Here is a 118,740-nt window from a genome sequence, read left to right on the forward strand (position 1 = left end):
AAACCAGCAAACCATGAGGCACAAATCACAGGATCACAGGGAAAACACGAGGACCGGGGAACAGGCACAGGAGCACAGGCGACGTGTGGACATAAACGGAACAACAACAGGACTGATGAGAACAGACAGACCAACAAAGAGCGAGGGAACAACACATGCTTAAATACAAACTAAACTAACGAGGGTGCAGGGGGAGAGACTCTGGGAACAGGGCAGTGCTAACGAGGCTGATGTGAGACAGGTTAGGGGGGAAATCAGGCTGCGGAGGAGGGAAACAACACTGGGAACACAGGTGAGCAGGGAATAAAAGTGACAAGACCTCAAAACAAAACAGGAAATAACCGACCAAAAACCAAAACCATGACACTGCTTTACTTGCTTCACTAGTAACGGATTGATTAACTGATAAACCGGCGTTTCAGTGACCTCTGATTGAAAGGTTTGATTTTGTTGCACCTCTGAAGGAGATGAAGGAAATACCAGTCTTTAGTTTCCGTTGACTTTTTGATTAGAGAGATAAAAGATTCATAAAAAGCCGCCATCATGTTACCGCCTGCCGAATGAAAAAGTGTAGAAAAGGAGGGTTTTAGCACATGTACAATGCATGCCTCGCAGTAAATGCTTATAAGCTATCTAAGTCTGTGAATGTTGAAGGAGGCTTTGTTTTCAGTCTGGTCTGTGTAGTATCGTAGTATGGGCAGTGAAAGAACCAATGAAATGCTGGAGTGGATCCCAATCATCGCTAATTATTTCTTCAGTTTCATTAACACATTGCAAGATAGGGCATTTGGCCATGGTGGAATAAATACCATGAATAGTATAGTGACAAAACATATCAGTTATAGAAAAACAATGGTTTCTAGCTGCTTTGTATTTTGATTTGACAATAAAAAAAAAGATTAGATTCATACATGATTACAGTCATAATGCAACATACATGGTAGTTTTGTGTTTACTAGCACAGTGTGTGGATCTTTTTTCCCTCTTTATCATTTATTAGAATAACTAGACAACACTCAGATTTGAAGAGACACTCAACGAGCACTCAGAGGTAACAGGAATGTCAGTCCACTTAAAGAGTTTATTGCACACAATCACAGTTCAAGAAAACACTGAGTCAGTCCGTCCAGTAAGTTGCGATGTCGCCAGTCCCAGTGAATTCTGCACTTTTAGTCCAAACACCGCATCATTACGATGACTGGTCAAAGTTCCAGGAAAAGTTGGAGTGATTGGATGGAAAAAATAATCGCCATCGTGCAGGATTTACAGGAACTGGTGTTTGAAATATCGCAATTTCCTGGAGAGACTGTTGATTTAGTTTGACAAGCAACATCCTGTTTACAGTCTTAGATATGGCCTCAAAATGTCCCAGGTGCATCGCTGAATCTCCTTTCTGTTTCCCTATTATTTAGTGCATCAGATCTTATCCAATCAGGAGTGTCTTCAGACATTCAGTCACATCACATGTTCACTTCCAGGAGTCAAAGACACCCCTCTAATCAGTTATCGTTACTGATATCACTGATGGGTGTTTTTTTGTCACACACTCTTGTTACAGGAGTTTCCTGTTTTTTCCAACTCTCTTACACAATCGTGTCCCCACATATTTTTTTTCTCCTCAGTCAGTTGTCTCAGCAAAATTAACCATGCGCTATTGTTAACTGCTTTGAGAGTAAATTCATCCCGGAGCACATCTTTCCTTTGTGGTTCGACATCTGCTTTATCAGCTCGTACAGCTTTTAACCAAAATTAGTGGTGCCAGTTCAAAATATGCTGTTGGGCACAAGTTAAATGGAGATGTGATGCGTTTACAGATTCAGTCATAAGCCGATTTGAAATCGGGACGATTACATCTGCACTTTCTGCGTAGGAACCACAACAGCCAATAAAAGAGGCATCCTGGAGCAGCTGACCGTGCCGCCAATCAACGGTAAATGTTCTCGCCCTTGAGGCTAACGTTAACTGGCATACTACTGTTGAGAGAAACTTAAAATCTCAGCTCCAGTTGACCGCGTCTCTGCACTCATCCAGACTCATTTATCCTGTTTTTCTCTCACTGCAAGGCGTCATGACAGAACGTTGATTCACCACTAATCTCCAGTTTGTTTACATCTACTTCCCCATGAGATCGTGTGAGAGGGATCATATGTGAGCCCAGCTTCAGTCTGCAGAGCCATGAAGCCAGAGCGCTGAAGCCCGAACTCAGCTGCTGTACAGAGTGGTGTTCGCTATTTATTCAATATTTATTGATATTGCATGTGTCCAAATTGTGCCAAAGTCGACACTGAACTTTCTTGGGTCCTCAGCAACAAACCTGCCAAGTGTGAAATGGATCAAAAGGACGGTTCCAGATGGACCTCCATCGTTGGGCCTACACAACCTGTTGCTACTCCAGTATTATGCTAACACCTGAAGCCACAGGGGCTATCAGACTGTCACCTCTTCCCAGTGTAAAGTGATATAACGAGACAGGACGGCCCGGGGCTAGCTGGTTAGCATGCTCACTGTGCCGGAGTCGATATCTCTGCAACACAATACATAGATGTCTCTAACGTCAACGCTGTTGTTTCTTCACTTCTTTTGATGATGTTTGTTCATTTATTTGAACGTCTTAAACTAAAATACCAGCCACATCTTACAAATTGCTCCTTTATAAAAAATAGCCTATAAATCTTGCTAAATGTCTCCTGGCTTCAGCCCTTTTCCCCTGAATGCAGACCTGAGATTGTTATCGCTTTCTCATTTCAATCTGTAAAGAATAAAAAATAAAAATATTGAAGAACTTTATGACTTTAACGACCGTCTGCTGTATCTCACTCTTCTGCTCGTAAACCTTTCGACCCAGTGCCTCTCGCTACATGTGCTAGCGCCTCTGTGATTTTCTGCGTCGTTTCTGTGCCAGCTTTCTGTCTGTTGTGCGTGCTATTGTTTTTCTGAGGACAAAAAAAAAAGAAGAGAAAAAAGAAGTGAAGTGAGAGAAATAAGTGCGCCATCAGGAGGGGTCGTGTAATGTAACAGCTGCTGCTGATGGACTCTGAGATTCACCTCATTTTCCATTTGTCTCCAGTCTATTCAGCCCCTTTATCTCCGCTGCACTTGTGCTTGTTTTTCGAGTGTTTCACTTGATAACAGCTTTCAAATGGGATGTCAGCACGTTTAGAGAGAAAAAGCAGCGGGAGCATAAAAGATAGTAGCGAAGATGGTTTTTAGGATCAAGTCTAGACATCTGTTCTTACCAGAATCCTCCTATCTCCCTCTGTTTGTCTTTCCCTCTTTATCTCCTTCTCTGTTGTTTTTCACTCCCTCCTCCTCCTCCTCCTCCTGTTTCTCCTCTTCTCCAGCCGGCACCGTCTCTTCCACTCTCTCCCCCCTCCTCTCCCATCTCCCCATGTGCCCCAACAAGTGTCTTATATTTCCAATGATGATGTAGCTCATAAATCTTGATAAAGCCACTGGCTGTTCCGTTTCGGTGGAACAGGAAACTCTTGCAGGAGAAGGGAGAGACATAAGATGAGGAATGGCTCTCGTTCATAAGGTTGTCCTGTTTTTCCTGTGTTTTCCGTTTTGATGGCGTCCTCCGGGACGGAGCGTTCTCGTGTATTTAGAGCGCCGTTTTTCGTTGGAAATCACTCGAGGGAGCTGCGGAGGTGTTGATTTTAATCGTCGCTGTGTTTGTTCAGCCGTCCAAATATTTGCATCTGTATCTAATCCTTTTTGTTTGTGCGCCATTTACGGCGAGTCGTTTTCCAGCCACCTCATGCGTTCACCTCAAGTAATTAAACAATCCAACAGAAAACCTGTGAAAAGGAAAATCTCCTCATTATGACCCCAGCAGACTGGCAGGAGAACAGAAAATTAAAGCTGTCGCCTCAAAATTACATTCACATACTACACATTTGTTGAGTGGGAAATGTGGATTTTGCCAGGATTATGTTCAGTGGCAGCAACTTCAGCTTTATGGGTTTGTAACAGAATCAAGTCGCTGGGAGCGGGTCCAAGTGGAGGATGGCCGTACGCTGTCACCAGAGAGCCGGGTTTACATCTGGAGCTCGTGGTTCGATTCATGCAAGAAATAAAAGCACTTTTGCCACAGTTACATACTTGAGAGTTGCGATCATTTTCATCCGAACGTAGCGCACATTTTAACTGAATTTTTAAAAATATCTGCAGAAGGAAATAGGAATTAATCATTTCCATCCACTGCTTTTCTTGCCAAGACCCGTCCTACTCTGCCTCTGGTTGGTCGCCTCCATTGGTTTGGTCGGTCTGGTTCACAGCAGTCAGACTGGTTTCATTCAGGGTAAGAATATATAATAGGGTGAAGGCAGCGAGTACTACTCAACAAAGTGCCAAATTCGTCATATACTCATCTACTCACTGGAGACTCAACTCTTCTAACTCCACGTTTACAACTCATTAATTAATCAGTGAGTGTTTATAGTGAGTTGTAGTAGGAAGCTTAGTGGTGGAGACGTTGAAATCCTGCAACCACGATGTTAGCTCAACATTAGCTTTCTGCTTTTGGTGATTTTCATTTTACGCTTCAGAATTATAAAGTGATGTTCATCTGTGAGGATTATCTTTCTTAACAAAATTTAAGTATCATTAACTTTGTCGAGGGAACCAGGACGATACTGAGTTCTGATACATCATCCCTGCAGCGCTCTATATGATGCTATATATCAGGAGCTGGTTCATTAATAAACGGTTGGTGGCTCTAATTTTCCCACTGGGTGCCGTTAAACCAGTGCAGAAGAGGTGGATACAAGATGATAAAAAGAGCAGCAGTCGAGCCTCAGCTGTATGAAAACGGGATGGAGGTATGGCATTTACTTTTGGTTCATGTATTGATTTGAGGGGTTGTTACAATTTTCTACCTGCGTCAAGATTTATCTGTTTTAAAGGCTCTTTGTTGCCAAAAGTAATGAACTTTATTTGCAACATGTCAGCAACATCGTTGGTGTAACGTGGTATCTGTGTTTCGTCAGCGATCAACAGTCTTGGTAGCTGCCAGTTCATGGAAAAAAACAACAACGCGAAAATGGCTTAGTTAACGGTTGATGAACAAACGCTCAGCGACAGAGGACGGAGCATGAACATTGGCTCAACTTTTGTGCGTTGGAGTCGACCAATGGAGCCTCGAGGGCTGAGCGTTACGCCGATGAGGCCACTTTCCTTCTTGATTGGTGAGCTAAAGTTTAGATTTGGTGGCTAGCGTAACGCCAGCTAGCTAATGTTAGGTTGACCTTCAGCGATAACCAAAAGGAAAAAAGTTGAGTTTCCTTCGCCTCGTCTTCGTGTGAGGAGACAAGTGAAGACAGTCAAGTTATTTTCAGTTGAACACTGTCCAAACAAAATAATATTTTACAGAATATAAAAATCATTGTGCTTTACAGTATGTTGCCGTTTGCAGCAGGGAACAATAATCATTATCGTATTGTACTCATCCACCTCCCCACGTCTCCCTGTGGTGCCGATGATGTCATCACACAGGTGCAGCAGCGAGGGGATTAACCACTAATGATCGCCTGTCGTTCTTTAAAACATCTCTAATCGGTCCACGTCATTACGAGGCAGCCCGAGCATCGTCTCGTCTTTGTCTCCACTGGAACAATGTTGTGTGTTTTCTCTTCCGAGCCTGTGTTTCTGTAATAATGACACATTTCCTCTGAGCAACAGTTGTTCTCTCTGCTGCTTTCAGATCTTCTGCGGATGAGGCTACTGCTAATAGTATAGTATTAAGGCAGAGGCAGGCTATAGTTAGTAACGGCATTACTGAGGCTTTGATGTGCAGCATGCTTGATAAAGACACTAAGCCCCTTTCTCGGGCGGCCATTATTCTCTTTGCTGAGAGGAGCTGAGATATTGTCTTTGGAGGGTTTCAGTCCAGTCAGATGCTTTCAGGTAGTGGGAGCTTTCTCTGCTGTACATTCAAACAGCCATTACATCATTTCCACATTATTTGTGGTCAACGTAATGCTTATTATTTTCCCCTTCAGGGTTTTCTTCAGCTGTATCATGATGCCAGAGATCGGGCAGCGTCAGGATCTTCTGTGGTCTTTGACTTTTCCTCCCTCTTGGTCATAAATGTCTCGGCGCTGGCTGCTGTTCCTGTCATGACCTTGTTGTTCGATAGTGACGATGTTGACGTTGTTGACACATTGTTATTGTGTTTATCCTTTCAATTTTGTTTATGTTCCATTTCCTTATCGATGTTTACTCTTCGTTTTTGCTGCCTGACCACCCTGAAGATGGGATCCCCGTCAGCGAAGCCCTTCACAAGGTCTCTCTCTTTTCTATAATGAGTACATCAGCTTCTCTCACAAGCCGAGGTTGTCACTTACGCTCGTAAATTACATGTTGCAGCCTTTTGACACTTTAAATATGAAGTGCTTTAAATTTTTACTTGACTTCCAAATAGATGCAATTATGAAAATGGCAGGGAGGCAAAGGAGGGAACGGGGCAATAATAAACCTTTATTGACAGAAAATAAAGAAAAAAAAACAGCTTAGCCTTCAAAAAATGTGATGTGTGTTTCAGGAGACTGACGTAAATGTCATGCATCACACACAGGCGGAAATACTCGGGACATTACACAAATATGCAAACGACCACGCCCGACCCTCTTATGCAATGGTCCAGGTCATGAATGTAGACCAAAATATAGACGTCAACAGAGCGTTTCCATTCCTGCGGCAACGGGGCTAAAGTTTGCACTTGTGTCTCCAACACACAACATTTGACAAGGTAGACAAAATCGATTGTGCAGCTCAAAGCGTCCTTTCACGGACCTTGTCTAGGGCCTGAAAACTGTGATTTAATGTGATGTGTGAGCTTCACTGTGAAGAATAATGTTTGTGCAGTGTTTGACGTATGAAAGCTGCTTTCACATTCTGCTCAAAGAGTCTCTGTGCTGACCTCAAATCTGAGTTTATATATGAGTGATATTGGGGATCTCTGGGGAGGCCTTGGGTTTTATGCCACCCAAACGTTAAAGACAGGGTGCCGTTGCTCCCGCCATCACATCGCAGTATAATAGCTTGGCTACTGAACGGCTCTGTATTGTGTTCGCTACCACAGAGGAGGAATAAAAAGTCCCTTTTTCATGCAACATTACTTTGGCGGTCCAGTCTCTGAACAGCTATTACCAGGTACAAGACACGCTGAAGTGATGATAGCCTTTAGCCAGAAGTCTCCCAATTATGGTTTGGAGCAGCGAATCTAGAAATGTAATCTAACCATGAAGTGGCCGCTTCAAAATCACAAAATCACTTCAAAATGCACTTGTGGAGCTGGGCTGCATGCGCAACCAGGCAATCACATGTAACTAATGAAAAAAGTGAAGTCTGTACTCTGTGCTGAAAATCTGAGGATATTCTAACTTCTTAAAACTGCTGGAAAAACACGGAGCTGCTGCAGCAGAGGAGTGCTCGCCAGGAGCGCTGTGCCATCAGGAAACAATGGGTTTGCTGGCAACAACAACTGCGTATGTGTTTGATGAAGTGGAGGAGATGATTGATCGCTTTATTTTCTATGGTGATTTTATATTTCTTTGTCCCTTCTGTGAGCCTGCCAGGAAGGTGTGATGTGGACATTTGAAAGCTTTGATGCACATTACAATGACCATAGAGTTTCATAACGATATTATCCCTATAACTATTGTGACGGTCCCAGGCCTTAGGTCAGTATCTGTTGTCCCTTTCCTGCCTGTGCTCCTCCTCAGGGTCTCCCTGGTATGGCCCCACCCACCTCGTTGAGGGATTGGTGTCACCTGAGCCTTTATAAGCCAGGTGATTCCAAGATGGCTCCCTCTCTCTCCCACCTGGAAGGCTGGTGCCTGCGTGGTCAATCCATTTTGGTATTGTTTAGGTTGTGATTATGTGAAGTTAGCCTTTAGTTTGCTTCTGTTGAGTTATCTTTAATAAATGATTTGATTTACTTAAGCGATTACTGTGTGGACCGCCTTTGAAAAAAGAAAATGCTCATGTAAACTGTGTGTTTTGTCTCGTTTTTGGCAAATTTGCACTCAAAATACAAGTGTAGGGAGGCGGAGAGAGAGTCTCATGCAATAGTTCCCCATGTAGCATTAACACAATATCAATATTACATTTTCATGCATCTGAAAACATTTCTTCAACGATCCGAGGGTTGAGCCGTATTTACGCTGAAGCTCAGGCCGCCTGAATCCCAAACTTCAGCCTTCACAAGCCGCCAAAAACCTAATTAGTATTGCTTAAAACTTAGTTAAAGCAAATCAGTTTTAATTAATTAAATTTACTAAAGGAAATTACTTATATGCTCTTGAGTGCTTTGGTCTCGCCTACAGTTCCTTTTTTTCCCCCAAGATGAACAGTTTTAGATCTCAATTATTGAGGTTAAGCGTGTATTAATTGAGATCAAGTGTGTAGTAATGCTGTCCTGAGGGAGAACGAAGGGGGAGGGCGCGGTGACAAAGATGTTTAGCCGGATTTAAAACTCAGGAAATCTTGTTTGCATGTCCTTCAGTCTTAGAGAAAGTGTCAGCAGTTCTTCCTTGTTTGTCTTCCCAGGACGTACGACTCGTACATCCTCCCTGATCCGTACGAGCGGCGTGAGTGAGTGTGCGTGTCCGTTGATTAAGAGTGTTATTTATGAGGTTGAAGTGCTGAGTGCAGGAGTTCTCCTCTGTGCAGCGAGGAGAGCACCACTACCGCCACTCATACAACAGACGCACACACTGTACGCCGAGTCTTTTCCCTTTTCTCCCGCTGCAAACGCGCACTCTCACAACAAGGTGAATTTTGTGCCGCCTCGTGCATTTCTCATTTCCTTTTCCCAGTGACGTTTTTATTAAAGGATAAATTGTGGACAGTGCTCTCTGTGAAGAGAACATATTAATTCAGCTGTTGCTTAATTGCATCAGGGATTTAGACGCACTCTCCTGTCCAATTTGCTTGTGCGATTCGCTGCAAAAAGCCCCTCAGCTCGCTCCTAATCTGCAAACCAAGCAAGTGTTTTTCTTTCTTTTTCTTGAGCACACTGGATTTATATTGGGATTAATAGAAGGGGAGAGATGTAGCAACACTCCGGCTCTATCAATGAATTCAATTTAGCGTATTTTTTGTTGCTCTCACTCCACCCCGAGCATGCCTGAGTACTTCTTTTCTTTCTTACAAAACCCCTAGCTTAATTTCCCCCCTGGTTACAAACACACACTCACTCACACACACACACGTAACTTTTCAGTAAATTCACTTGCAGGAGCGTTGATGTGACATAACACTTTTTATTAATTACATTGTATCACGACAGACTGGTCCACGTTCAGAGAGAAATCACATCATCATCTTGCCATCATGACTCACTGTATGACTGTACAAGTTCCCCTCGGGTGTGTGTTTCTGTGTGTGTGTGTGTGTGTGTCGACAAACCCCAAATTGCAAAGACAGACAGTTAGCTGCATCGATCAGAGCATTTCCAAGCTTTTAATTTAACCTTGTGTGCTTTGCAATACAGATGTTTTCTTACATTTGTAGGCATAGAAACAGTGTCATACAGAAACCGCACAGCGTTTTTATCCCCCTGTCCTACTTTTAAACCTTTTACAATCCACAAAACATCCAAAATCCTTTTTTGTTTCTGTCTACCACGGCGGCAGCAGCGAAAACCCTCGAAAACACAGAGACAAACAGCACAAAACCCAAAAATACTGTTACTGAAAATACTGCATATAGCAAATCACAGTTTCATCTTTTCCTCGTCTTTTTTTTTTTGTTTGTTTTGTTTTTTAACGGTTTTTTGCAGAGAAGCAGTTTTCGTGGTGTCACATTCTTCAGGGCGTTGGGGCTCCAGAAGCATCCGAGCACAAAGGTAATCCTAAAGAGATGACCTTTGTGATATTTCAGCTCTATTAGCTTAGACTTGTGATGTGAGGGGGGTTGTGAGAGAGAGAGCGAGGTGGGGGGATTAAATGCGATATGGATCATAACGCGCTCAAAGTCGCGGTGTGTTATCTGTGTGTGGAATATGCTTCGGGTAGCAGAGTCACGTGGTTTAGCCCCAAACTCAGCCCAGTATTTTTGTGTTGTGGTGAGGCGATAGGTAAAAAGAAAAAAATATCCATTAATATTGCTGATATACTTCTGCAGGCTTTAGTAGGTTATGTCGCGCAGAAGGCTGATTTCGGAGACAGTAATAAAGCAATCGAGTGATCCCATAAATCTTAGCTGCCATAGTCCGACGTGACCGGGTAAAGTCATTTATCATGAATTGGTGAACAGCGACAACAGATCAATTCCTGATTCCTCCTCGTTGAGTCTCAGTGCATCTGAACTAAGATTTGGCTACAGTCTGAATCCCTCCTGACGCCCAATCAGCCTTCTCCACACACACACACACACACACCGCCGGGAGGATGAGTAAACGCCGCTCTAGCATCCCCGGTGGGCAGCTGCATGTCATTTTGTGTATCTGTGAGTATCCCGCGTAGCCACGGCATTTCCCTGCCCTCCACTTCTAAGTCTAAAAGAAGAAAATAGTACAATCTAGATACCGACACAGTCTCGGACACAGCAGTTTTGTGACGCTTATCTCTCTCAGCAGCTTATTCACATTTTGTACATTTGTATTTTTGTTCATTCCTCTCGCTGTTATTTCATTTTTACAAAAAAAAGGAGAAAAAAAGGAAAAAAGTAGCACTTTTTAGAGACCAAAGTTTAAGACTATCACGTACAGTATAGGCAGCATAGAAGAGGAAAGTTGGTTGAATAGTCTATTTTACAGTAGGTCACTTGAAGAAGAGAGAGAAAGAGAGAAGTCTGTGATTGTCAGTCCCTCCTGTTTCCGAGGTGTCCATTCATACAGCAGTTGTTGTTGTTCCTCCTTCCTTTTTGTCTTTGTCTGACCGATACGTTTGATCCGAGGCGTCGATGCGAAGACAGCCGAAGTTTCGCAGAGTGCTCCTGCGTTTTTTTTACTGACAAGTCTTCATCAAAACAAACACCCCTTCTCACAGCTTCCTCCTCCGTCAAAACATCACCGCCGTCCAGCTCGACACATTTTCGTTATTATTTTTTGTTTGTTTTTTTTTCTAAAAAAAAAAAAGAGAAGAAAACACAGCAGGTACGTACGCACACAGTGCAGCCAGCTGGGATGTCACTTCGACCTGCTCTCGCTCCTTTTGACATCGGAGGCGTTTTTTCGAAATGCGCTGCTGCTCGCACACAGGCCCTCACACACGCCCTGCCCTCTGTTATTGCACAGAGTAATTGTGTGGCTCACAAAGTTTTGAGTGTGCTCACTCAGTGCAAACTCTACTCGACTTCACAGCAGGGATGGATTTTCGAGGACCTTGTTAGCCTGCCTTGTCAACGCGGCAGCCATTAACCCCCTCGCGTTCATACCCCTGACAGGTGACGATAATTTAACAACATGTCAAACTGAATCTACAAATGTGGCGGACGGCGGCGATACATCCATCCCTGCTGCAGAGCGCATGAGCACGGGCTAGGTAGCTGTTAAGAGGGAGCCTGACATAAAAATACATAAACACTCAAGGTTATTATCATAACATAATCAATTAAACCAGTGATCAATATCAGTCAGTTTGTCGTTGCAAAAGGCAACTTTAGATATAGAAAGAAATGTACAAAATGCTTCGTAATTTATAAATAATAAAATCAATAAAATCAACATTTTTTTTTCAAGTTCACAAACATCAATACCATCAAGTGCTGTTGTCAATAAACAAATAAGACTTATATTTCCAGATTGATGTTTTACATCGAATTAAAATGGCTGTCAGTGAAACCGCAGTGATCATGACCGTCTGTAGAGAGTAAAATATGCTCCAGTTAAATGCCAAAAACAAACATTGAATGTGTTTTCCTCGCATGCATGTGAGCTGTTGTGTGTATATATACAGAGCGTCCGTGAGACTTCTGACCAGAGATGTGAGCTGTCCTGTAAGTGAGTGAAGTGGTTCTCAATAATGGCGACGTGTGGTACATTATTGAGTTTATCTTCAGTGTAAGCTGTTGGTGGACTGCCAGTAAAAGTGAGTGTGTGTGTGCGTTCGTGTGTGCGTGCGGTTGAGGCCAGCTGTAGGAATGTGACGGGAGCGTGAAGTTGTGGAGAACATTTGCAGGCCGCGCTAATGATGGATGCTCACTTTCACCCTCTCCCTGAGGACATTCACACCTCCTCTCCTCGCTCCGCTATCTTCCTCCTTCATCTCTCCCTCCATGACCCGTCCGTACCTTCTCGTTCTCCTTTCTACCCCATTGCTCCCGTTCTGAACTCTCTCCCTTCCTCCCCATTTCTTCCGAATGCGCGTTATTACCTCTCCTCTCCACTGCTCCCCCATTTCCAGTCTCCCCTCTCTCTACGTTTTTCTTCTCCTTCACCTCTCCTCTCCATCCCTCCATCCCTCCTTCCTTCTCAGCCATAAAACAATAAGTCTTGAATGTCTGTGAGGAGACTGTGCTAATGGAGCCCATTAGGCTGTAATGAAATATACATTACACCATTACAGTGGACGGGGCCTGGCTAAAGCACTGCACCGCTCAAATAATAAAACATGCACAATTCAATTTCCTTCTCGGCTCGTTTTGAGTGTCTTTCAGTGTGTGTGTGCGTGTGGAGATGGTGGGATGACGGGATAAGGTATACAGCGTGTGTGTGTTGTGTGCGTCCCCTCTAGCGCAGATGTGGTTTTCAAGGATGTCTGAGTGCTGAGAGCCTTGATGATTTAATATGGGGTTGACCAAATGAACCACACCTTCCACAGCGCCACCGCCCACACTCCTGATCTGACCACTCGAAAAAACCCCAGCCTCCCTCCTCAGCAGCCTCTACACCCTCCCCTTCCTCAGCCTTCGCGATCGTCGCACAGCTGCGGACAAGTGAATCAATTGACCTCCGACACGAGTGCTTTGACATCACGAGTGAAGCATCTGTCACTTTCTGAGGGGGGGGGAAAGTAGTCATCATGTTACCGTGTGTGTGTAGGACAGAGCGGTCCAGGCCTGAGATAAGTAAATACGGAGCAGGAAAGCAGTGGTGAATTGCAGATATGAGTGCATATATCCCTTATAATCATGTCTGTTGCATGAGGAGATAGCATAGATCGCTGCCAGATGGATCAAACTTTTTTTTTTTTTTTTTACATGTCTAGTATTTGGCATTCACGATTTACAGTGTAGTTGAATACCTCAGCCGTCCTCCTGGAGTATTTGTTCACCTCAGCGGTCCAGTTCATCTCGAGCAGGCACTGAATTGTTAGTGATTTTTTAAATTTTTTTTAATTAGCCAACCACCTGACAGGCAGGAAACCAGATTGCGTTTACTTTTCCCATCGTCGTTAGTCTGTTACAGTCAAATGCACCGTTTTGTGTGTTAATCATCACCTGTGTAGGTTATTTCCCACAGGCCATGTTGGATGAATGCTGACATTAATACTCATGTTACAGTTTCGGAGAGACGGACAAGCAAGACAGACAGACGGACGGACAGACAGACAGGGCGAGAGAGGGGGGAAACACAGTGTCTTCACGGCTCCGCGGAGCCATTTCCTCTGAAACGTCTCACCGTCGTACAGTCTCATATTTACAGGCAAAAAGGGTCGAAGCTTCTGGTGATCCTCCCCCTCCGGATGTTGAAACGAGTCCTGTTGTCCGACAGGCAGCGAGGGATGAGTCTCTAAATTTAAAGTCCTGTTAATCAGGTTTCATCAATTTAGCCCCAGTCACTTTTTAAAGCATTGGAAAAGAAGTGAGAAGCTTTTTTTTCTTCCCTTCCCCCCCCCTCTCTCCAAAGTTAAATCACTCTCAGTAAACGTCTCTTCGGGAAGGAGGAAGGAGGGAAGGAGTAGAGATGCACAAAGGAGAGGAAATTGGCAGGAAGGAAGGAACGAGGCGATTGGGGATGGGTCGAGGAATTTTTTGATTGCCTTTAAGAGTTTGATAATAGCTTCACATCCTGTACAGCGGCACCTTGCACGCACGCACTTTTGCACGAGCTTCGCACACGTCATTCGCAGGTGTCACCGTGTCCACCCTAACACACACACACAAACACACACACATGCAAGCGACCTCAGACACACTTGGATACAGCAACACACGCATCCAAAACTCTCCTCCGTCCTCCTCCTGCTTTCAGCCCAGTATATCCAGGTATACAGGCGAGGCCTTGGCCAGGTTGAGGAGCAGGCCGTGGATTTCTTTGATGTTGAGTCTCATGTGCGGCTCTCTCTGCCAGCAGCCCAGCATCAGATCGTACACTTCTTTAGGGCAGGTCCTCGGGCGCTGCAGCACCCTGCCCTGGGTTATACACTCTATCACCTGCAGAGGAAGAAAGACAGACATCAGGTTTGATGTCAGCGGTTAGTCTTGGACCCCCTGTTACACAACAGAGAAAAAACAGCAGGGATTCAAGCTGAAATGTTCAAAACTGGAGTGAAGCTCCTGTGTGATGAAGTTTTCAAACTCGTTCTCACTCCCAGCTCGTCAAATTCAGCAGCTTGGTCAGCTTCAAACTATGATGCTCTTCCCACTCCTCTTGCTAACTCCTCATGTGAAAGGAAATAATACAGTTAGACTTTCAAAATAAAGCATGCTGCCACAATGTTTGCATTGTATGACGTATATCATGACTTTTGGAACATTTTTATGGTTTTTTCGAAAAAATTCTACTTGGTTAGTGTCTTGCAAAAAACAAGCTTGGTTTGGGTTAGCCGACCAGGCTGCTGTATTTGAAGCCCTGGTAGTGAGAATGGGCTGAGTTTTCTCACCTCACTGCAGAGGCATACAGTGAAAATGTCATGGTAAATAAAATGATTAATTGAAGTGGTGACAGTGGAGTAGACAAATCCAAATTTTTCAGTAGCAGCGTCAGAGGAAGTGTACTGTTTTGGCACACTCCCGAGATTTAAATATTAATATTGGGATATTTTGTGGACAAATGGGAGGAGAAAGATACACCGATACAGGAAAGAGCTCTCTTCAGTTTTTAGTATGAGTAATATATTATTCTCTGGCAGCAGTTTGGAAAACATCTACATCCTTAATAGCTTGTGATATAATTAAGCATTTGATAATTTCTTCAACCATTAAATTCACCCTGTTGTGTGTGTGTGTGTGTGTGTGTGTGTGTGTGTGTGATGAATACCAGTTAATGGCTTCTGTTAAACTCCAAAACGCTGTTGTGTGTTTTCCAAAACTGCCACGAATCCAATTCAAAAGATTAACTGAAGATTATCGTTCAGTATCTCTAAATGATTCCTGTTAAGAGTGTCAACATCCTGCTAATAAAGCGGCTACCTGTTTGCTGTTATCAGTGTGTGAGAGCAGATAAATAATGGATATCTCAAGACTCCATATCCTGTGTAAAAGATACGTGGGCTTCAGATTTGGGTCAGAAGGTGAGCGAACTGTGAACCAGCAGAGATTTTAAAAGATGTAAACGGGAAGAGAAGACCGTGGAGGAGGGCTAAAGGTTAATTTTGGATGTAACCAGAGTGAGTCAGGAGAACAGTGGGCTGCTGCCACGGTTAGAAAGCTGTAACCAGAGTTGAGTTCATCACGCGGTTGTCGAGGGTGAAGGTGAAGGTGAAGGGTTGAAGGGCTGCGAGACGGGTTTTCTGCTCCGGAAACTGGGTCAAGACCCGGAGAGAGGAGTAAAGGGAAGGTTTGTAAGATTTATGAATTATTAATAAATTTACTCAGTTGTTATTTTTTTTGTTTGTTTCTGGCTGATACAGAACGGCTCCTCTTTATCTACACTGAAACGCTCTGAGGACATGTTTGACTGGCTGTGTATGATTATGAGGGATTTGGTATCCTGGTATTTCAGTAAGTGTATGTAATAATAATTCAAATATTTCGACATAACCCCTTAATATTTTGTGCTTTTTGTTGCTTTGAAAAGTAAAAATCATCTCGTTAAATATTCTCTCCCTGCTTGCTCCAGCTTTTATTTGCAGCTTTATGATTTGTGTTTAAAAACCAAGAACCCATGTGACCCAATGACCCGCTCAATAAAAAATATAGTATACTGTGAATCATTTTGACAGGTTTCCTCCAGGGTTCAGCCTGATATGTATGGAAACTTCCCTGTGATAATTGTTTAAGCTAAATATTCTCCAGTGACAATTTTCTGCTTCTATTTGCTTCATTCCCATCTTGATTGAATATCTTTCATTTTCATCGCCGTTTGTTGGGGAAACAAGCGATCTGGAGACGTCACCTTGAGCTTTTAGAGAATGCTATTTCTAATTATGTGACAAAACAAACAAACAAAAGAACCTGAAGAGTATTTCTTAATAAACTGAGTGTTTATTGTTAGAAATAAAATAGAACTTCATTCCAAGAGAAACTGTTGTGCAGCTGCGGCAGTATGACGAGTGCAAATATAAAAATCTCTACATAATAGGGTTTAAATCCAGACCTCAAAAAACCCTACAAAACTCTTTGAGACCCGGGACAAAGAACGTGGAACATTTTTGAGCCATTCTTTGAAAAATAAATCAAAACTAGAGCGGCACTCAGTAGAGCGCATACCTCCAACAATGCCCAACAGTCCTCTTTTGTACCAAAGTTTTTTTTCATCCAGATTCATTTATTTATTGGATTTACAAAAATGTTGAAAAATGCCGTGTCTCACAACGTTAAAGACAGTGAATTAAAAAAAATTTCCTGGATCCGCACAAAGTTAGCGGGGTCTATTCTGAGCTGAGGCTCACACTCCATTTACGTTTCATGGAAATCAGTTCAGTAGTTTACAAGTGTACAAACCAACAAACCAACAAATGGACTCAGGTGAAAACATAACGACCTCAACGGGAGTAAAAAAAACAAACTAAAACACAAAAATATGAGTCATTTTTCAGCCCGTTTGAAAAAAGAAAAGTGAAAAACACACCCCTGCTCCGTGTCGTGCCTCAGGATTAATCCAAGATACAATGAAATGATAAACAAGTGAGTTTCTAAATGATTTGCCTTGACTTCATATGATGAGATAACTCAGGCCAAAGCATTCACACCATGTTTACTGTACCTGTGAGAAACGTGCACGGCAAACGGATCAAATATTCAGTTTTATTTCTCACTGAGGGGCTGTTCGCTCATATCTCGGGGCTGCAACATCTTGTTTGCCATCACTTATTAAGCTGACGGTGCTTCAGTGGCACCATTTACATAATCAAGATGTGTTGTTTTATACTTTTGACTTCGATTCTTGTGAAGATTTTACATTGTGTTGAATCAATTACCTCCACTAGTTGGATGCCTGTTCAAAGCATCTTTGATTTTATGTCTGCCGGCGCGTTCAGAATAAAAACAGTGACATTTTAGAATAAGTGATTTATTCTGTACCTCATTGTTGGAGAGCTGGTACCAAGGCTGCTTTCCATAGGTGAAGATCTCCCAGAGAACGACCCCTAGACTCCACACATCGCTCTCTGTGGTGAACTTTCTGTACATGATGCTTTCAGGGGGCATCCAACGGATTGGCAGCATGGTGTGACCTCCGACCTGTGAGCACAGCAGAAAGAGAGAGAGAGTAAAAAGTCAGTAGAGTGCACAGCAGACAGAAGAAATAAAGTTGCAGGGAGTTGTTAAGTATCTTCAGTTGCATCAAATCTCCTGACGGACATCTTTTTGCTCAGCTCCTTTTCTCTTAAATTTCTATTCTGCAACATCATGCATTTAAAATGCACGGTCACGCAGCTTCTTAAACTCCTCACAAGGCTTCACTCACTCAATTTCAATACATTATAAAGTAGCGCTGCAAATATATCACTCCTCAAAACTGCTGCCTGAGGCGTTTAAGTGACTGAGGTTTGGCACAGTAGATTGCAACATCTGTAGCGCACCTCACTCCCGATCGTTGTATAATTTGGTTTAAGTGTATGAATTCCTTTATATTCCCTCAAAGACAGAGGGTTTTATTCATATATGCCATTGAGCTAACAAGGAAAGTGATAATTAATTGTTTGCTGATCACAATTACAGTATAAATGTGATGACACAACTGATCCCAAAGCAAAGTAAAAGTTGCAGGATCAGGTAAACAGTCAAACGTTTGCTTTAAAAATGTATGAGCCAGTTTGTGTGCGTCAGCAAAAAGTTAGCAGTCGTGAATTATACATAAATATCTGATAGAGTGTAAAGTATTGCAGTATGGAGTATGCGTAATGCTCCTGTCCCACGTGACTGAAATTCAATTAATTACAATACAATTTAATTAAACTTAAATCGCAGTAAGCAGAAATCAGACAGCTAACCTCACAGCTACTCTGAGAGACATTTGGTCATTTCATTAGCTCTAATCTGAACCGAGCCTTCAGGGCCCGTTTGATTGTTGCATTCATGTGCTTGTTTCTGCCGTTCACAAACACTGATGGTTCATGTCTCTCCCGCTGCCAAAAATCTTTCATCAAAGTGACAAAAGGTGAGTGAGCCCCTGAGTCATCAAGCACACACCTGGGTCAAACCTGGGTTCTATATTTACATGTTTTGTCGTGTAAATGATTTATGCCCGCCTGAAGTTTTGGTATCGGTCCAGTAGATCGAATCAGCTGGCAGCCACGACACTGTTTCAACGACCGCGATGTGGCTGCGACAAAGTTACATCCGTTAAAAGTGCTTGTTTTTGCCACTGGAAGGCCGAGTTGTTATTCTCAGTGTCTGACAAAGACAGAGACCTTTTTGTTAAATGATAAGATCCTCTTTGTAACCAGAAGTACAAGTCTCGCTCAAGGAGAAGTACTGCTCTCCAATCTCATAGGAGGAGTTTAGAGTTTACTTAGAGGAGCCGCCAGGAAGAATTTATTTCCAAAGTCGTGGGTGAATATTTAGCTGATTTTGACAATCTAGATGTGGCAACAACTGTGTCAACTCACCTTGCGAGATTTCAGAACGAGGCTTGTCCTTGAACAACACTTGTGTTTTTATCATTGTTTAACAAAAAGGTCCCCGAGGAGTCGTTTCCATAATTTTGTCAGACTCTCTGAACAACAACTTCAGCCTGTCAGTAGCAAAAACAAGCACTTTTAACGGACGTAACTTTGTGGACGGTCGTAGTTGATCAAAAGATTACGTCGCAGTCGTGTCATGGCTGCCAGCTGAGGTGATCCACTGGACTTAAATACTGAAATTCCCCTTGAAGCTAAACATATTACAGCAGATATGCCGGTGCTTGACTTTTTAACCTGCTCAGAGTGAAAGTGAATGAAGCCTAACAGTGTGTACTGACGGTGCCTCCCCTCTCCCCCTTCCCTCCTCCTCCTCCGAGCATGAATCTAGCGACCGATCTGCGCTCCATTGCTCCACACAGATAGCACAATCCATTTTCTGAGGTTTATGCCTGTTATTAATGGCTTGGTACCCACACTTGGTCTGTTTCTTTGTTAGTCAGTGGGTTATTTAATGGAGTAATAAAATGTACACGGCCACATAGATAGCCATCAGGTTCACTGGTACGCCTGGGGAAACATATCCGCCTCCATCTCTGCAGCTCTAACTCTTCATAACCAGGCGCTCGCTTTTCTCCCTGTGGTACTTTGTCTCGCTGCTGCTTTGTCTGTTTGTTATTTGCATTTCTCTCTCTGTCAAATTCAAATATGCTCTCCTGGCAGGACCATAATGGAGTGCAGTATTACCATAACAGTGTGGCACACAGGTTACAATGTAAGAGTGGGAAAAAGACAACAAATGGTTTGTACGCATTACATTATACACACGACACAACGCTATTTGTACAGCAGCATGCAGCTTTTCTTTATGTGTTGACATCAGAATTATGATGCTTTGTTAAAATTGCAATTGCAGTAACAGTTAGCGTCAGTCAAAACACATTCTGTGTCTGAGATCCCAGCTTCTCTACTCCCTCTTCGCTCCATAGTTTGCTTCATTGTGTTGAGGAGTCGCTGTGGTTCACTTCACCTAGCTGGAATGTTAAGTGGTGAACGAGTTGCACCACATATTATCCCGCTACAATACTGAAAAGCTGTCTCTAAATTAACTGACAAAGCTAACGTCGGCTGAGCTCGCTTATGGTATTTAGACGAAGAGTGAAAACAGGTACGGACACACAAAATGCAGCAAAGCAAAAGCAAAGCGTACCATGAATTAGCTAAGATTGTTATTCCAACAACATCACACAAAATGAAGCAATCACATCAGTAAAGTTTGCTCTATCAGGTGTCCACTTACTGCTTGCTCTGAAACGCATGTATCTCCAGTTGTAGAAACAAATAATAGCTACATTATTAAAGGATTAACTTATTTAATCTAATATATATGTATTGCTGTGGAAGTTATGTTACAGCTTATGTTGCTACAACAACTTCCTGTTTATTTCAGTTAAATGTGAATTTTCAACAAGCTTTGTTTCGCTACAGTTTTGGTTGTTATTGCATATGCACACTTTATAACTCCTCTTCACTTGTCCTGTGCCCAGAGCTCCCCAGTTTTTTCCCAGCTAAAGCCTGAAACATGTCATCTGGCGGCTGTAGGATCATATAACATAATATAAACCGCGATTCTGTTCATTGTCTGGTTTATTTTAGTGTAATATGATATTGTTACGGTTATTGATATGGTGTAAAGCGCTTTGAGCAGTCAGTAGACTGGAAAAGCACTATAGCAAGTCCATTTGACATCCATTTACCATTCATCACCAGTCGCCTTACTGTTTCCTGTCTCAAAACGGACTCCTGGCCAAAACCAAGCAATGCCCAACTGTGTTTATCGGCCCAGTGCGGCGCAGTGCATTCTGGATGTTGTAGGTTTTCAGACAGTTTTCCCTTTTGCTCGTTTGAGCAAAAGGGAATACCACATCCGTTTCCCCCTGTTTTCTTTGGTTATGTAACACCAGTTTAAAAAAACATGCGTCTGTAGCAGAGACAGTCCCATTTTATGCAAGAGCCATCCTTCCAGCGGTCCCCGATGGTCTAAAATATTAATATCGGGCCCTTCAACTGCTGGGAGACATTTTTTCTAATGTTTGTTAACTGCCTGTGTGAGTGCTGTGCCTTCAGAGAGAGACGAGAAGAGGAGGGCAGTCTTTTCAAAAAGACTCTAACAAGCCCGAATTGAAAAAGAAAACAAATGAAGAAGCAGGAAGGGAAAATCTCAGATTAAATCGTCTTGTCGTCAGGCAGGAGTATCAAATATAAAGAAAGTCACGTTTACAGTAGAAGACCAAACATTTTCAGAGACTCTCAGTGAAGTGGAGACGACGCATCTCTCTCTGTCATCGGCTCTTTCTCTGTTTTCTCTTTGCTGTCAGCGGCTTTGTCGTCGGTCTTTGTCTCCTTTGCTGTTCCCTTCTCTCTCTCTCTCTCTCTCTGCTCAGTCTGTCTCACTCGTTCTCACCTTCCCTCACCGCCTGTCTGTCTCCCTCCCTCCCTCCCTCCCTGTCTTATAAATATGCATCATTTCAACTCGACCACTGCCTGAGTGTTCCAGGAAAGCCTTAAAAAAAAAAGAGAAAAAAAAGAGGCAAAATAAAGCAGAAGAGGGCTGTGGGATCTCTGTAGTGACCTCCTGGAGGCTGCGGTCTCCATGGCAGCTGCACCGGTTGAAAAAGAAAGCATTATGGGAGTGTGGGAGGGACTTATGTGACTAACTCCGCCCACTCTTTGTTACACAGGAACCCTACCTTAATTGCCCTCGGTGTTGCTATGGAAACAGAAACTCTTTCCAAGAATGCCAGTGTCTATCTGTGTGTCTATCGTGTGTGTGTGTGTGTGTGTGTGTGTGTGTGTGTGTGTGTGTGTGTGTGTGTGTGTGTGTGTGTGTGTGTTGGTTTAATTTTTTTTCCCTGGAGCTCGTTCTCCTGATGGGCTCAGACAGAGTAAAATGGTTGACATATTGGTTTTTAACACAACATGCTGTTGTTTATTTTAGCGACGCCGCCACGAGTGTCAAATTAAAGTCCCGGTTTTAGGACACACATTTTGGGTTGTATGTTTCCTGACCTTGGACGTTGAACGGCTGCCTCCATCTTGTTGTGAAGAGGATGGACTGATGGAAATAGGTCCTGGACTCTGTCATCGTGTCCCTGACAATGTCTTGTAGTTTATATTTTTACACTAATGCTAAATAAAAATAAACTCCTCGATCCCCATATGCTCAGGGAGGAAGCCATAGAGGTGCCGTGGAGCATTTCCCCTTTTAAGAGGGAAACATAAGCAGGGATGGAGGAGCAGTGGTTGCACCACACCAAGCTACATATTTCAAATACCGATGTAAAGATTGTCCAATTATGTGTCTGAAGGCCAAAGCACTCAGAAGGAGTCTACTATTGTCAATGAATGCCTACAGTACAACCTACAGTACGTTGGGCAATCAAAACCAGAGCCTCATGCAGCTACACAACTCCTTCGACCTTGCTGCTGTTTAAAAGTATCGCGCACAACCATTTGTGAATACTGTGCTGACTAATCTACTGATCTTAACCTGCAACCAATGGTGGAAATTAAGGTCAGAGTTGTGATTAAAAGTCTGGGTGGGCGCCAGAAGATCTATTGATTTCAAATCGGGCCGCGGCGTTCTTAAATCTGGGAATGATATGGATCCCACCACTTTCCTTGCTAAGACCTGTTTCTCCTCTGCCCCTGTTGGTTGCCTTTCAAATCAAATCAAATCAAATTTTATTTGTATAGCCCAAATTCACAAATCACAGTTTGCCTCAGAGGGCTTTACAATCTGTACAGAGACGACACCCTCTGTCTTTCGACCCTCGATTTGTTGGATCAGTTAGGTTTGGGCATGAGGTAGTTGACTGGTTAGGGTTAGGGTAAGAATATTAGAGTTAGTAAATCCAGTAAATCCTTCAAAGACGATCTTTATGCATAATGAGGGCAGAAGAATGAGGATGTGTCTTCTGACAGCTATATTTCACATGTGAATCTAACAAAATAAGGATGAATTTTTGTGCTTTATTTGGTTTGCTTGCTTGTTTTCTGTCTACTTTAATATAGTTTCATATGTATGGTATGGGTTTATGTGTGTTTTCATGTAATTTTAGTCTGTGGTTTTGGTTTGGCAGTGATATAATACAATGAATAATAATAATACTAGAAAAGATAAAATAAGATTATGCAGAAGGTGATAAAAAATGTTATGGAAATCACTTAAATTTTCTTTTGACGATTTCTGTTTCCCTTTTTTTCGCACAGAGAAATGATTCTCCACATTTGAATATGTGTTGTCAGTATTTGTCTTTCAGTCTCTGTGTTGATGTGTGTCTCGTCACACAGACAGCAGTGTTTTGTCCGTCCACATGCACACACACTCTCCCCTTCACAGATAATCGCTCCATTCTGGCCTCTCCAGGTGCTCCATTAAGATGCTGTTTGTCTGTGTTGGCCAGGAACCTAGAGATGGGTTGTAAAAAAAAAAAAAAAAAAACACCAGCCAAATTACTCTGCAGAGATTGTTTAGCTGTGCTTTGCTGCCGGTGTTTTTCTTCGGTCTGTGTGTCAGCAGCGCAGAACAGTCGACCTCAAAACCCGAGCAGACATTTAATTCTTCCTCATCCCACACATTTGGGCATGAAATCAGTTTAGGGAGAAAACGTGCTCTGTGTGTGTGTGCGCGTATTCACTCTCCTCAGCTGCAGGTGAAGTCCAGCCACACACACACACACACACACACACACACACTAACACACAGCATGTAAAAGGCTCAAGGTTTGAATCGAGGCATCCTGTCAGCTTCATTGTGTAACAGTGGATCCAATGACGTCACCACAGCCTCTTCAGTCCTACGCCTCTGTTTCCACACACACACACACACACACACAAGCAGTGGGGGAGCTCTGATTCCTCTATGACTCATCTTTGCTCCTGTCTGACGCAAGAGCATGACTGGGTCCCTACACCAACCACACACACACACACACACACACCTCTCAGGCTCTCCTGGATGCTAAAACATTGCCGGATCACTGTGTTTTACCTCCCACCATACTGTATCGTCTCTGTCCTTTTCTGTCACTCATCGCTGTGTCTCTGTCTCCGTCCCTGATATCCTCATCGCGTTCGTCTAAAGCTGCAGTTTGTGTTTGTTATTGTCTTTCCTCTACACTGTACAGCCTCGTCTGCAGACCTCTCCTCGCCTACCTCAGCATGTGTACATCCCTTTATTGCTCCATTACTGCTTTTTCTCCTTTTTGTATATTTATTTGTGTCTTGTTTTTCACCCTCCCCTGGCCTCCCACCCTTTTCTCCCTCCATCTCTCTATTTACCAGCTCTTTCTCTCCTTTCATCTCCCTGCCTCCGTCTCCCACACTTCCATCTCCTCTCCTTCCCCCCCCCTCTCTCTTCCTCTCGCACCGCCTCAGCATACTAAACACAAGTTCTCTGATTACTTTTCTTCCTGAGAAACGTTGGATACAACTCCGAGGCTCGTCGCCGCTGCTGCCTTCGCCCGTTGCCATGACTACAGCCTCGGCGCTTAGCTTTATTGAGGAGGGGTGAAAGGAAGGAGGTGGAGGAGGAGGAGGAGGAGGGTGGGGGAGAGGTTGCTGTGTGTCGTCACCCAGATAGTACAAAGGAGAGCCACAGAGGAGAGACCTTAATCTTTTCAACATCTTTAATTTGATGCCATACCAAACTAGTTATTCCAAATTTAATCTCTACGGTGTTCAGAGAAAGACCGATGAAAAGTCAATTTTCCGTGCGCTTGGAATACAGATTGATTGCGGCGTTGTGGATCTTGTTTTACCTTTTTAACATTGTGGCTGAGCTCTGGGGTCATGAAAGGTTTTCTACGTGCGGGGAGACTGAGACTGATCGTTAATATCTTTCTTAAAGTGGCACACCAAGTCTATTAAGCTACTGAATATTTTCAAAATATACCTGTAATTGCACAATTTTTTTTGGTTTTTCATCAACAACAGCTGCGTTTACATGGACCCTATCACCAATTATCATAATAAACGCCCAATCAGAATGAAAATGCCTCATGTAAACATCTCAGTCGGACGAGACTGATCCGATCCGGCCTGATCTGAATTAATTTTCAATCAGATCAAGACAAGTGGTGTAAATCTTTGATTATCCGATCAATAGGAAAATATCAACCGTTGTTCCTGGAGGCACAAAAGCATGGTGGGAGCAAAACAAACCTGGTCTGTGGCTGATGCAACTTATTCGTCGGAGGTCTTAAAGGAGTTAAAGGTTGTTGAACACCTCAGTGGCTCAAAACAACAAGTTGTTTAAACAACTGTTTGAAAAGATGAATGAAGCAGGAATCCATCAAACCATTGACCAAATCAAGAACCGCTGGAGAAGTTAAGCTAACCTACTAACATTTCAGGGCTCAGAATGGCAAAAATGGTTCTGACCCAGACAGACTTATGGATGATCTAATGGGAGAGCGACGACTGGCGTATATGACTCGCTACAGTCTGGATGTTGGGTTTGAGGATTAATCGTCTAAGGCTCCTGGTCTTACTCAAGAGGACAGCCGCATAACTTGTAAATTCAATCTTGACAGCTAACGCTAATGTCGCAACATTGGCAAAGCAAAAAAATTATCTTTGATGACTTTACATACAAAATAAAAGCATCAGTCAATGCTATTACTGAGGTATACATCAATCCAACGGCTTATAGATCATTGATATCTCTCTGGATGTTATTGTTAAGATTTTGTCCAAAAAATCTGCTACTCCTTCCTTCTTTACCTCTTCCTCCCTCCCCTGAGTTCTCTGTCACTGTCACTCTCGTCACAGTGGACGTGAGAGAGGGCAGGAAAACACGGACAGTCACTATCAATCAATCAGCGTGATTTATTAGATTTCGGCCTTTTGGAAAGGTGACAGATTGTTGTATGGAGTGAATAAAACCACACAGCCTCTGCTGCCTCTTGTACCCCTGAGTCGTCTCGACAATCATAGCAGAGCTGCTAAATGTCTCTGCAAAACACAACGTACACAATGCGAACCCACATCTTTCTTTAATTAATTCATCTCCCTTTGCTTTTTCCAGAGTACCTGTACTTTCTGCAGTCTCGATAAATCGGTGGCGCTCACTTTCTACTTCCTGCTCTCCTGTTCTGTTTCCCTCCTGTGTTCCTGCTCCTCACCTGTCTCACATCAGCCTCGTTAGCACTGACCTGTTCCCAGCGTCTCTCCACCTGCACGTCATCACCTCGTTAGTTTAGTTTGTATTTAAGCCTATTTTAAGCCGTCTATTTTCGTCTTTGCGTCAGTCCCGTGTCCCCTGTGCCTGTTCCCCAGTCCTCGTGTGTTCCCTGTGTTCCTGATTTGTTCCCCGTGGTTTTCTGGTTTGCCATCAGTTTTTGTGTTACTTTTGTATTTTCCTTTACCTGCTTTTTGTTGCCAGTTTTTTTGTTGCTTGCCATTTTATTCTTCACACTTTTGGATTTTTGGACTTCAGCTCATTAAAGTCTATCTTTTGTTTTCAGCCTCTGTGTGTCTTGCATTTGGCTCGTTTTGTGTAAATTGTGACACAATCTGATTAAAGCTAGTCTTAAAATATATACAGTACATTATGTTTGAAAACCTTGAATGTCAATAGCCCTGTCTTCCAAAGATCTTTATAAATTATCAATATGACTTCTTCTGGTAAGTTTCTGATACGATTCTTTCAATTTTAATAAGTCGTTTTTCGGAGGTTGTCGTGCAGCTACGTGGTTATCTCTGGTTTACAGCTGAATCCTACATTTTAAAATGAACTCCTGCTGAAGAAAGGAAGAGTGAGCAAATTACAAAGTCTTAACAACAGCTGGTGTGTATTGGACCTCAGTGGCTGAAAATACTGCTATTATTATCTTAACGAACAGCCCTCATTTTACACACAGCATATGACCCGACCAGGCATGCTACTTATCATCCCTCCCCTTCAGGCCATGTAATTATATACGTATCACACTACACTTTTATTTCCCTACACTCAGTTTAGTTGACCTACCACAGCAAGCGTCTGACTGTAACTCTGCCGGAGTCCGTCAGTCATGCCCATGCAGGGGAACAGCAGAGAGGGACCCATGCAGCAGGGAGGAGGGAGGCTAAAAGAAGGGCCAGAAAAGATATCGACACATACACCTACCCTGTAGTAGTCAGTGCTGTAGACGTCTCTGGACATGCCAAAGTCTCCGATCTTTACCAGCAGGTTCTCACCCACCAGGCAGTTCCTGTTGGACAGAACACACTAAGTAAACCTCTACCATATACGGTTTGTTATTAATACCTGACGAGCTGGCCATTATGATGGGACTGTATATGTTTACATTTGTCAAGTGTAGTATAACCTCATACTGAAATCTCAAGGACGACAAAGTGTTTCTATTTTATTACATTCAAAAGCTTTTCAAAGAAGTGTCTTTTCACTTCTATATTCCAGGAAATGTACAAGGGTTTGAATAAATGTTCCCGTACACGACGAGCTCATCAAGGCCATACAAATAAACACAGAGTGTAGTATTAAGGGACAAACCTGGTGGCCAGGTCGCGGTGCACAAAGTGCTGTGATGCCAGGTAGACCATGCCAGATGCTATCTGCTGGGCGATGTGCAGCATCTGAGACTGGGTCAGCTCCACAGGTCTGGTGGTCTGGCCCTCTGCCATCAGAACTGCATCTGGACCGTGAGCCCTGTGAGGGAACAGGTGTGCCTGGTTATTGTTTGTTGGAGACGTGTGTTATTTCTTGTGCAGTGATGCCGTGTATCAAATCCTTTAAGAGGGAGCATTTAGAGGATTTAGCCTGATTCTTATGGAGGAAACTCCGACTGTACAATCCGATTTGTCAATTGATTCCAACTTCTTCAACACAAGCTGCCATTTTGATGAGATTTTGATGCAACAAATATTATATCCATGCCTGAGGAACTTGTTGAGGTCTCCGTGTTTCATGTACTCAAACACCATGATGAGAGGGTCGCTCTCCACGCAGACTCCGTAGAAAGTCACTATGTGTTCATGTTGAAGGTTGGTCAGCAGCTCGGCCTCGCGGTGGAAATCCTTCCTGGCATTTTCACTGGCCTCTTTCAGTGTCTGCACAAACACACACACACACACACACACAGAAGTGACATTTTAATAAACTGACAAATGAAAAACTCACACATTATGCCACGTACACTATTGCCAATTAGTCATTTTCACAGTGCACCCAGTCTGCTCCAATTCATTTGGCTGATGTCCACTGGAAAAAAAAAATTTGCAAGTGTCTTGCCTTGTAAAAGTGAGTTACAGCGACTCGATACACACACAGTGTGAAATTACTGGCACCGGGCAGTGACTGATACAATGGCAGTGGAGGAAAAAAATGGAGACATTTTATATTAATGTAAACCATTACACTGTTTACATTCATTATGTTGCCCCTGATTCCTTTTGAAACTAATCTTTGTCTCCTTTCCATGAATCAGGATATGTGTCATGGAGGTTGTGTAACACAAGCATCTGTGACAGCGATGGAAAAGTGTGTGTGTGTGTGTGTGTGTGTGTGTGTGTGTGTGTGTGTGTGTGAGTGAAAGAGAGAGAGAGAGAGAGAGAGAGAGAGAGAGATGCAGGAAATGAAAGTGATACAGGGTTTCTATTCATTGCACGTCAAACGAAGAAACATATAGAAAATTCCTCTTGTCCTCCATGAATAATTGATCGTCTTCCTACAGTATATGACATAGATATACATTCGGTTTCCTTCGTGTGTGTGTGTGTGTGTGTGTGTGTGTGTTTGTCTGTCTGTGTACTAACAGATAGAAGCTCTGATTACAAATATAGGTTTAAAGGACGAGGAGAAGTCGCAAAGAAAGCTCAGGAAGAAGGAAACGACCCGCGACCTTTCAGCAAGAACGCTGAGATACCAGAAAATGAGACAAACTGTAACTCCACCCATCTACAGTCAACCAATCATGCATCATAAAACAAAGGCTCGGTTCATGAACATAACAGGCTGCAATGTGATACTACATGATGATTATATGGTGGATTATTACAGTATGGATGCTGTATGTTTGAAATGTGATATCAGAAATGTGCGGGAAATCTGGGTTGACCTTCCTCTGATGGGTTCTCACATGCTGAGCTTCATGTCTTTGTGAGACATTTTCAGTTTCCATTAGTGTGGCGACATTAGTTGTTTGGGTTGTTCAAAAGTAAGAGAAGCCCCCTGCTCCAGAGGATGTTCGTAATAATGATGATAAAAACATAAAGGGTTAAGAAATGAATGGATTTGTAAAAGGCCAATCAGCTTACCAACCTGCGCAATTCATCAAACGACCACTGTAACAAATCCTCATCACAGTGCTGAGAAAACCATAATAATGTTGAATTCAGGGAAGTTAAGAGAGCAGAGACTTCCCCGTGAGCCAGAAACATCAATGTATGACGCTCTGAGTCTCAATGCTGCATTAAATCCCAGGCTGAAAGCCATAATATTGCTCTGTTAGTCATCTCGTCTGCGCACACATTCAGGTCCCAGGACAAATAACAAGCAATCAACAACCTCCAGCTCGGAAATGTAGTGACTCACGTTTTCACGTGTGAAATAAATGTTATGGAAAGAGCTATGTGTTCGTGATTGATGGCATGCAGAAGTGTATTGTAAGCGTGTGTGTATAGGCCCATGTTTATTTCTCTGTGTGTCTGCGAGTGTTAAAGTGAGCCTGTGATTGATGGCACCGCAGTGGATATAGTTATATACAGTAACGGTGTACAAAACCTGTATTAGTATAATGGCTGACTGGCTGATTGATATTCAACTCTAACACCGAGACCATTAAGCTCTATTAGTGAGCGTAGGTTGTGCTGTACATGTTTCTGTAATGTAGGACGCATGACAGAGTGCAACATAATTACATATGAGGAACAATAATGGGAAGGGCATGGTGTTAGGAAAAATACACCTTACAATACTATTGTACGTACTTCATGTAGTATATTAATGATGGTAGAGAAGCAGAATGATGAATGAAGAACATGAAAGTCAAACATGTCCCTCTATGTTTTTTCTTTCATTGTTTTCTTTCTGCGTTGTTGTGTGTTTGTCTTGTGTGTTGCAATAAAGCCAATAAATATATGCTTAAAAAAGAAGAAGATGCAAATCAGTCTGCAGAAAGATTCCATATTTAAAATGTCAGCATCAGTTTTATAAAACTGGTAATATACCATGGCATTTCAGTTTCCCGTCTACAATAATATGGCATTTATATTACTTAATTACACAAGTCTGTCAGAATGTAAAGGGTTAACACAACCAAATCACAGTTTTTGATTTTAGACAATACAAAACAATTTTACAAATTTTACCAATGTATAGGTCGTCGTATCGCATCGCATCGCATCGTAATCTGCAACCAGAGCACTACTATCTGGAGGTGCTGTCATGACTCATTTCTGTCCAAATCTGTCTCGGAGATTTCTGCTTCCATCCCCATTACAATGCTGACGGACATTTTGTTTGTGGTGCTCCCAGCATCTTAAGAGAATGTGATTAAAAACTAGAATGGCTCTCAGTAGAGTGCACAACTCCGCCAAGGCCCAACAGTCCAACTTTAATTAAATAATGTCAATCTAATAGCAAATAAAACATTTAAATCTGCTAGATCCAGATTTTCTTTTTTTTTTTTTCTTGGATCAACATCAAATTGATTCATTCAACATCACTGATTGTTGCACCTGATTGTTTTCATCAAGATCCACAGATCATTCTCTGGGAAATGAATGAAAATGTCGAAAGTGAGAAAAAGTTCCTGGATCTGTTCCTTTACCTGGATCAGCACCGAAAGTTAATGGGGTCTAGTCTGTGCCAAGATCCATCCTCCATCCAAGTTTCGTGGAAATCCGCTGTGAAGTTTTTTTTGTAATTCCGCTGACAAACCAACAAACCAACAAACCAACGAACCAACAAATGAACATGGGCGAAAACATAACCTCCTTGGCAGAGGTGAAAAAAAAATCAACTGCATCATTTCCTTCCAGAAACTGTTATTTTGGATCATCCTCATTGTGAAGTGAAATTTCCAAAAAAGAAGACAATGTCATCGTTTCTTTGAAAAACCTGTTTACCACCAGCATTTCACTTTGTTGATGGAGCAACAAGGCGGAGAAAAACGACAACCGGAGAGAAACAGTGAGTCACGCCGGTTGACGAAAAGACAAGAAGAGCAGGAAGAGCGCACTATAAGCAGGTGGTGCATTAGCTAATTGAAGAAAAAATCTGATGAATAGAGAGCGTGAAATCAATGAACTGACTCCAATGATTAAATGTTTCATCAAGTGTACATTAAGTCTATGTGCAACCACACCTGTGACGGTTCGAGAAGTACAATTCATTCGCAGCCTAAGTTGAGCGCAGATTATATAATGTTTTACTAGATTTGACATGCAGTCGGCAACGCGCAGCATCTTGTTCTACAACCAACACCTCAGCTTCCTGGGATTTTCAGGTGCATATTTCTACAAAGTGCTAAGTCTGAGCTGAAGCTAAGCTGGCAGGGAACATCAGCGGCCAAGCAGGCGGTTTACAGCTAAGCTCGAAAGGAAACAGGCGGTGGAGGAAGAGAAACGAAGGCAGAGGAAAGATGATGGCTGCAGAGGAGAGAGAAAAAGTACTGCAGGTGAAAGTTAGAGGTGAGGCGTGGAAGAGAGAGGAAATGAAGCAGGATGGGAGGAGAGGGGGGTCTCTCACAGGTCATGTATTGTTAATGAGAAGCTCTTCACCAATCAGATCCTGTTTCACCGCAGACCGGGAGGGAAGGCATCCTTGATGGAGAGATGGATGGACGGATAGATGTGATGGGAGGAAACCGTTCAATCTGACCCCGGAAGTCGGCGGTTTGAGTGTAATTACACCTTCAAGAGAAACTCTTGAAAGCGGCGACTTTCTAACAATAGCAGAGGAAATGGAGGCGAGGAGATGTCTAAATACAGACGCCATGTGAAGGATTTCATTTCAAAATGCCACGTATCCATTTCTGCAACATAGGATTATTGGCTGTCAACTGTTTAGTGTTTCACATGTAGCTCATGTATCGGCTCTCATTGCAAAGTTTAGTAGAGAAAGCAATAACTTCTCCTTCAGTAACGACATTAGGGCTTTATTTTGATGCCATCAATCAATCTGTAGGAGGAGGGATTCTTAAAATAGCTCATTTTGAAACCAGGTTCCTCATGAATTGAAATGGTTTCTTTGTGATGCAGCTGGATGGTATTTTTTACTGTCTGTCTGTTTCTCTACATCTGGTCTTTGATATATGAGAACTAGGAAAAATAAAGTTTCTGTTTTGTTGAAATAAGGAATTGGCACAGAAAGCAGTTTTTTCTTAGATAACCACAGTCTGTAATCTTTTATTTTAAGGGCAATAGAACTAATAAAACAAAACAGGAAGTCTGGAACTCTGTAGGAAAAAAGTACGAGATATTTAGAAAACTTCTTAAGAAGTCTTTTTAAATAACTTTCCAATAATGTCCCATGAAATATGCACGATAACAAAATCCTTTCTCTGCTTTTCAAATGTATTTCTCGGGATGTTTCAGTAAAAAAGGCACAAAAAAAAAAAGTAAAATATAAGACCATTCAGCCCTCACATTACCTTGACAGCCACCAGTATCTTCTCCTGGTCAGGGGAGAGGTTGTAACACTCGGCAAGGAAGACTTTTCCGAAGGCTCCCTCTCCCAGCTCTCTCTTCAGCACAATGTTGTGTCTCTTAATGTGCTGGACGACTGGTGAATAGAAGAAAAACAGAGAAGAGGAGGAGAAATCCACTTTAATCATGTTCATTTAGGTTAAAAAAACACTACAGTATGAATGTATTAGTTCACATGAAGTGACAGAAACAAGATGCCTGATGTTTTGACATCATGTCAAATAAACTAAATTAATCAGCAGTCAGTTCAATTCATGTGTGGTTTACTTGCCGTTCTGCTGTCTGTGTGATTTAACCAAAATTAAATAGTTATTTTGGAGATCGATCTTCTTTTTGAATATAAAAACATAGCTGCAGGGTGTGCGAACTCTATCGAGGAATTATGTTTTCTGAAGTGTGAACGATTAGATTTTGTAATTTCCGTACTGTTTTGTTAAAGTACAGTTCTTTTCCTGGGTGCATATTTTCTCCTCTTTATCTCCCAAGTAAATTGGCAGAGGATGAATCATTACAGGAGTCAATAGTGTATGTTTGAGTACATTCTGTTGCATAAATATGTTATGTTATCATTCTTATGAATGCTACAGTAAATAGGCAAATGCTCTGTTTTGTCATACTAAATTGATTCAGTTTTTACTGTCGTGTAAATCTCTCCCTGCCTTCTGCTCAGCCACAGTTAGATCAGAGTCGGCAAACCTGCTTCCTGTTGCTAAGTAACTTGTGACTCCATGCCAGCTGATTTTGAGAAAAATCTGGCATCTCACCATGGCGATGAGACAAGGTTTTATCCTACAGAGTGATTAACAGCATGGTGCCCTTACTATAACCTAGCAAAGCTCCGTCTTTGTGACTGCAGGCCATATGTGCAACTGTCTGCATGCAAGGAAACATGAATTATCCTATAATACATGCACATGGGTACTTATTGAACACACACACACACACACACACACACACAAAAGAGAGAGAGAGAGAGAGAGAGAGAGAGGGGACACCAAGAGCTGAGATTTATCTGTGATGTGATTAAGAGGCGCATTTGAAGAAAAGCTGTCCACTCAGAATATCACATTAAAGCCCAGCAAGACTCTCAGAAGCTGCATCGATCTACAGTAAGCTGCTGAGGTCCTCCATAACCCAATACTGTACAGACTGAGAGAGAGAGAGAGAGAGAGAGAGAGAGAGAGAGAGAGAGAAAGCTGCTGGTCTGCATCAGATATTCAAAAGCATCTAATTCTCAGTGGTAGATTGTGCTGGAGGAGAACATACCCACAATGCAATATGTGTGTGTGTGTGTGTTTGTGTGTGTATATCTGCATGTGTGAGGAGCCATCACATTTGAAGTGATATTATAGGAAAAGACCTTAAAAGTAATTTTCTATTGTATTTTTATTATTTAAAAATGACCAGAAACAGAGGTCCCCTCTTGGTTAGTGTAGCTATATAGTCCACTGTTAGTTATATATACGTGTATGTGTGTGCAAACTGAGCAGAGGGCTTTCGCAGTGACACACATCAGGCAAGGACATTTGCACATGCCCGCCTCAGCCTCTGGGTGGGGTGGCAAGGTACCACGACACATATACTATGAGAAACTGAGACACTCCCGTATGACTTGTATCACTCTATGAAACTGGGAGATTAATGGGAGGAATTACAATCAGGAGCACAGCGGGAGAAGGAGTTAAAAATAACGAGACTCCCACGAAAATCAGGAGTGTTGGCAGGTATGTGGTGATAGTTGCAGGTTTCTATTCCTATTTGTGACTGTGTTACAGCTGAAAAAAAAGAGTACCTTCTTCGTAAACATATTTAAATCAGCTAGACATCGTACTCACTCACAGATACCAGCCACCCTGTTTTTATTTTATCAAGATCCATGCTACAGTAAATGTCATAAAAACACAATGTTAAACAAAAATGGACCCAACTGCAAACATAAACTGTTTGGCGGAGGTTTTAAAGTTTAAAGAAGACAGGGTTGAATATCAGTGTTGCTCAAAGTGTTTGTATGTATTGTCTGCTCCTCATGACATGATTGTCTTCAGTTCAAACGCAGCAGCAGCAGGTCACAGATCTCAGTGCACCCACGACTCCCCGTGCAGCAGCAGCACAACACAATAAACCCACATCCCCGCAAGACAACTACCCACTGTTTCCTTCTGTGGTTGCAATAAGCATAAAAACGCCTGACACAACTTGTCCTTAATTAGCACCCTTGAAAATAGCAAATAAATTGCAGACCAATCCATCTCCCTTTTACTTTTATCTTAAGATGTGGTGTTATCTCACCGCCTTTCCTGCTGTTTCTTTTTAATGTGTCTTTATTGTTGGATTTATGATGTGTCACTGCAACTAATTTTGCACTCGTATACTTATTTTCTATAATTGCTGTGCATAGCAACCAAGAAACTTAAGAAATTAAGTTATGTTATTTTTTATGGCCTCATACCACTCACGAATTCTGCTCTCCAGCTGCCTTTTCCAGTTTTACATCACTTCTTCCACCCTTCTTTCATTATTAAACTGTATCTGTATGTGCAGTGCTGCACATCAGCCCTTTTCTCCTCAATAAGTATCCTTAATTAAGATCTACAGAAATATTATTCCCCATTTACCAAACTTTGCGCTCATATTCTCTGATGTTTTTCTTAATTAGTGCCCGTTTTCCATGCTTATCGTATTCGCTCATTTTCGCTCATTTAGCATCGCTCCATCCAGTCTCATTATCTTACTCTCACTTTCCTTATTTAGCATCTCTCTGTTCCATCATTTATTCCTCCCTGTTGCCATCCCCCTCAGCTGCTAAACCTATCACTTTTTAATCAACATCCCCTAAACATTAACATCGCGGCACATGTTCTTTCCCATTCTGCTGCTCCGTCACTCTTTCTCCATCACTTGTTTATGACAGTGCTGACAACATTTACATCGAGAGGAATAACGTGTCCCATCAACCACCTCCTCTCCTATCTTCTTCCATCTGTCCTTTCCCTCCATCATCCAGTTTCTCCACGTTCTCCCTATAGAGCCACCTCTCAAATGCACGGATCTCCTTAATCAGCATCTTATAAACAACCAAAGAAATTAATGTCTCGGGACATAATTATTCCCTGTTTGCCATCTGCCTCGTCTTCCATTCCTCCTTCTCTCATCTGCCCAGAATCTTTCCATGACCCTGGACGCTGACATAAAACAGCTTGAACAGCTTGGAAATCGTGCGTTTGGTAGTTTGAACCACACAATGTGATAGGTCAAAGTCACACTTGTGTTTGACAGATGCTTTGAAAACATTTACTCCTTCAAAATTCCTCATTTAATTAATGTCATGACTCTAATTTTGCCATTTCTATTCCACTACATCTCCTTCTAGTCAGCTACCGACAATATGCCTTCCTATCAGGAGGTGTAGCTAATTGTGACCTAAATTTTCATAAGCTTAGTGTGTATGGGTGTGTGTGTGTGTGTGTGTGTGTGTGCCTGTGTAAATGGATGTTTTCAAATACTCTACACACGTGTTGACTTGTGAATAACATTTTCCAGAACAATGTTAATCCTCATTCCCTAGATACAATGAAATACAAACCCCAGAAGATCTGCTGGGATGGAAAAATAGAGAGATACTCTACAACGAGCCAGGAGAAAGGTGTAACATAACAAAGATGAAGGAAGAAAACTATTTCCTTCAGTTCAGGGCTGCAGCTACTACTGTGAACACTGAGGTCAGGCTCACTGGCTGTATTTTTCTCTGAGGGTTTGAATACATTTTTAAAAGCAGAATGGTTTGACATTTCACAATGAAAAACTTACTTATGCTTGATATTTTATAGGCTTAAGTCCACTATTTTGAGACACGGTATGTTTAAATCTGGCTCCTGTAAGGAATAGTTTGACATTTTGGAAAATATTAGCATTCACTTCAATGCTACTTCCAGACTGATATCACTCCCATGTCTCTATGCTAAATATGTAGCTGTATGTGGAACCAGCAGCCAGTTAGCTTAGCTTAGCACAGAGACTGGAGACGGAGGAAACAGCTAGCCTCCCGCTAGTTACTGTATCAGGGTTATTGCACCTGGCTAAGAAATACTCCGACATATTAAACCAGAACATACAGTTTTAAATGTTGGTTGTAGTAATAGGTTTTAGCTACCATACCTTGTTCTACAGATTGTTTGGACAGAGTCAGGCAAGCCATTTCCTCTTGTTTCCAGACTTTATGCTAAGCTAACTGGTACATGCATGGTCAGTACATGTGAATGGTCGATTGATAATGCCGTGTTGATGATCTCTGGTGCTAAAACGCTTGTGAAGAGGGAGATTGTTTTTTGTTTTACAACAATTTTAAAATGATGCATATTATCATGGACGTAGCCTAAGCTAACTGATTTCTTGTTGGAAATAAAATGTAAGCTTTTACTTTATAAGTCAGAAAATATCATATTTCCTGAGAAATTTTCCAGAAAGAACTCTGATCATAAGTGTTGGGAATCTGCCACTTCAAGGACACATTTTGATGTCGAACTAAATGTTCTATTTGTAAGTTTGGAATAAGACTCAAAAGTTAATTTTCTTACAAATAGGACCTTAAAAAAATCCCTACAGATAGCTAATCAGATCTAACTTCAGTTCATAAAAAGTTGATGATATTCAGATCCATTTTCCTCAAAGGAACCTTTTCATTCAAATAAAACTTGAGCACCTAATTCAATAAATAAACCATTCATTTCCAAGTAGTATTATTGTTGGCGCCGCTGTTGCAAAGACAGCAGCATTTTCCTCAGAGTGGCAATTACCAAAAACACCAGACAAAACGAGTTAATTCATTCATTTGGTCTATAATGGATACGTGAAAGCAGACAGAAGTGGTGCCAGGCTGCCAGCCTGGCTGGATCAGCAGTGATGCCATGCCCAGTAGCAGGCAAAATAGCATAATTAAAGCAAGGTTTTACAGGAACTAATCAAAATGCCAATAGTGTACTGTAGTCATTACATTGTGCCATCAACATTTACCTCATGATACGTAAAAGCAAAAAGACCTTGTCTGTAGGCAGTTTAAAATATTAATTACAGACTTTTTTTGGTTTCCGGATGGGTTTGTTGATGGCAACTAGATTGATGACCTCAGTATTTCTGAAATCCTCATTACAGCCCTGCTTCAGTTGCTTGACATGCATGCTAACAGCCCGTGTCATACTGTGTCTACTAATGATTGATTAGGGAACTGTAAACACAATAATTACCAACTGAGCAGGTCCAGGGTTGGTTTACTGTAACTCTTTAATAGACCATGTGACGCACTTTCCAACAACTATAACTCCTCTGATGTTATTATTGTTAATGAGGTGTCACTTCAGAGGTACGCTGCACAACTGAAGCTTTGCAACACAGCTAACAGTTCCCGTTTTTGCACACACACAGGTCAATTATCTCTGCAGAGTAATTGCTGCCAGGAAGAGGGCTATGCCATCTTCTAGGCAGAAACGTGTGCCCGCCACTGATGTCGATATTACAGGCCACAAGCTGGTTAAGACCGCTGTTTAAAAAGAGTTCAGTTCTTGGCATGCAAACCTAGAGCCACTTTGCCAAACAGTCTCCATCAAAGGCTATTGTACGAGTCTGAAAAGGCCGCGTGCCAAATAATCGGTCAGATACTTTCAGAATTTATGCTGCCTGTCTGTGAGTCAAAGAGGCACACCGGGTAATAGCTGTAATGGCTGTAATATATTAAAAACACACACGCAGGCATATACACATGCACAGCAGAACGTTATTGACTTTTTAATCGATCCTCAGAGCTTTCATTCTTGTCTTTAGGCTGTAAATCCCAGTCTATCTTTTTGTTATATCGCTGGACTGAAGAGGTCAAGCCCTAATCCGCCGTCATTTTATATCCTCAACCTTGCAATCGGAAAGAGCCTGATGGTGCATGCACACACACACACACACACACACACACACACACACACACACACACACACACACATGCAGTTCCATAATTTATTGCGACCCAAGGCCAAAGCCTGGAGAAGCTTTTATTACTTGCCAATAATCATAATGCCATGTTGATGGACCAGGTCAATAACCTTGCATGCTCCCTGTCTGTCTATTTGACTGTTGCTCTCTCTCTCCACCTGCTCCTGTTATCCTAATGTACCGCTTCTATTTTTGTTTGTCTCTTTCTCCTCTCCACTTTCTTTGACCAGTTTGCCCTTCTGTCTTTTTGCTTTCTTGAATTTTTACTGCTTATTTTTATTTTTTTATTTTTTTAAACTGATGCTGGTCAACCTCAGAGAAAAATACTGCTACCTGTAGTGACTCGCAGACGCTTGTATGTGCTGCTACCTTTGACTCTGGTGATGTATATTTATGATTCACACACAAGAGACATGCAAGTCTCAGAAATTATGAATGGACTTATGCTGGAACAAACACATTATCACTCCCGATACGTAAAGGTATCGATAATGCATAATATGCAACGCCGGGTAAGACTTTCAAAATAAAGGCTTGTGGTCAACCAGTTCACATTTTATGACATATTCTGACTTATGGACTGTTATCAACATTGTGAAACAGTTATGGTTTGGTTAGGTTAAGGCTCCCAAACGACTTTGTTAGGTTTGGGTGCAAACACTACTTGGTTGGATTTAGACACCAAAACTACTTGGTTAGGTTGAGAGATAAAAACTATGTGATAAGGGTAAGGCTTAAAAACTACTTGGTTAGGTTTAGGCACCAAAACTCCTTAGTTAGAGCTGGGAACAGATACTACTCGGTTAGGTTGAGGCAGAAACAATACTTGGTTACGGTTAGGCTCAAAAACAACTTGTTTACGTTTAGGTAAAGTTTTTGGGTTAGTACTCAATTATACTTTGATCTAAAATAACTACATTCAGTCTCTTAACTTGTAACTTAAGTCATATGATGTACAAGACATAAGTAACACCGTTTGGATATGTTAACTTACTAACAGTACATTAATTAAAAACAAATCCCTCTTGACTCTTGGTTACAAACTCTAACTCTGGCTTGCCGAGGGAATGTCCTGTGAATGATTCATCCCAACCACCTCCCTTGCTCTTTATACTACTGCACTGGAGCAGCGCTCCAAGAAGTGTTGCTGGGTACCTATGGCGTCCAACTTATAAGCGTATGCCCACCGACTAGGCTGCTGTATTTGATGTGTTGGCAGTGAGATCAGTCTGGCTGGGACTTACACTCTTACACATAGAAAATGGCCTTTCACTTCCTATTTCTCCAATAAGCTGAAATGACAGCTTATTCTCAGCAGCTCCAAGGTCATTGCCATGACAGCAGGAAGGAGGCTGCTGTAGCGTGTCACACAAGTACAGTTCACTCGAATACTTTAAAATGTAGCTCATAATAGATTGATCTGCATTTTAAGGAGAGTAAATTTGGGTACACATTAAAGATTTGTACTCACATGTGTCCGTTTTCAGGAGGCTGTTTGTGCTCCTGAAGTACTGAGGGTTTTCTATCACAGGGATCTTGGTCATGCCGATGATCACCGCATCGGGGCCCATTTCTGAGGAGGAAGGGGTGTTGCTACCGTTGGAGACGTGGTGGAGAGGAGAGGCCGAGTCATCATCGTTGCTGATCACCGAAGATGGTCCTGAGAGAGCAAAGAGAGAGGGACAGTTAGATTTATCTTATCTTTATCATGACTGTTAAGGTCTTTCATGTGGGTTGGGAAAACATGTCAGCACACCTGGCCATGTTAACTGTATAAGGACCCAAGTGGTTGATTAGAGTTGTTAATATGTTTTACACTTGAATACACTCCTCATTCTCGAAGCTTTCAGTGACTTGCGAAATTGAAACGACATTACAAAGACCAAAGTACTTGTCGGAGTCCCGATCCTTTCTGGTGTCAGAAATGGAACGGAAACTGACAATTTGAAGCCCAATATATTTATATATATATTCTTATCATATATACAAATAAGTGCAACAACATGAAAACATGAATGACCAGGATGAAGAAAAGATAATCTAAAAATTGTTCGCTATTATCCACATCTGATCAGTTATTGCATCTAAGCCGTAAGCATTTTCGCTCTCAGACAGGGTCAAAGAAAATACACCAAACAAACTGCTTTTTTCAAGACAGCAACCTGCAGGGCTAAAAAAAATGAAGCCAACTTGGAGGTGCCAAAAACAGCAGACCACTTGAGGCTTGCTCCAAAAGCAACTAAATCCCCATAAAACCTCATATTAAGGACAACTTTATAGCAAAGATAAACATGTTTACACTCTACAAAAACATAGTTTTGGTCTGATTCATTTCTCAGTTAATGATAACTGCAGGTGTGTGTGTGTGTGTGTGTGTAGATAGATAGATAGATAGTTACTCTTCATGATAAAATAGTTGTAAACTCCTTCCTTGTGAAAATAAAAACCACAGTTCAGTGCTTACTTTGCTCATAAGTCCTCAAGATAATGGATGTGTTACTTTAACTGGACTCTCTCGCTCATTTTTCATGTCTCACCTGTGTGACACATGCCCTCCCTTGCATTTTTTCATGGAGAGCTGCTCTCAGTCCAAACACCCACTTACTGTATTTCAGATGCTTATCACGCAAACAGAGCACTCTAGTGTCTGGGCCAAAGCATGATGATCTACTGTGACACTGACACGAGACAGTACTGTAGGACTGACCTGCCACACCCTCACTACCCCTCCTCAAAACTGAGGTAGACTCTTGTGCCTGTGCTCAGTAGGTGTGATGTGCAACAGCTCTGTAGGAAGTCAGAAGAGGACTGACAATAGCATCTGTCTAAGTTAGAGTATTGTTTGTAGGATATGTGAATGAAGAGCATGTAGGCAACAGCTTCCACAGTGTTTACATGGGTCATTGTGTTCAGATGAGAACAAATTTGCAAATTTCCGCGTGTGGAAAATGAGCCCGTTAGAGCCCCATTAGAGGGGAAAGCCTGTAGCACTAGGTGCTTTGTCAACTGTGGTTGTTTTCATGTTTGACTGCTGGGTTATTTTTTAGGTCAGGCTATGCAGCATTTCATGATGAAGTCAAGGAAAGAGAGAGATGAAAGTGTATTTCTACAAAGCTGGAGGGTAACTAAGGGAATTAATGTATGCCTTCAAAAAGACAAATGCCAGTAATCTAGGAACCTGCTGGAGTAAAAGCCAAGAAGTTGGAAATCTAGATTCACGGCTCTCAGTTGTTGTAGCGCTATTATCTGGTGGAAAAATCTCCGGAGAATACGCTTTTCTATATCAAGACTGAGTTCTGTCACTAACTCTGCGTATTAGGATTCATGCTTCACACACCAGACCTTCCTGAAGTGCAGTAACATCATGGAGCAAACAGAAGAGAGGTGGGATGGCATGAGTCAGACACCGAGCCCAACCCATTTATAGAAAAATGGCTTGTTTTGGCAACAGAACGGAGGTGTTATTAGTTTCTAATTAGGACAGCGAAAACCGTCCGTGAAGCCGATTCCGATGTTCACAAGTTTGTTAGGTACGGCACACCTTCATGACACTGCTGCTAATTGTCTGTGTCTTTAGGTTGAGTGCCAAAGCAAACAATATCAGCTTTTCTCTCACACAGACTGTATCGCTAAATAGCAGCTACGTCTGCAAGTGCATACAGGCACACATCCACGCTCCATCTCTCACATATAGACAAACGCGCATGTATAAAACTGTGTGGGTCTTAACATCACTGGGTGTAATATTCTCAAACTTAAAGAATAGGTTCACTTTTTATGTATGCACATTCGTAGGTATGTCTTAAACGATACCCACATGCCCATTTGTGAGCATTAGTGGTCACTGTGGTTGTTTCTCCTTTTGTAATTGGCCATTTTACTACAATTCAAGTGATGGAGAACAAATCCACAGTCCTCATTCTGTTCAAATATACATCATAAAGTTGTAAAGTATCCCACTGTCTGTGGAACAACAATAGTCAAGTTACTGATTTGATTTGTCTAATAGCCCCTTATTGGCTCCAGGCAAGAGCATGTTTTTGCTTCAACACCGGCGTGGGCACTTTAAGTGGGAGACCTCGCTCTGGAAATTTTGAGCATCAAACACTTCATTTCCTGCATTCTGGTGATGTTTTATGCAATACCTTTTCTGCATTCATTTATGGTGGGATTGTCTTTATTTATCGAAGGGAAAACAGAAAATTCAGGTGCCAGGTGACAATTTAAAATACTATAAAAAAGTTCACCCGGCTGAGCAGCTACAGTGAAGATTTAGGCTTCAAGAAAGATGTAAATAAAGTATTTTCAAATCAATTTGTGATCTTGTCCTTCCAGAGACTTGTGCTTCAAAAGAGCCTTATGGAGCCAGTGTTGCTTTTTCAAGTGTAGCACATGATTGCTCCATAACCTGAACTCCATGTTTATTATTGTATTCATGATGACAAAGCTCCTCTGACATCTAAAAAGTAGTTATCTTAACCCAAACCATGATCATTCCCTAAACCTAACCAAGTCTTTTTTTGTGTGTCTACACCAAATCAAACCTTAACCATAGCACGATCAAATCATAGCGCAGATTCGATTCATTTGGAGAGGACTCTGTGCTTGTGCATGCAGGAGTAAGAGTGTATGTATTTGCTTCTGCCCTGATAGCAAACAACCTCACAAGGTTACAAAGATGAGAAAAACTTGCCAGAGTGGTGACATTTTCACAGTACCAACAGACCAGAATTTATATGGGTTACGGCTCCTTTTAAATTTTTGTCGGCCTTTCCCAGAATAAACTTCCGATGCTAATGCACGAAAGACTTCATGATAATCTGCAGTGCTTGTAAACAATCTTAATCTCTCAGGTACATGAAGGGGTTAAATAATGACTGCTGTTCAGTGCGTTGTTCTACATGTACTTTTATTTTTGCGGTTTAGGGGTGTGAACTTCTCGACTTGAACAATGAAATCTGTGTGCATGTACAGTCTGTGTTTGTATAAGGATCTCTTAAGAGCAGAATTGGATGCTTCCATCCAGTTTTGGTCTTTCATCAGCACTTCACGAGGAAAAATAACACCAGAGACAAGTTAGAGCACGGGTCCCGACATAGAAAAAGAAGAATTATTGAGAATTAGACACACACACACACTCACAAACACACACAGGGAGTGAACTTGACGCACAGTCCGTCTCTAGACCTCTTCAAGACGCGAGCACAAGCCTGCAAACATTGCATTATGAGCTGAGATTGATTTCCCATGTGCACAAAGTACAGTAGATGTATTCCCTCTCATGTGGTCGGTCCTGCTGAATTACAACACAGGTTGACATCGTTCATTTCCTCTGTCCCTGGCCTCATATCAGGCTCTAGTGCTGCCGACAGGGTTTGATTGAGAGCGAGAAACTGAGAGTTTGTTTGTATGTGAGGATGTGTGTGTGTGTGTCTAAACCAGCAGTATGTGTGTGTCGGTGACTCATGTGAGGACTGAAAAGGCCTTGAGAGAGAAAAGGAATGACAGCGGAAGCACAATAGTTTGTTTTTTGTGTGCGCAGGCTTGTACGTGGTGTAAATGTGTGTGTGTGTCCTGACGTGTTGGGCTGAAACATCTTCCAGCGGCGTCTCTCTGTGTCCAGGATCAGACTTTTATGCTAATGTATCACTTTCAATAAATGGACCCTCAGAAGTGATGGAGGGGGAGCAATAGATGAATACAAAGCAAGATTTGGAGTGGATTGAAAAATATTCTGTACCCTGTTATCTTTGGGCCAAATGCTTTTTACAATTTTCTGATGAAATTCAGAACGGCGCCTCATTTTTATCACATCGAAACCAACTTCTGCCTTATTAAAACCCCTCGATAACATATTAACTTGTCATGCTTTCAACAAAACCTTGTTACATTATTATTATTATTATTATTATTATTACTATTATTATTGGTAGATACAGAAGTATCTCTTACCGTACCAACAGACTACAGAGCAGCTTCTCTCCTCAGACTGTGAGACTCATCCTACACACTCCATTATATAAAGCATAAAGGGACTTAAACTCAGTTTCGTTTTACAACCCTGGTGTTGGTAAACGACAAATAAAAGAACCTTGAACCTTGTTAACCTGTATTAGTAGTATATAGTAGAAGAAGAATGTGGATTTTGCTGTATTATATTTTGCATGAGGGTAAAAAAGAGAAAACTAAAAGCTTAGAGCCTAAAATGAAGACGAAAAGTATATTATCAACTGATAAATGTTGAATTTAAAGGTCCAGTGTGTAGGATTTAGTGACATCTAGGGATGAGGTTGCAGATTGAAACCAACTGAATACCCCTCGTCTCACCCTTTATTCAATTATTACTGTGCATATAAAGTAAAGAGGAACTTCTACATTAACATAATGTGTTTTTCAAGTAGTTATTATTTAAATATTATGCTATTATAAGTAATCCATGTCAAATAGTTTGTTCTGTCTGCTCTGATAAATCACACATCTAATTATTTAATTAATTGACTCACATGATCTAATTAAATGTGATGCTTAAGATTGAACTCATGCAGCCTAATTAAAATACTTTAAGTAAACATTTAAGGCTAATCCTTTTGTCTGAGTGTGGCCATTTAATCTTTCCGTTTCTCTCAAAATGCTCGAATCAACACATGTAGAGATGATTTTGTTTTGCTGAAGACAACAACAAAACCCATGTTGAAAACACAGAGTATCAAAGACAAAGACAGCCTGGCTGGGCTGATTTGTTAAGCTCAAATCAAAAGTGTAGCTTTGAACAGAAGTTTTAGTTACCATCTGTTAAGTCTTTCAACATTAGACTTAACTGAAACAAATGAAATCACATAAATTGGTATTTAGCATTAGCTGCATTCAACAATCAAAGGCAGAAAGTTGAAATATTTTATCTGATCTCTTAATTCTGTGTATTAAGCCGCCCGCCACCGACTGTAAAAACACCGTCCAAGAGGTAAGCCTACATTTTACTTCCTTGGATGAACGATTCTTTTGCCCTCAAACTGAGATCTGTATCGGCATTATTAAACGGGGAGGCAGCCATTTTGCAGCGATACAGCTGGCAGTCCGACACAATGAGCTGTTCAAAGGAGAAAATGGATTCCAAATTTCTCCCACTGGTGAAATTCTCCATTCAAGAAAATGAAGCTTTGGGCTATCCAGCTTGTTTAATTACATGCAATGTTTACCACTGTGAGTTGATCTCAACGCAACAAAGGGAAGAAACAAACATGAAGCACAGGAGAGGGCAGGTTATTGTCTGTCAGTGTGTGTGTGTGTGTGTGTGTGTGTGTGTGTGTGTTTGTGTTGGGGAGGAGCTGAAGATCATTAACACAGAGAGGTCCCAGGGTCAGATCGTTATAAATACCGTTAAGCCAAGGGGCAACAATAGCCTGCATGCATGTGTGTGTGTGTGTGAGAAGTGGTGGAGGGTCCACAGGGAGTGACTTGGTAAAAGGGGGATGAAAAGATGGCGAGGTGGAGGTGGGGAGAGAGAGATAGACAGGAGAGGTGACGTATAAGTGGGGTCAGGTCATGACCCAACACTGTTAATAGACATGGAACCGATGTTTAAACTGGGGGGAGACTGGAGCTGTTTGCAGTCTGGTGCAGAGACGCTGGTTCAACAGTCAATAAAATACTGTGCCCCCCTCGCTTTCAAAGTTCAGGTCATCATGGAGCTGTGGGCTGCGGGAGGATGAGCACTAAAAAATGCCAGTTATGACACTGTTTCAGGTCTATTTGTCTATCTAAAAACAGGTAGAGGCACTGTGTTGTGATAGCTGCTGGAATGGACGTGGAGAATTTAAAGTGGGTTATTATAAATTGTGGATTTTGTGGGGCGAAAAAAAAAAATATTTAACTGAACTTTGTCAATTCCACTTTGTGTCTCATTTGCTAAGTTCGTAGAAAGAAATGAGGGTCGCGCTCAGGAAAAATGTCTTTTAATGAGTTCACTTTAACATCCGCCTGGCAGTACACAAAACGTTTTTTGGCTATCCGGGGCCTTCATCAACGTGTCAGCTGAAGGCCGGATAGCCGAAAAAACGTTTTGTCTGCTGCCAGACGGATGATAAAGTGAACTCACTTAAAGACATATTTTCTTCTCTATGCGGATGCATGATTTAATGATAATGCACCAGCTGGTCAGAGCACAGTAACCTCACAAATCAACTATTATGTGCTAAGTTCAACCAACATGTATACCGGTTATGACACCTGATTATGACTCACCAAAATAATGTGCTGGATGTGAGATATGGCCACGATCAAAAGAAACAGCAGTGTTGGTGTAACGTCAAAGACATCTGTGTACTGTGCTGTAGAGATGCAAGCGGAGACTTCTAATCGCAATTAGTACAGAAAGTAAACTCAGAAAACCATTTGAAACCATTTTCATAAACAGGAAAATAACTGTCCACACAATGTGCAAAACACACTTTATTCAATCTCCATAAACACAAAATAAAACCAACCAAAACCTTTTTGTTTGTTTGTCTAAAATTTGAAAGATAAAGCCAAACATGTATCCTGGGCCAGTGTGTCACCGCTGTACACTGAGCATGTTTACATGACCACAATAATCTGATAACTCATGATCAGGTTATGATAATAATCTGATTTAACGTGTTAACATGCACTTTAGTAATGTGATAATGGAAAAGAAGAGTTTACATGATTCAGTAAAGTAGTGACGTGACGTAAGACTGTTTTTCTTTTTAAAAAACATCCTATCAACTTGGTGTCGCTTATCATGGCATCTCCGGTCAGCGCTGACCTTATGTGGGATTTGCTAGGTTAGCAAAATAATGCTCTACTTCTTCACGTTATGGATATGAGCAGAAAACGCAACTGCTCGCATTTTAACAGCATCCGGTTTCTTTTACGTTTTTGCACATGCACAGATGTAAAAAAAACAAAGAAAAAACGGATACATGCGCCGAATAAAACGTAATATTGGGCAAAAAACTAGGTGTGTTTATCTGATTTTTCATAATCCGATAACAGCTTTTATCCAATAAAGCATATCACATTATGCTGCTCACATGACCTCTTGAATAATCTGTTAACTCCATAATTCAGATAGTGATCCGTTTATTAGTTTGCATGTAAACATACTCATTGTTCAAAAAGCTCAGCTCAGGCTTGGACACCTGTCCCAAACTGCAATGCCCCTACATGACCAGCAGGTAATCACTTAGGTCAAGTCTAGTCTTTGCTTGGATCATTTCTACGCCAAAGATAAATTTGATAAATAACCACTTATACGTGTTTTTCTACTTAAGTCATACTTAAGATAGATGAAGCCCCCTGGTGAACACAGTGGAGCATTTAACAGCTAACAGCCAGATATTTCTACCTCTAAAATGAACTTTTCATCCAGTTTTAACACCATAAACGAATGTGCCATGTTCCAAGATATGTTCTTGGTTGGTACAGCGTTACTATTATCCAAAGAAATCATGACTAGAACTATGAAAGGTTTTTTTTTTTTTTATAAAAGTTGCCTGAAACTGGAATGTCAGCTAAAGCATCAAAGCGTGAAATCAATGCTCCGAGTTAACGAGTAAGTCATTCAACCTCGAGAACTGCGGCGACCGTAGGTGTGATCCTGCGATCAGATTTGCGTCTCGCTACAAATGGCCCCGTGTCTGTTGGAACAGCTGTTTCTGTCAAGGGAGGTTGGACAATACTGCCACCCAATCACAGCACAGTTCATGAATAATGACACTGTTAAATTAATGACCTTTCTCGTCCACACAGCCTGCCTCATTAGAGCTTTATGTTGAGCGCTGGGAGTTAAACGCCTGGACAAACTGAGCAGATGTATTTCGCCGACATACAGTAGTTATACAACCTTGACAAGAAAGTCGGAAAATCGAGGGGATAATAGAAACTTAAGAGCTGTGGTTTAAATAAAAAGGTGATGAAATGTTTGGACACCTGTCTCGTTGCTATAATGTTTCTAACTTTGGTACTTATTTTTCTATTTACCAGCAGGACTTATAATCGCAGGAATGTATGTAGAGTGAGAACAGATGTATCACAGTCAATTAAAAGAAATGAGCGATGGTTGAGCTACACAAGCTCCAGACACAGCACACTGATTGAAATCATTCTGATCTACAGGGACGCTAAATAAAGTGATCTGATAAGGTTTACATGCTACAAAATATTATAGGACTATGACTTTGTGCTTCTGCCAGCTGCAGAGTGTCTAATCTGCCAGAAACATGATGGCAATTGATACAAAAATTAAGTTATAGGATCCGTCATTTTGATAAAGCAACAATTATTTAACATTTTTAACTTTTATAGGCAATTTAACAGCTAGAGCTCTCCAAGAGGAACGTCTGTTGGGCAAAAATGATTGTGGCAGTAACAGACAAAGAGAGAAATGATCAGATTTAGCTTGAAAAAGTTACGTTGAGCCGACCAAATATGCCATCGTCCATTGCTGATGGCTGATAGTCATCGACTATTGGGCCCCGTACCGTGGTAACATTGTCACCAGACCGGTCTTTTCCAATTGAGACCGTCACAAACTGGGCATTTTTACTCTGATTGGGCTTTATTTCTAAATAATTTATTTGGTATCAGTATGTTACACAGCCATGAATATGTCTGCATCGACAGTCCGATCTTCAGCCCTTTAAGTTGCTGCTCTGACACCAGTGTTGCTGTGGGAGCCCGGGGGTTCGGGATGCAGAGTGGAGCAGGAGTTTTATGGCAGGAGCTTCGACTGGATCTGAGTTAAAACAATGACTGTGAGTGACTGTATTGATCTCCTTTAGGCTCTCTGGGCACACCTCAGACAAACTGAAGCCATTTACTGCAGCACCTTGCTCTGGGCGATGGATGTAGAGAGGCTTTTATGGGATTTAAGGACATTGGGGCCTGTCAGTCAGTCTGTTAAAACAGCTTGGTTTCTCTTGTGCCCAGAGAAGAACGGCGGGACCAGTTGTTAGCAGATAATGGTGGATTTCATGATTGGAGATTACTTTACTGGCCATGTAGTCAGTTTGATGTCAGAGTGTGAGATTGGTTGAAAAAAATGGGGTTTAGATAAACTTCAGAGGTGGTGATGGACAACCTGGATACCAGGCGCAAGTTGGCAAAACAGCAGATTGAACAGGCAAGAGTTCAGCTCTTGTTAAGCCATCTTGGCTCTTGCTGCCGACTGAATTGCCGACCGAAATTGATCTATTTTAAAGATATTCTTCACCATTTCGGCACAAACGCAGAAACTTTGGCTGCTGCTTATATAATAACTTTGCTTTTTGATGAAGAATATATGACTACAAATAAAAAGGCAATATGGATCTTCATGTAATCCCTCTAAGTCTGCCCCGTTTGAGTGACTTATCCAGGCAGTCAGCAGTCAGTGGACCAGTCACTCAGGCTTCAGGGCGAAGACAGAACTGCTGCCACCGTTGACCCCAAAGGTCTCGGTGACCCCTTAAGCCCTTCACATTACGTACAAACACACACACTTGCACACTCACACTAACAGATGACTGGTAACATGAACCCCGTGGTCTCTAAACTGTGCTGTCAACCCGCTGAACACAGGAAGTAATCTATCGATCCAGGAGGAAGAAGGATGGAGGGATGGAGGGAAGAAAGACAGACAGAGGAGAGAGCAGAAAAGAAGCAAGGTTCAGATTCGAGGAGAGGCTGGTTGAAAGATGGAGGGAAGTATAGAGGCAAAAGTCGCAAAATGTTTTGCTAATCAGCTTCTTTCTCTCAGAAAAGGAGTGCTGTAGTTCTGGTGATTTCCCATGTGAGATACACAACATTGTGAGATATATTCCAACTCATTCTGTAGATTTACTGATTCTGAAACTGATGTATGCAAAAGTTTTTCTGCCTAATTGCAAAGGATGTCAAGTCTGATGCAGACATACAATACTTTTCAAAATGTGCACATTCGCTGGCGGAAATAAGATGAACTACAGACGTCACACCCATGCCTGATGCCGATGACATGCGGAAATGATCACGCATCAATAAGATTTCTGTATCTGTGTGACACCAGTGAGATGAACTCACTGGTTTACAGTGAAACAGGGGTCAGCTGGAATAAGGGTGATGTCACATATGTTCATGCACCAATCAGGATTTAGCAACAGTTGAATGAAAATATGAAAAAGAAAGAAAGAAAGAAAGAAAGACAGAAAGAAAGAAAGAAGGAAGGAAAGTAGGGAGGAAGGAAAGTAGGGAGGAAGGAAGGAAGGAAGGAAAGTAGGGAGGGAGGGAGGAAGGAAAGAAAGAAAGAAAGAAAGAAAGAAAGAAAGAAAGAAAGAAAGAAAGAAAGAAAGAAAGGAGCAGGACTAACGGAGAAGAAAGGAAAGAGACATGGAGAGCTGGATACAGTGGATGGGTAGAATTTCCTCGACACTGCAGTTAGCTTAATGTCCGTATGACTCTGCCTGTTCAAGCCAAAAATCCTCCTCCTCTTCAGCCTGATGCGGAGGCCTATCACGTTCCCCTTTCCTCCACCATCCACTGGTAAAAATAGACATTTCCTCGTCTCCTGCGTCTGTCTCGCGTCGTGTATCTCCTCTCTCATCTCCATGCATGTGTCTACCACCCCACTTTCTTTCGTCATCATCTTGGTTTTTTTTGTTTTTTTCCCACATCCTCTTCTCTTGCTCTCTCTTTCTTCCCCCTCAGTCTGATCTCTTCTATTTTTAATATTCAACCCACATTCACCTTCTCATATGACACACACTGGAAGACCAAGTCCATAATCTAAGTATAAGCTCTCCGAGGCGGTCAAGAGACTCAGAGATGTGAAAAAAATGAAGAAGCAGGGAGGAAAGTGACGAAGAAAGAAATTAAAGTGAGAAAAAAAAGGACTGTGTTGTTGTGTTTTCTGCTTCGGTGATATAATCAGACCGTCACGGCAGGAGAATTACCACCAAGCATCGGATCAATACGGAGGAAAAATGCTTCGAATAATTAATTACATAGAGAAGATATTTATAAAACTGAGTCACATCTCATCTTTTTATCTAATGTCAACAAACATCACTGAACACTGAGTCTTCAGCGATGGTACATATTAAAATATCAGTGTTTTCATCCTAACTGCTGTGGTGGAAAGAACATTTACTAACTTAACTAATTTGATGCTCTTTATTTGAGCATATCTATTTTATGAGAATTTATACTTTTACTTACTTTTTTTGACAGCAAAACGTGATGATCTTATAAAATATGACACACTACAGTGAACTCAGACAGAACCAGATGAAGTTTAGTTTGTCATTTTAAAAGATGTACTTGGATGTTTTAGACATGAAGTCCTGTCTACATCTGACCTTTCCTAAGCAAGTTACGGCCAGTTATTATAGTATTACCCTCGGTTATTGAATCATAACAGAGGACACTGAGGCACAAGTAACTTTTTCAGAGAAATATATTCTCCATTGGACGACAAAGGTAGCTTTGTTTCAACCATTGTTCATTGACACACAGGAAGAAAGTATGCAAGTTTAATGGTGCAGAAAGCGATGGCTTAATTGTTTCTCCAAAGTGGTTTATAACACGTATGCTGCCACTGAAAAGCTAAGAAACTCTAGAAACTCCAATGTAAACATGCTCCATCAAGTCCTGCATTCATAATTTTAAAAATCTAGCAGCAAAATATAGTTAATTTACCAAAACTAAAAGTAGTTGTTCATGCATCAGTGTGTAAGCAGCATTTTATTGTTGCAGATTCTCGATGTGGAGCTACTTTTATGTGGTTTAAACCAACTTGGGGGTCGGGTGTCTGCCAAAGGGTCACGTGACGAGAAAGTTCTGCTACAATAAACTGTAATTACTTTTTAGATTTTTCTCTAATGTTTACTTTTCTGTGAAATATGAAATAATTTTAACTCTCTGGGCCTGAGGCATTTATTTAAATTAAACCACGTAAGAAGTTTTAATGGAAATGTCTCTCGGACAAAACTCAACTGAAACTCAAACATGACATAGTTGCTATAGCTGTCAAATAAAAGGGTAAAAAATTAAACACGTAGCGGAGCAGAAGTATATTCTGGCATTAAATGGAAATCCTCAAGTAAAATACAATTCGTAAGTTGAACAATCTGACATTCACGGCCACATCACGCTGCACTTTGTCAGCTGTAAGAAACAAGGTAAGGTTTCAGCTTCTCTCTCGCTCTTCTTCCTTCTTTACATGACTTTTTCTGTCACTTCCCATGTGATCTTCTGTCAGTTTTCATGATGAAATGTGGAAAAATGTGAACCTCTATCTCCATATTTGAACAATTATCACGCCTCACCCCTTCTTTATGATGCTTTTCACTCCGTCACACTACGCCTTCGAGTTCAGAACAGCTATGAACACTTTTTGCAGTGTGGTATTGTAACTTTTACACGAGTGAAGGATCTGTTTAATTCCTCCGACGCTGCCACAAATCCATCAATCAATACTTAGTGCCAAGGCTAACCCATCCAATTATATGAAAACTCCTAAATGCCACGAGGATAAAAGAAGAGCAGATATGTACTGTAATTAGACGTTGTGAGCAGAACACTCCCCAAGTGTTGAAAAATCCTCACAGTCGTGCAGTGAAAAAGGGAAAAGCCTCGAAGACTCGAAACATTTTGCCGCCTTCAGTTGAGAGATGGACGGAGTCAAAGAGGCACGGAAGGAAAGGATGATTTATGGAAAACAGGAAGCACAATAAAAAAGGGATTTGGATTTGGCGTCGTTTTCAAAAGGCAGAATAGCCACAGATATTTTCGTTTATTTCATTTATTGTGTCTGACTGAGCCTTTTGTACTGATAACTACAGGAACACTCACACAGCGACACACAGACGCACACCTAAAAGCTCGTGCACGTTCAGATGAAAAAGACACATTTACACACGAGGGACACCAATAAATGATTTCTTTTATTGAAAAAAAAAAAAAGAAAACAACCCCTGTCTTACTTCTGAAGAAGGAAAATATCGTTTTCAAATGAGCCTTTTAAGCAATTATACAGAACAGCCTCTTGAACGCAGCTTTAATGCCACAATACATTTATGAAGGAGGATCATGGCCCGAAAAGTCCTTGTCACTCCAAATTAAGCTTCATTTCTGTTCAGCTTGCCTTTATACTGAATATGACATAACTTATAACATGTTTTTTTTTTGTATCCTAACGTCATCCTTGTGATACTGATGCTGGATGGACATACCATTCCTGATGGAGACACATGAACAATGAGGTATGTCTGTCACAAACACATGAAGGTAAAACAGCCACTTGACCCCAGTTGAGTTATAAAACAATAATACTGTGTATCAGAATGTACAAGGGAAATAAAAAGGACAAATAAAGATAAAACATCAAAATAACATTCACATCCAGGTCAAAAATGTGTTATAATGTACTGTCATATTCCCCCAGTGTTAGCATTTAGCATCAAACATCTTCAAAACAATTCAAGAAAATCTAAAATTATGTAATTTACAATGCTCAAATGTAAAATATGTACAAATATGTGCAAAAACAAATCTAAGGAATTTAAAATGATCCTAGCTTCCTGTTTATAAGAGTAACAATGAAAAGGTTTACGGGACAATAACTTATAGCTTCTGAGCGGCATTGTACTCATTTTGTTTAAAATGTACGGAGGAACAGTTGTTAGCTAAACCCAGAGCTGAAGAATAAAACTGCCTGAAATATTCAGCTTGTTATGATAAAAGGAAATAACGGAGCAAAGTCACCTTAAAAAGACACTTCTTATGTAGCAGTAGAGCGAATCCTGACTTAACATGAATGTGAATCAGATTCACAATAAAGGAATAGTGGGACATTTTGGGAAATAAGCTTAATTCCTTTCTGGCTGAGAGTGATCAGTACGGCTCTCACGTCTGTCTGTTAAATATAAGGCTACAGACAGTTAGCTTTGCTCAACGTAGCCTGACTGAAAGCATCGGGAAACAGCTAGCCTGACTCTGATGACCTACCAGCCCCCTTAAAGCTTTCTAATTAACATATTATATCTTATTTGTAAGTGTATTTCTCAAAATGTCAAACAATCTCCCCTTGTTTATGAGCCTGGTGTTCAACCCATTAAAGTTTAATTACTGGTCATGTCACATTTGGTAGCTGCTTTGATCCACGTGACTGTTCTCCCGATATATAACTGTCCGCTGGGTGATAAAACTCTGAAATTAATGCAAAACAAACAAACAAAAAATCCTCACTGTTAAGTATCTGGTTGTAATATATGGACTACACAAAACAAAAACAAAGAAACATAGCTTCAGTTTAAAGTTCACACTTAGAGCAACAGACACAAACTGTATATTGACTGTGAAAAAGTTACATTCATGTTGCCGATGAAGCTCGAATATTTGCAGCCTTGTCTCTTAGAAATTACATTTATAGACAATTTCCAACAGCAAATAGTATTTCAAGGACCAAATCATGTTTCCTATGAACATGATGAGGGAGCGTTGTTGATGAACTGCTTGGCAAGTCTCAAAAAATGCTTTGAGAACGTCCTAAAGCAACAGTACCAACGCAAAACCACATCTGGAGCAACACAGTGCACTTATTATTTCATCTCAGTTATTTTGTTTGGTTAGGTTAAGGGAACTACAATACGTCTGGGCAACAAAAATACTTTAGAAAAAACATGGCTTGGATTAAAACAGACGCTTTCACAATGTTACACCTGTGTTTGAAAGGATCACTTCTCACATGTGCGTGTTTTTGCGAGGCTCCTTACAAACACGTGATTGGTCAGTTTCAATAATGGTCCTGCAGCAACATTAATTACGATGCTCCAGGAGTAACCCCAACATCGGTTTTGCATCCACTCGAAAATGGCTGCAGCATTATTCAACGTTTTTTATGTTTAGAGCACTGGCAGCACATTTTTTTTTATCAACGTTTAACTGAAAAACAGTTGCTTTGTTGCCTGAACCTGAGCACAGACAGGAGTCTGGACACAAATGTGCCACATTCAGCCAAAGAAACATCGTCTCTGCACACAATCAAGGCAGTGATTGTGTTTCCTTCAAAACATATTTGCTGTTGCTAACTAATTGTACATAAACATAATTTCTAGGAGACGGGGTTTGAATTTTTTAATATTTCAGACACAGATGTATAATGTGTCTCCTTGACGTTATCCCCCCGTTATAGAAAACACAGTCTTTCTTTCCTTATTTCTTATAAACACACACACACACACACACACACACGTACTGATGCATTCACAGACACAAACACAAAAACACCCACACTCCCCAATCTCCCCCTTCCATTCACTTTTATCATTAATTGCTTCAGGGCTGTTTTAATTGATTTTATTCACCTTTTGTTTGTATTTGTTGCATTTCTAAACATTCTTCACGCTGGCGGGTTTTTGATGTCATTTGGTTTCATGACGCCTAATTAGCACTTTGGCAGATTGATTATTTTTCTCTTTCTCTAAGCCCCAAAGGGATTGTAATGCGGGTTTTTCTTCTAATAATGAGCCGTTTTTAATCTTTTTTTGTATGAATACACACGAGAAACTAAACCTACAAAACTAAACCAGCTGTGAAAGTTCAACCAATAAAATGTTCCTTTTTTTTGCTGTCAGCTTCCTAATTCTTATACTCAATCTCACACCGCAAAGGCTTCAGAAAGCTTAGGGAGTGTATCTGGGAGTGTAACAGCAAATTGTTACACTAATTCATCATTTCCCCGGGATGAAAGAACACCACCATAACAGAAGTAGTTTAGAGACACTCTCAAAATCACTTCAAACAGGAACGAAATGAACCCTTAAACTGAAGTAAATGTAAAGTATAAACACTAAGTGCAGTTTGAACAGCTAACGTACCGCACGATGGCCAATGAACACCACTTCAAATGTGAGTTTTTGTGCATCAGTGAAAGTGCAGAGCCCCCTTTTCTGTCTTATTAATGGATGCAGAGGCTACTCAAGTGCACACTCTTTAGATAATGTGATTTAAAAACATCAGCCGGCTGAAAACGCGAGATGGTGTTTTGTTTTTTTATTTCTTATTTATTTATTTCCAGATTAAATCTGCAGACCAGTTTGACTGTCTGGGGTTTGGGATAAAAAAACAAAAGGTTGCACCCTCTTACATTGTGAGTCTCCCACACCGGCGAAAGTGTTTTTTAGTTAACCCTGTAGCCCTCTTAATCAAATATTCCCCATGCATCTGCCCTGACCTCAATCTCAGCCAGCTCTGCCTCTTTCTCTGAGTGTGTGTGTGTGTGTGTGTGTGTGTGTGTGTGCGTGTGTGTGTGTGTATGTGTGAGAGACACATCCTGACTTGACATGTGCACATATGGTGGACTGTGCGCAGTAAAACCTACAGGACATGTTGGATGTGCCGTGCATATGTGATGCACTTAAGCACTCGACGTGTGCGTGTAATTATTAATTTATGTGTGCATTCGTGGATACAAGCATGTATCTGTCTCCATAATGTAACTGAGATGTACAGCTTTGTATTGGCTCATGTCAGTGTGTGGACACGCCGAAGATGTTTTATAAAAAGTCAAACGCAGTTCAGCTTTTCAGCCGCGTGCACTATAAAGGTTACTTTATTTCACCTGTGTGACAGCGTGCACACGTGTGCTATAGACAGATGTGCATGCATGACTGAAGCTGTCTTTCAGAGAGGGAAGGTGGGTGGTGAGCAACCGATGATTAATTTAACAGAGAGGCTTCAATTTATGACAGTGTGAGTGTCAGTATTAGACGCTACGGAGGAGAATCAAGGCCAGTGGGAGATTTTGGGAGTCAATTCTGACTTTAATCTCAGGATACTGACTTTTTTCTGGAGTTTAGAGTCTGAATTTTGGGAAAAAACTCTGCATCATGCATTGTTATTTCACAGAGGCCCTAATCCTCTTCTGTAGGACACTGACAAGGTGTATGTTCCCGAAAGAGTTTAGCAAGCACGTAACATCTTAAACATCCATCACTGTGAGGATTTTACACTTCCAGCGTCCTCTGATTCATAGAGACACAAATTTCCCACCATAACCGAGCTGTTGGCAGGGGAGTGGGAGGGAAAAGAAATCTGTTTTGTGGCGGATGTGCTGGATGTTTTGACAGGTGTGCTGAATACCTGCAAAACTAATTTGGCGGTTGTGCAGCAGTTTTTGGGAGCGCTGTGCCTCCCAAACAGTAGTAGCGTGCTCTGCCACTCCTGGCGTCAACCGTCGGTGATAAAAGACTTCCAGAAAACCTGCCCAACTCCTGTACGTTTAAACATTTACTGCACACAAGAGCCAGGCGACTGGAAGTGAGCCATTTTCTCTCACATGCGCTCTGAACACCTTCTTTACTTGTGGGGACTGTGACTCGCAGTGGTTCAGGCTAACGCTAACATAAAAGCTGCTGCCACTTTCAAACATAATCGCTGTTTTTTCTTCTTCACAGACACTTTTTTCGCAGTGTGGACTCGGCTACTCAATTTAATGAGCCTCAAAACTTTTGCCAACTGTTTTGCTCTGCTCTGCTCTGGTCGTCCAGTTCAGCAGGATCACAGAGACCCTGTGCAGTCACTGAATTTCTGATCGGTTTGGATTTGGTATTATTATACCGGGTAACACAGGGTCTAAACAGGGAGGGTGGTCTGAATTTAAACAAGACCCTGAACGCAGCGTTGTTTACAAAGTAAGGACTGTTTGTGTGTGTAAGCACCGACGGGTGCAGTGGGTTCAACTTCAATAAGGTGCCTAAATCTGCAGGAGTGTGTGTGTGTGTGTGTGTGTGTGTGTGTGCTGGTCCAGAAGGTCGGGTCCGTAGGGAGGTTGGTATGTGTGTATTTGGGGAAGATGTAGGTTAATGGCTGTCTCTGTCCCTCCGATCTGAATAATTCATCCAATCGGAGGCTTTTATGTATCTCTGAAGGCACTCTGTGATTGGTTGATCAGGCTGCTGCATCCCAAAGCTCTACCTGCTTCTTCTACCTTTAGAGGTTGATAATGGACACCACACACCTGACCATCACCGTCTGTGTGTGTATGCGCGGCCATTCCCTTCATTTTTTTGTTTTGTCGGTCGGACGTGCCCCTATCCATCTATAATTCATTTTCTATGTTCTCGCTCCTATTTTGTCTCCCACAAACACACACACACACTCATAAACACACACACACACACACACACACACACACGCACACACACACACACACACACACACACACACACACAAGCACTCTTTCTCTCTTTCTTTTAGTCTCTTGTGTGTCCATCTCCGTTAGCGTGAGACCACCTCCACAGGGATGTTCTGAAACAATGCACAGCCTGAAGGGAAACACAAAAAACACAAACAATAACAAAAACAAAACAACTGTAACAAAAGAAAACAACACAACTGCAAAATAATAATAACATAAATAAATAATAATAATAATAATAATAATACGATGGGTGGAGAAAGAACACAAGGTTTTTTTTGCAATGTGCTTGAAATTTAGTCGTTTAAACCATTTTCCTTTTTAGGTTTCATACCAGTCTTTCAAATGGAGCTACATGTTAATATCCTTGTATTGTTTGTCTACCCTTCGTAAAGCTTTACGTACTGTGAGTAAAGAGTTTTCGGGGTTAAAATAAATCTAGGATTAGAGAAGAGAGAGGTTTAGTAAATTAGCCTAATGTTATTTACAAGAGAGAAGCAAACAGGGTCTTGTAGTCAGTCTGCTTGGCGATAGAGTATAATATACGGAGTATATAGAAATACAGGCACAAAAAACCCTGGCTAAATGCAAAGGCGGGGCCTCAACTGTAACTTCAACCGTGGTCGGAGCCACGGAGTCTGAAAAAGCCACATCGGTCGACCCCTCGTTAAGATATTTCAGTCGGGACCAAAGTGTTGGACACACTGATCAAGCCGTGCTGCTAGTTTAGGTAGAGTTATCCTAGTGTGACTAACTAGCATCCTAGACTAACATCATCTCCGAGGTTCCTCCTCGTACGTGAGTAAATCTATTAGTGTAACTGGCGCACACACTCCACTATCTCTGTCTGTGTATTCATTTATGAACCATGCAGCAAAGGTCACTGTGATATTTTACACAGATCCACAGCGGAGAACTTTCCCGGTAAAGTGCTTATTTGTTTAAAAAAAAAAAAAAAAATTACTCACAGTCGGGGTGACTTGACCTTTTACCAAAGCATGAACTAAATTCACTCATCGATCGCACACACATCTGAACTTTACTTTATAGTCTTCAGCCTTCCCACTGCGCCACAATCAATGGACTCACTCATACCTACTTATAATGCTCCTTCATACCAGACAGCACAACGGGCTGTTTATCCAACTGTTTCACCCTTCGTGTAGAGAAACAAGGATATAATTTAGATGCAGATAATCAGCTGCATGTGTCTTTGTAAAATTACAGGCTGATACCAACACCTGGCATGTCACTGTGAGGGCCCGTGCCAGCCAAACATAACAGCCTTATCAGTGTTGGGAGGATTATGTGTACATTACCAACCTGGCAGTTTACGACGGAGGCCGAGCCAGCCAAGAGGAATAAAACCTCCCTGCTGGATGTGGAATTAAGGTTTAAATGCATTCCGAATATCTGAGAGAAAATGAGAAATGTCACCAAAAAACCTCTGGCCGGAGTTTATGCGTGAGAAAAGCAGTCGGAGAAAGATGTGAGTCATGTCTCGCAAAACATCAAACAGACAAGGGGAGCGATGGAAATAAGGTATGTAACCGGCAGAGTCCAGCTGTGTCACAGCAGCGGGTTTTAATTCAAGCTCATGTAACTTTATGTCTTCGGGGTTGTGTTTCTATTGATTTACTGCTGCAGCGCTACAAATGCCAAGCTAGCACAACAGAAATACAGCTTCTAACCATTTGGACAACACTTAATGTTTGCCTTGTGTCTCCCACTGTGTTTGAGAGGGGATGTATGCCAACTCATGCAGGTACTGAACATTTTGTTTACCAGCAGAGGTGATTTTCTTGTACTCGTGCCGTGACGCACAAAGAAAAAAATCGTTTGTCAAACAAGAAAGAGTTTAAGAAGTCCTGAGATATGTTCAATAGAGTTGGTTTTACACTCACAGGAGATCTTCAAGGAACTCTGAGGATATTCAGGGAACCTTGCTGACTTTGGGGGTTCCTGCGGGAACCACTAACAGCTAAATTTAGAAGTGAGGGTACAAGAGGAACTTCCCAGGGAACCTTATGAAAAAAAGGGTTCCTGGAGGATCTTTTGTTAGGCTCCTGCAGATTAGTTTAGTGTTTTGTTCCTGCAGAGCACAGAAGCGGTAGCTTTTTTGTTGTATTTATTTATTCGTTATTTAATTGTGAGGTCAAAACTATTGTGTAGCAGTCCCATTGTGTGAGACAAAATCACCTGTTGCGCAGGGTGGGGCGACTGAGTCCTAATGAATGAGTGGAAGCGGCTCGAGGCATTCCCCTCCCGGCCAATCAGGGTGTGACGACGCCCTTTTGTGAAGGCTTAAGCGAGGTGGGGAAAGGCACCCAGGTTGGACTCACTCTCATTCTGAATCTGTCCCTGACACACTGCAGACCTCATCCTGATCGACTGCCACCCAGAAACTGTGGTCTGTTCAGGCCCCCCATTGAGATATATTACCTCAGTGGGGGGCCTATATATTACCTATGGCCTATTTTGGAAAATGAATGTTGGGATTTAACTGACATAAAAGCCACGGATTGACAGAAATACAGGGTGTAGAGCGCTATAAATGTTTTAAAACCTCATCATCAGACATGAATGGGAATTAAAAAATGTGTTTTGGTCAACTGCAGCGCTGTCTGCAGACTACAGCGTTAAATTTAAACCTGCAACATACCTCGCCACCAACACAACCTCAGATTACAAGTAAATGACGAGGCGTGGATTTAATATGGATGTAATTCTACATCGGTCGGGGATAAAGTCCTTAAACTGGACTCTCAATAATTAGTGTAGGAGGTGCGGTGTAATTCCTTTAGCTTCTCTCCAAAAACTAATGAGGGCCAGAGGTTAAAAGAGTCTGGGATTGTGGTGATACTCATCCTCTATTAGCATCTGTGTGCTCACTGACTGAAAACAGCGCTAATGAATAAACATACAGTACTGAGGGATACATTCGGATTGTGTTTAATCACACCGTAACTGCAGCCACGCTTGTTTCGCCCTGTCACTAGAGCGATATCTCCGCTGCAGGTTTGAGGAAGGAGGGATGTGTAATTAGGTGGCCTGTACAGTGGAAATAAAATAAGAGCAGGCGAGTAATGGCTGAGACGTCTGTCAGCACGGGAATGTAAAGGAGAAAACCATTCCAGGCAGCTGACACTTTATGATAAAGGACGGGCTGAGGCGAGCCAAAAACAACAACCTGCCCTCCCGCCTCAGCTGGGTTTATCATTTCTGTTTTATGGAAAAAAATGAGAGACAAATGTGGAGATTTGCAGTGGACTTAAGAGTTGCCAAGAAGAAAACAACAAACTTGTCACAAACACTCAATTTACAACCACAAGACAAAACACCCACATCAAATCCACCTCGAGGAAAGTTTCTTGAGAATTGCGGATCTAATTTGCACAAAAAATACAGTGATGGTGACGGATAACCGTGTAGGTGTAGTGGATGTTTGGTGGATTAACATTCCCAGGACACAGCAGAGGAATGTAACATCACAGGGGGTTTAGTGGTATCGCAGACGGTTTCCATGTGATGGTTTATGCATTTGGCGAAGACAGAACTGGGTCAGGGTCCAACTTCTTAACTGCAAAAATACCTCTATCAATCCAGGAGAGATGCAGCTTCAGACAAGAGCTTACAGTCATATATCCACTTTGTGTCAATGCTACAAACTAACAATGAAGAATAAAAGTCAACAGAATGGTAGAGCGCATACCTCCGCCAAGGCCCAACAATCGCCTTTGATTCAATCAAGCCCTAACCCACAAAACTTGGATGGAGGATGGGTTTTGCTGTGGATCCAGATAAAGGACTCACTTTCTTTAACAATGTGAGAGCGTGAGGCGTTTTTTGTGATTTCGATATGTCAAGGATTCGTCATTTTCACGCCTCCCATTCATTGTCTATGTAGGAAGCCGTGCAATGCATTATGGTACTGGAGCGTCACGTTTCGAGAGGTGTTGCGTTGCCTGCTCCACATCTCGCTACTTTATGCAAATAAGGAAAAACTTACACAAATTATTGTCAAGTTAAAATGGGAATAGATTCTGCAACTGTATGGCTTCTTTCTCACCTAAAATGTTGTGAGAAACATCTTTCTGCTCAGCTACTTTTGTAATGTAAGAGAAAGTTTCTCAAACGATGGTCTATGACTGGCGTTCGTCCAATTGGATGCAGCCACTGAGTGTTTGCGTGGTTGTCGGAGGGTGTAGCCTATTTTGTTCAAGCGTGCAAAACTGGGAAGCGTTACATGCCACCTGCGTCAAATGATGCCTGTGGACACGTACCATCAGGGGATAATGCATGGAGCTGGGTATGTGGCTGGTATTCACTCTACAGATAGCCATCCTAGTTCACTGTGAAGTTAATGAAAAATGCTCACAATGTTAAAGAAAGTGAGAAAAAAATTCCTGGATCCGTCCCTTTATTCAGATCTGCACCGAAGGTTAATGGGGTCTACTCTCGGCCGGGACCCATCCTCCATCCAAGTTCTGTGGAAATCTGTCCAGTAGTTTTTGTGTAATGTTGCTGACAAACCAACCAACAAACATGACCTCCTTGGTGGAGGTGATAACCTGACCTCAATCCAACTCTGTAAGGACCAAACTGTCCCTGAAAAATTCAAGAAGTGAAGCTGGCTGGATGTTGTGCTTTATATCTAAAACTCAGCCGGGGTTCCTTCACAGTGGGCCTGATAAGGATATAAAAATAAAATCAGTAATTTTGTGTGTGTGTGTGTTGTTGATCAGTTGTGTAACTCCAGTGCTGTGAGATATTAAATTGAATAAAATCAAATGAGGAGTATTGCAGCGTTGGTCACAGTGTGCAGACTGATTTTTTTTTTTTTTTTTCCCCCTCATGCTTCTATTTATAGAACAGCACCTGTTATTTTGTTTATACCAGCAGCTGCCTGTTGTTTGACTGGCTGTTAAATATTTCAAAAGAAACACATTTTGGCACTTGATGTTTCAGCTTTTTGATGCTCGGTACCTCAAAGCAGCACACCGCCCAGATTTTAAGTTACAATTTCAACCTTAAAAAAAAAAAAAAAAAAATCCTCATCAAGTCATGTCTGGCTGCCAATCATCGTCAGTCCCTCCCGGAGGAGAGAAAAATGTTTCCATTTGTGACTCACATCATAAACAAAGCCAGTAAAAAAAAGAGGCGGCATGATGCAGTAATGAACTCGGGCTTTACGATTTGACGTCTTGTGCGTCTGCTCGCATTCCACCGTCGACTGCTGCCTTTTAGTCGGTCCCAGGTGTGGCGTGCGTATGAAGGTAGTGATTCACTCGCCTCCCAGACTCAGCTAGTGATGATGATGATTTAGTTTTGGAGCAGCACAGGTTGGCGATGACGCAGGTTCCCATGGCAACAGCATGCAACGGGCAACGGAAGTCGACCGTGTCACGCTACAGACCGTCTACACACATCTGCACATGCACACACACACACACACACGCACACGCCACAAGGCTCCATTCAGACTATTCATCAAGCCGTCCTGAGAGAGAGAAAAGTGTCAACATGCAACACCGAACAACCTTTCATCGGTTGAGGAACGAACACAAATCTGCTCTGCACTTAACGATGATTTAACATTCTTTCAGAGCTCTTTTTCTTCGTTCACCCGTCTCACACACGTTGGATCAGATCATGACAAGGTGGTGAGAAAATTATGCTCCTCGTCGTAGTCCGACCGACTTAAAGGAATGGTATACGAACGGTAAATGGACTGCATTTATACGCTTTTCTAGTCTTATTGACAACTCAAAGTGCTTTAAAGGCCCTGACAAACGAGGCCGATGGTGTCAGCGAGCATCAGTGGCTCGAGTGGAAGTGGACGGCTGTTTGGTCAATTCAGCATGTCGAATCGACGGTGGAGAGGAATCACTGTGATTGGCTGTTCAGGTAAGCGGATCAGGGAAACCCCCTTCAGCCTGTCCCTGTAGTATTCATGATTTCACCCAATTAGCGCGGTTTCTTCTTTTTACTCCTCTGTGTCTTCGCTGGTGCCACTCGCAACTTCTTATCCGACGTGTTCTCGCTTAGAAGTGGCTATTTTAGGGAGAGTGGTGTCAAAAAATACTGCTTAATCACAACAACGGTTTGTGTATCAGCAAAGACGTATTTCCTTTCACACAGGCGAAGGACGTACGAGCTTGTTGGGCATTGCAGGTAGTCTTAGCGATGTGTTCAAGTGCAGCTTTTTGTGCCGAGCCACAGGAGATGTGAGTTGACACAACCGTCAGCCTTTTGATGCAGCTAGTTTTTTGACAGTTTGGTGTGTCAAGGCCTTCCAACACAAGTCAGCATTCACGACGTGTTGACCGCAGGGGCCGGATCAGACCACCAGCCCTCAGATTAGTTGACGACCGGCACAGTCACCCAAGGAGACATTACAGCTGTGACAAATAACACAGGTCATCAGTTGTGGCCTCGTTGCATCATGTCATCATTCATTTCTTTTTTTTTGAACCAATGCAGTTTGTTATATTACCTTGCATTAGAGCTGAAACGGAGTAAAATACCCCAAAATCCTCATCTGTCAGCAACTCAGCCCCTAATATTTGCTGGGTTTCCAAATATCTCTGGCTTTCCTGTTATTCAGACTAAACAAGCAGTTTAATTATAATACCTCGGGGCTCTGGATGATTTTCAGGTGTTTAATACAAACAAACAATTAGTTGTTTAATCAAGAAAATAAGGGATGGATTTGATAATTAAAATAATTACTTGCAGCCCTAACATGCACCTATCTGTGCTCAGCCCAAATCATTTACATAATCCATTTGTGTGATATGCAGCGACTGAAATGTGCTTTTTCACTCATACTAAGCAATGAGGATTACTCATACAAACGTACACAAACACATATTCTTCCTCGTTGTTGTCATTGTATTCTGCGCGCCATCTGTCTGTTTAATCAGCATTTTCTCAGGACATACGTTTTGTGTTTTTTTCCCGTGGCTTCAGACTGCTTCCTGCTCGCTTGCTCGCATTTTTCATCAGTTGTCTGATGTCAGCTAAGAAACCCTTGGACAGCTCAGCAAAACGGTAGGTCTTGGCACTGGACCGTGGAGTGGACTTTAAGAAACACAGTAATAAATCCAAGTGGCTGCTCTCCGAGGCTGCTAACGCGCAGTTTGTGCTGTAGTCTCCGGATGGTTTGGTTTGTTTCTGAACATTAACGCACGTCATACGGGAACGAACACACGCTCGTGCATCAGGAAAAACAATCAGGACTGTGATTGACATTGTTGTCTTCTCTCTGCCAGACATAAACACGCACAAATCAAAGACTTTCTTTCTACTCTTCACATTTTCTTTCTGTCTGTAACAAATGTTTGTTGCTCTTTTTCTGCATCCTTCACACACAAACACAAGTGTCTGGGATTTTAATCCTTTTGTAATCCTTTTTTTACTTAACTGTGGCATGTGATTCTCATCAAAACAAATTAAATTAATCAGCTTTCCAATTAAAATGAGCATTATATGGCACCAATGTCGTGGTGCCACTTCATGTTTTCATCTACAAAGATTTTCTAAAGGTTATATTATAACCTAATATACTGTATGAACATAACAGTCATAACTTGGACCAGATGGGCTCTCCATCACTTGATCTCCAATTTGGAGATAAAATGTGTTTTTTTATTTGATTTAAGTTATGCAGGTAACCTCTTTTGATGGGGAACACTAGTAAAGAGACTTTCAACATCAAACATGACAAAAAAAGATAATCCCCTCACTGTAATCCTGCAAATCACTTCATCAAAAATTCGTTCAGATCTTTATCTATGATTTTTGGCTGGAGGGGAACAGCCCTGCAGATGCATTTGTCTGTGATCGACTGAAGTTGCAGCATCGGTCCAGGCAGTCTTTGTCATGATTTGGACTTTGTGAGGAGGTTTCTGTGCTTCGTGCCTTGTTCTGTGTCTTAACTGTACTCAGAGGTGCTCTGCAGAGGCTGGGCGTGTCCTTCCTGGATGGCTGGAGCTCCTGCCGCTCTCACACCTGCAGCTATTCATCAATGCCAGCTTAAATACTCAGGTCTTCCTTCCACCCGCTGCCAGATTGTTTCTGCTCATCCTCCTGGTATATGGCTACACTGCTAGTGCGACTATTTGTGACTCTTGCGTATTCTTGTGCTCCTATGAGTCTAATTTTGTGCGTGCTCCAGCTCCACAGCCAACCTTCCACCCTGCCTTATGCACCACTGCTGCCTTAATCCTAATGTGGATTCACCAAGTCTCCCTCACCTGTGCCTCCACCTAAGCCTCAGCATGCACCATCGTGAGCCCCAGTCACTCCACTGCCCACTACCTGAGCAACCTAATAAATTCCTCTCAACCTTTTCAAGTTAATATCGCCTTGATGTCTTGTTGAACATCCGCAATCTTGGAAAGTGCATTGTAAATATCTCTCGTTCAAAACTCACAGATTATGGACCAAAAACTCGATGTCTTTGATGCAACGCCAACTGAAATGTTATTATCCAACGTAAGAACATATTTTTTGTCATCACTTTGATTGTATTTTTTGAAAAACATCTGTTTTTTTAATCGGTATGTTCTCAGGAAAGGCGTTGGTTGTTTTCTGTTAGCTTTGTGCTGCCTGTGGTTTGGTTTGTGCGTATTGACACGGTGATACATCTAACTGCTTTTATTCTTCTCTGGAGCTGCAAGCACTTTTATTGTAGTATAAAGGAGATTTGTTTGTTCTGAAGAGACTTCGGAAGACATTACACAGGTATAAACATGTACTGAAGTACGAGGAAAAACAAAAAACTGAACTGAGTCTTCCTCTCAGGCACATTTACGTACAAACAGAGGACTCTTCTCTCTCTGCATGTCTAGCACCCCTACCTCTACCTTCCTTCCCCCCACACACACATACAGCAGAGCAGACCTGCTGAACTTAGCATTAGCAGTGATGGGAAGGCTGGGCCAAGACGACAGAGGCATCATCCTAGCTCAGTCTGGACAGGCAAACGATCAATTGATCAATCAATAAAACCTCTATCTGTTATAGTGCAGTTCCCAATCACTCAGTAGTGCTGCTCTCTCTCTCTCTTTCTTCTCTCCCTCCCTGCTGTGCAGTAAAATGCTGCACGGACGCACAAATAAACACAACACAACAGCAGCTAGACACAGTAAATGATATTGGCACGCATGTTTGCCAATGCTCATACATATTCAGGAAAACTGGGGACTTTTCTGTGTGCGTGTTCATGCCCGTCTCTTGGCCGCTGGAGTGCATCTGGACTAGGTGATGATCGATAGCTGAAGCCTTATTAACATAGACCCGATCATACCGACATTCACTGTACTGCCAAGAAAAAGGCACATTGATGCAGCGTATACACACCGTCTGCTAGCAGTGACATTTACTGGGCAATCAGCGGGACCTTGAACAACAACACACTTTCAAACCGCCCGAGGAGAAAAAAACACAGTGACATGATGTATACGTGAACGCAGTACGAATGTTGATGAATGGTCTTCAGTCTGATGACTTGAATCTGAACTCAACAAAGACTAGACGAGATTTTGACTTTAACAAATGTGTATAATGGGGTTCGGTTTGGCAGTGCACACGAGCACATTATCACATTTGGACAGCTGTACTTCAATTCTGAGGTACTTTACCTGAATGTTTATGTTAAGGCTGTATTTACTGATAACTTAACACATCCAGATTGTCATTTATAGCACTTAAAAGGACTCTAGACTCCATTTCTAAACATTAGCGACTGGAGAGAGGCACTGAGACGAGGCACCCGACAATGTACATAAAGTCACCTCTTTTCGGCTGTCGCGGAAAATCCGACCCGAGTCCTTCACGGAGAAATCCACAGTCCAGCAGCTTTTAACAACTTAAACAAATCATCCACAGGCTTGTATAGGCTGAGAGAGATGGGGAAGGTCTCATTTTTCATGTCATGTCACAATCCGCTCACTTACGGTGAATTAAAAAGTGATTAATACATGTTAATCACGACAAAGTGTTACATAGAGCCACTTTAACAACTATTTAATTTTGATTAAAAGAAGATTAAAGAAAAGTAAACAGCCCAGAGAGACTGGAGAACAGCGCTCCACTGTTATCATACTCGCGTAACATTTACATGACTTTTACTTGAGTATTTCCACACTGTGATGTTACTAATTCAACTTCACTAAAAGATACTTATTCCATCACTTAATTTAGACATTTTAACATAATATCCCTTGTCCACTGATATAAATAACAAACTTCCCCAGCTGCAAACTGTATCCGCTTCAGCTAATTAACATCAGTGTATCAGTCGCTGCTATTGGGCAGTCGAAGTTATTGGAATTATTTTGAGATGACCATCACAACTGTTATAAAAAAGATGTGCAGAGTAAACGCATCAGATAATTAATCTTAAACGCATCTAAATATTGGTTTTTATCCGAGGTTGGAGTCCAAAAAATTAGGCTGCACTCAGAAGCAAAAAGCACAGATGTCGCATTAATCTTTGCATTTTACATGTTGTTGAAAGCTGAAGATAAATGGATTCAAATTTGGTCAAATGCTGTCGAACTCAGAGTCAGACCCGAACAATTTGCATTCAAATGCTATGAATGTATTTTAAATTAATACATAGAAATCCTAAAATATACTACATTAACTGTTACACTGATTAATAACTCAGTTGATTTCGTGAGTCCGTGACAACTACAACCCAACCGCTTTCATACACGGTATAATTCTCACCCTAGTACACTTCTTTTGTGTGCAGCCACAGTTCATAAAAGGATCTGCAGAGTGGGTTTTTGTCTATTCAGAACCATTAAAGCTTAACTGTGCGGCGAAATCAAAAGTAGCTGAAGGTCTCGCGTGCATACACAACACAAGGCTCTGCCTGCCTCGTATCTGTGGCGGATGAAAGCCGTTTGCTTGCTTTTGTTAGATGGAATGTTTGTTATGATAAAACCACTGGCCTCCATGTAAACACTGGCACAACCTGCTTGCATTTCTCAGAAAATTGAATCACAAAGATTTTTCTCTCCTCAGAGTTCAGTGGTATTTAGAGGAAACGGATGCACCGCCAATATTAACTGCGCTGCCAAGGGAATATCAGGATACACTTGAGTATAGGCCATGTGAAAATACTTTCCAATAATTAACTATAAACCGTCATTTTGTGGCAAATCGTGATGTTTATGTAGCGATTACATGTCGGTGGAGCCGTTGCTTCCAGCCATCTGAAAATGCCATTAAAGGAAAATGATTTCCATTAATAAAATACAGCTGCCGCCAGAAAACCTCACTTCCCCGACTTTAGCGTCTTTATGTCCTAAATATGTAGATGGTGCGTGTGCTGACTAGGCTTTGTGAGGCCCTGATTTCCTTGCATGACCATTTTAAGTCAATTTATGTTCTCCGATATGCATGGCGGGGGGGTCATATATGGCAAAATCAAATGAGGTCACACTGACCATTTTAAAGTGCTCCAGAATAATCAGATTTTTAAAAAAGCCCTCGTTTTTCAAAATGGAAACAAGTTCTACCTCCTCAGCTGCTCTGCGATGATTTCATCTGCACAAATTGTACATATGCATAATGTCCTGTTCCCTCGCTTCACTTCATATTTCAACTATCTAATTTTTCACTGCTCTGGCCGTTCGCAAAGGTCAGAATGACCAATACAAGACAGGAAATGACAAAGATGAATGGAGAGAGAGAGAGACACCAGCTGATCGTCACTATCTTCATGTTCTCTGACCACCAACGCTTTCCCTTTTCAAAACAGACCATTAAGGCTTTTTATTGTTCTCTGTCTGATTTCACACATGGGTGCTTTCATATCTTAAAAAAGTAATAGAAAAGGAAATCACAGGCGGCGTTTTGATCACAATAAAAGCTAATGATTTCAACTTGCTTCCATTTCCTGTAATCAGTTTATTCAGGAAACCATTTTCTAATGAGCATCTGAAACAGCTGCCGCGTGTCTACGGTTTAAAAACCTGAAGCAGAGATGTGTGGCGGTGCGAGAGGAGTGTTTGTCACATTTCTACGATGCCTATTAAATATATTTTGCAGGTTTTGCACAATGGAAACACTTTAAAGAGCCATACATGGTAAATACATTAAAGGCGACATATGCTTCTTGGATTTGTTCCCTTCCTTTTTATAACGTGCATGTAAAAAGTCAACGCCAAAGACAGTTGTTCATTCCTGTAGAAAGCAGAGCTCCTGGTCTTTACTGCCTGAGATGCTTCGTCAGCAGTCCACCGTTAACGTAACTTATCTACATCATCGTGTAAGACGGCACCACGTCGAGCTGGAGACAGCTTTCCCTGGATATTTTTGATGAGAAACCACTGCCGTTCAACATCTCTAAGCGTGAAACCTGGATGTTTTTGTCAAGACAAGGGCCACAACAAATGTGGCTAATGTGGCTACTCCATGCCTGAGGTGATGTTGGACTAAAGGTGAAGTCGAGAGAAACTGTGTGGACATTAAGTCTCATTTGAAGCCAACTAAACAACAAGTAGTACACTGGATGCAGGTTTTAATAAGTTGCCTCTTGTCTGTTTTGCTGCAGGACCCTCACTGATGTGTGTGTGTTTTTGCTGTGTGTAGATTTCCTGGAAAGACAGGAAGATAACGATAATAGCTGCGTGTGAAAAACAAATTCAAACTGCAGAAATGTATCTTGGCATCTTTGTGTAACTTTGATTAGCAAACAGCAGTTGGCTTGCTAACAGTGAAGACTGTTATAAAGCTGCTGTAATGTTAGTGGCCTGCTGGGCCGTGAGGTTTATACTGGTCCTATTCCCTCATTAGAAGATGATGTTTTTGTTTTTTTGTCAAGTTGTTCACTTTAAGGATGCAGCCAACTCAAAGCTAAACACCAGCAGAGCTGACCGGACACACGGGGAGTGGTGTATTGTTGAAATATATAAAAAACAAGAAAACACCATTTATGTTATCAGTAAAGACACCACACAAATGCAACTAGGCACTGATATTTTGTGTTTTTCTGATTGAAATCAAAACCTGAGCTCAAAGTGTGTCCTTCTCAAGATGAGCGCACACCAGACGTCAATGTGAAACTGTGCGCTAAAACACAATCGCTTGTCAAGTGTAATGTGTACAAAAAGTGCACAGACAAGGTCTTCAGGCAACGTTTCACTTTGGAAAAGAGCAGGTTTCCATTTTCACAGCTCTTCAAACAATCACTGCCCTCAGGATCCGCCATAGGCGTTTAGTCTTTTCTTCCTCCCGCTCTCAGCGCTAAAAATCTGCAAACAAACACAACTGTGCCATGAAAAACACGATTCAGTGAATGAATAAACACCAGCACATTCAGGGCCGTCTGTTCTATCCATCAAATCATGTTGAACGACGGGATTCAGAGAAAAACTTTATTTACTGTTCCCTCAGTTTAGATTTGAGCGGGTGTGTTTGCATCGCATTGCCATTTGTAATAATCGCCTGTCATATAAATGCATCGTGCTGATTTTAAACTGCCCGTAGGAAGGGAGCGTTTAAGAGTCCGTTCTTGATTAAAAGCCTGGTTTTGCTGTCTACTTTATCCAAATCTCATCTCGTCTCTCATCTTCGTGTATCCATCTGACTCGAATCAAAACGTTTAACACGACACACACATTTGACTGGCTGAGCAGCGTCTGCCGTAAAGGCTAGAAGAGCTGTGCAGGCTAAAACAAAGATGTTATACTGTAGTTCTCGATGACGTCTGGGTGACGCTGAAAGTAAAATTGATTACCACGGTGGCTACTACTGCATCAAAGAGATTAAAACTATTGGTGAACTGCTGGGAACACATTGACTTTACTCCAACGAGGCAGCAAAATAACTGTAGCTTCACAAGTTTTACAGTTAAAAACTCAACTCAAGCAACCAAGTCGAACAGACTGGTATTTTTCTCTATTTTATATTACCATTCAGTCTCCGTACAATTGACTTGATCTTCCCATCTTACATTTAAAGCAAAGATTTTGATCAATGAGTTTGAACCTGCTATAAACTGTGTGCTCATTCAAAGGACTAACAATATAATGTCAATGGCTTTTATTGTTGTTTCACATTTTCTTTTGCAGCGGCATAATGTGCATTATGTGTATAACTGTGCATTAAACTGCAGAGCAGTTCAAGTGTCTACTTTTCAATGTGAGTACTTGCAGTTTGAAATAACCCACTGAGGTTCAAACAAGTTGTTACCGTGGTAAGGACACAAATAAGAGACAACGCGCTCGACTCACGTATGTGGCTTCAGTACGGGGCGATTATTCTCGTTCTCCTTATTCACCTCAAATCAATTCAATTTTCCTTTTTCCACAAAGCGTTCTGCTGTACTCTGTTTTGTGTTCAACCAAAAAAGTCAAACTTGGCCAAATGTGTTAACTTTCATCTCTCAAAGCAGTCAGGCAAGAACTCTGCCTGAATAAAATATAGTCGAACTTTACCAATTCCTAAGGTTTCAATCAAGAAATAATTGATCAAAAAATACCAAGACTAAGAACCCGGCCAGGCTTTTTAATTCCACATTTTGATACTACAGAGGCACATTTCAGTCAGTCCGCTGAAAGTACTGAGGTTCGATACTCCAAAAACAGAATCACGGATCGCTTTTTTCAGCCTCTTTTACTTTGTGGTTCAACTCATTCAGTTTTTGCTTCCTTTGCAAAAGTTTAGTGGGTGAGCGGTATTTGTCAAAAACCTCAGAGCTGGAGGCAAAAGCTGCTTTTTCTGCAGGGAGAGGAAGCAGCAGCAGAAGAGGAGGAGGAGGAGGTGGTGGTGGTGGGTACGCTGAGCATGCTCGATAGTGCCTCAGGCCGGGAATAGAGCTCTGCTGACCTTGAGGGTGTCATATTGATCGATAAACAGTGAGGAGCTGTGTGTGCGCGTTAGAGGGAGGGAGAGAGATGGAGGAGTGTAACTCCACCAAACAAGGAGAAAACTGAAACCTGCACTAATGATGAATCATTGATAAGTGGACAAGAGAGGACTTTCTCCTTCCATCTCTCTCTCCCCGTTTTTCTTTTCCTCTTTGCCTCGCTCTATTTCAGTTTTTAACATCTGCTTTGAAGCGTCTTCTCCTCTCTCCTTCTTTTTACTCCTCTTTACTTTAATCTCTTTCTGTCTATCACTTCCTTCCTGGCTTGTCAAATGTCAATTTTAGCATCCGCTCTCTCTTCCTCTCCATCTCCCACGTTCCCCACTTCACATTTTCTTTTTCACTTTCAATCACACGCTTTTTTTTCCGTCTTGACATTTCCGTCTCCCTCCTGCATCAGAACTCAGGTTAACGTTGATGCTTCCCTCCCTACAGGTGCTTCGAGGGCACCAAGCTGCCGCGTCCTTCCCTCGCCGCCTGCGCTTTCTGATCTGTTTCCTCTTTGTGCAGTCTGCCGTCAGTTAGACGGTCGTTATGTGTGATTTTGTGGAAACTGTTAGGCTTCCTGCAGGCCAATTTTAAGCCAGCATGCTACACCTTTTGTGCGTTCCTCAGGGTCCAGATCTTCATGTACTTTGATCTCTCTGACAAAATAGTTCTTAATTTCAAAAAAAGACTTCCTGAATAAATCTAATCTAACAAACATCCGTTCCACGTGTATTAATTTTTTTCATACACTCCAGTTTCAATAACAACAGCTGCCGGCTCCTGAACTTTACAAGATTACCGTCCTTGTGAGCCAATTTGTGGCGAAGAGGACTCATCCAGGACACAACTCCAAATTTTGTTAGGTGAAATGTAGCCTCGCTGTGGTATTTTGGACCCAGACTCAGACGGTGTAGCTGCTTCCTCCTGTTTCATACCACGCAAATAGTCTCACCAAACCTGATTTGCCTTCTCTCCGACAATAGAAGGCCATATTGATCAGACAGGTTTAGCCTCATTTGTGAGCAGGTTAGATCCTAAACGATGCTGACGTCCAGACAACTAAAACAGGAGAGACATTTCTGTTTTGAGTCCCTCTGGTTTGAATCCATAATATAATCTGTAAAACTTTTTTACTTTTAAGTAGCTAATACATTGTTTCTGGATAGAAATGTTGCTTGAATCCACTACACAATGTACCGGTTATAAAAAACACCTAAAACAAAAACCTAAGGCTGCTTACCAATCGACTGACGTTTAATATCTTTTATTACGACCAATACGTAATGTTTGTTGTTAAGCAGTGACCTCTAGCAGCTCTAGTAAGTATTACAGCTGCAAAGAAGGCAGTATAGGCACGTGCCCTTACGCTGCGACGGCCATGTTGTTTTGATAACGATGATATATAACCTATTCAGTCTTTTAGGTACAAGGACGTGTTGTTTGACTTCGATTACAGCCAGCAAATTTTAGTGTTTTGGTTCACTGTCTCTGCTCTCAATAGCATCACTGGTGAACATGGTGGAGCATTTAGCAGTTAAAGCAGAGACATTAAAAGAGAGACAGACCACTAAAGGCATTTTTGAATAGAAAAGTTTAAGGTCAGACATGGTGGTTGTATGACACATATCCCGCCCCTTCCCCCCCAAAAGCCAATTGTTTGCTTTGCAGCCGAAACAGTTGAGATTCATGCCAGTTTTAACCGGTTTGGTGCGGTTGCAGACCGACTTCTAATAAGCATGGTAGAGGAGGATATCAAGCTAAGACGCAAGATTACCAAGAAAGGTGAGATATTAAACTCACATTTGTTCAAAAGAAGTTAGTGTAGTGAAATCGTGCGCTTGCACAGTCGAAGTATAACCTGTGGAGAAAAAGGTGTTTTGAACTGTATATTTAGGCAAAGTCACAAGACCTTTTCAGCGTATTTTATCAGATTTGACTGGCGATTCTATACATGCAGTTTTTAGGTCTCAGTGACCATTAAAAGTGACGTTCTGGCCTTGTTAGCCCGAAACAACTGGCCAGGGCATTGCCAAGATGGCTGCCAAGTGATTTTGGTGGATTGTTAAAAAGGAGGGTGTGTGTCTGCTGGTTTTATAAACAAGCATTTGTTCGCCAGCATGACAGCTATAACTTCATATGGTAATATGTTGGTGTTGTGTTCACAGCTTGTTGCCCAAAGTGACCAAACAATCTGATAAAACAGCTTTTACATATCACGGGCTAAGACGAACAAGATAGTCCAGATTTTCCGCAATGCTAAATCAACATTTACTCTCTCAACCTTATCACTACCCATATGGTTAATTTTATATTTAACCATATGTACTTACTCCCACCTGCCAGAGCATGAACACATCCTACATACTGTATATAGACAGTATATAAAATAGCCATGCTGTCTGTGCGTGTCAGCAGCGAGGAGATCGTGAGAAGTAACCTGCACCAAATGTTGCCCATGTTTATTGATGAGAGAGGAGCAGAATAGTGCAGTCAGTATAAATAATGTACAATGGTGACGGCTCGGAGAGAGACGGACAGCGATTTAATCCAGAGTCACTGAGGCGAGTTGAGCTTTTTCTTATGCACACCTGCTCAATACGTTGCGAGGCCTGACACGCTCTCCTCACACTTTCACATCACAAGTTCATCCTCATCGTCAGCACTTACTGTGTTCATGTGGGTGTGTGTGCGCGTGCACGTGCTCATGATTTGGAAAAAACCACATTGCCATGACAGAGTGCTGTTTGTTTTTCACCGGCGCTGGTAGCGTGCTGCCATCTGCGGTTACATTTCTGCCGTTTGAGATGAACTTCGGTCCGATATACGAAATATGTGAAGGATTCTAACACACAGCAGTTATGTGGGCACAACTGTTGCTGTGGATTACTCACAACTCTCCAGCTCACTGTTTGACTCTCGCGTTCATACTGACGGTAAACTCAATCTCTCTCTGCTCGCTAGCCCAATGTCAACACGCTGCAGGGCACATACATCTGGATGTATGTGGCGCACGGGGGGGAGGAAGTCGACAGTGGAAGGAGAGAAGGATGAAGACTCAGGAGGAGCAATCAGAAGGGCAAAACTGTAATGTGACCTGAAGTGCATACACATGCAAAAAACACTTGAACACAAATACACACAGATCCAGATATATAGGGGGATGCTAGGAGACACTAGAGAGATCATTTCCCTCACAACAACTTCATTCACCTCTCCTGGAGAAAGAAGAAACCGCACACGAGACCATAAACACACAAACACACACACACACACACACACACAATGTATACACTCGCTGCTCCATCTGTCTCGCTCTCTTCCTCTCTGGGGGGCCATAAATCAATCACTGCCAAAATACTCTTCAACAGTGCAACCGAGAGTCAAACACACACACACATTCACATACACATGGTTGCCAACATTGATTAAGTCTCTACATTTGCATTCACTTTCGTGGTTTTTTTGTAATTTGAATATCAAATGTGGACCTCCAGAACCGCAACAGAGGCGAAAGATTCAAGCGGTGCCAAAAGTTATTTATTCCTAAAAACAACTGCATCTTTAAACAGCAACAAAATGCCTCCCTGAGAACGTCGGATGTTTTGGTTGCTTTGTATTCATTCAACCAAACTGAAGTCAACTGAATGGAAAGTACACAAAACACTTACTGCACCACATTTTACATATTTTGGGATTTTCACCCAGCTACTGTATATCTCCTCGGCTTGAATCACTTTCTCAACAAAGAAAATGGAAATAAAAGATGAATGTCTGTTTACAGCTCTTTAACAGCACACTGAAGGTGTCTATATTTGAAAAAAACAGCATAAACATTGTTATATATATGAAGAAACGGGAGGACTGATGTAAGTGTTGTTATCGTTAGTTCACAAAGAATGAAAGAACATCAAACAAGCGTCAACACGAGCAAAACAGACACAGATCAGTTCTAGTAAGTCAGTGTAACAAACTCTACAACAGGAAATAGATTAGTCGTAGCCACTGCAGAAGTCCCACAGTGTTGTTCTTGCAAACTGTGTGTACGTGTGTGCATCAGGGGTTGCTTCAACAATGGCTACCGCAGCAGTTTTGCATCACAACACGACAGCAGTTCAGTTAAGTCGACATGCGTGTTATTCACCAACAACACTGAGATCTGGTGACCCTCCATCGAACAGCAGTTTCAACCTGAACAGGATGGATTCATGGATACGTGATGATGAGCTGCACTGAGATCAAGAATTTCCATTTATATAGAGCGCATCATTTTTAAATCCAAGAAAGTGGAAATGTATTTTTCACAATGCAGTTAAAGATCTCCTGCTGGCCTCTGTACCAAAAAACATGTCAATCATTTACACAATATGTTTTTGATGTATCCATGAAGCCATCCATGTTACACTTTATTAGCCCATAGCTTTGATCTAGACATCCACAAACAACAAATCCCATTTCTTTTGGATTAATTCCTTATTATTTATCCTCCACACACGCAGATAAAAGTCAGGAGTCTTACCTTTGATGCCAAATTTAGAGTTTCCTCCAAACTTGAGAATAACCAACATGAGAAGGAAACCAGTGAAAGCGACAGCAGCGATGCCCACCACCACGTAGACCTGCACAATGAGGGAAAAAAGAGTTATAAGTTACCTATAATGAAGAAATGAGCACAATATACACCACACTACACCACAGATTGTCAACAACGGTACACTTACAGCGACTCTGTCTTCAGGTGGGTCTACGGGTGGGCTCTCTGTTGATGAAGGAATGGATAGAGAAGGAGAGCAAGTTGTGCTTTGCAGCCATATGAAGGACAGTATCTAATAACATACACTTTACAGTAAATACATAAATACTTGCAAACATTCGCTTGTTCAGTGGGTGAATTTAGTTCAAGGTGGTAAATGTGATGCATTTTGACCATTCACAAAACCCCACTACCAAACACGACTGCTTTATTCTAGCTTAGCCACTGTCTGTAGAGCATTATAATGAATCCCACTGTATTTTGCAAGAGCCGCCCTACTCTGCCTCTGATTGGCTTGCGTCTGTTGTTTTCAGATGACAAAAGCCTCGACAGCTGTGTGGTGCTGGTACTCCGTGCAAAAGTATTTCAACGCAATACTGATACTGTTTGATCACACTACAAATGAGACAAGAATTAGCTAGCTAGCACGATGTTTACTAACTGTATGTTCAGAGGTTGTCTGGTGTTAATGGATTGAGTGTGTTCTTCTTGCCACAAGAGGAGCAAGACCTGGTGGGAGGTCGAATAGGTTGGTGTGTTTACAGGGGAAACTACAGCTCGTGAACCACGGTAGTTAATGGTTTAAGTCAAGCTGGCAAAATGAATGGTCATCAGCTAGAAACCAGAACTCATTTTTTGTACCTCTGCCTGAACTCAAGAACCCATCTAAAGCTTGAGTGGCATAGCAGTTAACTAAAGTGGGTGGGGCATAGTGATTGGTTAATTAATTTAACTGCGAATGAAATAAGAGCGTGGGCAGTACCTGTGTTGTCTGCAGGAGGGAGGGAGGAGGTGTTGGAGAAAGAGACGATAAAGACAAATTAGGTTCAGAACACATCAACATAATTAAGTTGTGTATTATTCGACATGCATATCACAAAAATGTTGTCAGTCATGCCTGCTCTCTGAGCTTGTTTCAAAACCATAACTACTACACAAACACGATACACAAACCAACAAACAAAACATATATTTGACATGCACAACATCAGAAAGAAAAAATAACATCAGACATAACAACAGCCCTAATCCCTAGCTAGGGATGTGTAGGTATGTAACGCACCCTCAGCAACTTGAGAGAAAAAAGAGAAAGACAAAGATTTCTAAAATGTAATTTGTGTCGATTGACAAGGATGAAAATGATGAAATGTTAAACAGAAAAAACACTGATATCTAAACACAGATACACTATGAATCTAAACGAGATGTGATAGATTTGTACAAATGATAAAGATGTTAAAATCCATTTCACTCACCATAATAGTAAGGCTCCTTCTCATTTCCTGCACACCAGGACAACAACAACAAAATTAATTGGATTAAAAGTTCTCTTTGATCAAATATTTCATAGACATTATCCACTGTCTTCTTCAGGAAATGGTCTAAAGCACTCACTGAAATGTGTGACGGCAACTGTGCATACCTCCACCAAAGGCCCAACAGACACCTTCAATTCAATCAAACCTAATCCAATATCAAACTCCATAGCCCTGTTTCACTCATAGATACCAGTCACCTAAAAACGAAATGAGTGTTTCGTCAACTCCCTGAGAGATTAACGAGAATATTGAAAAACATTTCACAATGTTAAAGAGAGTGAGAAAATATCCCTGGATCCGTCCCTTTATCCAGATCTGTGGGTGTCACTTGCACTGTGGACACTGTGGATTATCACTACCCCTTTTTAGAAATGATCAATGTTCTCCCCATCACTTTGCAAGAACATAATTACTTATAAATGTGCTAAAATGTTACTTAGCAAATCTGACAACATTCATTTTTGATGCGCCATCATGCAATTTTTCCCCGCTGTAATTATCTATTCTGACCTCAGACAACCCATTCATTACACTGCTTAAAATTGTTTTTGAAGACTGTTTACTGTCTTCACACTTTTCAACACTCTGTCTGGATCTGTACCACAGATTAATGGTGCTATGCTGAGCCAGGCTCCACTATACATCCAATTTTTATGGAAGTCTGTTCTCCTCACCTTCCGAAGGGTTGTGCATGAAGTGAGCTTCAACCTCCTTTTGGTCCGTCCCAAATGTGTTTGTCGCCACGAGTGTGTAGCGTCCGTTGTTGAGGTGTGTCGGGATGTCCAGCTGCAGGCAGCCGTGGTACTCTCTCTCTGTGACGTCATGTATCATGGTCATGATGTACTCCCCCTCTGTCACTGATTTACCATCCAGAAACCATTGTAGTTTTGGCTCTGGGTTTCCTGGGAAGACAGGAATAAACACACACACACGTGACGCTATTTAAGATTTAGGGAAGGTATTTCATCCTGTGACTTCATCAAATCACATAAAATTAACAGCAAAGTGTCACTGAAGGACATCATGTGGAGGTCGGTCTTACCTGACATGCTGAAGGGGATGCACCAGTGATGGTCTGGGATTGCATCGCTCAGTTTAGTGATTTTGGGAGGAACTGAGTATCATAGAGAAAACAGAGTTTAAGAGTTAACAGTGAGAGACGCAAGGAGAGAACACAGAAAGCAAGATGAGACCAAAGAGCGTTTCAGAGGTGGTGAAGCGTGCAAAAACACTGATTAAAAGATGAGGCACTCCAGCCTGTAATTCTGTCTTTTAATTCTGTACCTCACTTTTCACACAATAATCTACACTGAATTTGGGCGGCCTGCCAGAGGTCAGACGTACAAAGTATGTCCAAAAGCAGCGAGGACTCTTTCTCTCCGACGATGTTCTCGGCTGTGCAGCTGATCTTGCTGTTGTGGTCCAGCGAGGACAGGTTGGACAGCCGCAGCACCGAAATCTGGCCCGATGTCTCGATCTGAGCGAGTAAAAAAACATCCACATATATCAGCTGGAAGATTCAGATTGCTTATCTCACGATCAGACAACACTACTGCATGTCTGTAATGGTGATGTTGAAGAAAAACCTTAAATCTTTACTGGAATCAGCAAATATTTGACATTTTATGCTAAAATTAACAATTATTTTTCATAATTTTGCCAACAGATCAATCATTTGACTAATTGTTCAGCTCTACAAGACTTAATTCAATCAATTAATAGTATTAATTTAGTAATGTGAATTTGAATAAAGAGATTCATCAACAGACTCTTTGACATCTTTCTACAGTTGTTGCATGAAAGGGATGACTCCTTGATGCTTGATGAATTATAGGATCTCTTTTTTTTGTAACAACTAAAGCGATTTACTATAAAAGTCATTCAGCTTAACTAGACGTTTTGTTGCTGTGGTTATATAAATGTAAATGTAAACCCTCTCTGTTAGACCGCCCCCTTAATACAGGTGCAACCCTGCCTTTGTGTGCCGAGCAGGAGAGAAAACAGTATTTTGACTGCAATTACAATCATGTTTTCGAAAGCTTAAACACTAACAAACACTGAGCCAAACATACTATTTTGTGAGAGAAAGTCATCTTCAGAATTTTTGGAAATGATTGCATCTATTTGTGGTGGTGGTGGTGAGGTGGTTAGCACTGTTGCCTCACAGCAAGAAGGGTTCAAATGCCGCTGGGGTCGGGGCATTTCTGTGAGTTTTAATGTTTTGTTTTAATGTATCTTAAATGTTTTACTGTAATTGTATGCGCCTGTAAAGCACTTTGAGTTGCCCTGTGTCTGAATTGTGCTATACAAATAAACTTGCCTTGCCTTGCCTTGAGTTTGCTTGTTCCCTTAACCCCGTTTTCGATCTGGAGTTGGTCCTGGGCCGCGTATTTTGTACATTGTATGATAAGTCACATAAATTAAGATTCTTCTATTCTTCTCTATATTTTTTTTCTCCATATTTCTTACTTTTTTCGGACACAAGGCTCCAGAATTAGCCTATGGAAAAATTTGGATCACACAAGCAACCTCTTCAATTAAAAAAAACCCTGCTCATTCAGCCTGTTCTCTGTATGTACACATCACTTACATTACACGATGTGAGTTGTGTCATTTACGTTACTTAAGTTAAGTAAGACTGAACGTAGTTATTTTATGGTCTTTTCCTAAACCTAACCAAGCAGTTTTGTGCCTAAACCAACCAAACTGCGACCGTTTGACAACGTTAATAACAGTCCAAAAGTCATAACAGGCCATATTATGTCTGTCAGCAAGCTTTATTTAGAAAATGTAACTGGATGACGTATAATAAGTATTATTGCTAACTTGAACATGGAGTCCTTCACGTGCAAGACTGACACTAGAGGTGTACGTAGATAATATAGTTTGAAGCCTGAGGCCACTGACCGTGCTACTGCTGTAATTGACAAGTCGGGACTTGAAGCAGTTTTCTGACTGTAGTGAAAATCTTGTTTTTGAAAGTTGTATTGCAGACAGATATTGATTGAAACATAATATCTTGTTGATGAAGGTTCAGAGTCATCCAGGTCATGAAGTGCTGTATCGTAGGCAACTGGACTTGTTTCAGTTTCTTGAAGACCTTTCACCCCCTAATCAAAGAGGCTTCTTCAGTTATGAACTTCACTCCAGAACTGAAGACGCCTCTTGGATGAGAGGTGAAAAGTCTTCAAGATTGCCAACGATACAGCACTTAGAATAAAAACATCTGTGAATTTTCTAAAAATCACTCAAATCTAATTCTACAGATAGTATAATAGTAATAATATTAGTGAAGGCTAATCTTTATCTACAACTGTGTGGAAATACCAGGTTTAAACAATGAATTAACATGAAAAACACACAAAAAAACGCTGCTCAGCATTCAAATGTTGCATTCTAGTTAAACGGTGTCAAGGTTAAAAATGATGCAACTATTCAGTATTACTAATCCAAACGTGTGTGTGTGTGTGTGTGTGTGTGTGTGTGTGTGTGTGTGTGTGTGTGTGTGTGTGTGCGCGGTGTAACCTAACCTCGTAGTTGGACACCAACGCCATGTTCCATATCAGCTCAGGTGACGGCACCCCAGAGGTCGTACAAGACAAGTCCACTTTCTCCCCCTCCATTAATGTCACTCTGGATGGGCTCAACGTTGCCATGGGAACCTCTACATACAACCAGGGAGTGGAGAAAAAGGAGGAGGGTGTAGAGAGAGAGAGAGAGAGAGAGAGAGAAAGAGAGGGGGAGGAGGGGAGAGAAAAGGGAAGGAAGCAAACTTCATGGCCAACTCTTTTCAGTTGAAACACAAGGCACGTAACAGGCTCGACAATAAGAGTGGAAGAGCAGGCAAACACACACCCACTACCACCGAGTGAAAAGACAGACACACAAAGAAAGACCTCGAATTCAATCTCTCTCTCTCTCTCTCTCTCTCTCTCCCTCTCTCTCTCTCGCTCTCTCTCTCTCTCTTTCATTTAAGCACACTCACCCCAATCAAACAGTCAGACAAAGAGACAGAGTTCAAACACAGTGATGGTTACACTGATTACTAGTGCATGTCTTCAGCAGCCCAAGTACTAAATTGATTGGACACAGTCTGAAGCCTCTGTCAAAGCAAAGACACTGGTGACTCTGTGTGTGTGTGTGTGTGTGTGTGTGCGTGTGCATGTGTGTGTTTGCGCGTGTGTCTGTTTGTGTGTGTGTATGTGTGTACAGTGCTGACCAGGAGGTGACCTGAGTATGACCAATCAGACTCAATCAAAGTCTTGCCACCCTTGTCCCCCGTCCAATAGCATCCACGGCGAAGAAAGATAAATAAGAGACGAAGAAGAGAAGAAGAGGAGAACAAATGGACGAGGAGAAGAAGAAGAAACAAGAGAAGAAAACAAGAAGAGAGGACAAATAAGAGAAGAAGACAATAACAATAAGACACAGAGACGACAAGAGAAGAGATTCGAGCAAAGAGAAATTAGATGAGATCACAAAGAACAAAATAAGAGATGATGATGAGAACAAAGAGGGGTGAAGAGCAGAGAAGAAAAAGAAATGAAAACAAGGCCAGAAGAACAGAAAACACAAAAAAAGGAGGGAAGAAAACAAGAACAGGGAGAAGAGAATAAAAAAAGAGAGGACGAGTAAGAGAAGACAATAACAATGAAGAGAAGAAGATGGGAACGAAGAGTGGAGAAGAGCAGAGAAGAAAAAGAAACAAGGAGACAACACCACAACAGGAGATGACAAGAACAAAAAGAGGATAAAATGAAAAGGGAGAAAACGAGAACCAAAAGAAGAGAGGAGAAGAAATGGGTGTCGACAGCTACTGCAGATAAAAGTGGACAGATTTCTTATCGAACCCTCTCCTCTCCTCTCCTCTCCTGTCCTCTCCTCTCCTCTTCCTCTTCCTCTTCCTCTTCCTCTCCTCTCCTCTCCTCTCCTCTCCTCTTCCTCTCCTGTCCTCTCCTGTCCATCGGCAGAATCCTTATCACCAGGGCAACCCACTTATCAGCACGGCAACCCACTCAATCACCGTGAGACGCACAAAAAAACAGTCATATCACTGGTGGCAGGCCAGCTGCCATATCAGAACCACATATCTTAACAGGCTCTCGGTAAATCAGCTTTCTACTGCCACTACAGCAGTCAGCAGGTCACATCACACACACACACACACACTCGAAGCTACAACCTACTGATGCGAATGAAACTCCTGGAAACCTCTGTGGTTTTGATTGTGAGTGCAGTTGTCATGACCTATCAGTACACTGGAAATTATTTCCATGTTCAATTATGTTCGAGCGCAGCTTAGGTAGTCAAACCATCCATGACACTCTGTTTGATTGTAATCCTTCAGCTGCGCCGATGTGTTCAGAATCAACAAGTAGGATTGAGGAGGAATTTACCGTAATTAGCATGGTAGACCGGCCTGCGTCTGTGACAACAGATGAATCATGACGATGTGGAAAGATTTCAGTATTATGTTCTCTGGCCCATGCTGTAGCCCGCCTGCAGCCAGTTGTAAACATATGGAAACACAACCAGGGAAGAGCAAGTACACCATTTGTGTTACCAGCCTAGTCGCCCAGCTGTTGTTGTGGCGACAAAGCCAAATCATGATGTTTTCCTACAACCAACCGAGTGGTTTATGTGCCTAAACCTAAGCAGACTATAAGAGCAGTGTTGTAACGAGAGGGAGATAGAGAACTGAACCTTAACAAACCTAAAAAAAATTTAAAAAAAACGTTCACAGAACAAGCTGTTCATAATCTTAAACATAACCTTGATATTGACCCATTTTACTTGGATGATACTCTTTTGGTTGAATCCTCGCTCAACCCTATGTACAACAGCCACGACCAAAGAAAAGAAGCGAGACAATGTAAAAAAAAAAAAAAAAAATGAAGTAGCGAGAGGAGAATAAATAACAATCCCAACTCAAGGTCCACTTAGCATTCAGCTGTTATCACGCAGTCCTCACAGAAGACTTTGCTCAGCTGTCACTGAGGCTGTTTTCATCTATAGCACTTAAAAGATCACAGTAAAATTGTAGAAAGTGGATCTTGAGTTAGAAATGTGTTGCCGGACTACTTATTCTGAAGTAAACAATAAACTTTGTGCTTAATGGAAACGTAAAGTCGAAAGACACGTTCTTAAATGACTCAAAGTGCCGACCCATTATAGTAACAGATAGATTCTGACATGTTGGTAACTAAAGTATGAGTAATGGTAAATTAATGCTCGCCCTTAATGCCACCCCTGCAGGGCCACCCCAGTTAAAAAAGTCTAGACATGCCCCTTGACTGCAGGTGTAATAAGCCCTTATTTTTTTAGTTTCCTCTAAACAACAATAATAATAAATCCATAAATGTAAAGGTGCTTTATAGGTGCTTATTTTGAATTTTAAAAATGTGAATATCTTTTTTTTTTTAAATGACATTAGAAGGGATTTTTTGTTTGTTTTTCTTGTTGTTTATTTTTTTTTTATTATCATTATGTTGTGAGGCTCTGGTGCAGAGTAACAGTTTAGGCATAATTTATTTCTCTTACTTTGTATTACCAGCGAGGGCATCTCTTTGTGCTCGAAGTGGTGGGGTGATAAGGGCTCAGATGGACAAAAACCTTTTTAAATGGTCTTCAGCACATGTGATTTTAGGCAATGTAATGGGGCGGTTGTATGAGGTCAGCGTAGATAATTACAGTTGCATAATGGCAGAAATCTGAATGAATTTAATCTCATTTGTTGATAACATGACCCGGTGCAAGCTAATTTTTTTGCCGTTTTTAACAACTTATGCTGTTAAAAAGTGATGGGACAAATTCAGCCATTCCAAATATTTGACAAATCTGATTTTTTTTGGTAAAAGAACATTTTTCACTATGAAAAACTAACTTTAAAGATCGTAGCAGTCCTTGACATACTCTGACTCCTCGAATCCAGGTTGCCAATGTGCTGTGATTTGCGAGCACAGCATCAGGCGCAGTGATGTGGAGCTGAATAGCTGCTCACAGCTCATATTTAAAAGTGACAAAAAAAAAAAAACATCCACTGCTCTCCGGATGAAACCTCTGCACAATACGCCACAGCATACTTAAGCGTCATTGTTGGAGGTGTCATTGTTGTCAGCTCTTGTTATAGGCCACAATAGGCACGTCCACATCGGTGTTTAGAGAGCTGTTCACATTTTTTTGTGAGGCCCCAGCCTTTTTCTTGTAGTGATGTGGTGATTTCAGAGGAGAGGTAGAAGCAGGCAAGACGGAAAAAGAAATCGTTGACAAAATACACGACAGGGAAAGATGGGAAATGTGCCGGAAAGTGACACAAACACACAAAACATGTCCCCGAGTTTGGCTTTTTCACTTTCTTGTTGTTCGAGCACAGTAAAGACTGTCAATGAATCATGAGACGGATTCGAGACGTGATTTCTGCTCAAAGAATGCAGACAAATGGGAGGAAGCAGGACTGGATGAGCTGCTTTGAGACCAGAATCAGTTATAGATTATTGATTTTCTGCCTAAAATTACTGTCAGTCAAGTTGTCAGCTTGTCTGCACAGACTGTAACACCAGATAATTTGTCCTCGAGTCCATCAATATCTGCTTTGTCTGAATTTGTCACTCTGTTTTTGTTTTTGTTTTTTCTTACGCGTGAAACAGCGTTTCCCTGAAATGAAAGCAAAAGAGGTAGTTTGATAAGCAGCGTGGGATCCTCAGAGTTGTTGTCGTCATTTAAAAAAAAAAAAACACCATGGCAGAAATGTTCACGAAGGAGGGGATGTATTAAAGTTATATTCACATTACTTCAAGTCATAACTGCTGACTTCCTCCCTCACTCTCTGACGCATCCTCTGATGTTTCCGTTTCAGTTAATAGTGACTCCATGGCGACCGAATGAAAGGCACCATTACCTTGAATAAAACGACAGACTCGGGGTCACTGGGTTTGAACATTGCTGGGAACATTTGAAATGTAAAATACACAACTCAACAAGATATATAATGAAGGTTTAGTCATTTATAGACATTTTAATGCTGAAATGTTACGTAGCTTTTAAGGAGTGCTTCATTTCAGCTATTGTGGAACCGGATTTCATGCTCATTTTATCTGCATTTATTTCCTTTTAAGTTTATTTCCTGTATTTAATCAGCTATTTTGTGTCTGATAAGCTGGCCAGACAATAATGATATTGAACAATTTTGCAAAATAGTCACTGAGTGTGACCTCTGCCTCTGGGTTGGGCCGGGTTGCCAGGTACGAAGACACACATCCCACAAAAAACAAAGACACTTTGATTATTTCTCCCGTTAATCTCCTGATCTATAGTAATACAAATCTGGAGGAAAAAAAAGTAAACATAGGGAGACTCCCGAAAAAACCAAGAGGTATGTAAACATTTCTTATGTCCAATGTTTAAAATCCTGACTATCAATATCAGCACAAGGCAACTACATAAACTAGGGTTCAGGGTTAGAGGTTCGCTGCAGGAAGGACACACACATCCATCACCCCTTCCTCCACACTCTTGCCCTCCACCTCTCTACATAAAATACTCACTACCTCCCGCATTTGCATTGAACGTAAATCCTGAGCTGCAGGATTGTCTAACATGGCCGTAATTCCCAGTGATGCTGAGCTGCCTCAGCTATGCATCATTCCTGTCACATGAAGGACCTGTGATAAATTCACAAAAAGTCAAAACGACACCGACACTATGTTTAACCTTTCCTCCCCATTTTAAATTCTTCCACCTTTCCTTTGCAGATGTTTCGGTGAACTGTACAGTATGTAAATATATGCTCTGTTGCATCCTTGCTGTTAATATGACAACAGCATGGCCTAAGAAAGGGATCCAGAAGGGCTGAAAGAAAACCACGCAATGTCACATCCATTACTTTTTAAGACTTAACAACCTCGTAAAACATCCGGGCTGCGGGGCACGATCCTAATCTGCTTCTGCGCATCTGCACTGTGCTGATTTCCTTTTGCGCTTTCTCACTTCTGTGTCGCTTTAAAGTTTAGTATTACAGCTTTTATGTCTTTCTTGTTTTGATTCTCTGTTATCTAACAAGTCAAGTGAGTGGTCTCCCCCTCCGACTATAGATATTCACACATGTAAATAGCATCTACTGCCCACAGACACAGGAGCCATCTGGCCTTTTTGGTCGTTCAGTGCTGCCATTTATTGCTTGGGTCTGTGCCTACGTGCTGCATCTGTGTTTCACATACGCAACTGTAAGAGGACAGCGGACTGAAAGGAAGGAGCTCACCGACAGATATGTGCATTTAGAGACAGATGTTAGAGAAGAGGGATGAATCGGAGCAGGAAGACAGAAAAGGGGATGACAAAGGTAAATAAAACCTGATATTCCAGACAGGAAGACGGAGAGGGAGGCAGATGAAGACAGAGTGCTCCAGCGCTGTGATGTGACCAGCAGAGGTCTGATTATCCATCTGTTGTCGTTTCCACATGGAAAAAAATAACCTATCCTCGGATCAGCTTGTACGTTTAGCCGATTTTAGCCACAGAAACTTAAAGTGTGATGAGTGCAATTGTAGGAAAAGCTTACATTTCTTGATCTTCACATTAACAAGCATGGCCCTGAAGTAATCAAACAACTTAAGGAAGAGTTGTAAAGGAGAATTAAACAAGAGTGGAGAGTTTTATAGTGTTTTAATCAACTACATGGGAGTGTTTTCACAGCTGGCTCAACCCCGGGACTGACACAGACTTATTTTCATTTTGCACGGGCATGAAACTGCATTCGTTTTTCGCAAAGTTTTGAGTAGGTCAGCTGTGGGAACAGTGTGCCAGCCCTTCTCTCAAGTGGAGATCAGGCAGTAAACAGTCCACAGAGAGGAACAGAGAGCGAGAGACATATGCGGGTGGCCTGTGAGATCAGTGTCAGCCCGAGGGCATCGTTGGGCACTTCCTCTGCTTTGTGCCGTCCTCATATGTCACTCAGAAACTGTTCGGACAGACAGAAGGGCAGACAGTCACGCGTGCGAGCAGACAGACAGATGGAAAACAACTAATAAAGAGGAGGAGAGACAGAGAGAGAGAGAGGAAGAGGTGAAAGACAGTGAGGGAGAACGACAGAGGGAGCGAAAGGCCGGCGGTTCGGCCAGACTGAGAGGTCTTCTGGTGTATCGCTGTTAGCCCTGGGGCATTATTTGGCACCCCCGCTCCACCATGTTCTCCTCCTCGCGTGTCACTGCCAGGGGGTCCCCTGCCCACATCTCCAGGGGCCCTGCTGTAACTGTGCTAATGCCAAAAATAACCTCTGCTAATGGAAGGGAGGCAGAGGGGACGGATCAATAGGAGTTATCAGTGACATTGTTAGCTTCCTGCAAGCTAACTTATTGTTTGTGTCCCGCGCGTCCCGACTGCCCTGAGCTATTTTTGACCAGGACATTTGCTCTGTCAACAACCAATTTTCAGTTATTTCAGAAATGGAGTCCCGGGAAAAAAATGTGATTACATCCCAATTGAGACGCATAAAGCTTTTTTCTGATGGTTGTTATTGTGTGTTTTATAGATTTGAATCAGACATGCAGATTCCTTTATGTTCTCACTTTACAGTAACAAACTGGATCTGACTGGACTCATTGCCCCAAAGGCCGGAAAAATCTGCGTTTCATTTGTTTACCCCGGCTGAGCTCCGACCGATTTCTCCTCAGAGAATCAGAGCGGGTCAGACTCAGACTTTCACAGACGGGTCGAGCTGTAATATGAACTTGTTTATGAAAAGATGAGAGTCCAAAATAGACAGACTGATAGAAAAAGGGAAGGGTAACGCGTCAATTAACTGCTGACATTTATACATTCGAGCTTGATAAACACTCTCATAAGCCAGTACATAAAAGGTTCGTGGTCTGTGGCTGTCTGTTGAGGAGTGACGGAGAGCTCGCTGGTTAGCTTGACATTACACTTTAGCTGCGAATAAAACAAAGGTCTACAAATGTAGACGCATTATTCCTTATGGGAAGACAAAATATTGTTTCTTTGCTAAATTTACCATGCAACATTTTCAAAATAAAACATGCGTGAAATGTCTTATTATTGTTGTTTCAGCTGAGTATTTCTAGACTCATTTCCTTGAAGACAAAACATGATGATTCAGAGAAAAAAGGAGAAGAAGTCTGCTGCGTGACAGCAGGTCACCGGTGCTACAGGACACAGTGCAGATGGTCTTCATAACATAACACTTCATTTTTACTGAGATGCATGCGGTGAATTCTCTCCACTCAGCAGCTTTTGAGGCTGATGTCATCCATGTGTCGAATCCCCCCTCATATCCTCCTGCTTTCTATAACGTCCAGTGCGCTGACCTACAGGCGAACGTCTCAGATGACCGTAACCAGCCTACGAGATGACATAAGCCCTCACACGGCACACAACTCTGTATGTCACACGTTTCGCTCTCTCCTCCATCTGTCAGCTAATCGCTCCATCATATGAGGAAAAATCCCGGCAGCACAGAGATAGCCGTCAGCCTGTTTTCGCGGCAGCGAGCAGAAAACAAACTACATTTTTTAAGCCCCTCTGTGCACTCTGAGTGTGCATGCATGCGTTCATTTGGTCGTTTGTTTGCCTGCTCATGTGTGAGACGTCGTAGCCTCTTGCAGTGCACGGTGTCGAGGGCAATTACAATATACAAGGTTAGCAGAGCCCAGTGCAAGTGAAATTCAGTGTGTGCAGCATCTTTCGCTGTAGTTCACGTACCGGCGGGTCTATATTACTGATTACTGCAGTGGCTGTGGTTAATGCATGAATGGTGTTCTTTGTACAGTTATTCTCGTAGGTTTTAACAACAAACTGCACTTTCTCCAGCTGTTCATCCCCCACACATCCCCCGAGAAGAGACAAAACACTTAGCACGTTTGTTATACTCTATGCAAACACTCACACACACACAGCCAGCCATGCATTTACGTAAAAACATATGTGTCGGAAAAACATGCGAAACACATGAGAACGCGCCCAATCCAAACAAAGATTTGGAAACCATTACCGTTTCCCTCCAGGTGCTTAACACTTTACCCTGCTTGTGAATGTATTTTCCAGCTCCTTACTGTGCGTGTGTGTGTGTGTGTGTGTGTGTGTGTGTGGGTGTGTGTGTCCTCACCACAGTTAGGCAGTGTCAGTCTGGACAGCAGCTTGCGTACACCTCCATCCTCAATGCAGCGCAGCTCCTGAGTGTCTGCTTCCTCTCCTAACCACAGCTTGATCCACATGTTCTCACAGGAGCAGTGCAGAGGGTTCCCTGACAGGATCCTGCACACACACACACACACACACACACACACACACACACACAGTCAAGCACAGTGAGTAGCAGGTGTGAGAGAGCAACTTTTTTGGAAATACTCTCCTTTGTTTTCTTGCTGAGAGTTATGGGATGTACATTAATACCAGTCTCATGTCTGTCTCTTTCAAAATAAAGCTTCCACCAGCATCCAATTAGCCTAGCTTAGCATAAAGACAGAAGACAAGGGGGAAACAGCTAGCCGGCTCTGTCCAAAGGCAACAAAATCGACCCACCAGCGACTCAAAAGCTTGCTTACTGACACGTTATTTTTCACTTTCAAAACCAAAAAACAAGTTGTTACAACTTTTACCGGCTGGGAGGAGTAACTACAGGAAGTGACTACACTCCGCCAAGAAATAGTCTGGCACATAATCCCTGATAAAACATTAATGTGACATTTTTTTACACGTGAGTTTTTTTTGTGCAGATTAAACAATGTGGTGCTGGTGGGCAGCTTTGGAAAGAGGCGAGCCGTTTCCCCGTTTAAAGTCTTTATGCTAAACTAAGCTAACCATCTCCTGTCTTCAGCTCTGTATTTAACAATCGGATTGGAAAGTGGTATCGATCTTCTCCTCTGTAAGTAAATAAGTGAATTTACCCAAAGTCCACTTGGAGTTGACGGTATCACCACATTAAAAAACATGAAAATTTTCTCCCGAAATTAGCTTTCGATTTCGATCACTGAATTCAAAGGCAACATCGCAATAGCCCCATTCAACACGGGCCAGCGGTCCAAGAGGAAAAAAGAAAAACTTAAAAAACTCAAGACTCAGCTCGCATAGCCTGCAGCTGCACTAGAACTGATGATCTTTATCAGGGATCCTTTATTGATTTGTTTGGGGAGAGGGTTTACTTGGGACAGATTTGAGAAACTAAATTTTGCAACAAACTGATTTTGTTGTTTTATTATCCCTCCAGGGTGGAATGTAATTGTTTAACTCTGCAATCTTTATTTCTGGTGGATATTGTTCGACTTGTAACGCTAACGTGCAAAGAGTAACTAACTTTATAAAGAAGAGAAACTGTAAATAATTGTTGGTGTATAAAACCAATGACCTGTTGATCTTTATAAATCCAGATGATCCAAGTGTTTTCCACAGTTTCCACAGTTTTCCACATAATTTCGGTGTATCATTATCTCTGAATGCAAAGCAAAACTCATCGCTCTACCAGTTTTGAGAGACTTAAAGGATATGTTTGGGGGGCATGTCTGCCATTATTGACATGTGTCAAAGCCAAACACACTGAGCCCTGGTGGTCTCCATCCTTTTGCCTAAATAATAAATAAATAAATAAATAAGCTGCCAGCTGCAGTAAACCCAACTCCAAACTTACAAACCTCACATCAGAAATCTATAGGACGCTATATGAATATGTTTATACAGACTGTGATGATAACCAGGAGGTAAACCAGAGAGAGAACAGACAGACAGACATGGAGATGGACAGACTGATAGAGGAGGCTGCTCTGAACTCACAGATAAGAGATGTTGAGGTGTCTGAATATCCTCCAGGACAGTGATGACAGGTTGTTATCTTTCAGATTCCTGGAAATTAAACCAAACATCAGGGAACGAGATTATCATACACATGTATACCACAAGAAAAAATGCTCGGATGATGCAGAAACAACAGACGAAGGCACGAATAAGCCTGCGTTATTATTTCTCATTAACAGTTTCCGTTTCTCTAAAGATAGTGATAATTAATCTTAAGTGGTACATTCGATCAGTATAATCAGTATCAAATATTAATTATGTTGACAAGATCCCAAGATCAACTATAAACCCTGCTCAGTCTGAACCTGAGCTAGAGGACATTTACGTCAATCTCTCAGCCATGACAGCATTTGTTTACATTTCTCTTAATAATGTGACAAACACATCTTCTTTACATTATGATTTCACTAAAACGATGCAATTAAAGAATACAATAAAACAAAGCTATACTTTTCACTAGATGACTCGTACAGTGGCTGCATTGTCACTGGAAAAACAACAAATAGACAGGATGTGTTTTTACTCACAGGTACTGTAGTTTGACGTTGCTTTGAAAGGCGAGCTTCGACACGTATGTTAGCCTGCTGTTGGTCACCGTTCTGACACAAAGACAGACACAGCAGCATCGTTGTCATGCTCATCACGAACAGCACAATTATCAATAACAACTGTCACATCAACAACAGCAAACACATGAATTCAGGGTCCTGATCATCTCTCCACAAAGTCTGAGAAAACATACAGTATGTGGTTTAGTTTCTAGTAAATGATGGATGAACACGAGTAAAATTACTTTTTCATCATGTGGCAACCCAGATTCATATCGCTAATCTATAACGCATTAATAAATTGTTTAACATTAACTTATAATTTATGTATAAAGCATCTTTTTAGAAAGTGGTACCACATAGTTACACAAGCCAGAATTTAGATATCATAGTAGCAATGATAAGTGAGTAAAGAGCATGTGATGTTTTCTACACAAATAAAGACAGAACTTAACGTATAACATTTGCCGAATTCACCAGAAGACCCGAATAATGAAGAATTTGTCATAAACAGTGTTTCACAAAGTTTACTACGTCTCTCCAAACTCAACAACTCACAAAACAGAGGGATTTCTTAAGGGAGCCTGGGACTTTCTCCAAGGGTGACAAAGAAGTCGCATATATCGGTTGCTGTTTGTAAAATTTGATGAGTTTAACATCAATAAAATGTTTTCTTCTGTCATAAATGTAGTGTAAATGGTGTAATGCATCAAACACATTGTGTTCAAACAGCTGCTGTACGGTTTGGTTATGACTGTATAAGAAATGTGTTGTTTACTTCATCTGGTTTGTCATTAAAGTGAATTTTAAATGTGTTTAAATGAATGAAGCCACAAAAACTGCATCTATCTGAAGATAATATACATCCTCCTCTTTTAAATCCTTTCATAAAACTCATTTTTATCTTCGGGCGTGTTGTTTTAACTGTTTAAATGATTATTATGTTAATATCAACTTTGTTTTGCATGTTGTGCTCGTTGTGTATAGATGAAGTTTTTATTATTTGAATTTATCTATATTGTGTCATGCAAGTGTTCAGCACTTATAAGACACAAACTAATACATTTGCAGTGGTGAGACATGGAAATAAGTCAGATAACAGAAGTCTTTTCTCTCCAGTGAGACCAGTAAACCTGCTCCTTTCTACAGCTGATGGCACCTGAACATAATTCAGCGAGCAGGGGTCTTTAAATGTTTACTAATCTGCACATGAGGCTCTCAACCATAGTTGTTTTTTATGAGACAATCTGATAAATTTAGGTTTATCCTTCCTGAAAAATAAATCAGTCATAAAAAAATGAAGATTTCCCTCAGTAATCCAGGGGAGTTTATGCAAAATGACCCAATTAAAAATCCGTCTGCTGCTCAGCCACATTCACAACTCTGCCACAGTGCGACGCCTTCGCATTTATCTTTTTATATATAAATGTAACAGATGTCTCAATAGAAAAAGGCTCGCCACGTGCAGAAAAACAGTTTAAAGAGTCAGGTGCTTTTAATATTCCTACGTACTGTGCATTAGTCAGCACTGTGAGAACCAGGTGCAGAGAGCGTGTGGCCTTCGTCAGCTGACGTGAGGCCGTGAGACGACATCATCATCTGATAGGAAAAGTTTGCTTTCACAGATGTTCTGTGACGGATTGATCTCATCCGACACAACTGAGACTGAGCAAAGATTTCCCTTTCACCGATCGAAAAAAAAACCAGCTTTCTTTCAAATAATTAACACTGCGCCGAGTGTGACTGTGTGCAGAGTGCCTCTCAGACACATGGGACAGGTGTCGTTTTGGGTTCAAACAAACATCCTGCCTACGTTTCCCAGTTTCGTCCCCGCTGGGGTCCGACTACAATTAAAAGCATAAACACTTGTGGTGCGTAGCTTGCTTTGTGCCTGATCTGTCTACCAAACAGGATATTGGCTGGAAAATTAAGTAGACTCTACCCAACACATTATTACCCTGCAAGAGAGCGCTGCTTGGTAGACAATCCTGTTTTAGATTAACAGATAAAATGAGACACAGATGCATAGCACAACACACCCAGGGACAGTGCCATTAACGCAGCAGGATGGTAAGGCAGCAGACGTGGACAATGCATTGCCTCGAGCAAAGAATTATCAATAAAGGCATTCAATATTCCTCATGAAGCGGACTATAATAAGGCAAAAAGGTACATGAAAATGTAATGACATTGTTCATTGCTGTCTGTTCCTTCCAATGTTCAGTTCAACAGAATAACACAAAGGCTTTGAACATGCACCCTGGTCCACAGTGTTACGAGCCGTGAAAGACTTACAGGTTCCTGAGATTCTTGTAGTAGTGCAGGTCTTTGTCATTGATGGAGGAGAAGCTGCTCTGGTTGGCGATGTAACTGTCGGGAGATACAAGCGTCTGTCAGAAGGCTCATTTGTAAACAGAGGGGAGCACAAACAAGAGGCATTTGGGCAAGACAAAGGAACACAATAAGCCCTTATAATTAGGGTTCAAAATGGAAAAACCACAGCTGATAAATGGGACACAGGGTGGTCGGGTGCCGGTATCTCTCGCCTCTTTTCGTCAGCTGCACTTGAGCAAGGCATTTGATCCGTCACAGGGTCAACAGGAGACGATTGCGGGCTAATAAAGTACATGTTTATGTGTACTATTCAAATATCATAGAAGACGTCTGAGCTGCGGGAACGAACTGTGAGAGCCACCGCAGAGCTCTGTGTCCTCGGTCTCACTGTTCGGCTCACAAGGTCATTAAATGATGTTCTCGCATTGAGTTTAACTGAGGAAAAACGGTTTATTGATTCATTACATGACCTTCGTAGTGAACAGCCTTCAGTCTGAGATTATTCTTTCTTGCTAATTATGACATAAAATACAAGATGGTATGCTGTCTCTCATCTCTGAATTTACACCAAAATAATACAATTTTAGTCAATGTAAGTCAACAAAGGTTAACCAATGAGGATTGAAAAGACAACATCCATCTGGAAAAATTAAAATATTTTATAGGCTTGTCCTGGTGGCCTCTGGGTCCAGACCAGGACAAAGTTTTGATTTGGCCCACTACACGTTTCTAGTGGGAAAAAAAGACTAAAAGTTAATAAAAAAGAAATGATAAAATGAGTTAAAACACTCTTTAAACATGCAGGATCCCTAATTATTAAATATGTCTTATAGTTTGATCACAGGATGTAGAAGATCAGGGAATCCGAGTACTACAGAAGCCCTGAGGCACAAATGTAAAAAAAAAAATGTAGGAACTTCGAAAGATTATCCTGGCAAAACGTTTTTAGTTTAATACATTTCTTAAGTCATAAACACACAAGAGAGAAAACAATTAGGAAATGGATAACCAGATTTTTTTTTTCTCATTTGCCTCACGGGGCTTCCATACATCTTAAGACAATAGGTGCTTTTTGGCCCTCCTTAAAGAAAAGTTTTGGCAGCCCTGGTCTAGAAGCTGAACCACGTACACCACACACTGTGCTACACCAACGACCCCGGCTGGAGCTGGGCGGGGGACTTTTGTTGCGTACCACCTCCCCTCAGCTCTGCCGTCAACATCAAATAAAGCAAAAAAACGCCAGCAAGAAAAAACAGGAGTCCAGTTTAAAATGCGCCTTTAATAATTAAAGCAGCTGACCCAGAATGTCAGCATTTTTCATCTGAAGCTCAACCCTTCTTTCACAGCAGCATCATCAACACAGTCTCACAAAGATGACACACACAAATAAATAAAAATCCATTTTGACACAATCTCTCTCATATTCTACCATAAATCCCTGCACTTCACTCCTTCACTGTCTGCGGATAACTATGTGTAAATCAGCCATAAAGTCCAAAGCGGACAGCGTTCAAGATCAAGATGAATAATGACGCCTTCGGGTGCATGAACAGCTCCAGCTCTGGGGGTCAGGCTGGATGAACCTTTCACTGCAGGGAGGAGTTCAGCTTGGGAGTTACTACACCCACCATTAGCCTAAATGTCCTGAGCTCGCCTCTGGCAGATATATCAGTACTGTGAAGTCCATTTTATTATTATTATTATTATTATTATTATTATTATTATTAAAGGCTAAATTACCTGTAAGAGCAACTTTCTGTGTTTTCTCAGAGAGCCAACACCCAGTCAGACACATCCTCTGTATCATCATGAGGCAGCACACCCACCTCTTCAACTAAATATGATTAGTTGGACTTTAATATCAAACACGTCCATGATATAACACACAGAACCGTGTTTGGGTTTTTACACTGACACTGAGAGCCCAGTGTAATCTCTCTCAGTCTGTGTGTGTTTTTCAGAGCAGATGTCGCAAAAATCAGGACGTTTAACCAATTAACACTAACAGGGGACACGATAACCTCTCTCTATCTTTCCCATTTATTTATTTATTTATTTTTTTGGCAAGGTCGTCTGGAGTAATTTGTCTGTTTACATTAGCCCAGCACTCTGTGGATGCTTTTCACCAGATTGCTGTGTGCTCATTTCAGCGGCGTCCAAGGCTTCTCCAAGTTCATCCCTGACAAGTCATTATCAACAAGGCCGTTCATCTTTTGCCAAGAGAGATATTGCAGCAATTAAATATATATTTTTTTAATCTCCAGTTTTTGATTGAGAGCATTTTCTATCAGGGAGCAAAGACGCGTCTGCGTTTTTATTATAGAGGCCAAATGACGTTTCGTGAAACGGCAGTGGGGAGGGAGGGGAAAGGAGGTGGTACAGTACATTTATAATGCAAACTGAGATATTTTTTTTGTGTCATGTGTGCAAACACAACCCAAATGTTGACTCTCACTAGAAAAATGTCGCTTTTTTCCCACCTGATCATCGATTTTTCTGCGCGTCTGTGGTTCATTTAAATACACTCATATGAGCCATCTTGGGAAGTGTCTGTGCTAATATTTGGACAGTGGTGTCTGGTGTGCGTGTCTCCGTCCACACACGCGCACACGCACACGCCCGCACACACACTGGGCTTTGTCTGATTGTCGGGGTAAACTCCATCAAACCTCGACTGCTTTCATTTCACAAACGTGCTGCTGAAAAGACTGATGTGCCCCATGATGGCAATAAGTCTGTTATGCAATGTAGGTTGCACATGCTGCGTGTCTGAGCCGAACCCATGCCGAATAGATGAGCAGCACTTATATTTATATCTGAGCCCATAAACATGTGAATTCGCCTCAAAAAGACGCGTGAGATTGAAATTTTAGAGAAAATCAAGGCTGGTTCGGGCTCCAGGCGCAACTGAGGGGTAGAGGATGGCATTCCTTTATTGGGAAAGTGTTGGAAAAATGCGACCACGCTGATAAATATGAAGATTTGAAGGTGCACTCACATGTCGGTGATGTTCTCCATCTCCGCCTCGCTCTGCAGGACGGGGAACGCGTTGATACCCCGCTCCGGATCCACGCAGGAGATCCTGGTGCTGCTGCAGGAGCAAGAGGACGGGCATGCCTCCGCGGACAGCCACGGATCTCCCGAGCCCACTGCCACCCCGACCACCATAACCCACCACCACCAGCAGCACCGCCACGACCCAGACCCTCTCCCCGGCGAGGAGAGAGCCCCGCTCCCGGGTCTCCAGGCGCTCATCTCGGGTGCCAACTTCAGCTATAAGGCTCGCTGAACAGCCCCGCGGCCCGGCCCAGGTTGGCTGGGATCAGTCCCGGTTCGGCCAATCGAGGAGGGGGAGAAATAAAGTAAAATCCCGATGCTGAAGGTGGATGCAGGCGGCGCGGTCTAGAAAACCATCGGCCGTGACAGCGATGACAGACAGCGAGGAGGAAGAAAAAAGACAATCAGGAGAATGTGTGTCGTCCCTGTCTCTCCCTGTGCGCCTCCTCCAAATCCCCCGTCAGTCAGCCAGTCAGTCAAAATCACACTGCCACACTGACGGGTGTGTGCCAAGGAGTCTCTCTCTCTCTCTCTCTCTCGCGCTCTCTCTCTCTCTCTCTCCCTCCCTCAGCTGACGCGCGCGCTGACCGGAGCCTCCTCGACACAATGTTCCCTGTGTGTGGACGAGAGAGGGTGGAGGTGGTGGTGGTGGAGGTGGTGGTTAGCCTATTTGGGTGGATACAGGATGAATGACAGCCAGGATGGGAGAGCCGTGCTGCGCCGTGCTGTGCCGTGCCGTGCCGTGCGCCCTGTCCCGCGCGCGCAGCTCGCATGGATGGAGGCAGCAGCCATGAGGAGGGAGAGGAGAGAGGAAGGGTACCAGCAGCAGCAGCAGAGCACATCATGTATAACGTGACGCCTCATTGATCCCCCCCTCAGGGAAATGCTCGTTTTTCTCTGCTGCCAGGAAGGTCTGGGTGAAGGGTCAGGTGCTGGAGCACAGGTGTGTCTTGCTCAAGGGCACCTGAGCAAGGCTTTTGACAGGAGTGGTGTGTGTGTGACCTCATCTCTCCTTTATGCATTCCAAGTGTTAAAGTTCCTCTTTACCGGCCTTGCCTCTAGTTGTGAACGTCCTTGTCCGGGGGGAAGGTGGAGGCGTGGAGAAGGCTCCTGTGCTGAGGAGGGTTATCTAATTTATCCGCTAGCAGGATTCAGATTATGCGAGCAAATGAGATATAAGGGGCTATCAATTTACAGGCTCTAATTGCCATGATCATTCTCATCATCATCACCGTCGCCGTCATTATAATCATCATTATCGTCTGGTTGTTATGCTGGGTGTTTCATCAGTAGACCTGTATGAAAAACAAAGCTGTCTGAAGGAGCCCTCATCTTTAATTTAGGTAGTGAAGAAGTGCCACGTTTCCAGTCTTATGCTCTGGAATAGGAAGGAGTGAACCATCTAAACAACCCTGTGTTTCCCTTTAAACAACGTGTTGTAGCATATTTAACTATCCAACAGTTATTCTGATGCTGAGCGAGCTGAATGGTGCCTCCACTGTAAAGAGCGAGGGAACAAGAAAGAAAGAGGGATCAATCACCAATCATCAAGTCTTTAGCTGGCGTGTACTAGACGAAGCGTCACCTTATTAAATCATTAGGCCATATTTCATAATCATATGGGGCTCCCAGCCAAACCCGACCTGAATCAATAATCTGTCATCTCAGAGTGGAGGCTGCACGGCTGCATGCCAGTCACTCCGCTGCTATACATCTCCTGCATTTCTAACACAACAGTTGAGTGACTGTCTTCTTCCAGCCACTGAAGAGCAGAGCTACTCCTCCTCAATCCTTCACCTTGTATGTGAGAGACAGAGCATGACAGGACATCTGCCTGTGAGCAGCAACAACCCAGCACAGCTGTGAGGAGTCCTCTCCTCTCTCCTCCTTCTCCCTCTCTCCGATGTCCTGTCCCCATGTGCAGATCCAATATGACGTTTGTGCTGACGCACAGGCAGTGCTGCTGAATAGAGGAGTGTAATTATGGAGCCCTGTCTGTGTCTGAACCAATCTGGTGGACGGCTGCCTCAGAAACCGGAGTGAACGCACAGAACAGAGTGGGCGTATCAATTAAAAACATTGTCTCCCAAACATAATATTCCAATTACTCTGTTCCTTTGGAAATCTGACAGAGGTGGTAACCTACGTTAAAGGTCTTTGACATTTTAAACATGTAATCACCCCCTTTAACCATCTGTCGACGGCAGACAAAGCAACAGTCACAATGTGTTTTATCCAGCGCTGTGAGCATATTATAGTATGACATGCATATTTAGCTTCTTGTGCAAATTATGCAGAATGTTTGATGTGATAAATGCAAAACACAAATCACAGCTTCTGCATCCTGCACGTACTGATGCCGCTGGTTTATTTTTAAAATGACATAGACAAGGTTTGGTGTTATATCTGGATGAGTTTGTACAGACAGTCATCATCTGCAAACGTAAACAAGCGTCTCTTCAAGATGCTTTTCCTGGAGTCGATCCACTGACTTCATTAAAACAAAGTTAGTTTTTAAGATGTGTTGCTTTTTTCTGAAAATCTGTGTCCTCTAGAAGTCACATGTCTTCACGGAACAGCTCCAGGATTTGATGATACAAAATAAAATTAGATCACAAATAACAAAAAATCTGAGTTGTACAACTACAAATGTATACAAGTTTGATGTAATTCATAGGTGGATTCTCTCCTCTGTATTGAAAACTGTATTGATTCCTCTGGTGAGGTGGACGGTCCATATTTTTCCTCATGACGTCACTCAGTTCCCCTGGCAACGTGACCTCTTATTGTAAAGATCTTTGCCCCTGACTGTGTGATCGCTGTTCCTTTATGTTTGATCACAATCAGGTATTTTTTACCGTTACCATCATCGTGTCATCATCACACTATGGATTCAACTACCAATCAATTAATCAGTGAAGTGATAAAAGCTTGAGTTTTGTATCATGTTAAATTATTGTGGAAAATGGCCACCACACATTACGGAAGCCCAAGATGACGGCTGACGGCCAAAGTTTTAAAGTTACAATGATGTGAAAAGAGTGAATTTCTGACATTTGTGTTTGTGAATAACTTGAACAATCAATATAATTGGATTTGTAGATTATTATTTGTTAATTGATTCATTGATTTCTTGACTATTTCAGCAAAACATCACAATCACCTGTTGTTGCATCACAGTTACCTGTTGTTGTATCACAGTCACCTGTTGTTGCATCACAATCACCTGTTGTTGCATCACAGTTACCTGTTGTTGTATCACAGTCACCTGTTGTTGCATCACAATCACCTGTTATTGCATCACAATCACCTGTTGTTGCATCACAGTTACCTGTTATAACATCACAATCACCTGTTGTTGCATCATAATCACCTGTTGTTGCATCACAGTTACCTGTTATAACATCACAATCACCTGTTGTTGCATCACAGTGACCTGTTATAACATCACAATCACCTGTTGTTGCACCACAGTGACCTGTTATAACATCACAATCACCTGTTGTTGCATCACAGCTACCTGTTATAACATCACAAACACCTTTAAAATATGCACATTGTGTTTATTTATGAGGATTGCTTCAGGTTCAAAAAAGGGTCAGGAGGAATATTGAGTAATTTATTGAATACTTTTATGATTTATTCATGTGGGCCCCTCAAATACACAATGGACTTGTATCTTGCTTTACCCCAAAGCTATGAGCGGCTAAGAGATGGGGTCACGATTAAAACACTGGACGCATTGAGTGTATACAGAAAACAAACACACAAGCCGATCCAGTGTGCAGTGTTTTATTTCCTTTGTTAACAGTGAGGGTTTTGGCTCGAGATGCAGGGAACGTCTGACAAAATATTCAGAGCTCTGTCCTCGCTTTTGTTCAAGTTCTTGGCTTCAGGTTGAGTAATTGTCTTAACATCTGGATTGGCTACATCAAAGTGATCGTGGATATAAGTCTTCAGCGGGCCCCATGAGTCCTTAGTGAAAAAGGGAGGTGTTTGATTTTTCTTCTATTTAAAAAATGACTGAATGACTGAATGACAGTCTTCTGTCTGAACTAAACTGATACCGCACTCCCGTGAGGGAAAGGTTTTGGAAATCCCACAGAACAAATGCGAGACAGATGACTGTCCTCCTGCATTTGAAAGGGGGTGATGTCTTAAATCATCTCTTACTTGCTCTGGATTTTCAGCAAGTGAAATGACATTAATCTCTGTGGAGTGTTCCTGATTAGCAGGTCAAACTCAACTGCGACTGGAGGTCATGTACCGTCTAATTTCCCATACTTGATTGTTTTGTTATATATAATATATCTTCCGCTACAAAGGGCATAATAGCATTAAAATACAGCCCCCTGGTGTGTCACTCAGTATATATTAATATTATCAAGTGGACTCACATGAACCTGTTCTAACCTCTGCATACCAGCCATGTTGTTCTGAGACATTATACACTAGTGCTCTCTAGTGGCTGCTAGGATATGAGCCTACAGTGTGTCAATCGTCAAGATGCATCCATATCAGAGGAAGGACTAATTTCCAGAGAGTAGGTGAGTGTTTCCGTGAAAATAATTTATTTTAGAGTGACAATCTCTACTCTTGCAAACATTAGGACATTGTACAGGCACAGACGGTTCTTCAGGGCTAGAATAATAGAAAGGTGAACGATTCTTGTGCTTCTGACTGCTATCTGGACCAGTTTTATAGAGTTTGGGCCGAACAAATTCTTGTTTGCGACTGAATCCCCCCTGCAAGACTCAACTATGTACTTTAACTCACATTTGTGTGTGTGTGTGGAGCTAATCCCCTAATGGCCTTTAACCTGATGACAGTAAGACATTAGCCAAACAGAGATTGTAATCATTGGTGTGTGTTTTCATGGAAGAAAATCCACCATATCCTAAAAACTAACAGAGAGAAGAGCAGGGAGGGAAAGGGAGGGAAAGAGAGCCACAGAAGGAGGGAGGAGGATGGGAGGGGAAAAGGGCAGGACAGACAGGTGTCTTTTAAAAAAAGACTTGCAGCAGCGAACAGCAAAACAATGGAGCTGAACAAAAGAGAGAAGAAGAGTCAGAAAAGGGGTAAAGACAATGTGGCCTTTGAGTCAGAGGTAAGCAAAATATGCGTATCGAGTGGAGACTTGTTTCTCAAGGTATTCTTGAATAACCGTGTTTGTAAAAGGACAGGACATGTTTCAGAACCCATCAGTCAAAAAATTCAAATAGTTTCATGAAATAGTTTTGGGAATCGAGTTTTAGCAACTTGTTTTTTTTCCTAAATTGTCGCTGCACGAGCTGTTTGCCAAACAAGCACGGTGCAGTTTGTTGGTCTGTGCTTCAGTCTCAGCAGGATAAGTAAGCTGCTTCAGACCTTCAGACACACCTGTACATACAGAGACACATGTGCACACAGGAACACAAAGATCTGCTTCAAGTCAGCAGTTTGTATTTAGATTCTAAGTAAATATGTGTAACTGTGCAAGCAACCTGTTGTAATATTACTTATCCTCATACTACCATGTGTGTGTGTGTGTGTGTGTGTGTGTGTGTGTGTGTGTGTGTGTGTGTGTGTGTGTGTGTGTGTGTGTGTGTCAGGAGCAGGACCACATACACATTGATGTGGACAGTACTTCTGAAGACGTAGAGGATGCACACAAAAACACAGACCGACAGAACAAAAGGTTGTCTCACACTCCTCAGTCAGGTTTTCTCTTCGCTTCTTCTTCATCAGCAGACATTCTCCTGTCCCCTTTGATGTAACACTTACGTCCCGTCTCCTTATCTAACCCTCTTATCTTCCCCCTTTTCTGTGTGCCCAGCTTGCTGGAGAAGAAAATGGAGGCATTCCAGCGCTGTTTGGCAGAGCACAGAGACCAAATCCGCCTGTGTGCACACCTGGTTTTAGCAGCAGGTAGAGTATCTTTGTTAGCATCTGTTAAAGTGTAACTCAGGGCTCTAAATGGGTTGCAGGTCTCTGTCTGGCCTCTGCATGCTGAACATTGTGTTAATATGAACCTGAGCAAGTGTAACTTCTTCCTTAAACGTGCAGCATGAAGGAGTCTCTCATCATGTTTTCATTTTATTGGAGTAGAAAGTGTCCTCTGTTCTTGTACAATTGATTTTTCTTTGTTCGGCACTTTTGCAGCCACATAGGATTAAATTTCCACATCTACCTATAGTGAAAAATCAATTTCTATTCTTGCTTTAGGACTTTCCGTCTGCGTGAGGGCGGCTTGTAAAGGGCTGTTAAGTTTGTCTTTTGCAAACTAGCTGCGCTGGTTATAGCGGAGCTGCTCTGTGCCTCGGAGCGTATTGACATTAGAGGGAGAGTGTGTGTCTGTGTGTGTGTGTGTGTGTGTGTGTGTGTGTGTGTGTGTGTGTGTGTGTGTGTGTGGGTGTGTGTGTGTGTAATAGACAGAGAAATAGAGACAGAACATTTTTCTAATCAACAATTGTTAATTAACAATTGTTAATTAGAAAATCAAGCAGTGGCTCATCAGAACACATGTGGACTGTGTGTGTGTGTGTGTGTGTGTGTGTGTGTGTGTGTGTGTGTGTATGTTTGTCACTGATGCATTTGCTTGTGCAGCAATTAGTGGTATGGAGATATTGTATTGATCCAAAGGTAATAACAGAAAGTACAGCTGGATATGCCTCACACAACTCGGTATGTTGCTCTGAAGTCAGTCTAATAGAGACCCCTCTGTCCTTTTTTATAAATATTTTAGAGATACGTCTGCTTTTCAGAAAATTGCACCATCTTTACAGGTCCCGCCGCTGTGAAAAGTTTTGTTAATTTTCAGCACTCCTGAAGAGGAAAAGTTAATTTTTCAGACCGCTGGCTCAGCCAAAGAAACTAATAAACCCTCATTCCAACTTTTGGATCTGTTACGAGGACAATGTTTTTGGATTCCTCAGCCACCAACTCATTATTTGTTCATCAACTAAGTACTAGTTTGTTTTTTACTTTTTTAAGTCAGAGGGCGTTCACACTCACAGATCACAGCACGCGGTGTCATTTAAACAAAATATAAAAACAGAAGTTTTAAATGTGAAATGATCCTTTTAACACACAAGACCTCATGGATTCGTGTTCAATATGAACATCATCCTGTATTTTTAACCTGAGAATGTGAAGCATCAAATAAGAAATTATTAGAGTCACTCACTCATGTAAACTGATGTCAGCACAGTGGAATATAATGAATTTTAGTGCTAAATGTGTTCTAGGCTCCATTGCCATCGTGATAGCAGCATGTGTCCTGAACTTCAACCGGGCCTTCGTGCTGCTGGTCATCTCCTTGCTAACAATGTTCTTCCTGGTCTGGGATTGGTTGATGGAACGCTATGGAGACCGGATGTGGGAGGAGCTCGATCCAATCAGAGATCTTCTCGGCAGATGCTGGTTTAGGATGAGATGGTGAGAATGAGACGCAGCTCAAATGTATTAACTGTGATCAGTTTAATAGCATCCAGACAGATTTCCAGTATGCTCAAGAGCCTGTCTGGTTTATTTATTTATATATTTAATTGTGTATTTACTTATTCATTTATTTTATTTTTTAGGCCAGTATGATACAACGTATTGAGATGTGGAGGTAGATATAGTAACACATCCTATAATCATCATTTATCAATCGAAATCAGGATTATTGCAGTAACAGTATAAGAATAAGGTGACTTTACAGTTTAAGGTTGTCTTATAGCAATATAACATGTATTCATGAAAACCAGAGTCTAGAAATATAATGGATCTGTAAAGAATAATGGACAATATGAACAGATTATATTATCTAAAGTATTTTCAGGTGCTTTTATTATGTGTGAAAGAAGACAGGAAATCAGAAGAGAGATGAAGCAAAGCACTGCTACTGTAAGATCAGAAGTATTTATATAACCTCACAGGACCCAAACCTTCCTAATCAAAGTTAGGAGAGAGCCTTTCACCAGATCCTTCTTGGTGGCTTTAACTAATGTATATAATTTGCAAGAAAAAACTTCAGGCAGTTTGAGTTTTTTTTTTGGTCTCCTGGCAACGACGATGTCCTCAGACTGAGGAAATTCATTGTTCGCGAAACCAGCATGAGTACTGAATTCAAACAGGGCAGCATAAAAGGAAACAAGAGCAGTTGATGGCAAAGTGCGAGAGGAACTGCCGTGTGCCACAGTGCACATTAAGTTAGGTAATTGCAGTAGCTCAAGGGCACTAAAGATGCAGTTACCTCTGTAAAAAGACACAATATAGACATAACGCATATTATAGCAATATAACAAGCATAAAACAAATCGGGTTAATAAAGATGTGACCATGGGGTTAAAGATTCTCACCCACCTCTCATTCCTTCAGGCCCCCACCACAAGATGCCTAAAACGAAGTCTTCTTTTATTCCTGCAGCCATTAAAGGCCAACTCCGCCTCTCTATTATGCAGTTTATTCAGCTCTATATGGTCGGTCTTACCCCTCGGTTCCACTGGGCATGTCTTTGTTACCTGGTGTGCGACTTCATAGCCCACTGGCAGCGTTTCAAAAGCAGAGAGTCAAGCCTGCCGGATGTTGTTGACTAGCTCAGACCGTGTTGATTTCACCATTTCTCCTTGATTTCTCAGCAGTTGGCGGTTAGTCTGGTGATGCTGCGTCCGTGGCCAATTCTTACATACTGCACCTTTAATGACCTTCAGTATGTTTTATTTCTGTCTTTCTGTTTATTTCTGTCTACAAACTGCGGCGACAGAGAATTTTAAAGCAGCTATAATCAATATTTTCATACTAACAATGAATCACATGACGATTTCTGTATGAAATGGGTCAGTTGTAATCACGAATACACTGAGAATTATCACTTGATAAAGATTTATAGCATCTCATCTCGCACCAGGGCGATCGCAACTACAAAACTTACAAAAACTGTTTATTGACTCGACTCATTTATTGATAAAGCTGCCCCAAGCCGACTGCTAACTGCTAATCGTTCAAATCTTGTTGACTGAGCGGGTATCTGCACAGTAATCCTTGCAGCAGCTGAGTACATGAAGTTCACCACATGCTGTCTTCTTGCCGATATGTTACACATATGACAGATGTACACACTTTCTCTGCCTTTCTCCACTTCCATCCCATCCTTACTCTCCCCGTCTCATCTGTGTATGTCCTCTCCAGGATTATATACATGTTACTGCTGGTGGCCGTTGTGTGTTGGTTAGCACTGGACACAGCCCAGCGAGGAACCAGACAGCTTGTGTCCTTCTTTGGTTTGCTGCTCTTCATCTTCTTAATGATGCTGTTCTCAAAACACCCATTCAGCGTAAGGGATACACACACACACACACACACACACACACTGACAAATAAACCTTTGATCACGTATATACACACGTGTTTCGACCATATGTTTTGCAGTGGTCTTGGCGAACTCTACTTTGGGGGATCGGGCTACAGTTTATCTTTGGCCTGCTGATCCTCAGGACCTCATTTGGCTTAGGGGGACTGCAGTGGCTTGGGAAACAAGCAGAGGTATGTACAGACAGTCACACACAAACTGATTTTGTTCAGAGGCTTGTCCTTGTTTTGTTTTCTTGTATTTGTAATGAGCGTGGCACAGAACAGACGAAAAACCCTTGTCATGTTTAATCCAGTGAAGAGAAGATGTCAAAACAGAAACAGACAAGGGTTCAGGAAAGAATAAATAAGGCTGAAGAGCTAGAGGGGATGCAAAATAGACAATCTGGCAGAAACTAGTGGAAATGAACCAGAATACTGCATGGTACTAGGCTGATTAGGGAAAATGGGAAGCAGGTGAGTGAGTGGTGGGGGAACAGCAGGTGGTGTAGAAGTGCATGATTGTTATGAGCTGGCTGGAGTTAAGACAGTTTTCTTCTTTTGTTTAATTGTTTCCTTGATTTCTTCTTCTGTGTTTGTCCATTTCTTTCTTTTGTTTTCTTCCTTGTTTCCTTCCTTTTTCTTCTTCCCTTACTTGATTTTCTTGTGTCCTTCTTTTGTTTTCTGTTACTCTGCCAGCATAAAAATCTGTTGTTTTTGGTCAATTCAGTTAGTGTATACAGAAGCCCTAAACAATTAGCAGCCAAACATATAATTTCCTCTAAAAATAAATGTTGTTTTCTCGAGATAACAAGATCATTTTCTTGAGATCTTTGTTATGCAGATATAACGGGCTAAATGAATCTGTTATCACAAGAAAACAAAAGGTTGTTCCCTCTCATTACTTATAGCTTAATGTTTACTAGATCAGCAGTGCCAAGCCAGCAAGCATACATGGCCTCTTGGCAAGTGTCAACAAGCAGAACATTTTAGTTGTTAATGGGTACATAGAAAACAATTTGGGTCTCTAAAAATTCATATGGTTTGCTTTGAAACTCCTAGAACCCACCCCACAGAGCAGTTTGTACGTTACGGTCCACTCTTATGAATCATAATTATGTCATTATCTTGGGAAAACAACATTTCTTATTCCGTCATAATAATTTAACTGGTTATCACGGGAACGGAGGAGATAATGTTTTTGACCCATGACTGTTTAGGGCTTAATTTTTTTAAATGTAAATGATGGAAAAAAAGTTTTGTAGAAAAAAATATTTCTGTTTCTAACTAATCAAAATCTCCTCCATACAGATTTTCCTGTCATACCCAGAAGCTGGGTCAGAGTTTGTGTTTGGTGCCAGTTACACAGACCACTTCTTCGTCTTCAAGGTACGACACACAGCAGTATGGTGCACACGGACAAGACTGAGGCAACAGTAAAATGATAGCACTGACAAAAATAAGGACAAAAATGCTCTACATGGACATTAGTACTTAGTTCTGATTGGGTTTATGGACAATCCAGATTATGTGGGGCAGGTGACCCATTGGCTCAAGCACCAGAACTAGTTGGTAAAATGAAAAACATGATTAGAAAAAATTATCAACTGCACTCGCCAAAATAAAAAAGTGAAAGTCTGAAAATCGAGGAAACGTGCCACAACAATTGAAGCGTAGTGACTACTGCCAGAAATCTGGATTATCATGGGTATAGGGATATAAATATACTATGAAGGATGATGATGAGGACTACAATGATGATGATGATGATGATGATGACCATGGACTTTCTCTAGGTGATGCCTATATTGGTTTTCTTAAGCTCCGTCATCTCCATCCTCTACTACACTGGCTTCATGCCCTGGCTCATTTGCAAGGTGAGGAAGTGGGAGGATAAAATACACACAGGAATATTTGAAGCCAAATCAACTATTCAAACCATTTATTTTTAAAGCAGCTTTGATGTAAGAAAGGAATTAAGGAATTAAAGACAAATGATGACTTCTAAAGACACGACGAGGGTGCACAATTTGGTTATTTTGGTTGTATTTATTCCTCAGATTGGATTTATAATGCAGGTTACAATGGGAACGTCTCCAACAGAATCGATGACTGCAGCTGGAAATATATTCTTGGGACAGGTAAACAACAGTTTAGAGAATAAACAACAACAAATAAATCAATGGTGGATACAATTACTATTAGTATTAATAATCTGTAAATCCACTTGTCCCAAATCAACCCACCCCTTGTCCTGATCTCTCTCTTCCAGACAGAGGCTCCTCTCTTGATTGCCCCATACATCAGTGAGCTAAGTCACTCTGAGATCCATGCTGTGATGACAGGAGGTTTGGCTGGCATCTCTGGTACCATTTTAGGAGCCTACATCTCCTTCGGGGTGAGGAGGCGGACGCAGGGGAGGATGGTTTATCACTGAGGTTATCACAATTAAGCCTGTGTTTAAGAATGAAGAAAAATCTAAATATCAAAGATGGAGGTCCAGTTTGTGGCTTGATTTCATCAACAATTTGCTCTTTTAGTGACCATTTCAACGCTAGGTTGGGAATGTCAGTGATGTGACTGTAGAGCGTGAGTGGTTAACTAAACACACAATTAACTTTGTGTGTTTGTTTTGTAATTGTTATGACAACAAGCACAACTTCAAGCAGGGATATGTGTAAGGTCCCTAAGCCATAGGAATAAGAATAAGCATGACATGATACAAAAAACAACTTTCAGAACATTGTTTAAAATATAGCCTGAACATTTTGAGATGTAGCAAATCTAGCATTGCACTCCTATAACACTGTTCGACTCATCATAGACAATTTAAGAACAAATTATCAAAAACGATACAGCAGACACATAGATATTGCCTTTTTATTCACTCATTCTTCTTCCTTTTCAAAACATGGTGCCTACATTACCTACAATGCAATTTAGCCACCAAATGACATCACTGGAGCCCATTTATTAGATGTATCTTCCTCAGGAGCAACTAAAGGCTTTATGCTACTTTTTCACATACTCCCCAGGACCTGTAAACAAACTTTACACCACAGTAAAATTGGTGGAGTTACCCTTTAACAGACTCTTGACTGACCTTGACTCTTACCTGAGAGTGTACACAGGACTTTAACAGCTTTTTTTCAGGAAGTGAATGATTGACCACTACATTTATGTCTTGTTCTGTGTGCCTCTGTTTTGAGGTTGAGGCATCACACTTGTTGACGGCATCGATGATGTCCGCCCCAGCCTCCCTAGCCATCGCCAAGACTTTCTGGCCTGAAACGGAGACCTCCAGAGTTGCAGCCAGGCAGGATCTCAAAATGGACGTAGGGTAGGAGATGACAGAATAAACAGATGTAAACATATGCATACACAATACAAACTGTGATGACAAAGGTAAAACCTGCACACTGACTCCAAACCACAAATGTATTTGAATACACGTTTCAAGCTGTCAAACTGTTAAGAAATCTTAGGTACAAAACATCATCACCCAAAAACCTGACCATGAACCAAAAGTTATCTGTTTAATACATTTTTGGTTTATTATCTAGAGTGGCTTAAACTTAACTGTCAATATTTCAAATTACATTAACACATCAACACCAGTATGCAGACGATACGGTGCTATTTTGATAAGATTCTGTTGCGAAGACTAAATATATATAACATTTCAAACTTTGTTTTCTCCTCAGAGCGAGAACAAACGTGTTAGAGGCAGTGTCCCATGGTGCATCTAGTGCTGTGAGTTTAGTTGCCAACATTGTTGTCAACCTCATTGCCTTCCTGGCACTGTTGGCCTTTTTCGATGCTGCTCTCTCCTGGCTGGGCGCGATGTTGGACTGTCCACAGCTCAGCTTCTCAGTAATGCCACGACCTGTCACTGAGGAATTTATACACCAACTTTCCTCTAATATACCTACTGTAAAAATATTCAAACACTGATTCATATATGTCTTTGTCTCTCCTACAGCTTATCTGTTCTTACGTGTTCATGCCTCTCTCCTTCATGATGGGCGTTTCCTGGGAGGACAGTTTCATTGTGGCTGAGCTGATCGGCATAAAGACGTTTCTCAATGAGTTTGTGGCCTATCAGAGATTGTCGGAGTTAATCAAGAGGCGGAAAGCAGGAGGGCCAGAATATGTGAACAACTTAAAGCAGTTTATTTCTGTGAGTACCACTCATCATACGGTTTGTTCTCACACTTGTTGGTCGAATTAATTGGTCCACTTGGAGAATATTATTTAGTGGTAAGAACCAACCACTGTTGGGCCAGTTGTTTATATTTAAATTTTAGTTAATTGTTCCATTAAAGCATTGTTTTTCTCTTGTTCTGCCCTGCCCATACAAACCTGATCCAGATAAATGGGCCGTTATCAGGCTTCAGTAGAGCTTGATGATGAGCTGATCATTTGAATCAGGTGTGTTGAAGCAGACAGAAGAGAGACATCTAAAACATACACAACAGGGCCCCAGGACCAGGAATAAAAAACAATACATTACTTCCTTGTGGAGTTTTTTGGAGCACTAATATTGCTATGTAGCAATATTGGTATGATCGGGTCCCAATTTGTTTGCTCTCATGTATGCGCGTTAGTATGCACGTGGTTCAAGGTTCAAGGTAATCTTTATTATCCTTGAGGAGCAATTTGTTGCACGGCCAGCAGCAATACAATTGTGTACTCTCACAAAAAAAATCTGCTCTGGAAATGTTTTATGAGGGAAGAAATGCTGTCAACACGTTAGTCAGGCCTCAAGGATAAACACAGTGGTGAGGGTGGTGGTGAATGTAAACAGAATTATTGTCTGTTTACATCAAAAACTCCACAGGGAGCCTTTTGAGGTTACAAGAGGTTGTACGGCAAAATGTGGTTAAGTGTGAGCATTTAGTATAAGACATTTTCATCTTACTGCCATTTGGCGTTCTGACTTTTGTTGTCATTTTTCAATTATGCATGAAGATATTATGTTGTTTACTTTAATTGTCAGATCACAAACATTTCAAAAGACATATTCTCTTTGTGTAATGCTTTATTTTCTTTCTCTCCTGATGCTATGTAACTACACCATTATCTTACTCCCAGAAGTTTTGAGGTATCGATCACCCTAAAATAATGGAGGTACAGTATGTAAATGGTAATTAAAGCAACATTGTGTAGAAGTTGGCATTTTGTGTGATTTGGCGCCGCCCACAGTTTCTGAGTGCAGGACAGAGACAGAGACACCATTCACCCTACTACAAGACACTGAACCATCTGAATGATTTTGAAGCTATTATTTTAAGGTAAAAAAAAAGTTACATAATGTTGCTTTAAATCAGCCTTAGGAAACTGTCTAAACTCTATTAATCAATATCAAATGGGCAAGCAAGAAATAGGTGAGTCTCAACTCGACCTATCAGATCTTTTTTTCTTCACAGCTGAAGAGTAAGGCGAGCTCTAATTTTAGGACTGTTCCCATCCTTTAAATAGTGATGTTCAGCTCCTTCGCTCAGGTAGTTGTTTTTTGTCTGGTTGTCCCCTAAACTTGTATTGTCTGATGTCTTGTTTTTAACTTTGGAATGCTGAATCTCCCATTGACACAACAAATGTTTCATTAGGGTAGTAATTAAGCAACCTTGAACCTTAAACCTTGAACGACAGTGGTGTGGGCGCCATCTGAGAAGACTTAGAGCATTGCTTATGTGCCAAGTCCTTGCATGACACAAGTTGGTATAGGTATATTATTTGAAATGATCAACTTTGGTAAAAAAATATTAAAATTGGCCCATAACATAAGAAATTAACCATCTTACAGTGTTTTTGCCTTTAACGGCTACATATGACTGAGGAAACAGTGACAAGTATAATTTAATACAGGTGTCAAAGTTGGTTTCAAAGTTTTTTCCACTTATGTGTTTCCTTTTTTAGGTCCACTCTGAAACCATCGCAACCTATGCTTTGTGTGGATTTTCTAACTTCTCCTCCCTGGGGATGTTGGTGGGAGCGCTGTGTAAGTGCCACCTCTTGAGCTGTTGGCAGTAATGTCAGAGAGACGAAGAGAAAATTAAAGTGCAGAAAATTGCTGGCTGGCGCCATATGCTGCAAAAGTTTGGTAGTGAAAACTGATTAAGTAAACATGTTATCATTATAATTCAGCACTTAATCGCCCCAAATATAAAAAACAAACTGTTTTAAACAAAGCACAGTCACAGGAGATCTCATCTCTGCCACACATGTACTGTAGAAATAAACAGGATGAAAACTCAAGAGTTTTTTTTTTTCTTTTGACTGGCGAGAGTGGGAGTAAGTGATGAGGAATCCATCTGTTACATTTAAGCAAGTTCCTGTGTGGGCTGAATAAGAAGTTAAGCCTGTTTTATTTAGCCTGTGGCTGCCTTATAGCCTGGAAAACAAAAGGGAACTCAGATATCCAGCCCTAATTCTCAAACACAAATAACATCAGCAAATTTCCAGAACTTGAATTGAATTCACTCATCGCAACTGTCAACATGTCAAGTAACGGATGCCAAAAGAAGTGTGGCACTAAAAAAGACCTTGTATAATCAACAAAAGCCTCCCCGGAGGATGTAGAAATAAGTATTGTCTATTCAAAAACCAAAGAAATGCGAAATGCAAGGTCAAGATTTGAAAGTAGTAGTTGTCAAAATAGCTCTAAAAGAAAGAGAGTTGAATATGAAAAGGCTCCAGCGTAGCAATTGTGGCTACTTGAAGCAAGATGAAATAGTTTGACTTTCATAATTTTTAAAACCCCTGACATGTTAGATAAATGGGTTGTCCTTGATGAATGCGCTTTGAACTGAAATTTCCTTCAAGCACAAAATTGTGTTTGAAAAAAATTGTTAAATCAAAAAAGGAATGAAAGTAAGTGGAAAGTGCTAATTATATAGTTGCAAGCCAAAGAAAATGTCAAACAAAAAGCAGCTTGTGGATACAAAAGGCAAAAAGAATGATTTTATCTTTGATTACTTTATCGTAAAATTCTACCTTTTTTCTATGCAACCCAGGAAAGTGAATCATGACTGTCAATTTGTTGTTGTTTTTTATATAAAACAAATCATATTTTATGCGCATATTGCATAATTAATGAATAAATGAATTGCTATTTCTCTTGTTGTCTCAGCATTACGGTTAGGTGCCTGTGACTGTTAACGTTTTGTTGTTTTATAGCATACAGTTGTTCTCTTTCCAGCGGCCATGGCTCCAGAAAGACGGGCTGACATCTCCAGTTGTGGCCTCAGAGCTCTGATTGCAGGCAGCGTCTCCTGTTTCATGACAGCTTGTATTGCAGGTGACCGTGTACCCTTCTTTGCCTCTTACATTACTGTACTTAATATCTAATACAGCTCTTAAACCATGGTTACATTGTGAGATAATGGGCTCAGATATGTACGGTAAAAGTTCCCCCACCTTCCTACAGTATCTATTTTAGGTCTCCTAGTAGTCATTTTGCTTCTCTTTTGGTGACATTTTGCAGATTAACTTGAACACTCTGTTACTGCTGTTAGTTCAAAAACTGCTTTAAAGTGGAAACAGACAACTTTTCAAATTCCTCCCTCCTACTGTAGCGTGTCCCTGTGGTATTATGGTTGGTGCCAGCAACATGGCTACCATTAACAGCCCGGCTACTGTCCAAAGCAAAAAACAAACAAACATAAGAATCCCAATTTGACCTGGAAACCCTGATTTCAGTGCAATGAAAAGGCAGTGTTAAACACACGGTTGTATTGATAAGCAGGCAGGTTTTGTTACTTACTGTGGAAATAAATGTCTCGGGTCCCACTGGTAAAGGGAAACGCATATCAGCGAGGAAACAGACTTTGACACAACATGTAGCACTCTCCATTGAGTGAATGCCCATCCGTTCTTCACCTTCTTGGCCTCCTCCATCAACAGGGTCCTTCATCTTTTGCAGTGTAGCGTTCCAACAGTTATTCCTGTTGTTCCACCATTACCTGGGGATAGCGACCGGGGAAAACAATGTCTCACATGCAGACACATTTCCTTTATGCCATTTACTTCACAATGACAAGTAGAAAACATACAACTTAACTATTGCCAGTTTAATTATTGTGGTAGCAATGTTTGCAAAGTGTACTATAATGTCCTTATATTAGATATACACAATAAATATATCCTGTCACTCGTGTGTTTTTCTGTTCTCTGGGTTCCCAGGTATGTTGTACATCCCTGATCTTCAGTGCCCACATTTCCTGAGCACACACTTCAATAACACCAATTTGACCAGCAGTTCACAACTGCTCACCTGCTGCACACAACTATATAACAGGTATAATAATATGTTTGACCCATGACTGTTCATGGCTTCTGTACTCGGCATCACTCACCTAGCTGCAGTGATATTTCTGTCTCTGTTATAAATACATCAGCGTCACTGCACAGCTGATAAACAAGAGCGATGCTGTGATTCAGTGTGTGTGTGTGTGTGTTTGTTTTTATTTGCAGTGTGACGGTGTATGAGCTTCTGAACGTGACGATCGGAGGAGGATTCAGTCAGAGCAGTTTGCAATCCTGCTGCTCACTCACACCCCCCACACACTTCAACTGCAGCTTGGTGCTTTGAATCACTGTGAACAAAAACAATTTTTTTTTATCAGTAATGTATATAAGGCATTTTCAATGAAGTTGTTCCTTTTTGTTGCATTGTTTGTTTGTTTACACTGGTTGAAATTAATTGAAACTACTGTAAGTTTTTGTGATACTTGTATTAAAGTAATGTTATACTGTAGCTTTACTTCTACTGCATTAAAATTTTGAGAAAAATATGGTACTTTGTACTCCACTACATTTTTTTGATACCTTTAGTAACTTGTTAACTGCAGTCAGAATACTAAGAAAAAATATAATCAACAAATAAATTATGATTGATTATTATAGATTGGGTAAGGCTTTGTGTTCCCTGGAGGTATTTTCACAAGCTACCCATGAGTATGTAAAGTATTTAAAATGATCTAAGATAAAGAAGAAGATTTAAGACTACTTATCTTAAAGTGTCTGATATTAAATGTACTTAACTATCAACAGTAATTCACTGTTGGTAAATGTACTTAAGTATCAAAGGTACAAGTCAAAGTAAATTATACATATATTTACATGTATGTATGTAAACACTGTATACAAGTTGGATCCTCAAAATTGTACTTAAGTACAGTTATTGAGTAAATGTACTCGGTTAAACTCCATCACTGTTTACCGGTTACAACATTACAGTGATGAACACATTAATGTTTCAATAATTACATTCAAATATTATCCTAAAATACAGTGCCTATAAAAAGCATTCACCCCCTGGATGTTTTTCCCTTAATTTGCTTTTATAAATGGAATCATGGTCAAGATGCAAAAAATATACAAAACAATATGTTTAATGTCAAAGTGAAAACAGATTTCTACAAAGTAATGTCAATTAAATAAAAATATATAATGTAAACGAAGTGATTGCATAAGTATTCACTCCCTTTAAAGTGACTGACCTAATTCAACAGACGTCCAGCCGATTGGTGCTAATAGTCTCACAATTAGTGAAATGGAGATCACCTAAGTGCAGCGAATGTGTCTTAAGTGACTGTGGTATAAAGACACCTGTGTCTCAAAGGTCCAGTCACTGGCTAATCAGTATTATTGGCTACAATTACAACATGAATCCGAAGAACAGTCGAAGCAACTCGTAAAAAAGGTTATTGAAAAGTATAAGTCAGGGGATGGATACAAAAACTTTTCCAAGTCACTGAACATCCCCTGGAGTTCAGTTAAATCCATCATTGAGAAATGGAAGGAATATGGCACATGTGTTTCAAGCAGGCCACAGAACTACAACTTGGGTCTGGACTTGAATAGGGCTCTTCATGCCTGATCACTGTACAACCTGACAGAGCTTGAGCAGTTTTGCAAAGAAGAATGGAGTAAAATTGCAGTGTCCAGATGTGCAAGGCTGATTGAGACCTATCCACACAGACT

General features: G+C 41.5%; 2 protein-coding genes across 2 annotated transcripts; one reads left to right on the forward strand and one right to left on the reverse strand.

Annotated features, from left to right (window-relative positions):
* Nucleotides 1-9,250: 9,250 nt before the first annotated feature.
* On the reverse strand, nt 9,251-100,185 carry ntrk2a (neurotrophic tyrosine kinase, receptor, type 2a). The gene is made up of 18 exons (XM_084360152.1): nt 99,383-100,185; nt 96,346-96,420; nt 94,030-94,101; nt 93,482-93,550; nt 91,821-91,969; nt 83,236-83,369; nt 81,050-81,182; nt 80,748-80,819; nt 80,380-80,607; nt 78,355-78,392; nt 78,153-78,252; nt 40,054-40,242; nt 32,555-32,685; nt 27,838-28,010; nt 27,454-27,609; nt 27,061-27,151; nt 17,353-17,511; nt 9,251-14,322 (listed from the first exon to the last, which is right to left on the reverse strand). The coding sequence occupies exons 1-18, from the start codon at nt 99,637-99,639 to the stop codon at nt 14,137-14,139; spliced, it is 2,412 nt and encodes an 803-aa protein (XP_084216278.1). The 5' UTR covers nt 99,640-100,185; the 3' UTR covers nt 9,251-14,136.
* Nucleotides 100,186-104,479: 4,294 nt separating this feature from the next.
* On the forward strand, nt 104,480-117,548 carry LOC311261870 (solute carrier family 28 member 3-like; the record flags this gene model as incomplete). The annotated part of the gene is made up of 17 exons (XM_084360883.1): nt 104,480-104,548; nt 105,033-105,118; nt 105,257-105,348; nt 106,668-106,857; nt 108,595-108,739; nt 108,835-108,948; nt 110,065-110,142; nt 110,550-110,630; nt 110,814-110,894; nt 111,026-111,151; nt 111,963-112,093; nt 112,458-112,626; nt 112,736-112,933; nt 114,673-114,754; nt 115,955-116,053; nt 116,938-117,052; nt 117,229-117,548. 17 exons carry the CDS (start codon nt 104,480-104,482, stop codon nt 117,344-117,346), a joined length of 1,974 nt encoding a protein of 657 aa, XP_084217009.1. The 3' UTR covers nt 117,347-117,548.
* Between the last annotated feature and the right edge of the window lie 1,192 nt (nt 117,549-118,740).

The sequence above is a fragment of the Pagrus pagrus genome (genome assembly GCF_965226575.1).
Source record: "Pagrus pagrus genome assembly, chromosome: 8".
NCBI classification, from domain to species: domain Eukaryota; kingdom Metazoa; phylum Chordata; class Actinopteri; order Spariformes; family Sparidae; genus Pagrus; species Pagrus pagrus.

Coding starts and splice junctions, on each gene's coding strand:
- ntrk2a (XM_084360152.1), bottom strand. CDS start 99,639: ATGAGCGCCTGGAGACCCGGGAGCGGGGCTCTCTCCTCGCCGGGGAGA. Junction 94,102..96,345: donor TACAAGAATCTCAGGAACCT/GTAAGTCTTTCA, acceptor TCTTTGTGTCAG/AACGGTGACCAACAGCAGGC. Junction 81,183..83,235: donor CGTTGGTGTCCAACTACGAG/GTTAGGTTACAC, acceptor TTACTCGCTCAG/ATCGAGACATCGGGCCAGAT.